This window comes from Thamnophis elegans, chromosome 7 (genome assembly GCF_009769535.1).
Source record: "Thamnophis elegans isolate rThaEle1 chromosome 7, rThaEle1.pri, whole genome shotgun sequence".
Lineage (NCBI taxonomy): Eukaryota > Metazoa > Chordata > Lepidosauria > Squamata > Colubridae > Thamnophis > Thamnophis elegans.
Window position 1 is genome coordinate 53,581,006 of NC_045547.1, and position 134,543 is coordinate 53,715,548.

General features: G+C 41.7%; 1 protein-coding gene and 1 long non-coding RNA gene across 5 annotated transcripts; one reads left to right on the top strand and one right to left on the bottom strand.

The window, feature by feature from the left end:
* Positions 1 to 18,835: 18,835 nt before the first annotated feature.
* On the bottom strand, positions 18,836 to 23,335 carry LOC116511860. Its single transcript, XR_004255780.1, has 2 exons — positions 23,243 to 23,335; positions 18,836 to 21,233 (listed from the first exon to the last, which is right to left on the bottom strand). It is a non-coding gene; the product is annotated as an uncharacterized LOC116511860 (long non-coding RNA).
* A 156-nt stretch (positions 23,336 to 23,491) lies between these two features.
* SCAF11 (SR-related CTD associated factor 11) lies at positions 23,492 to 113,007 on the top strand. 4 transcript variants are annotated; one of them, XM_032222110.1, is made up of 16 exons: positions 23,492 to 23,861; positions 25,556 to 25,731; positions 28,792 to 28,872; positions 29,939 to 30,099; positions 40,854 to 40,931; positions 41,290 to 41,378; positions 42,329 to 42,393; positions 43,873 to 43,919; positions 53,820 to 53,926; positions 55,967 to 56,053; positions 56,733 to 56,824; positions 59,892 to 62,696; positions 64,310 to 64,653; positions 74,398 to 74,616; positions 75,237 to 75,356; positions 110,114 to 110,242. In XM_032222110.1, the coding sequence occupies exons 3-16, from the start codon at positions 28,812 to 28,814 to the stop codon at positions 110,240 to 110,242; spliced, it is 4,404 nt and encodes a 1,467-aa protein (XP_032078001.1). In that variant the 5' UTR covers positions 23,492 to 23,861; positions 25,556 to 25,731; positions 28,792 to 28,811. The 4 variants fall into 4 exon arrangements, with proteins under 4 accessions (XP_032078001.1, XP_032078000.1, XP_032078002.1 ...); XM_032222109.1 differs by lacking the exon at positions 25,556 to 25,731; XM_032222111.1 differs by lacking the exons at positions 23,492 to 23,861; positions 25,556 to 25,731 and adding an exon at positions 28,033 to 28,107.
* The last annotated feature ends 21,536 nt before the right edge of the window (positions 113,008 to 134,543 follow it).

The following is a 134,543-nucleotide window of genomic DNA, read 5'->3' on the forward strand; positions in this document are numbered from 1 at the left end:
GATCGGATTTCGTGGAGCGAGTTTCAACTTGTCGCTCCTGAGGAAGTGGACAAGGCCATGGGAGCGGTGAGTGCCTCCACCTGTTTACTGGACCCATGTCCCTCCTGGCTGGTCTCGACCAGCAGGGAGGTGACACGCGGCTGACTCCAGAGGATTGTTTTCATTTTTAAAATATTTTATTCATTTTCATTTTCATTTTATATAATCACATATATACTGTGCAAGATTGAGGCCATATAACATTAAGCAATAAACATAATTCTTCTTATATTCCAAAATACAAAACCAACATAATGCTTCAACCCTCCATACACCCTTTCTTTCTCCCCCCTCCAACTTTCCTTTCTCCCCTTCAACATTCCCCTCTTCTACTTCCCCTCCCCCTCTAACATTCCTTTCTCCCCCTCCCTTCCATCTCACCCTCCTTCCATTCCCCTCTCACTCCCTATCTGCCCCTCCCTCTTCTTTCCCTCTACTCCTCACTTCGGTGTATTTCTACTATTCATCAATGTATTCGGCTTCTTATTTTATAAAAGAAAGAAAAAAGCAACAGTATACAAGTGCGTTCTTATTGTTTTAAAAATTGACATAAACTATATTTCCCCCCTCCCCGCCCCCTATGATCCCCCCTCCCTTCCCCCCTTCCGACTTCCCAGATCCCATACCCGGTATAACTTTTTATCAAACACAGTCTGGAGTATATTAAAACCAAGTAAGTTAAAAGTTAAAAGAAAAAAAAAGAGTAAAAGAAAAGAAGAATAAGAAAGAAAAAAAGTCAATAAACTCTCTGCTTTGAGCTCAGCTTCTTATCACTACAAAAAGTTGAACAGTCCTAATCTCAGTTAATTAATTACTTGCAGGTTTTCAGACTATGTTAAAACCAAGTAAGTTAACCAAGTAGAATTCTTCTCTAGCTAGAGGCCTTATCTCTTTATCTAAATATCTGTCTGTTAAACCCTTAATTTATCCCTCCAGAGGATTGTTAACACCTCTCCAGGAGGGATCCTTCCCGCACCCTCTAAAGGATGCGGTGGTGAGACCCCTCCTTAAGAAACCTTCCCTGGATCCAGCCATCTTAAACAACTATCGCCCAGTCTCCAACCTCCCGTTCGTAGGGAAGGTTGTTGAGAAGGTGGTGGCCTTTCAACTCTGACGGACCTTGGATGAAGCAGATTATCTGGATCCCTTTCAGTCAGGTTTCAGGCCTGGTTACGGCACCGAAACTGCTTTGGTCGCGCTGACCGATGATCTCTGGCGGGCCAGGGATAGAGGTCATTCCTCTATCCTAGTGCTTCTTGACCTCTCAGCGGCCTTTGATACCATTGACCATGGTATCCTTCTGCGACGGTTATGGGAGGTGGGAATGGGAGGCACCGTCTTACGGTGGTTCTCCTCTTACCTCTCGGACAGGTCGCAGTCGGTGTTGGTTGGAGGACAGAGATCGACCCCTAGGCCTCTCAAATATGGGGTGCCGCAGGGTTCGGTCCTGTCCCCCCTCCTATTTAATATCTACATGAAGCCGCTGGGTGAGATCATACGCCGGCACGGGATCAAATATCATCAATATGCAGACGATACTCAATTGTATCTGTCTGCCCCGTGCCAACTCAGCGAAGCAGTGGAAATGATGTGCCAGTGCCTGGAGGCTGTCAGGGTCTGGATGGGAGCGAACAAGCTTGCACTCAATCCAGACAAGACCGAGTGGCTATTGATGTTGCCTCCCAAGGATAGTCCAGACATCCCACCTCTTAGCCTGGGGGGTAAAATCATACACCTCTCAGAGAGGGCCCGCAAATTGGGTGTCCTCCTGGACCCACAGCTGACGTTAGAACACCATCTGTCGGCTGTGACCAGGGGGGCTTTTGCCCAGGTTCGCCTGGTGCACCAGTTGCGGCCCTACCTGGACCGGGAGGCACTTCGAATGGCCACTCACACCCTCGTCACCTCAAGACTGGATTACTGTAACGCGCTCTACATGGGGCTGCCCCTGAAGAGTGTTCGAAGACTATAGTTGGTCCAGAATGCAGCCGCGCGAGCGATATTGGGTGTACCTATATACACCTATATACACCCATGTTACACCCATCCTCCGCGAGCTGCACTGGCTGCCCTATTGGTCTCTGAACACGCTTCAAGGTGCTAGTTGTTACTTTTAAAGCCCTACATGGTTTAGGACCTGGCTACCTGAGAGACCGCCTCCTGCCACATACCTCCCAACGACCAACTAGATCTCACAGGCTGGGCCTCCTCCGGGTGCCAGAGTCCCAAGGGAGTGGGCGGCATACAAATTTTATTAAATTTCAAAAATTTCAAAATTTCAGAATGTAATTGCTCAGGCAATTCCTCAGGCTATTGCTTAGGGTATCGCCTCAGGGATATGACAAAAGTCGCAGACTTCTAGATGAAGTTCTTCTCTTGGGACTCCCATGATGTCATTCAGACCAACCTCTTTTCTTCCTCTAGGAACCAGGTCAAGCGTAAGCTCATATGCAAGGCTATTCAGCATCTGATGCATATCCAAGAGATGGAGCTGATTCCAGAGGGAGAGAAGGGGTTGGGGTTATATTCTAATTTGTTTGTAGTTCCCAAGAGTTTGGGGGGGGTGGGGTGGAGAGCGATCCTAGATTTGAAGTTGTTGAATTCTAGGCTGGTGCATCACAAGTTTAAAGTGGTGTCCCTTAAGTCCATCCTTGAGGGGATTAGACAAGGGGACTTCCTGGCATCCATTGACCTCCCGGTGGCAGCGGGACATCTCTGCTCCATGCCGGTCAGCTTACAGTGCTACCTTGATGATATCCTTGTTCAGGCAGTGACTGTGGACCTGGCTAAGGGACATCTGGGTCGCATGATCAACACCTTGCAGACCCTGGAGTTCTCGATCAATTTCGAGAAGAGTCAGCTGGACCCCACCATTAGGCTTCAGCACTGTGTCATTGACACAGTGGAGTGTGAGTTGTTCCTTTCTCAAAACCATAGGGATAGTATTGTGGGATTGATTAAGTAGATTCGCAAGGCATAATCCTAGTAGCACCCTATTGGCCCCGGTGACCTTGGTTCGCAGACTTGGTGGGGCTGTCAGTCCTCCCCACTGGAGGATTCCACAGGGGAGGTGGCTCTGCGTCAAGGGAACCTGGTCCATCTGGAGCCCGAGTGGCTTCAGTTGACCACTTGGCGCTTGAGCGGGAGCAATTGAGAGCGGCCCATTTCTTGGCTAGAGTGATCAAGACCATTGAGACATCCCGGAGGCAGTTTACCACCCACATTTACAATGCGACTTGGTCTTCTTTTGTGTCCTGGTGTCAGTCCACACAAGTGGATCTGGCTTCGGCTTTGGGACCACAGGTGCTGGAGTTCCTTCAGGATGGCCTTGAGGAGGGTCTATCCCACAACACCCTCAGGAGGTAGAATGCGGCATTGGCCATGGCCCTTATTTTTTCATTACTTTACAATTAGAAAGCATTTAAAAATTCTTCTTGGAGAAACCTTTGGTTGTTATACATATATAGACAACTGTTTCCAAATTCTCTACCCAGAAAGGGAATTAATTCCATCCCAACCATTCTCTTGGCTTTCGCACAGAAAAGGAGTGGTGAACTACTAAGACTTTGGACTTGACTACCCAGCAAAGAACTTAAATTCTAAAATTATAAAGGTTTTTCCTAAGTATTAGCCAGTGGTTCTCAATCTCAAGAACTTTTAGAAGTCTAGGCTTCAATTCCTAGAATGTTCCAGATAACATACTGGATATCTATATACAGTAGAACCTTTGGTTACAAACACTTCTAACCACCACCAAATCAGCTTCTGACCCAAAAAGTCACTTTTTTTTTTTGCAGTCGATTTCCCCTTCTGTGCCATTTTTTTTTTTTTTTGTAAGCACCACATTTCCAAAATTAGATTCCGGTCACGACCAAATCAGTTTGCGACCAAAGTTATGGTTGTGACCAGGGGTTCTACTGTATCTTGAAGTTCCTGAAACTGAGGAATAAGCTATTCCACAGTGGCACAGCAGTCTTTCTGCTTTTGGAGTGCCGCAGCACTGGAGTGTTTAACAAGCAAAACACCTTGCTGTAAACTTTTCAGCAGGGCAAAAACGAGGAGGAAATATTTGAATTTTTCATCTATTCGTACTCATGTTTGTTTTGAATAATAGGATTTCCCTGGCATTTCTTTATATGAGCTTCAGGGTTAACAAACATTCTGTGCCATTGATCAGTGGTCCCAGGGTTTATAGCCTTCCTCTAACATGTTCTCTAAGCCTTAGAAGCCCAATGGGCATTGATTTGCCTAGTTTCCAATTTCTGGAACCTCCTACCAGGGGCTATAAAATTGCATCCTAATTGAGCAATTTTGGTAAAGAGAATATTTCCTTCTCACTATTTCCATCTAACAGTTCTGGAAGAATCACTTTTACCAGATTTATAATGCTTGGTCCAGGGTATGCAGAGGATATTGAGAGTGGATAGCAAAAATATAACTCTTGGGTATGATATTGCACTATTTATGTGAACACCAAATACTGTCTATATGAAATTAAAGACACACTTTTACATGTTTCTTTTCTTAGTATTAGTAGTGTCTTTTTTTCAAATACAGTTTATGCCATTACAATAGTCTGTATTAACTTAAATTGCTTTTAAATGTCTCTTGTACAGTCAGTCTTTCCTTATTCAGAAACAAACATTGCTGAGGATGCTATTTCGCATCTGGACAAAGTTTTTATGTATCTTTCTTTTTAACTGAATGTATCCATTTTTCCTCAGCTTAAGACTTTCAGTTATCAAAATGTGAAGATAAAAAAACTTTTGCTAAATAAGAGTTGATAGGACCTTGATACTCACATACGTGCATATCACTGAATCTGTTTCTTTTTTATTTAACAACAGCAGTAGCGGCAACAATCAAAATCTATGCAGTTGTGTTGTAGGAGATGTTTAATTTGTTTATGTGTGTATATATATTGTAAATAAATAGGATGCTTCTATTTTTGCAGTTGTGTGTGAGATGAAAGTGTTGAAGTAGATAAATAACAAGAACAATGTGTCTATAGCCAATTCTGAAAAGGCGCAGCAATGGCCTAGCTTTTCATCCAAATACATGTTCTCTCTCCTGCTCCCACTTTTATCCTGTTCAGTTCTATCTGATCACAGCCCTGAAGCTTACAAAATTACATTGCATGCAGTAGCACATTTTTAACAGCATAACGCAACGGGGTGCCATGATTTATTCCTCTGAGATACTTTTTGTATCATCCAGAAGTAGAATGGAATCCTTTGGTAGTGCCGCTTAGGTTCCTTGCTATCCTTTCCCCATGTCCTCTCCCCTGTGTTAGACCCACAGATTTTTTAATTTCATCCAGAAGGGCCCAAAGCCTGGTAAGTCTGACTGACTATAATAAAATTGGGGTCGGTAGTATCAAAAATATTATTGTACTTAGGACCAAAGAAGGAAGCACCATGTTAAAGAGCATTTGAACATAAGTTTTGTTTTGGGGGGATCATAAGTAGAATGCTGTATTCTCAGAACAAAGTTTAGCCATTCTTGTTCAACTGGTTGCTTTTTTAGATATATATCATTTATATATATATTGTAACATTTTGAAATTGTGAAATTTTCTGTTCAATATTTTAATGATGTTCTGTTAAAATTCATAGATATCTCCAATTCTTATTTTATGAGTATAAATGTGTTGGACTTGATAGAACATTACTATTAAAAAGAGCACACATTTTTTGCAGAATAAAAAAAAGTGTCACTTTTAAAATAGTCCATTATTAATTCTCTCGGTTACTGCACTAAATAAATTTGTATGTATGTATGTATGTATGTATATATGTATGAATTTTTTTCCAGCAGAACTAATTGTACACTGTTAACATTCAGACTTCTGATTTCCTAAACTATGATCAGAATAATCAGTAGCGTCCTGTTTTTGTTGGGAGAGGGTTTTTTTTTCAGTTTGCTTTGCTCTGGCGTACATGATATCTTTGTCTGTATTGTTCATATTTAATGATACTCATATAAATAAAATTGAGTGTAAATAAAACGTGTATTATTTATATAGTTTTGTGTGATTGGAAACAAATCTGATATGTTGATTCTGCAAAAAAACAAAACAAAACCCTAAGATATGTTTGGGTGGTGGCCCAAGCAAATAGTAAAATTCCTGAATCTAGAAAATTCAGAGAAAGAAAAACAGAAGTCCTTTTTTGGTCTAGGCTTCTTTTGGGCAAGAAAAAGGAATAGTAGGAAGCAATAAAAAGAAAAACGCTAATTGATAGCAAGTTGTCCCATTGTCTCACAGCACTGCTTGTGCCTTTAAATGGAGAAGCTTTATCTGAGTTCTTGCACCGAGCATTGAATTGAACTGATAATACACCAAAATACTTAAAGTTTATTGTTCACTTCCTTTCCTACAAAGAAATTATCATAGCAGTATCTATTATTCCTTGCCATAGTTCCTGCCATCCTAGCAGTTTGAAAGTATGCAAATGTGAGTAGATAAAAAGGTACCACTTAGTTGGGAAGGTAACAGCACTCTGACATCATGCTGGCCACATGACTGCAGAAATGTCTTTGGCACTGGCTCAATGGCTTTGAAATGGAGAGGAGCACAGTCCTCAATAGTCTAGTGGACTCTTTTACCTTTGCCTATTATTCTACTAGAATTCTACTAGAATGGTACATATTGTCCACCTTACCTTAAGTTCTCAAACCAAAGTGTATGGGATTGTACATGGCTTATAATACACAAGTCATGACATAATGCAACATCTCTTCTCTGCTCTCAGAACTTACAGTAAGAGAAAATGGACTAAATATACTATTTATGATTGTTTTCAGAAACATAATATTGTTTTTAGACCAATCTCTTTTATTGTTGGTTTAACTAGATGGAATCACACAGTATGCTACCAAATCTAGTTGCTGATAATATTTCTTAAGAGCTATTACTACCCAAATACTGGAAAGAGATCTTGACTTAATTAAGTTTCTCTATTGGAAATGCTAGCTTGGTCTTCTTACAACTGATAAGTTTCAAATGCCATAGACATAAAAACCCATCTACTCCATATTAATACTCATTAAATGTTGGACCATTTGGCACACATCAACTGGGGTGCAAAATTTATCAGGCTGTTTTACCCCACAGCACTATGGAATCTTCAATTCTTCTGGTTGCCAAATAAATTATTTGTATGTGACAGGTATTATTTTGACAGCATGGTGATGATATTAATGCTGACTGTGTCAGATGTATTTATCCCATGGATTATTAATTGTGCTTTTTTAAAGAGAAAAATGGGGGTGACAGCAGCTGCTGTTTAGCTGTAATAGCTTGAGTACAGCATGTTCCCTACTGGAGACAAGCTCTGTCCTATATTACTAGACAAATTCTACAAGTATACGCCTACATCAGTCTATATCTTTCAATTTCCTTGAATAAAGTAGCCCAAATAGTGGGTAAAAAAGAGCAAGCTTTGTTTTGCTAAAAATAAGGAGTATGTCAGATATTTTTAATACTTGTTCCTCAAACTCCTTTGAAATGAGACTAGAATAGATGACATATTTTATTCTATAAATGTAGATAGAATTTTATTATAGAATATTAAAAGAACCTAAGGCAAAAAATTCAGATATCAGTATAAAAATAATAAATGTGAACGATAGACAGACAGACAATCAAACAGCTATTTTCATGAATACTGGCTTTGTCTATACAGAGGAAAGGTACTACATTATTTAGGACTTTCCATCCGAAATAATGACATGAAATAAATCAGAATCCTTAAGATTGTCAAATGTAATTTACAATTTATTATAGTGGGAAAAAAGTCAATTATTGAAAATCATTTTTGGATACAGAAAAGAATTATTCTCTTCACAGAGTATATCCCCCCCTCCCTTTTTTTCTTATTTTTCTGTTGCTGCTGATAGAAAAATAGGTCCATAATAAGTTTGTATTCTAAAGTAATATAGTAGTAGTAGTAGTAGTAGTAGTAGTAGTAGTAGTAGTAGTGAGCTAACTTACCCAAATGGTTATTTCAAGAATCCTCAGCTGTATCTATCTTCGTTTAGACTTATCTGAAGTTTGCAGTCTTAACAATTGTTTGCTCTCCTAAGTGTTGAGCACAAAACTGGTAAATTGAAATACTATGAGAACAAGGATAACAGAAATGAGCACAGCTAACAAGATAGCTCAAGCATGTCTGTTGATGAAAAAATGGAGGATTAGTTCTGTACTTTTTAATGAAACTTCCAGAATCACAATCAGCCCCAAGAAAAGGCAAAGAACATGTCAGTCAGGATGTCATTGAGAATATTGCACCCAAGCATTTGTTTACATTACTAGATCTGAGCTTGTACTCTTATCACATACAAAACAATTCCTGTTACCAACACAGATTTTAATAATTAAAGCATTTGATTTATAAACAAGCCATTTTATTACTGGCACTTTTAAATAACTGAAAATCACCCAAAGAGTCCAACAGAAGATCCTAAGTCACCTTATTTTGGATTAAATCACCTCCCTTCATCTATAGCTGAGTCTTAAATAATTTTGTAGACACATTACCCACATCCACTTTGTTATAACTACACAGTGATGTAACTTGGTTTGGACATTAAGTGGAAGTCCAAAGTCATATTTTGTACTCCTGAAGCTACCCAATAGATGTCATGGGAATTTGAATATATCCCCTTAGTTTCTATTTTCATTTTTATACATTGCAACCTGAAGAAAAGAATTATAAAAAGTATTTAATGGTTTGATTAAAGGCAAGTACCCATTTGAATAGTCTGTACATGTGTACATAATTTATAAATAATTCAATTTTTAAAAGCAACAACTATTTTTATGGCCTTTTACATGGCCTAGTTGCATTTATCTACTTTACTTTTATCATGTAACTTAATATAGTTTTTAAAAAAAATCAATGCTGCCTTACTGAAACTTTTTCAGCTTCTATCCTGTCCCTGGCAGTGTATAAAAATACCTGGGTACTTAAATGAAATTTAAGTTTGTAAACTAAATATTTACTTTTATAAATTCTAGGCCTGTAAAACTTACCAATGACAGTAAGTTCAATTGTTTTCTTTCCCTTAGAGAAGTGCTGAGTTATCTAGCTACTTGGCTCAGTTCTGATTTTTTGTTCTAATCCTGATTCTGATTGATTCCAGCAAATCTTACAAGATTTTATTCATTCATTCAATTTGTGTGGCCAACTATCCCCACAGGTGATTGTGAGTGGGGTACAACGTTAAAATAAAAAATATATATTACAATAATACAAAAAATAAAATAGCTACCAAGAATGAGAAGATTAGTACAATAGAAATCAAAGAAGCAATATGTCACAAATATTCTCTTTAATTACACCATTTTCCTCCTAGATCCAGGAGTTGCAGCATGGGCTTGGCCTTTCTGGATCTCTATGTCCTAATAAAGTGAGCCTGGTTTGATACATCAATGTTTTTCAACCACTGTGCCGTGGCACACTAGTGTGCCGTGACATAGTGTAAGGTGTGCCGTGGGAGAATTACTTTATATATAGTCAATATAGGCACAGAGTTAAATTTTTTTAACATTTTCTAATGGTGGTGTGCCTCGTGATTTTTTTCATGAAAAAAGTGTGCCTTTGCACAAAAAAGGTTGAAAAACACTGATACATGACTCTTGCATTTGGGATGTTGTAATAGTTTTCTTTCAGCAATTGGGAATAAAGAAGTCATTTCCAAACATAGTTTTACTGATATATCTAGTTGAGAAGAAATACTGCAGAATGATTGGAATGTGTACAGGTGGCCCTTGACTTACGGCACAATTGGAGCTTGAACTTCATCACTAAACATTATCTAGTGTGTCCTGCCTGATTCTGTGACCTTTTTGCTGTGGTCATGAAGTGAATTATGTGGTCATTAAGTGAATTTGGCTCCCCCCAGTGCTTTTGCTAATCAGAAGCCCGCTAGAATGGTTGCATATAGCAATCCTAGGACCTAGGATGGTGCAACAATTATAAATACATGCCTGTTGTCAAGGTCCTTAATTGGCAGATATACTCTGTGTGTGTGTGTGTAGAAAATATAAATTTTCAAGGTTTTTTTATTTTTAAGGTTGCCTTTTTCATTTTTATAATGGTTGTTTTCATGTATGGTTTTATTGAATGTTGTATGTCACTGAAAATCACTTTTGCAAGACAGGCAGCCATATAAATGTGAAAAATAAATAAGTATATCCTATTCCCAGCTGCCGGGGAATTTGAGAATTTGTAATCCTAATACATCTAGAGGACACCACATTGGGGAATCATATTGAAATGTATGTGATTTATTTTATCAAAGTGTTAAACGCTGCCATCTTCTGGCACTTTCATTATAACTGCACTTTAATAATGAAGTGGGAAAAAACCCAAAATTCATTGCAGCACTGCAATGTTTAATGTACTGTACTAAATGCAAATATCTCCTTGGTTTCAGTGAAGCCTGATTATTCTCTGGAGCATACCATATGCTGACATCTTGATTTTAATGAAAGTGGTTAGCCTATATAGAAGTTGGAATGGTTAGAGCTGTTTTGGAACTTTTCATAATTTTCATAATCAAAGCCCAATAGCACAGAATTTAACAAACCCACTGTGAATTCAGAAATCCAAAGGTTAATTAATCACCTCATTTTGCACTTGAGGAAAATGCAAACATTTTGCAGAATTAGTGATGAAAACCATGTTTTCGAGGAGACTGTTGCTTTCAACAATCAATAACAATGCTCCATTTTGATAGCTGGGTTTGCTGAAGAAAATCAAAAATTATCTAATGGCTAAATCCAATCTCTTAATGAGGCTTTCTAGAATGATGTGTTCAAAAAGTCCCGATTTTCCAAAAGAAAGAAAGAAAAGACGCCGAATCATCAATTTTTAAAAGGACGCCGTTAAAAAAAAAGTTTTTATTTCTCTGAAGTGTCGTTCCCGATGTGGCTTTTAGAGGGCAGTGGTTTTCCTCCCTCGGCTCGCTTGAAGCACCCGACGAGGGGTGAGGCTCCCTCCCCTCCTGCACATGTGCGCACCGACGCGCGATGTTTTTGCGACAGCCATCCAGCAGCCTCAGGCAGGGGGGATCTTTCCAGCGGCGACAACGCGGCAAGGAGGAGGCTCGGTCCCGGGCCAAGCGGCTCAGCCTTCAGAAGTTGTTGGGGGTTTTTTTGCCCGCTTCTCTCGGGCGCCGCTCTCCCTGCAGCCATGCCATGCAAGCTGCCTTCAGCAACCTGGTCCGGGTGAGCCAAGGGGAGGCAGGTGGGGATCCGGTTGGGAGAGGCTGGCGATGGGGGTGGCTTTTACACAGAAATTTTTTTTATTTTCCATTTTCATAGCATATAATCACATGTATACTATTACAAAGTCAATATCATGTTGTATTATTAAGTAATTACATCAGTTCATCTTACCATCAACTACCAAAGGAAAAAAAAACCCCAGTTATTGGCTCTTCTGCTCTCCATACACCATATTTATACCTTATCCAACACTTTCTTCCCCCTCTCTCCTCCCCTTTCTACATCCTTTCTTCCCTCCATCATTTTCTACTCTACTTCCCCTTCCTTTCTCCTTCTCCTCTCTCCCCTTACCACTCCTCCTTATACTCCTTATCTTCCCCCCTCACCCTCTCTCCTGTCCCTGTCTTCCTATCTTTCTTCTCTCCTCTGCTTCCCACTCTTCCTCTAATTCACTTGGTGTATTTCAGCTTCTGAGCAAACTCCCTTTTGTGTTGATGGTATTTATAATTCCATTTCAATATACATAAAAAAGAAAAAATAGCAGTATACATGTACACTCATAATACCTTAAAATCCAACACCCTTCCTCCAACTTAGTAAACTCCGCTCCCTCTCACCCTCCCCCCAACCCCCCCCAACATTCCCCCCCTGACTTCCCAGAACCAATACAAGGTATAAATCTTTAACAAAAACAGTTTAAAATATACTTAGAGAAAGTAGAAAATTTATGTTTTTGAATTGAGCTTAGCTCCTCCTTGCTGGGCTAACTATAAACAATTTGTATCATATCTGATCTTAATCGTAAGCTATCTGAAATTTCCTAGACCCATATTGATTTTGAGTATAATTGATCCATTTTTTCCAGTCTCGTTTATATCTCTCGTTTGAATAGTCCTTAAAATATGCAGATATTTTAGCCATCTCTGCTAAGTTTGTGACTTTCAATGTCCATTCTTGGATAGTAGGCAAATCTTCCTTCTTCCAGTATTGCGCCACCAACAATCTAGCTGCAGTTAGTCAAGTGCAATCAAGTGCAAAATCAAGTTAATCTCTACAGCTGTACAATCAGTAATTATACCTAAAAAATAGCTGGGGGGGAAACTTTATCCTTTTTTTGAGAACATTTTGCATAATCCACCATATTTTTATCCAGAATGCCTTAACCTTTTTGCAAGTCCACCATATATGAAAATATGTAGCGTCCATACAATCACATCTCCAGCATTTAGATTGTAAATTCAAATACATAGAAGCCATTTTTTGGGGATCTAGATGCCATCTGTAAAACATCTTATAAAAATTTTCTCTCAAGTTTTGGGCCTATGTAAATTTTACATTTCTCACCCATATCTTCTCCCATGTATCCAACATTATTGGTTCTTCAACATTTTGAGCCCATTTAATCATACAGTCTTTAACTAGCTCTGTTTCAGAGTCAATTTCTATTATTACATTATATAATCTTTCTATATGCATTGAACTTTGGTCTCTAATTTGTTTAAGTAAATTATCCTCGACTTGCATAAAGCCAGTTTTTTATCTATTTTCCATCAAGCCTGTAACTGCCTGTATTGAAACCATGTTTGAATTACCTTCTCCTTTTTTAATACATCCAAAGATTTCAGTTGTGGTACACCTCTTTCTACAGTAAGAAGCTGCCTATAAGTAATTATGTCCTGTTTTAGTACTATGTTCATATTTTCTATTGCATGTCTAGGGATAGCCCACATAGGTAACTTATCGTTTAGTTTATATTGATATTTTTCCAAACCCGCAGTTTAGGCATTCCTTAAAATATGACTTTTAAAATTTTTATCCACCTTTTTGTTATATAGCAAATAAGCATGCCAACCATATACCAAATCATACCCTTTAATATTGAGTATTCTATCATCTGTTAAATTGATTCAATCACTAATTATAGATAAAACTACTGCATCATAATATAGTTTTAAATTGGGGGTGGCTTTTGAAAGGGTTGGGGGGCGTTGGGGGAAGGCAATCAGGGGAAGGCTTTTTTTTTTACAGCTCAGGTGCTCTGAGGGCTCCCCCCCCCCCCAATCAATGGTGTCCTGCTTTACCCATCTTAAAATCTGGTCACTTTATCCAAGATCCTATAACCAAACTTTGATTTGTCAAAGTGAGTTAAAATGTACAGTGATACAAAGAGAAGACTTTAATCCATTTTCTTTCTTTTTTTATTGTTTGAGAGTAAAATCTTCACTTTTAAGAAGTATATGTTTCTTTCAAACATCACCTGGATTTTTCTCTAGTAATGCCACAATGAAATCTCATAGTATTGCTTTCATGAATAGAAAGCAGAATGAAAAAATGGCTGCTCCCTTAGGCTTATACAGTACTGACTTAAATCTCAACCTGAAGAACTGCCTGCATTACAGGGTCACATTGTTCAGGAGATTGGATCCTGACAACATGAATTAATTTGCTCCTTTTATGTTTTGATGATCTACAAGCTTTGCCTGTTCTGCATGGACAGAGCTTCTACAGTAATGCTGGTAATATGGTTGCTGGGTTGCTGGGTTGCCATATTCTGAATGGTGTGTACTCCTGTCTCTCCAACTGTACTCAGTGGGTGCATAAGGCAAAACAGTCACTGGACTGCAGTGATTAACTGCTCCACACCTTCTGTTATTGGAATCTGGGGCTGTTCAGTTAGATTTTTTTTTCTCCGAGGACATAGAGCCAATATATTTAGGATGGTGTACATTAAATGCCAAATTACAAAATGAAATCCTGATGTTGTAGTAATTAGGCAATAGTATCTGAAAAAGGGTTATTACACACCTCATTTTCCATAGTCAATCATCATGGATGCTTATTACATATATATTTTATTTCTCTATCACCCTAAAGCAGGGGTGGGTTTCAAATTTTTTACTAGTTTCTGTGGGCGTGGCTTGTTTGGTGGGCGTGGCTTGTTGGTCACGTGATGGTGGGTGTGGTTTGTTGGTCATGTGACTGTGGGTGTAGGTCCATGGTCATGTGTCTAGTTGGTCAGGTGACTGGGTGGGCGTGGCCAACTTGACATAACTCACCAAGAGATGGATTGAGTAAAATGTGGTGAAGCTTAACAACGCTTAACAACGCTCTTGCTTAGCAACTAAAAATTTGGGCTCAATTGTAGTCATAAGTCAAGGACTATCTCTGCCTTCCTCTGCACGGCAGCCTTGTCCTAGTAAAATCCTTCTTTCTGGCAATTTTCCTCTCTGTTAGAGGCACCAAAATAATCCAGATAATGTAAGGTTTCCTGCTGGAGCAGGGGGTTGGACTAGATGACCTCCGAGTAACCTTCTAGCCCTAAATTGCTGTGATTATTTTCTTTCTTTTTTTCTTTCTGTCTTTCCCTTCCTCCTTTCTTTCTTTCTTTCTTTCTTTCTTTCTTTCTTTCTTTCTTTCTCCCCTCCCTCTGTGGGAAGCAAACCCCCCCAACCCCGCCCCCCGCAAATAAAATATTACTCATAAGAAAAGGCTCCGAGGAAAGCAAGGAAAAATCAAGCTGCTAACAAAGAAACCTGCCTGAGACTCATTCCACATTCCTGTTAGATAGAGATAATGAGCCTATAGAAAGTTTGGCTCCATTGACACAAGCAGGCAAATAGATCAGTAGAAAACCTATTCAAGACAGGATATTTTGAAATTTCCCCATGGCAAGATTTGGCAGCTAACAAACCAGAGTAGTAGAATCAGAGTAAGCAGCCCCACACTCAAGATCAGACACAGGACGAAAGTAATTTAGCCACAATGGGAATCATCCAAATCCTTTTAGAAACAGAAGTCCATATTGCACAAACCCCATAACTTCAAAAACATAGAATCCTTCCTTTTATCCAGTTTGTTCTTCAACTGACCCAGAAACAAACTGCTGAATGTCTCTTTGCTTCTGCAAGTAAAAACCTCCTTCCAAGCAGCTTTTCAATTTAAAGCAGGGGTCTCCAAAGTTTGCAGCATTAAGACTTGTATACTTCAACTCCCAGAATTCCACAGCCAGCCATGCTGTTTGGAGACTCCGATTTAATGCAACAGCATCTGTTTTTCTCCTTTGCTGAATCTTCCTGCTGAAAAAAGAGTGCTCTTTCTTTTTCTTTCTCTTTCTTTCTCCCTTCCCCTCCTCACTCCCTCTCTTCCTCCCTCCCGCCCCCTCGCTCTTTTACTTTTTAAAGCCTCTCCCCCTGCCTATTCAAGCAAACCAGCAGGAAAAAAAGGCTTTAAAAAGTTAAAAAAAACAAAACCCTGCTTCTGAGGATTGCGAGTGTTCCGTTTTCGTGCGTTTGCGTGGAGCAGAGTGCAGAGCCAGGATGCCGTGCTTCCCTGCACCCGAAGGCACGAAAACAGAATGCAAAAGGAGGAACCCGGGGAGGGGGGCATCACACACGACTTCAGGACACAAGCACTCCCACCTAGCCATGCCCACAAAACCAGTGAAAAACCGGCCTAGCCTCCAACACTCCATGCAGCAGGGGCAGCGAGGGAAGGGCACAGCAGCAGGAGAGACTGGCCATTCCTCAAGCCAGCTCTTGGAAGAAAGAGGCAGGGACTTGCTTCCTTTACCCCTCTCCACCCCCGCCCCTGTGGGACAGAGCATTGGAGGCCAGGCTGGTCCCTCCTGCCCACCCACTTGCTCGCTCACTGCTTTCCCTGCTGGCTGCCCAGTTGACCAGGCGGGGGAGCTAGGCTACCAAGAATGCTGCTTACCTGTGTGTAGGCAGGAGCCAGGAGGAGGCAGTTTTGTGGATCCACAGGGCGAAGGTGAGGCAGGGCGAGCATCGGAGCGGGCGGGCATGGCCAACCAGTGCAATAAAAATTGTTCTGTGCATGCACAGAAGCAAAATCCAAGTTGGCGGCACTGGCGAACCGGGAGAACCGATTCAGGGGCGTGGCCTGGCTGCCATTACTACCAGTTTGGAAAGGTACACTAGATTTTTAATACCTATTCGGCTGAACCGGTAGGAACCACCTCTGCCTAAAGGCAAGAATGCCTTTCCAACCAAAATCATGCTTCTTAATAACTATTTTGTCTTCAAGAACTCATCTATTTATTTTATTTTATATGTTTATTTAATAGAGTTTATAAATCTCTATTAAATACAGGGGTCAACACTCAAAGAGCCATTTGGATTCATTTCCCACAGAAACACCGGGATCCACAAAACCCATTTGACATCTAAAATGAAGATAACACTGCATATATCCTTCACCTTTATGCTTATATTCTATTTACCTTTGTGCTTATAGTCTATTTAACTTAGTACTATTCTTCTGGCTGGGAAGACTTGCTGCAGATAAGTTTACAAAGCAGCTATTTTTTAAAAAAAAAATTCTTGATTATATATTCTTACTTGCCCTGTTGTACTATACAATACATCTTGAATTCAAATGCAAACAAAAAAATATTTGGGAGAGCACAGAAAAATAAATGCTACACCTGTTTGCAATTCTTTAAGGCAGCTGCATTTTTTTCCCCTGGGATTAAGCAGCTTTTACTGGAATTATGCTGCTGCCTTTCATTCCCAGAAAAGGCCATATTTTGTTTAAAGAATTGAAGACAAGTGCATCCCTGTCCACCATAGCAATATACAACCCTACATTTATATTTTTTCTGCTTTTTAAAAGTTTTTTTTAATTTTCATACAAATAACCACATGTATACAATTACATCATAACTAACACTATTTTGTATTGTTCAATATTATATCAATTCTTACCATCAACCCCCAAAGTCTATCATTTGCTCTTCTGCTTTCCATACACCATGTTTATACCCTGTCCTTTCTTCCCTCTATCATCCTTCTCTACTTCCCCTTCCTCTCTCCTTCTCCTATCTCCTTTTTCCTCTCCTTCTTTCTCTCCTCCTCTCCCCATCCCTCTCTCCTAACCCCTCTCTTCCTCCCCTTGTCTCCCTTCTCTCTTCAACTCGCTTGCATGGTGCATTTCAGCTTCTCAGCTGGCTTCATTTAATGTTGATGGTGTTAGTGGTTTCATTTTAATAAACATCTTTCATATTAATAATTTTAATACCTATTTGGCATTAACATATATCCTATTAACATATATCCTAATAAAAAAGTATACATAGCAATTACATTTTTATCCCCCCCCCCCGCTTATTTTTGGGGCAAAGTGTGGGTGTGGTTATAATTTCCAGCTGTTCTCATAATAATATTGTATAGTTACATATCATTACATGCCCCAAGTTTTTAGTTCTCTTTTTATAATCTTTCCCCCTCTATTTCCCCCCTATCATTATTTAGCTTACATTTAATTATCTTTTAGTTGCAATCCTTGTTCAATGCTTATTACAATTCCATTAATCTGCTACATAACATGGCTGGCAATATGCACCCAATATATTCATCTTCTAAAAAGTTCTATATATACTTATCTGCATAATATCCATATTCCAAATATTTTAACATATTTAATTATCTTTTCATTATCATCTTTATTATTCAGTCAATTAACAACTATCATGTAAAAGAACAAATCACATACCTCTCACTTATATTCGCCTCATAGAAATTTTTAAATATCCAATTAACTAATCATTCATATTAATATAATTACTCTGGTACATATATGTGTGTACTTCACTTCTTCCTCTCTCCTCTTCATCCCCCCCCCTCCTTATTCTTTCCACTTCTTCCTAGTGAGCCTTTTATCCCAATCTCTAAACTTCTTTTTTTTTCCTATTGGGTATATATCCTTCCTTCCGTGACTTTTTTATCACCCTCTGCTGCGCCATTTGGCATGTCCTCCTCAACATTGTCCATTTCCTTATGTTCCCTCCCTCTTTTCTTTTATTATTGTGCTTTTTCTTTGTGGTATACTCATTCCCTTCTTTCTTCTCTATGCCTGTCTGGCCATTTCCTTTCCTTTCTTCTATAATCAACTTTCCTTTCTTTGTTGAGATATATTCCCCCCTTTTCAATTTTTCCTATCCTATGCCACTGTCAAACCCAGTGAAATCTTTTATCTGTTTTTTATCTATTACTTTTTCTGTAGTTCCACTTTCTTTTCCTTCTTCTTCCCTCGCTTATTGTTTCTCCTTAATATCTAACTTTACATCTCCATTTAATTTTAATGACTCACACATATTTTTATAATCTCGCATATTTCTTCAAATTCCCAACTTTTCATAGTGTCCAGTTTGAAATTTACAGTTTTTAAAATAAATCTCAGTTCGTTATAATTACAATTTAAGTTCCACAGTTTCTTCTTATTTTCCGATTCTAATCCAGTTCAAATATTCCAGTCAGCTAAAAAAAAGAAAGAAGACATTATTTTCTTCCACGGCTCACCCCTCCCACTTCATATCAAAGCCTAATCTTTATGTTTCTTTTTCTTTGTTCTTCAAGTATTGTTTTCTTCCTTCAGGCAAATGGCTCCACTGATCGTTTTCAAAGGTACAGCTAAAACTGCAGATAGGGGAGAGACAAAGCTTCTTGATTCTTCCTTTTGTTATTTTCCACCTCTAGTTAATTAGGGTTGCTTATGATGTGTAATTTGGAACAAAGCAAGTCTCCCTTAGTCTTGGTATTTTTACCTCTGTTTTCCCCCTTGTTCTTTTCCATGAGTTTCCCAATTGTCAATTAGTCTCTTTTTAAAGACACAGGCTTTTCAAATCCAAATTCAAAGCTTTTTATTTCAATGGGTTACCCAATTCTCATTTCTTTCTCCAAGTTATTTCCCATTTCCAAATTCAAATTTGTATCAGTTAGTTATTTAAATCTTCTCACCAGATCTCTACATTTCTCCCAAACACTGCTCCTGTTCAATACTTAGTCCATTTTACAATGCCACCTCCCCCGCTGCTGATTCAGAGAGCGAATCTCTGACCTCTGAGGAACCAGCTACATTCCTCTTGGTCTATTGAGATGCAGGTCCTTCTCCACATCCTCTCCAGGAAACCTCTGGTCTAAAAGATCCTCTGCAACTGTTTGTCAGCCAGGATTTACGTGAAGCTTTTCAGAGCCCACAGATTTCCTGACTGTCTCGCTGAGGACTTCCAGTCTCTCCCTAATTTTTCTGATTTTTCAAGACATGTGGATGCACTTCTAAACAAAAAACTGGCTGCAGATAGCTCTCTTTCACATTGCAGGAAACTTCAGAAATGGATCAGTGCGTTAAGAACTGACTGGCTGATTTGGGGCCAGTCATTCCCTCTCTTAGCCTAGCCTACCTCACAGGACTGTGGTGGGGAAAATAGGAGGAGGGATATTTCAAATGTTTGCGGCTTTGAATTACTTATAAAAATAATGATGGAATATAAATAAATTATTTTCTGGAGGATGGTGTTTTGCTTTGTGGTAAGTCAGCTTTCCATTTTTTTTAAAGTTTAAACATATTTTGAAGAATACACATAAATACAGGTAGAGTAGATAAATTGCCTAGCAGGCATGTACAGGCATATATTGGGCCTCTGAGTGGGACAAATGGGGATCCCAGGCCTCAGATAATTGGTAGCGCATATAGAGATCCAGTAGTCATTAAATCACCATTGTCTTCTTTTTTAATACTGTAAATCCACTCTTCTCAGAGGACTCTTTCTGTGGGGAGCCTATGGGAAACCGGGGGGGGGGGAGAGACCCCCTCCTCCCTGGCACCTCAAAGCAATGACATCCTGCTTTCTTGGACTCACCCACTATTCGTGAGAGCTTCACATCCCGATTCAGCTAATCACACATAATGCTAGTCGTGGCCACGAGTGGCCGCAGTTCTACGCCCTTTCCCCACTTGGCTCAAGCCCAGCTCAAGCCACACTCGGGTCCATCACCACGGCAATGGCCCTTTCGTGCCAGCATGACTAAAAAGACATGGCGGAGTGCGGCCCCCAAGCAGCATCGGAGAGAATGATGTGAGCTTGCACAGCTGAGCCAAATTGATTCTGCTGAGCCAAGAGAGATCCTGTCGAGAAGCCAGGGAATGCAGTTTGTGGATGAGAGCAAATGCAGTTTAGAAACTTCATTGTAGCACCACATTTCACCCTCAGGGTTGTTTCAAATCACTTTAGGAAATTCTGATGTGATTTTAATCTGGGAGCATGAGACGTCTTTTAACTTTCAATTAATCTTGCAGTTGTTACATAGAACCATTGGTTGCTGACTTCTGATCTAGTGTGTATAAAGTTTATCCATTGATATTACAAAAGCAATGTTCTCCAAGGTAATATATATCTGCTATCCACTGAGATTAAGTAAAGTTTTATACAAAAATTCCTCCCTGCCTCCTTCCTTCTCATTCCCATCTCCTTCCTTCCTACCTCCACACCCAGGAAGGAATGAGGGGACAAGGCGAAGTTGGCAGTGCTGTCGGTAGCCATTCTTGCCTATGGCTGTGGCTTTCCCACACAGGGGCAGGAATGGGGGGCAGTCCTGGTGAAAGGGAAGCACTCCCAGGCTGTGAGGCCAGGCCGGCGAGCAGGCCATGGTAGGCGTAGCGCTGATCTACAACTTTGTGGTTGCTATCTGGGCTGGAACATGGTCAGCCTTAGATCTGGCCCACAGGCTGGCCTGGAGAAAACAAGGGGCTACCCCCACTACCTTGGCCCTTGGCCCTGGGCATGCACAAGGAGGCGGCGAGTGTGCGTGGCCTGGCATCTCTGGTAACCTTGCCCTGTAGGCTGACCATGTTCTGAGCACTTCTCTTTCGCCCCAAATGCCAGCCCCTGCATGCTTGCTGCCTCCTGTGTGCGCGCCCAGGGGAAGCGCCCAGCCAGGCTGGGTTGGGCCTGAGGCGGCAGAGGATGGCCCCTCGCTGTCTCCAGTGCAGCTCCACAAGCCAGATCTAATCACATCATGGGCCAGATCTGGCCAAGGGTCTTGTGTTTGACATGCCTGTTATAGCTTCCATCACCTCCAGCATTTAGGACATAGGTTTGACAGGTCTAAAAGTCCATGAGATACAATAAGTGATGCCATCAGGAATTCATATGTTTAAATTTACACTGTAAAGAGAAAAAATGGCATGTTGGATAATTAAATAACAGTGAAAGACAAAAAGTACAGACTGCTACTTGAAAATAATTTGGAGTCTATTTCTTTTCAAAGTAAGACTTCGATTCAGTGATCAAGCTAAGATATAATAGCAATAGCACTTAGATTATATACCACTTTAGAGTGCTTTACAGCCCTCTCTAAGCAATTTACAGAGTCAACATATTGCACCCAACAATTTGGATCCTCATTTTACCCACCTCAGAAGGATAGAAGGCTAAGTCAACCTTGAGCCTGGTGAGATTTGAACTGCCAAACTGCAGGCAACTGGCAGTCAGCAGAAGTAGCCTACACTATTGCATTCTAACCACTGCGCCACCATAGCTCCTGGTGGTTGATGGTTGATTTTAAGGCACCAAGCTAAAAAGCAAGAGACTGCAAGTTCAAGTCCCACCTTGACCATGAAAATCAGTTGGGTAACCTTGGGCAGTCATTCATTCTCAGCCGAACTCACCTCACAAGGTTGTGAGGAAAATAAGAGGAGGAAAGAGTATTAGGTATGTTCACTGCCTTGAGTTTTTTTAATAAACAATAAAAGCAGGCTATAAATAAATAAAATAAAATAAAATAAATATTAGCCTACCACTAGATTTGGAAGTTTTTCTACCAATTTACTTGCATGTTTTTTGAACTGGGACAATTTTAAAGGACATTATTGGAACAATAATGAAACTTTCATCCAACTTTAAAGCTGTTTAAATAAAGTTTATATAAAGTGTGATACATCTTCCCGCAATATTTTAAGCCTTTCACAGTTGGAATAAATACATTGAATCACAAGGAATTTTTCTATTGGTTTTCATTAACCTGATCCTAAAAGCCCACCCAGGGTTTAGGGAGCATCTAGCCTAAGACATGGATCTAAACTAAGCCATGAATTTCTCATCTCTCACCTACAAATAACTTTCAAAATAGCTTGTAAAACATGCAGTAGTAAAACATGTGATATTCAGCGTGTTTGTTGTGTTTTGTATTCAAATCATTTTAATTCCATAGCCATTTGCAAAGGTGTTAGGGAAGATGTCAAGTATATATAGTAATATGATTTCTCTCCTTGTAACTACTGGAATGAGAATTGGTAGTTTGAAATCATGGCATTCGTCATACATTCATTTTCAAGGTACACAGCAATTTGTCAGATAAATACAGAATTATATTCCAAGATCTCAGTGTGAAACATGCTAATTTGGAGTAATTTCTCTGAACATAGTGGGATTTCTTAAAGAAAAATATGTTGGCCAAATAAATCAGTTTTATACACCATGAGAACCCAATGTTTCAATCTAGGCAGCTAATTCTTTTGTTAGGATTGTCAGCTCTCTCCTTGAACTAGTTTTTCAGTTCATCAGCTCCCTATTTTGGTATTTTGTAACTGGAAGTGCTTAGTGCCAGCAACAATAGAAGCTTTGCTTCCTTAAAGCTAGCAGGGCAGACACACCCTCCTCACATTACAAAAACACCAGTCTTTCCGGGTAATTAACATGGGACATGAAATTATTTGTTATAACAGCAGCTAGTATTTTCTTCTCTCCCTATGAACTTGGAAGAGAAAGAAGGTTGGCAATGAGTTCGCAATGGAAGTGTGATGTTAGTTAAGGAATAGCATCACACGTAGACACGGGAGACCCAAATGCAAATTCATTCCTCCTCTCAGCTCAAACTCTCGCTATCTTAAACTCCTGAAACAACTCTTTCAATTGAAACAATACAGTAAACGTTGGTTAAAGCTTCGGAGGAGCATTTTCCTGCCGGTGGTTCAAGCTACGTGGCAATGGTACCGGTCGGAGCCCAAACTGACTGGTGACCTCAAGGTTGGAGAAGCTCAGTAACAGGTCAGATGAGAAAGTAAAACCTCCTTCAATTCGGGATCAAACCCTGGGGGATTAGAGAGATCTGCCCATGCCGTTTTTAAGGCCGCGAGAAGAAAGGTTTGCTGCTGCCTCGAAGTCCGTAACCTAACCTTCACCCTTGGATCCCACCGATCCCGCTACATTTTCCGAGGTCAACTCAGGTAGGATGAGCAGAAGGTCACTTCCCGAAGGCATGGTTGACTCGGGGTTTACGGACACGGCCCTCTTTCCTCTGGGGGCGCTGTAGAGCACGCTCTGCGCTCACCGCTGCTCAAGACTTCCGCATCCTCTCTGCCAGGCGCCTGGAGGGCCTTCCCAGAATGCTTCTGGGCAACGGGGGCCGGTTGGCTCTTTGGCAGGTAGCGTCGCGCGCCTCCCAGCCGATCACGCCGTTCCTCGTCTTCGGAAGGTGATTGGGTGTTGCCTCCGAGCGGCGTTCTCTCCGCCAGGCGAGCGGGACCTTTTGCTCTCCGTTTATCGTTGCAGCCGAGGGACGGGTGGCTACGGGAGCGGACTCCGTAGCGAAGGCGCTGGGGAAGAAGTCTGCTTCCTTTTCCTGCTGCCGCGTGAGGCCTCCCCCCCCCGAAGATCACAGGGTGCCACGGAGACACCGCGGCCCAGGCTCTCTATGTTGAGGCCGCACTGACGGAGACTGGCCGTTTGCTCCGCTCGCTTGCTCGTTCGGAGGCGCCGTTTAATCAGGCGGCCTCCGTGCTCGTGACGAGAAAGGTAAGAAGGGCTCGACGTGGGGAGGGGTGCGGATGTTCGTGTGCTGGAGTGAAGGGGAGACAAAGGCCTGTCCTGAGGCCTGCGACCTTGCCGCTTCTCGTGGATAGACCTGGGGGAAAGTAGGCCTCGGGTCGACCCGGAGAGCCTCCGAGGCATGGAGAGTGATCGGATAGTCTCGTTCACGAGAGATCCTTGAAAAACGCCATTTCTGGACGACGGCGTTGTTGGTAACATGGTCTTATTGCTTTGACGCAGTCGGCGGAGATGTTGTTTGTTTGACCAACGTCTATCACAAAGTTACGCTCAGACTGCCGGGGGTGGATGGTTCAATCAAATGCGAGACTCCGGTAACTAGTTCTAGTGAAGTGTTTACGAGAGCCTGACATTTCTTTTGTTTACAACTGGTTGCGTGCAGTCACCCTTATTTTGCACAACGGTAAGTTTGCGAAGATTGAGTGTCTGCAAACCGGTTCTCTGAAGTGGTTAAAGGAGAAAGTCTATGGAGATTCTCAGCCATCTAGGCCACGGTTCCCTCAAAAGTACTTTTTCAAAAGGCAACTGACCTGTTTTTCCTCGAGGAAAAAGAAAAGTCACAACTGATGAAGCTCCTTGGATAAGAAGCGAAACTTCTTCCTCAAGGAAAAATAAGCCATTTGCCTTTGAAAAAGCATGTTTGCTTTTTAAGGGAGAAAGATTAGGCAGATCCTTTAAATCTTAATTGTAAATCTGGAGGGAGAAATGCCTATCCATATTGTATCCCTTTCCGCATGGATAGCAGTTACTTAAGTCACAAAAAATGACCTCAGGTTTTGAAAGGACAATGAATGTTACAATTTAGAGAATACAAAATATATTCTTTTACCTTCATCTAAAGAATTGCTGAATAGTGTTTCCATTATTTGATGGGACAAAGTAAGTCAATAAGCCTGAAAGGAAGATTCAGAAGGTAATGTTAAAGAATGATATTCAGGAATTTTGACATAAGGATATACAAAAAGGATATAAAAAAGTGATATTGAACTTTCAATTTCTTTTTCTTGAAATACTTCTGTTAGACGGAACTGATTCTTGAGAATTAATGTAAATATTTAGCATATTTAAGCATAGATTCCCTGATGTGCAGGATGCAATTTGCATGACAATCCAAGAGTTTTTATTATAGGAAATTATAAAATACACAGTGACATTATTGATCTTGCTGTATTGAAGATTATACATGAAAGATGTCAGTTCATATATTTTGAGTCTTTCAGGGTAAGATAAGGGCAGCAAGGAATCATGGTTTGCTCAGTTAATTTGTATGCTGTAAGCATCGTTGTAAGCCACTTGAACTTTAATTATCTGGTTCAAATAATGAAATTACATTTTCACAGGCTTTTTGGATGAGTGCAGTTTAATAGTATATATATTTTATGTTCAGAATTATTTCTAAACATGAACAGATAGACACTTACACTGTAGCAATTTATGTGATAGGAATTACTGTTGCAGAATTCCCCAGTTTGGTATATTTGATTTACATCTCAACATCTATAGTCAGTATTTCTGGAGCTGTTCTAATTATATTTTTAACTGAATAATAGCAATAGTCAAATATTGTTATGAATTTGTCTAACTATGGTAGCCATATAATAGCCCTTGGTAGGAATAAGTGAACTTTGTAAGTGAATAAGTGAACTTGCCTCTTGTTGCAGATTTTGACGGGGCGCTCAAAGGCCGCCCAACTTTATTCTGGAATTTCGTGGTTGAAAAGCAGAAGGGCAGCACAGCTTTTGGAGGCATCAGCTGTGCCTGCTGAAAAGCTTCCTGCTCCCCGCCACCACAGCTACCTCCTTCGGAGCCTTCCTGACCATAATAGCAGCCCCAGCAGGTGTGGCTGATGCCTACAAAGAAGGCGCTTCCCCTCCCCTTCTCTAACTCAAGGCACTTTAAATAATGTAAAGCTGGTAAAGTAGTGAAATAAATTATTAGGATCAGCTCCTTCAATATTGCATTCCACATCATATACATTGCAGAAGTAGGTCTATGGCCTGAATTATAAATATTCACTTTTTGTTTGAAAAAAGCATAAAGTTATAATCCCCATGTTTTCTTGCCATGCCATACATAGTTGCCAAAGTTATGATTGTTTTTTTGAAATCTAGAAGTGAAACCTGGATCCAGTAGCATCATGAGACTATGGTCCTATTGACCAGTCTTATTCATATAGTTACATACCAAGCATTCTGTTCCATGTTAGGTTAAACAACATGCAGTATAGAAAAGAAGAAATAGTAGTCAGCAAAATAATAGATAAAAGTTCAAGTTATACTGGCCAGATCACTATACCTCTCTCTATATTTTTCCTCATGCTACTACAATGTCCCTATATCAATAGATTAATTGCCTGTTGGATCATTTATGACAATCACAGCATCCTATGGTCATTTGATCATCATTTGTGATCTTCCTAGACAGCTTCTAACAGTCATTAAGGAAGCCAGCACGAGATTGCAAGTCACAGTCACATGATATTTCACTTAATAACTCTGAATGATTTGCTTAATGGCTATAACTAGGATTGTCATTAGGTGAAGTGTTCACTTGATGTTTCACTTAAAAACTACTTATTCTCTAAATCAGGGGTGTCAAACTCAATTACATTAAGGGTCAGATCAACATTGTGGTTGTTTGCCCGGGGGAGGGCGTGGCCAAGGTGGTCACGGCTGACTGGGAGTGGCTCAGGGGTGTGAGCAGCTCGACATCGCTCACATGGGAAGTGCCTCTGGGGGCCAGGCGGAGTTGGGTAGGGAATCCAACGGGTGGGGAGGTGAGAAGGAGGCTCGTCCCGTGAGGTGAGGCAAGGGAGGGGGCAGGGCAGCTGCATCTGGAAACCGTCAGCCACTGCACACTCACTGCCCTTTGGGTACGGAGGCCGATGGTTTCCAGCCACAGCCTACTGGCCCCTCAGCTGGCACACTGTGGCTGCGGAGCCTGCTGCCATCACCTGCTGGTCATCTCCTCGACCCTCTCATGGATCTTGCCCTTGACCTGCACGTGGAGTATGTTCCCCTCCCACATCTGATGCACCTCAGCCCTGCTACAGACTGCCATTGCCACCACTTGGCAGGAAGTAGAGACGGGGGGGGGGAGATGTGATCAAAATTGGGTCTGGGCAGCCATGGCGCTAATGGAGATCTGGCTTTCCCCACTTGCAGTGGCTGTCTTTTACCTGCTGGGCTTGGGAGTGCTCTGCCACTTCTACTCGGCCTTGGCCTGGTGTTCCAGGCAGCAGCCTAATTGACCTGTGTGAGCTGCTGGCAGCCTGGATGATGGCAAAGGTCCACAATGGTGCCAAGGTGTGTTGGGTGCACGAGGAGAACACACTCCACATGCAGGCCAAAGGCAAGACCTGCAAGGGGACTGAGATGACTAGTGGTGACCTCCTCTCCAACCACAAGCAAAAACAGACAGGATGAAGTAGGCGCGCCGATGCTGTCTGGCAGAAGCCACCCTATCACCTGCCTCACCTTGTCTTGGCCTGTAATGGCAGTATCCGGAGAAGAGGTGGATGCGCCGGGCAGCCACCTACCCTGTCCCAGCCACGTGGGACAGAGCAGACACATCTGATGGTCTGCATCATATGCCTCTTCCCTAATTCTGCCTGATACCATTGCAGCTGCCACCGCCACACCTGCTTCTTGGAGGGCCAATCCAGTGGTTGCAGCGGGCTGCGGAGCCCCTGCTGCTGGATATCTCCCTGAGCACACGTGCGCGCCCACACACACGTGAAAGGGCAGCGATCGGGGCATAGAGACACTGGTGCAGGCGCAGCGCTGATGTGCAACCTGGTGGCGTCCATGCAGGCTGGACTGCAGAGACCAGTGCTGCCTTGGCCCTGCCCTCTGGGCGTGCGTATAGACGGCAAACAGGTGAGGGCAGGCAGTCTTGGGTGAAACCCCCCCCCCCGCTCAGAACGCAGTCCTCAGGGACGCCAGACCCCACGCGCTCGCCACCTCCTCTACCAACACCAAAGGGTTTCTAAGGCTGGCTGTGGTTCAAACAGATGTCATGCCACCAGGTTGCAAATCAGCACCACACCAGGGCCAGGCTGAGGCCTCTTTGGCCAGATTAACCACCTGCCCTCAGGCCTCAAGTTTGATACCCCTGCTCTAAATAAATAAAGTATATATGTTTTTTCATAGTTATACATTTCTCAATGACATGCTGAAGTATCTGACCTGTAAGCCCTGCTCCCTGAGATAAGGTATTTCTCAATTTGCTGCCCTTTCAATATGCTGTCTACCTAACTTCTTTTCAGCTTTCTCCAGTTTAACAAGTAAATTCCTATAATTTTTATATTCATTCCTATTGTATTTTTCTTTGTAGAACAGCACAGTAATGACATTCTTAGGCATTAAAACCATCTGGATGACTTTGGATCAATCAGTATCTCTTAGCCCACCCACTTCACAAGGATCTTATGGGGCAAATAGGAAGCAACAATATTAAGTACTCTTGCTGCCTTGAGTTACATATAAAAAAGGCAGGATAAAATATAACCGTCATTATGTTTTGTGAAAAATGGCACAATAGGACTTATACTGAAAGGAAATTTATCATGTGACTATAGTCTGCTTAGAAAATTACACTTTAAGAGAGAATCTGAAGCATTATACCGTAGTAGTTGTAAATTTATATGGACTTTGTGTACACATATTCCTAAATATATAGGAACAATGTGATTTATAAATTTCTTACTCAGTGTTAAAACACAATATTTCTTTATATTATAAATACAATAGTTTGGTATAGAAATAATGTCTATAACATATGGTGTCAAATATGATTTGAAGTGAAGTTTATAATTAATTATAATTTAATATAGGATGTTGGTTTATTTAAATCACTTACCAGGAAGCATTTAACCTTTGGTGGCCCTATTTTACAGGTAGTATTTCTTAAGCAGAAATGAAGAATAAAAAACCATCTGTTCAGAATGCAGACGATGACAAACATGAGGCTGCAAAAGGTAGCTAACTTATTATTTGATTTTCTGAAAAAAATGAGACTTGAAATACTCCACTATATTTCTAGATCAAATATATGCGTTATTTTATTTATATTAACATCTTTCTGAAACCTATGGATTTAGCTATTTACTTCCTCCAAGTCCCATCTTATAATTGACAATGTTGATAGGAGTTGGAGGTACTATCTCAGTCAGATTCTAGTTGAGAAGTTTCCTGCTTCCCAAAATATTACAATTGTTGCTGTTGCCACAGATTAACAATGGAAAAGGGCTATGTGTTGAGTAAAAATATCTTGGACATCTAAATTTGGTGCATTTGGTATCTTTACCTGGAGGAGGAATTACAGAAAATTTAAGGAAGAACCAATTATTTTAGTTAATACAACTAAATATATTGGTTCTTCCTTAAATTTTCTGTAATTCCTCCTCCATGTAAAGGTATATTATTTTTTAAAAAAATCAAGTTCTGACCATACATACCGTATTTTTCAGAGTATAAGATGCACCTTTTTCCCCTCAAAAAAGAAGCTGAAAATCTGGGTGCTTCTTATACACTGAATACAGCATTTTTTGCCTCCTGAAACCCCGCCCCTTCACCAAAATCGCCATGCATAGCCCTTAGGAGGCTTCCAGAGTGCTCCTGGGGGCTGGGGAGGGCAGAAATAAGCAAACAATGGGCTGTTTTGGGCTCATTTGTGCCCCCACCACCTCCTAGGAGCACTCTACAAGCCTCCTAAAGTCTATTCATACCCTTTTTATAAAAAAAAAAAGGACCCATTTTCGCGAAAAATGGGCCGTTTTTGGGAGGTCTGCAGAGTGCAAAAACTTTTTTAAAAATTTGCCTCTTCAAAATCTTGGTGTGTCTTATACTCCTGTGCATCTTATACTCCGAAAAATATGGTACATATATACATACACACATACATACATACTCATTCTATATAGTGAATTTCAGATTAGCTGTTTAACATATAATTTAGCTTATACATTTTTCTTTATTTTCCGTATTTTTATTGTATAACTCTACATTAGTAATTTCAATCTACTTATATGCATTTCATAACAGGTGAGGAGAATGAAGAAAACTCTTCTTCCTCCTTTGACTTTTTATCTGATGAAGATGATCGCTGCCCAATCTGTCTAAATTGTTTGGCAGAGCAGGAAGTTGGCTTTCCTGAAAATTGCAACCATATCTTCTGCATGGCCTGCATTCTTAAATGGGCTGAAGTAAGTCTTAAGAGCTGCAATCAAAATTTAAAAATAGTTTACTTTAAAAAAAATAAAAAAAATACTTTTTTGTTTTGGTTTGGTTGGCCTCCAAACAACAAGCTTCGTTACAGCTACTCCTGAACTTACAACCATGTCTTTAACTAACATTTGAAGTTACAAGAGCACTGAAAAAAATAAGTTACAACCAGTCCTCACATTTAGGAGTGTCATAGAGGTTCTGCAGTCACATGATTAAAATTTGATCAATTGTTGGAATTTGCACTCAACATGTATTATTTAGGATGGTAGCAATGTCCTAAGGTCACATGAACCTTTCCAGGGAGCTTCCAACAAGCAAAGTCTATGAGGGCAGCCAAATTCACTTAACAACTGCTGTAAAAATCATGAAACCCAAGTTAGCAAGTCATTAAGACTATATTGCTTAGCAACAGAAGTTCTAGTTCTAATTGTGGTTGTAAATTGAGGACCACCTATACTCATGCATAGTATTTTGTAAGCATTAAATTTTGATATGTCTTGAAAGTCTGCTTTGGAATATAATTTTTTTCAAAAGCAATGTAGACAGTGATTGATAGATCAAGTCCAGTTTTTAAAACAGCTTCACTCTCATACCCAGCATTCTTAAAGTAGCTCTTTGAAGAGTCGCCCGAATGTAAATTGTGCCACACTGTTTGCATACAGCTATAAATGAGCCTTACTTTCTTTAAGCAATTCTTATAAACAGTAGTATCACATATCTTCTTCTATTCTGAAAGATATAATAACTTTTACTGATCCCTTGCCATTCACTGACCTAGGGGTGTCGACAAGCCGCATGAGTGCCTGTTCGCCGCCCTCCGGCTCCCGCGGCTTGGTGCCTTCGGAATGCCCCTAGGTCAGTGAATGGGGCTCTGCATGGCTGAAGAGGCGGGTTGCGCGAGCGGCTTTTCTGCTCGCGTGACTCCCAGGCTCACAATGCCCTTGCCTAACTCCCTGCAGAGCCAGGGCATCTCCGCTGCTGCTGCCGCCATTTGTTTTTTTCTACGGCTTCCAAAGCACGGAGGTAGGATGCCGAGTCTTCCGGCAGTTGCCGCTCTGGGAGTATGCTCTATGGTTGTGGGCTAACTGCCGGCAGAGTGTACTGCCAGAGTATACATATTATGTCATCTTTCCAGGGAAACATGGTAGGACAATTCTGTTTTATACATATAATTTTTATTTAAAGAAATTTTAATAAGATAAAAATAATACACATTTTAGAAAATAAAATAGTGAATAGATAAGAAAACAAGAGAAAATAAGAAAAAAAAAGGTGAAAGAAAAAGAATAAAAAAGCAGTTTCCGATCTTCTTAACAGAGGCTTATAAGTATATTTATATTTTATCATCTCTCTCCAAGATTGCATCATGATTTCCTTCTTTTCATAGTCTATTCTTAGTAGGATTTAATTCTGAATAAATATTCATATGATTGTACAATGTCCCTGCACCTTGCTCTTTTATTTTTTATTCATTAATTTAAAATATTTACATGACTGCTCATCTACTGAAGCTGTTCTGATCCCATGAATACTAAATAGTGATTAATACTTATTGTAAATGTAAACACCAAACTCGTTCCTTTCTTTTGCTGTATAGAACTAAATAATACTGTCTCTTCTTTGTAGTTGGAGATTAAAATGCCGAGTTTCTATAATTATTTCAAATTCTGTTCCAAACGGAAATATAGCAGATACATAACTGATATCTAGGTTGTACAGAGGACTGATGTAATGGAAAAAAATTGTGCCATATGACACACATCCTCTTTATTGCCAAAAAACAGCTAGATACGGGTGTATCATTGCCCCATTAAAAATTACATTGGATCGGAAGGAGAATCCAACGTCGCGATGTCACAACGTGGACCCGCCGCTGGAGGGTCCCTTGAGACCTAAACCATCCTGTAGAGACAGTGATTAGGGAGATGAAGCCTTGCTGGTCTCAGGGACATCGCAAAGTCCCTGATAGACCCAAGAGAAGCGCTTCCAGCCGGCGGTAAACAGGCAGCCCCAGGCTGATGAAATTGGGATGGCTCCAGAAGGAAGGAAGTGAAAAGAGAAAGTGAGTCCATCTGGTGAGGTATTTTTTCTATTTTGGGAAAGACTGCCCAAAGAAACTTTTTTTTAAGCCAAATTAGATCCTTAAGCAAAAGAATTAAGTGGCGATATTAACTCATACTGGATTGCTTTGGAAAGCTTTTTTTTCTTTGTAATTATACTTTGTGGATTGAAGTGCTCGCAACGTTTCTCGTTTCTCCTCTTAAAGTGAACGGATTGAGTTTTTTCTTCTTCTGCTTTTTGTTGCTTTATTTTTTGACTTTTGGATTAAAATTTCCCTTTTTATTTTAACAATTCTTCTTTTTACTTGTTATTACATTGTTATTAAATTCCAGCAAAGAAATTTAAAGAACTTTGTTTCCTATAAGCCAGAGATAAATATTAGAAAGTGAAAAGTAGCAACACTGCCACTCGGAGGTCAGAGGCTGGAGTTTTTGAAACAACGTATCTCTTCTCTTTCCTTCTTTGATCTCACTGACATTGTAGCTGAAGGGTTTGCAACTTGTTTACAAAAACTGATAAAGAGCCAAGGGCATGAATTGTTTTCACAGGTGCCTTTGAGAACTTTTTTGGCAGGGGAGAGAAGGGGGGAAAAAAACTTCTCCTTTGAAGAGCATAGTGGCAGTAGTTATTAGTTTTTTTTTCTTTCCTTCTTTTTTGGAAACGGATCAATATTCAGATGAGGAAACCTTAAAATTCCAAAATATCTTCGCTGGAATTCAAAATCTATTGGAAGGATATGGGAGAATTAAAAAGAAGTTGGAAAGACTAGTCTTCCTCACAACAAAAGATGAAGGGGTTAGAGCCCCAAAAATTAAAGGGGAGAATGAAGACATAGAAGATAAAGACAAGACAATAGATGAATTTATTAATGGAGCAAATGTGGGTGAAAGTGGAAAGAAGGGAATATGGAAAAGGGAATTCGGCGAACTGGAGCCGTACCCCAGATTCCAAGATACAGAAGAAAAAGAAATGCTAATGATGATGGATTTAAGAGGAGAAATTCTTTCAGAAGCATGATTGACAACCAAAGATAAGCTAATTTTAGTAATGGCTGGAGGGCAACGAGATTACCTAAGAGATCCTTCAAGCGACAAAGTGCCGAGAGAAGTTTATAAAATCCTTATAAAGGAGACAAAAAGAAGACTGACCACAATTGGCAAGAGAGATAAGACTGTTTTGTTACTGGAAAGATACAGGTTGAAAATGAAAGTTGATAATAAAAAATTAGTTAATCTTGGTGATCAATAAGTAGGAATGTAGTAATTCTTAGATTGTTTTAGATTGTTATTAAATGTTTATTTGTTAACAAATAATTAACTATAATAACAGTAATGAAATAATGGATACAGCTTAATGATATATACATGTACTGGCAAACTAGTAGAAGAAACAAAAAACCCCATCTTCCATTACAAATTGTAGAAAGTGTGTCAGTTGGTTACAGTATTTCCATGTATCTCTTCCATAGTCACCACCTGCTTTTCATATCAAATCGCATGTTTTAAATTCACCTATATTCATGTATATCACAATTATTATATCTCAACCTTAATTTCACTTTAATTGTTTTTACAGCCTTTTATATATAATATTCAAAATCTAGAATAGGATTATATAACATTACATTAAATCATCCTAAAATCATCCAATCACAATGCATCTTTATAATATATTCTAGATAAAACTTTTATATCTCCTCTCATAATCTCCATGTGTTGTTTATATAAAAATTCATATTATCAAACTAATATATCTAAATGTATTATTATTATTATTAATCATTATTTAATAGTAGCTATTGTCACTTCATTTTATACATACTACTAGTAAACTAAATTTAGCATTGTTTTTATTATACATTTTCATTGCATCAACCTGTATCTTTCCAGTAATAGTACGGTCTTATATCTCTTGCCATTTGTAGCATTAATGTTACTTTCTTAATAAATCTTGTATAAACTTCTCTTGGCAACGTTATTCCTTTCGTATCTCGTAAAAGCTTGAAACCGAACAGCTGTTCTTTCCATCAGCTTATCTTTGGTTATCACTAGTGCTTCTGTCAAGATTTCTCTCCTTATCTCTGTCAATTTTTCTCTCTTTTCTTCTTCTGTGCTTTGAAGTCTGGGATAGAGTTCCAATCCATCTATCTCCCCTTTCCATATTCCACTCTTGCCGTTACCAACTACACTCACTTTGTTGTCAGTATCCACAATTTTCTTATCTTTTTGCTCATTTTTTTCTTCCATCTTTTGAACTCTGTCCTTCACTTTCTTCATTTGGTAAACATCCTCAGTTTCTCCATCAGATTTTTCTGTTTTGTATTCCATATTCTCCAATCTCTTTTCTCTATCACAACTAATAGATTTTGAATTTCAAACATAATCATTTGCAATGTTACAGTTTCTTTTTCCTGCTGAGCCATTCTTTCAATTTTGCAGAGGGTTCAAGGCTATTTTAATAAACTTCAAACAGGTTCATTTATTATCTTTCAAGTCAAAATATTGTCTTTCCTCCAATAGCTAGTGATAGAACCTCCAAAAGGTATCTGTATAAACAACTTGTGCTCAGACAGGAGCTGACATCGCAATGGTACGACGTGCGATCTCGGAGCTCCGAGGTCGCAGTGGATTTTTTTTGCCGCTGGACGATCCTTTTGGACCTAAACCGTCCCGAAGAGACGGTGACAGAGAAGAGTATATCTTGTTGATCTCAGGGACATCGCAATGTCCCTGATTGATCCAACAGAATCTTTTCTTGCCGGCGACAAAAGAGCAGCCAAAAGCTGCTGAAGTTGGGACAGCTCCAGAACGGGAGGAAAGCGGAAAGAGAAAGTGTGTCCATCTGGTGAGGAAATTTTATTGTTATAAAAGAGACTGCCCCCCCCCCCCAAAAAAAATCAAAGCTCAATTAAACTTGCAAAGCAAAGAAAATAAGCAGCAAAATTAAACTATATTGGACAGTGTGTTATCCTTTTTTTAATGGATGGAAGTTTTGCAAATATTTCCTACTTTTAAAAGTGAAAGTATTGGTTTTTCTTCTATTTCTTTTTTACTTATGGATTAAATCTTTTTCTTTATTTTTATAATATTGGTTTGGATGGGTTTTTTTCTCTTTATTATGCTCCATTTTAGAATTTTGTTTCTTTTAAGCCTGGAATAAAAGAAGATATAAAAGGAATATAAAAAGGTAGTAATATCAGAGGGAAAAGAAGTTGCACTGCCACTTGGAGGTTGGAGGTTGAGTCCTGGAAATATTGCTTTCTCTTTTTTCTCTTTGGTCATTTTGACTTTGCACTTCAAAGGCTTCAGCTTGTTTACAGAAGAGATAAGGAGAAGAGCATGGGTTGTTTATGCAAGTGCTCTTTGGATGCTTTTTTGGCAGCTGGAGAAAAGTGAAAACAAAACCTTGTTTTGAAACTAGAGTGGCAGTGTTTACTAGTTGGAAGAATCGCACTGCTACAAAAAGAAACCAAAGCATTACAACAGATTATGTTTGAAGTTCAAAAATTATTAGAAACAACAGAGAGAATTGAGAAGAGATTGGAAAATATAGATTGTAATGCAGTGAAATATGATGGAAGAGTTGAAGATATCCAGCAAATGGAAAAAGTGGAGGTTAGAATCCTAAAAACCCAGGGGAGAAATGAAGAAAGAGGCAAGATAATTGTGGATACTGACGGTGAACTGAGTGTGGTTGGAAAGAGTGGAACATGGAAAGGGAAGATAGATGGAAAGGAGCTCTACCCCAGATTTCAAGATATAGAATAGCAATAGCAATAATAATATAGCAATAACAGTAGACTTATATACCGCTTCATAGGGCTTTCAGCCCTCTCTAAGCGGTTTACAGAGTCAGCATATTGCCCCCAACAACAATCCGGGTCCTCATTTTACCCACCTCGGAAGGATGGAAGGCTGAGTCAACCCTGAGCCGGTGAGATTTGAACCGCTGAACTGCTGATCTAGCAGTCAGCCTGCAGTGCTGCATTTAACCACTGCGCCACCTTGGCTCATAGAAGAAGAAAAAACAGAAGAAGAAAAAACAGAAGAATTGATGGATTCAAGGAGAGAAACTTTGACAAAAGCACTACTGATAACCAAAGATAAGCTGATTAAAGAAGCTGACGGAGGGTCTCGAGATTTTACAAGATATGTAAAAAGCAACAAGTTGCGAAGAGAAGTCCACACAAATTTCATTAAGGAAATAATCAGAAGATTAATTCCACAAATGGCAAAAGACATAAGACTGCACGATTACTGGAAAGACACAGGTTGTGATATGAAAACTGATAACAAAATGTTAGTCAAATTTAGTTAAAATTAGAGCATTATGTTAAAAATGAAGTGATAATGGATATAGTTAGATAAATAATTGATAATGATAACAATGTACACATATGTATTGGTTTGATACGAGGAAATAATAAAATAATATAAATTCTAAATGGTGATCATGAAAGGAAGTTTAGAAACTGTTATGTATGAAAGCTTATAATATTAAAAAGAATAAGTTAAACTTAATTAAACTAAGACTATATATACATACATACATACATATATATATGAAATGATGGATACTGTTAAATAAATGATTGATAATGATAATAATGTAATATTTGTATTGACATGATAAAACGGAAATTGGATATAAATTGTAAACAGTGATTTAAGAAAGGAGGTTTAGAAACTTCGTTATTAAACATAATTAATTTTTATTTAGAAAGTGTTATAAAGATGTAATGTTACTGGATGATATTGAAAATAGATAACGGAATGCCATCATGTGGTTTTGCTTTAAATTTTGGAATATTTTATATAAAGGGACGTAAAAACAATTATAGTCTTGAAAATTGAGGTATGATGATAGTAATATATATAAATATATTTGATTTAAAATATATAACTTGATATGAATTGTGGGTGATGACTGTGGAAGGGATGCACGAAAGCTCTTTGTAACCAATTGACACACTTTTTACAATTTGTAATGGAAGTTATTTTTGTGGTGTGTTTTGTCTGTTTATTCAAAAATAAAAAAATTATATTTTAAAAAAAAGAACTTGTGCTCTTCTATCACTGACAGTAAACAAACTGAAAGAACCTTGAATCTCAAGTGATCAAAGAGAAAGAAGAAAAAACAGCCTCTAAGTGGCAGTATAACTGCTTTTCCTCCTGTTGTTACAACCCTCTTTATAATCCTTCTTATTATCTTCTTTATATTTAAAAAAAAAAAAACCTTAAATGGAGATCAAAAACAATTCAATCAATCAAATCAACCATTATAAAAAAGGAGAATTTTAATCCATAGGTAAAAACAAATGTGAAAAAAGAAGAAAGAATCCATTCAGTTTAAAAAATAGTGATCTGCAAAAGTTCCAACCGTGAAAAAAAAATAGAAACTGGATTACACACGAAGTTCAATACAGATCAGTCTCGCCGCCTACAGTCTTCTGATTTCAAACTTAACTTACATTTTTTTTCTTGGGTAATCTCTTCCTCTAATAATAAAATTTCCTCACCAATTCGACACACTTTCTCTTTCCGCTTTCTTCCCGTTCCAGAGCTGTCCCAACTTCAGCAGCTTCATTAGCTGCGTTTCTGTCGCCGGAAAAAAATGGCTATTCCTGGATCTTTCAGAGACTTGAGATCAGCAGGAGGTGCCCTTCTCAATCACCATCTCTGCGGGACGGTTTAGGTCCAAATGGAGCAGCAGAAATTCGACTGCAATCTTGGAGCACCAAGATCGCACGTTGTGCCATCGCAATGTCAGCTCTCCTAGGTTCATAATATTCTTTATAATAAGCCCCGGTGACACACTGGTTAGAGTGCAGTACTGCAGGCTACTTCTGCTGACTGCTGGCTGGCTGCCTGCAATTTGGCAGTTCAAATCCCAACAGGCTCAAGGTTGACTCAGCCTACCATGCTTCCAAGGTGGGTAAAATGAGAACTCAAATTGTTGGGGGCAATATGCTGACTCTGTAAAACCGCTTAGGGCTGTAAAGCACTGTAAAGCTGTATATAAGTCTAAGTGCTATTGCTATAATATTTTGGATATTTGCATACGTTTTTGTGTGTATTTCCTACATGGCATCGGACCTGAGAGACTGCCTCCTGCCAATTACCTCCCAAAGACCGATTCGATCGCACAGACTAGGCCTTCTCTGGATTCCATCTGCCAGCCAGTGTCGGCTGGCGACCCCCCGGGGGAGGGCCTTCTCTGTTGCAGCTCTGGCCCTCTTGAACGATCTCCCCGCTGAGATCTGGACCCTTACTACCCTCCCGGCCTTCCGTAAAGACCTGGCTGTTCTGGCAGGCCTGGGGCTGTTGAAGTATCCAGCCCTACTTCAATTATGAATGTTGGTGTAATTTTTAAACTGTTGTATTGTCTTATTTATCCCCTCTCCCTTTTTATTGTAAGCCGCCTGGAGTCCTCCGGGAGTGGGCGGCATACAAAACTAATAAACTAAACTATACGTATGTGTGTGTACATACTCACACTCTATGTATTTGAAATAAACATTAACTAAGTAGATGTTCATCAAAATCAACATTCTCATTCATTCTTGGATCTAGGAATAGTCTAATTACATATTTGACATTCTCTCATCTAAGACTTGGAAGCTTGGAATCTCATTCCAAGCTTCCACAATGGTTTTTTTTTCTGGATTATATTCTATCAACATTATATAGAATGGCTCCCGAGTCCTCAGCCCACTACTGGGCCGTGAGCTGTTTGGAACTAAGCTGTAAAAGCAAATGGAGCTTGCAAGTTAAATAAGATACCAGAGTAATAGTTTCATTTGTAAAGAACAAATAATAATTTGTACTTGTTAGCAAAATAAACATAAGCTTCAATCTAAGCATTCTCTAACTGCAGCAATAGCAAAACTGTTCCAATTATTCTTTGCTGTTATTTGCATAATTAATCCAGAAAACTTCAAGTGTTTTCCTTTCAATACTACTGTAAAAGCATTTCTGCTCAGAAATCTTTTTAAATACAAGTTTATTTCCTAACAGGTAGACCAGACCAGAAAAATCAACTGCATAGGAAAATTATATTTTATTGAAACAGGCTGAAATAACAGAATCTCTTGCAAACGTGGTTCTGTTTTACATCACCATCCTTCTTAAGCCACAGTGAATCAGAGAGGAACCTGTCTGAGTCATTTTCCAATGCTCTTGTGCTCTCAGGGTTTCAAGAATGTTTCAGCCCTCTTTGCTTATGTAACAGTTCTTGTGTAACTCTCAAAGTCCTCTCCCTTATTCAATTAATTTCAGCCAAATTGATGCTGCAGTCTATGCTGGATTCAGTCAGTTAGGTACCACCATATTCAATAACTTGTGTGTGTGGTTATGTACATACATTCTTTAATTTTATTTTTTTTACTAATTAGAAAAGCAATAAAAAAACCAAAAAAGGAAATGAATATGTGTACATACATTAAAAGCATACTCATATGTCCCTAACTTATATGTTGTTGTTTATAAAGGACTCTGTAGGAAAAAGCATTCAAGTAAAACTACTTTTAGTTCTTAATTTTTTCTTTTTTTTCCTAATCACTAACACACACACACTGCTTTAAATTATTGGTCATTTCTATTTTAGTTATTTTAATAATTTTAAACAGTTTCTTCGAAAACATATTCTAAATGCCATAGTTTGCCTTGCCATGTAATATATTTTAATGTAAGGAATCCATTCCTGCTTGAATTAAATAAGTAAATAAACAAACAAACAAAAAATAAATTCTATTGGCCTTACTTAGTGATGAGTGGGTTAACATGTATGTAATACTTGCTTCTATATGTTATCTTCATTCAATTTCAATCAAGCCTGGACAATTAAAATTTATTGTTTCCACATAAAACATTTGGTTAATTAGTTATTTTGTAAAATTACTTGATTTTAAATTTAAATAAAATAAATTTGCTTGAGTTAAAAGAGATTTGCAATGCGCAGGTTCGCATTGTGCTACTCCACAGGACTGTGAAGTTATAAACTTTATTATTTAACCAACTTTCCATATTTAATAAAGATATTATATCTATATGTATGAGGGGGGGGGGAAATCTAGCAAAAAAATCCATTTTTCCTAGAAGGAAAAGCTACTAAAGCTTTCCAAAATAATCAAAATGAAACAACAATTGACTTCCACCTGCTCAAAGGAAATTTTGTAACTGCTGAACATTTGAGTGAATTATATTGTTGTTCTGCTCATGGAATGGTTCTTAATTTTCCACATTCTGTGTTAAATCAATTCAAGGAATCAATTCAAGGATCATCCAAGCATTTGTGGGTTATCTGTGTGAGTAAATAATAATGCATTGCTCAAGCAGGAGTCTATTCATGTAAGATTGCATGTTACTATATGTAAATGATAATACTTATTTTCTACATTTGCAAACCACCTGTTTGTCAAGGAGGGACTCTGGGAAGTATACTATTAAACTTCAAAATATAAAAACAGTATATAAAAATTAAAATATAGACATTAAATGTGAAAAATAAATACATGATAATACCTTAGAGCTCTAAGTCGATGCCAGGATAATATGATGCAAGTTTATGTTTTATATCCCTCATGAATTATAACCAAAGCCTGTACTTATAATTAAAAAAACAATTTCAAATATTCATTTTAAAATTCTGAATACTAATTTAAATCTTTTAGACAACGGCTTCGTGCCCAGTGGATCGCAAACAATTCAAAGCTGTATATAAACTAAATACTTCAGAAGATTCTGTAAAGGTACGTTCTGAGACTTAATTAATAAAATTAGTTTTTCTAGTGTTGGTTTTCAGTAACAAAAGCAGATGTAGCAGCAATAGTTTTAATTTACATGAAGCCTTCCCTGTTTTTTCATCTTCTGCTTTGAAACTTAGTATGTCAGAGATTTTGGTTTACTCTTTTTCTGAGATTGACAATATATTCTTACCCTGACTTTGAAGTTCATTTGGAAAACAATACATTGAATAAGTAGTAGTATTTGTAAATAATGTTTAAGTGAATATTGTTATAGGTTCATTAATAATGTATTCTTAAAAAATAAACATTAGAATAAATTATTGGAAAACTTGTACTAACTTTAATATTAATTTCTTTGCAGGTTCAAATAAAGCAACAAATAAGCAAAAAAGATGACATCGGTTTTAATAAGGGCAAAAATTGCCCTATAGCTATGAAAACTTCCAAAAGGTTAGCAATTCCACATGTAAACTCTTTACAATATAATTTATTTTCACATTTGAAATTCTTTAATTTTAATATTTTTGCATATGAAGTTGCCAATCAACGTGGAGTTTGCAGTTTAGCCCGATGAGACAAAGGAAACAAGCTCCATGTTGATTAGCTGCTGCCGCTGTTTTCACACCCCAATCCCTGAAGCAGCTTATTCAAACCAGCCAGTAAGCAACAAGCAGGAGCCTGCTGCAGCCTGTCCAGGCTGGGCTGAAACAAAGCCTTCAGGGACACTGGCCTCATGGCAGAAAAGCCGAAGTCTTTTATTCAAAGCTGTTTTCCTTAGATTTCACGTTCTTAGAGCTTCACCAGCATCCAAATAAATTGACTTTGGCTTTTCTGCCATGTGGGTCAATTGATTCTAGAACTCTGGAGATCTTTGAAAAGTAAATACGTGATGGGAAATGGGGTGGAGAGGAGCAGGATCTGGGAGGCTAGCAAAGCAGGCCTAGAGCCTGTGGAGACCTGGCCGGGGGGGGGGGGGCAGGATTTTGGACGGAAGGCGGGGTATGTTGCAGCGTCTCTGTAAGGGTGAACCAGCGATATGTTGCAACATATGTAAGTTCAGGATCAGGTTGTAAGTACTTTTTTGGGGGGGTGTCGTAATTTTGAATAGACGCTAATTGAACTGTCATAACTTGAGGAATAGCTGTATTCCTAATTATATGTACTATCTACCTTCATGTTGGTCAGAACAAATTTAGTTTTATTTGCTTATTTTTTAATGGAGTGGGTCACTGATTCTTCTTTTTTTTGACTAGATGATTCTGGATTGTAATTTTGTTAAGATATCTTCAGATTTTTTTTAAAGGCGCTCAGATACATTATTACAAACATAATATCAATAATATACACAAACATAAAATTAACTGTAATTATAAATAGTCTTTGGTATGTTTTTTTCTCAGAAAACAGGAAAATGCTGGCATAAGTTTTTTACCAGTAATCTATAAAAGCTGGAACCCAAAATACAGTAAGTGAGTCATGTTGGTCAATTTCTTGGCCTTCTTTTGACATTTTCACAAACCATGTCATTTGTTCTTTGGGATATATTTGCTATTCTAACAATTTAGCTATCTTGGGCAGTTAAACTGTTCTGAGGAATGTTTGAGTATATTTGTTTTTCTGCCAAATTCATTACCTTATAAACAGTTTTTAAAAGTCTTCCTATATTAGCCTGTTGAAGCAAAAGTTATCAGAAATTGTAAGTGTGTTATAGCTTAATCTTTTATGAGTTATAGTTTAGTACATACAGTATCTTGAGCAGATTTCCCCAAAGCACAAAATTCTTTGCAAAATCAAAACCCTTTGTTTACATAAGTCTGCTCAAACTCATATTTCAGTGTTTTAAGGTTGTTTTTGCATATACACATGTGCTTGTATTTCAGTTAATAGATCTAAGTGCCAGATAGACATATCAGGCAAAGTCTGTACTTCATAAATTGCATGAAGTCCAGTTTTGTGATTCAAAAGACCTATTTGGTTTTTAAAATACTATCAATATACTGTTGCAACCTGTTTCCTGCATTTTAAAATTCAAGGATCATGATTTTTTTTGTTTCAGCAGAGTGGTCCAGATGGGAGGTGGATCAGATATTTATCTAATGATAAATTTTAAATGAATGGCCAAATAAGTACCATGGCATCATTTAATTCCATGTTTAATTCCATTAAAATTAATATGAACTTTTATAATTCAGATATGCTTTGTAGCCTTAAAAATATCAAAGCATGACATCTGGAGTCATTCAATTAAGTTTAATTGTTTGAAGTTATAAAAAGAATGACTTTCCCACATTCCATAGCTCATGTAATTACACCAACAATGTTGATCTTAAAAGAAATTAAAACAATTTATGCCAAATCTCTCTCTATATATAGCTAGCATTCATAATGGTAACATTTCTAGTATTGGGAGAAGTATCCTCTTAATATCAGTTGTTGGGGAACTTGGATGTGTCATTGTACATATGAACTTACCATAGATATCTGCCATTGCAATGTGGAAACAAGTTGTTGGAAGGTTAGCGTTATATAGTATCCAGGTTAGGCTAACAGATATAGTATATTCATTATATAATATATAGTATAAGTTTATATAGTATCGAGTAGAATTCTTGTTATGATTTTAAATGCTATCACATTTAATGCTGCATGATGAGGACATGAAAGTTTCCCTTGCAGAAAACTTTTCTTGCAATTGCTGCATTACTGAATTGTAGCTTGCTTATTGGGTTAACTAAGAGGTTAAGAAAGAAATACATATTTTATGTGTTGTTCTAAATAACTTTCAAAGAGACTTGGAATAAGTTTTTCTTCCTGTATTTTAAGTTTTTTCAGTAATTAAATACTTGCAACAGAATTTCTTTAAAATTAAATAGGATTGATAATTATGTTTGCCTTAGGGCTTAAAGATCAAGTTGAATATTTTCTTTTTGTTTTAAATATTAAGATCCTTCAAACAAGGAAGACGTTACAAATTCAGTGAAGAAAAAAAAGGTGTGTTCATATTATATATTTAAAATAATGATTTCAAATTATTTCATTTTAAAACCCTTCACTTTTAATATGTTCCTACATAATTTTTCTTGTTCATGTGTTTGAGCTATTGCATTTTCTGTTTTGTTGACATTTTGTTGATATTTAAATGATTGTGAAGTTAACTTATGGTACTTTTGAAATAATTTAGAAGTCTTAACTTTGAAAAATGTGCTGTTTGATAATATTAATTAGATCTAACTAAAGTACAGGTGTCAAACTTGCTGCATCACGTTGCCATTACGTGACATTTTATGACATTTTCCCACTTGCGGAGCTGGGTGGACATGGCCTGTCCTTTGACACTCTGAACTAAAGTATATACACCTTTTCCCCCATTAAAAGTGGGTGAAAATTTCGGGGCGTCTTATGGATCAAATACCAAATATATTTTTGGCCTCCAGAACCCTCCACACGTCCCATTTTTGCCAAAAATGGGCCAGTTTTTGGTCTCCTAAAACCTTCGTGCATCCTTTTTCCTCCCTCCCCTGCCACCAGAAGCACTCTGTAGTGCTCCACGTGTCCCGTTTTCACCAAAAATTGGCGCATTTTTGGCCTCCAGAACCGTGTGTCATGTTTTCACCCTCCCTGGCCCCAGAAGCAAAAACTGGCCTGTTGTTGTCCTACAAAGTGCTTCTGGGAGCCAGGGAGGGTGAAAATGGGACACATGGAGGCCAAAAAGTATTTTTTTCTTGTTTTCCTCCTCTAAATCTAGGTGCGTCTTATAGTCTGAAAAATACGGTAATATAAGTAGAATTGGGCAATTGAAATAAATACATCTATGATTTGTTTTAAACACTAATTTATAATATATTTATTTTGAATTACTGTTTTTATAAAGTCATGTCATTTTTAAGCATGGTAAAATTAAATATGTTAAACATTTCCAATTTCTTAAACTGCTATTTAAAATAGCACACATTACAAGAAAGTCTCATTGAAATCTCATTAAAACCAAAAGTATATCTGCATAAAACAGCTTTTAAACTGTATTTAAATAAATACAAATGCCTACATGCTAACTGATTTGTCATAATTTAAACCAGGGGTAGTCAACCTTTTTATACCTACCGCCCACTTTTGTATCTCTGTTAATAGTAAAATTTTCTAACTGCCCACCTGTTCCACAGTAATGGTGATTTATAAAGTAGGGAAGTAACTTTACTTTATAAAATTTATAAAGCAGAGTTACAGAAAACCCCTACCGCCCACCATGAAAGCTGGAACACCCACTAGTGGGCAGTAGGGACCAGGTTGACTACCACTGATTTAAACTTGGATGGCTTGTTTTGAAAAGTACAGTTCTTGAAAAGAAAAGTGGATTTATTTAATATGACAATTTATTGCATCCACTTTTGGTCACCACACTATAAAAAAATGTTGAGACTCTAGAAAAAGTGCAGAGAAGAGCAACCAAGATGATTAGAGGACTGGAGGCTAAAACATACAATGAACGGTTGCAAGTACTCGGCATGGCTAGTCTAGTGAAGAGAAGGACCAGGGGAAATATGCTAGCAGTGTTCCAATATTTGAGGGGCTGCCACATAGAGGAGGGGGTTAAGCTATTTTCCAAAGCACCCGAAGGCCAGTCAAGGAATAATGAATGGAAACTTATCAAGGAGAGACTACCTGGAAATGAGGAGAAATTTTCTGACAGTGAAAACCATCAACCAATGGAACTTTTCTTCAGAAGGTGTTGAAGCTTTCAAGAAGAGACTGGACAGCCATCTGTCAGAAATGGTGTAGGGTCCCCTGCTTGGGTGGGATGTTGGGCTAGAAGACCTACAAGTTCCTTCCAACTCTGTTAAACCGTGGTTTACACTATTGCATTTATCTCCCTAATGTTTTAATCAGTATGAGATTGCGCATGTGCAAGATTAGAGATGGCTGCTAGGCGTCTTCGCTCTGAATTAATCAGGCGAAAAATGCTGAAAAGCTTTTAGAAACAACCTTGCACCTTTCGGAAAGGGGTCCTTGGGGTTGTCCGGAATTCAGGGGACCCGAGGAGTCCAGACCTTTGGGGGGGGGTCGCCACTTCTGGGCGGCCCTGGACCATACATATGGAGACTTTTGTGTTGCCTGCGCTGTTCGGCAGCGGGGGGGGCGGTGCTGCGCTGGCAGCAGTGGCTGCGTTTTCCAGCGATTTCAGCGATTCCACTCAACTTGATGAGCCTTTGGGGGCTTCGTTTGATTGCCATTGCCCCGGAGAGGGGGGTGAGCGATCTGGACTATTGCTGGGACTGGGCAGATTGGGCGGCTGGCTTTGCCTGGCACCGCAGCAGCCCTTCCGGACGGCACCCCTCCCTGTTTTGCTCCGCTTCCTTGTCGACGCTGCCTCTTCTTTCCTCCGTTCCTTGTCTGGCCGGCTACTCTTCTGGCGCGACTTCTCCTTTGTCTGCCCTCGCTACTGTGGGGTCTCCTCCTGTGTCTTCTGCCTGGCATCTGGCTCTCCCCTGCTTTGGCCTCTTAACACCTGGCCTCCCCTGGCCGCGGTCTCTGGGCTCCTGGACTCACTGGCGCAGCCCCATTTGGCTTTGACCATTACCGCCCGCCATTGCCCCTGGGGTATCATCTTGGATAGCGCCCGCTCAAGTCATCTCATTGCGGTGCTCTGGACTTTGGATGGGTGGGGGCACTTACAACAAGTGTGGAGGCCCTCTGACTTGTCGGTAACACCTACAGTTTGCTCCTTGGCACATTTGTTCAACGGAAGGAGCGACGGAAGATGGCAGAACTATGAGAGGGGACTTAATGTTTTTAATGCACACCCCCTCTTCCCCGATCCTCCTCGGCCACCCCAGACTTTGGACCCTTTTGTTATACCTTTCCAAGGATTCAGGAGAGGGGGGGGGAAGATGAGACACTCTCCTGTATACCACCTGTATACCACCTGTACACCACCTGTATACCACCGTTGGTGCTCAGCTATCTCGAACTTTAAGAACTATTTGGACAGTTATTAATCTATACTTGCGCAGTGCTCCATAAATTTTAGGAATGCGGTGCGAATGGTATGCCTAGTTGATGTTTGTACCCACTTTTTAACTTAATTATTGTTGTATTTTTTGTGTTTTAATTGACTTACGTGGGGAATGCGTGGATGAGTGGCTGTGTATGTATGAGAGGACTGAGAGTACAGCCCGGTGCCTCCTACACTGAGTGCCACTGCAGAAGTGGTAGGGGGCCCAGGCCTACCTCTTGTCCTGGAATGACTGACATAAATTGCCTGCTGGATGGAGCGGAGGCTGCAGGAGGGGATATTGGGTCTACGGGCGCGGGGGTGGGCCGGAGCATTACGGTCACTATGGGGAGAGGCAGGTACGACAGGAACTTCAGGGCTAGCCATTACCGGGGAAGGAGGGTTCGCTACGTCACAGAGATCCCTCCTTCCGGCCCTGCTAGTTCCACTCCAGGGCCAGATGGCGAGAACTGTCAGGGCCCTGGTCTCAGGCTGTTGATGCTAAATGCTAGGTCTGTGGTCCACAAAGCTCCCCTCATCCGGGACCTAATAGTAGACAAGGGGGCAGATCTGGCATGTATTACTGAAACCTGGCTGGGCCCGGAGGGAGGAGTCCCCCTCACTGAAATGTGCCCAGAAGGATTTCAGGTGCTTCATCAGCCTCGACCCCAGGGAAGGGGTGGGGGAGTGGCGATCATCGTCCGAAGGTCTTTAGTTCCCCATAAGATCCCTTCTCCGGAGCTTGTCGGGTGTGAGTCCCTGTTGATGAAGTTGGACCTTGGTGGTCAAGTGGGTATGTTGCTAACGTACCTACCTCCCAACAGCGTTGCAACAGCCCTCCCCTCGCTCCTCAAGTCAGTAGCCGAGTTGGCGGTGGAGTTCCCAGGCTTATGGTTCTGGGGGATTTCAACCTGCCTACACTTGGTGAACGCTCTGATGGGGCGCAGGAGTTCATGGCTTCCATGACAGCCATGGACTTGACCCAAGTAATTCGGGATTCGACTCATTCAGCGGGTCACACGCTTGACCTCGTATTCCTCTTGGAGCAGTGGAGATGTGATCTAGAGTTGAAGGGCATTAAGACCTTGCCCTTGTCATGGTCTGATCACTTCCTACTGAGGCTTGACTTTCGGAAACCAATCCCCCACTGTAGGGAGGGGGAACTAATTAGGTGGTTCCGCCCCAGGGGCCTGATGGACCCTATGGGATTTCAGATGGCGCCTGGAGAAATACCTGACACTCTCGTCCACAATCCGGTGGAGTTCTTAGTCGCTGCCTGGAATACAGCGGCGGTGGAGGCTCTAAACCGGATTGCGCCTTTGCGACCTCTCCGAGGCTGCGGATCCAGGAGGGCCCCTTGGTTTACCGAGGAACTCCGGGAGATGAAGCGCCAAAAGAGACGCCTAGAGCGCCGCTGGAGGGCCAGTAAATCTGAGTCAGACCGAGCACTGATGAGAGCCTTTATCAGAGCCTATCTCGTGGCAATACGGGCGGTGAAATGTTCGCATTTTGCCGCCCTTATTGCATCCGCTGAATCGCGCCCAGCCGCCTTGTTTAGAATAACCCGCTCCCTCTTGAAAGGGAGGGATGCGGATGACCCTTTACAAGGTAGCGCTGAGGAATTTGTTCAGAATTTAACGGATAAAGTCGCTCGGATTCGGACAGAGCTGGACTCCAATTGCATGGTACCAGCCGAGGTACCGGAGGAAGGCCTTGAGCACACTTTATGGATTGAGTTTCAACCTGCTTCTCCTGATGAAGTGGACAAGGCCATGGGAGCGGTGAGTGCCTCCACTTGTATACTGGACCCGTGCCCCTGCTGGCTGGTCTCGACCAGCAGGGAGGTGACACGCGGCTGGATCCAGACGATAGTTAACACCTCTCTCCGGGAGGGAATTTTCCCGCTCCTCCTAAAGGACGCGGTGGTGAGACCCCTCCTGAAGAAACCATCTCTGGACCCAGCCATTTTGAGCAACTACCGTCCAGTCTCCAACCTTCCCTTTGTTGGGAAGGTTGTTGAGAAAGTGGTGGCCTCTCAACTCCGACGGTCCTTGGATGAAACCGATTATCTGGATCCCTTTCAGTCGGGTTTCAGGCCTGGTTACAGCACGGAAACTGCTTTGGTCGCGCTGATCGATGATCTCTGGCGAGCCAGGGATAGGGGTCACCCCTCTATCCTTGTGCTCCTTGACCTCTCAGCGGCCTTCGATACCATCGACCATGGTATCCTTCTGCGACGGTTGCGAGAGGTGGGAGTGGGAGGCACCGTCCTTCGGTGGTTCTCCTCCTACCTCTCGGACAGGTCGCAGTCAGTGTTGGTCGGAGGGCAGAGGTTGACCCCAAGGCCCCTCAATTATGGGGTGCCGCAGGGTTCGGTCCTGTCCCCCCTCCTATTTAACATCTACATGAAGCCACTGGGTGAGATCATACGCTGGCACGGGATTAAGTACCACCAATATGCGGACGATACGCAGTTGTATCTGTCCGCCCCGTGCCAACTCAGCGAAGCAGTAGAAGTGATGTGCCAGTGCCTGGAGGCTGTTAGGGTCTGGATGGGAGTAAACAAGTTGGCACTCAATCCAGACAAGACCGAGTGGCTTCTGATGTTCCCTCCCAAAGATTAGCCAAGTATTCCATCTCTCAGGCTGGGGGGTATAATTATACGCCCCTCAGAGAGGGTCCGCAATTTGGGAGTCCTCCTGGATCCCCAGCTGACTTTAGAACACCATCTGTCGGCTGTGACCAGGGGGACCTTTGCCCAGGTTCGCCTGGTGAACCAATTGCGACCCTACCTGGATCGGGAGGCTCTTCAGATAGTCACTCACGCCCTTGTGACCTCAAGACTGGATTACTGTAACGCGCTCTACGTGGGGCTGCCCTTGAAGAGTGTTCGAAGACTTCAGTTAGTCCAGAACGCAGCCACGCAAGCGATTGTGGGTGCACCCAGGTACATCCACGTCACACCTATCCTCCGCGAGCTGCACTGGCTACCCATTAGTCTCCGGACCCGCTTCAAGGTGTTGGTCGTCACCTATAAAGCCCTACATGGCATCGGACCTGGGTACCTGAGAGACCGCCTCCTGCCGATTACCTCCCATAGACCGATTAGATCTCACAGGTTAGGTCTCCTCCGGATTCCATCTGCCAGCCAATGTCGGCTGGCGAATCCCCGGGGGAGAGCCTTCTCTGTCGCAGCTCCAGCCCTTTGGAACGACCTCCCCGTGGAGATCCGGACCCTTACTACCCTCCCGGCCTTCCGCAAAGCCACCAAGTCCTGGCTGCTCCAGCAGGCCGGGGGGGCTTGTGAAATATCCAGCCCCACGGTAACTGTGAATGTTGTATATTTTAAAGTGTTGTTTTGTTTATTTATCCCCTTACCTTGTTTATTGTAAGCCGCCCAGAGTCCTTCGGGAGTGGGTGGCATACAAGATCAATAAACTAAACTAAACTAAACTATGCAGATGATACCCAAGTTAGACATCTCTATCTCAGACTAAATAAAGGATATATTATAGTGGAATTCATGATCAAAATCAATCTAAGCAAGACAGAGTGGCTTTACATTTAGAATCCTATTCCGGGATTATTCTGGGATCATTCTAACACATGGGATGGTGTTCCCCCGTGTAGACCTGCAATTTAGGAATCCTCTTTGGCTCATAGAAAGCAGTGGTCAGCAGGAACTTTGGCCAGGTTTAGGTTAGGTTGGTGCTCCAACCGTACTATTATGTGGAACAGGAAACACTAAAAGTGATTACACATGTCCTTCAAACCTTCCTTACGGATTTCTGTAGTTTGCTTGATATTGGCAAGCCCTAGGAGGCCACTTAGAAGCTTCAAATGCTGCAAAGAGCATAATCCATATATTTACTGAAAATACTTCTTAGATAATCCCATTGCTGCAGGAACTGCATTGACACCAAAATGTTTTTGACTCAACTTCAAGGTGCTTATTATCACTTAACAAAACTTTCTATGGCATAGTGCCTAGATATCACTGAAACACCCTTCTCTCTATTAGATTCTATTTGCTTAATCTGAGGCATAAAATTAGCTGTTTTGGAAAGCTGTTGAAATTTGACCACTGTAGAACTCCTGATGCTGATAATGTCTAACTGGCAGTTCAACAACCAAAGTCTAACATTCCGTCATTAAAAAAACTATTATTTGATAATATTCCAGTTTTATGCATAGTCAGAAGCAAATCCCATACGTTCAGTGAAATCTTTTTCTTTGGTAACTTGATATTTAGATGAACATAAATCACAGAAGTTCAGGATAATTCTGATATACAGTTTAACAGTCATGAGGAAAGAAATGAAATCTACAAAAATCAAGTTAAAACAGCAATGTTGTGAGTGGGGAACACACAAGGAGTCACATTCCAACAATTTTGTTTATTCACGATAAGAGCAGACTATAAACCAGCATCCAGTTTCTGGCCAACACCTCCTTTTAAGGGAAGCTTTCAGCCAATTAACCAATAACTTTAAAATATATCCCGCTCTTGCCCGGCAGTAGGAAAAGCCTCTGCTCGTGCCTGTGTGGACATAACAGCTAACCTTTTTGCCATCGTGTGCCAAAAGTGGGGAGAGCACGGGGGGGGGGTTGTGCACGGGCATGCCCACACCCATAATTCTATGTGCCCCCTACACACATGCACATGCAACTCCCACCCTCCCCCCGCTTTTGGCTCATGATGGACCCACTTTTCGCACTCCCCAGGCCCTCCCCAGACTTTCTAGGAGCCTGGGAAGGATGAAAATGGCCTCCCCCGCCCCCCTGGAGGCCCTCAGGAGGCTTCCCTGAAGCCTCCGGAGTGTGAAAAATAGCCCTACTGGCAACCCGGAAGTCCATTCCCAAACTTCCGGGTTGCCCATAAGGCAGGTTTTCTCCCTCCTTCTGGACGGCAAAAAATGGCCCAACACACAAACAGGAAGACCGTTCCCAAACTTCCGGTTTCACGCGGGTTGTTTTTTGCCCTCAGGGAAGCCTCCGGAGGGTGAAAAACAGCTAAAAATGAAGTCTGAAGTTAGCGCGCTGGAGCTGACAGGGCAACGCCTCGCATGCCCTAACAAATGGCTCCACGTGTCATCTGTGGCACGTATGCCATAGGTTCACCATCACGGGTCTATGCAATTCAGCAACATCCATGCCATTCTACCTTGAGAAAGCTTTTTGGTTAGTGAAAGAGGGATAGTTAAATCCAGATGGTATCTAGCTTTTGTGTAATAATTAAACAAATTGCTAGAGCGATGCAGATACTTAGTAACAAAGAGATAAATAATACTTCAGAAATATAACTCAAATGCTAAAATATTCAGCAATTTAAGAGACGATTGAACTAACATTCATGAAATGAGATACACACACACACAAACACACCCAAGACTTAAAGCAACTGGAGAATTCAAACTATCATTAGATTTTAGTACATTTAGTACATCTATAGTGTATCTGTGATCATTAATATTCACCATCAGTTTCTTTTTTTTAGAGAAAACATATTCTAATTGAAATGGCCTGACTAATTTATAAAGTATATTTCAGCTCCTTGGATTTCCAAGTAGCACTTGCAGACCAAATGTATAGGATAGGGTGCATACTTTTGTGTGCAAAACATGTGCACACTCATGCAGGTAGAGTCTAGTAAAACAAGACTTAGAATATGTTGGAAATTGTCCATATATGGAGAACTACTGTGTCTGGGTGGTTTTATACTCCTATTTAAAATCTGCATGAAGCTGATGACCATCCATTAGCCCAAGTATGGATGTAATCAGTATGCAAACAATATCCAAGTTTATATCTGACCCTGGGCTGAAAAAGTGATATTGTCAATTTTGTCAAAGTACCAGGGGATTTTGACAGTAGAAATGAAGAAATTGAGTGCTTTGGGTTGAAAAGGCAGATCTGATTCCAGATAAATTTTAATTTGAATGGTATCATAGTGCCCTGAACAGAACTAGGGAAGTTTGCAGTTTAGGAATTTTCTTGGATTTGCAGCTCCTGCTTGAGGGATAGTAATAGCTGTGGCCAAGCGGTCATTGTGCAGCTTCTGCTTATATACCAGTTGCAATCTTTCCTGGAATAGAGTATGTTACTCACTGTAACTCATATCTTAATCTCTTCTTTATTGGACTATGTTAAGGGAAGACCATTCAGAAGCTACATGTGATCCAAACTCTGATAGTTCAGATAGTTAAGAGAACTTTGAGGCAACATAAAACATCTCTACTACAAGAACTGCATTAGTTACCAACACGCTTCTGGGTTCAAATTAAGGGTTTAGTTGCCATTTTTAATACCTTTTGGAGTCGGGACCTGCATCACCTTCTGAATATCTGACTGCCCAACATGATCTGATAGAACAGTTTCTCTTCATGTTACCATCTGTAGGAGGATGCAGAAGTTTGCCTTTTCAGTTACTGTTCCTTTCCTTTGATGTTTGAATGGCCTCCTCTTTCCTGGTTTTTGGTTATTCTATTAAGCCTTGAGATGAAGTTATTGCAACTCTTCCTCTGTACGATGAGTCATTATTTGATCTTGATAGTTCAGTTTCTGGTTTTTATCTATGGTGAATTTGTATTTATGATTTTCAATTCAATTATTGATTATATTGTTGATTATTTATTTAGAATAGAGTAGAATAACAGTTGGAAGGGACCTTCTAGTCCAACCCCCTGTTTTGTGCTTGTTTTTAACCAAAGATACATGTTTAGGGAATTGTGTACCATTCAGATTGGTTTGATTACAGCAATTTATAAACAAATATATTTCCATGAGTACAATATAAAGAAAATACTTTTCCATTTGAAGTTGGAAAGATGTTTGTATGTATGTTAAATTTTGAAGGGGGAAAAACTATGGTGGATGTCCAATATAAATACTTTATTTTATAGCCTAGAAGACAGACCTGCTTGAACAGATTCTTCAAAAGTAATTGGTGTGATAGATTTTCTTCTAATAGTAGTTTCTCTGATGTATCTACTAATTATCAAAGTGAAAGGTCAGTATAAATTATTTTTATCCAGAATTTTGTAATATTGTAAATACTAATATAGTTCCATTTGCTTTTGGGAGAAATTGTGCTTTCCTCCCAAACTTCCATGTGTTATTGTAGAGAGGTAACTAGAAAGCAAATATTTTAAAAATATGATTTCTGGAATTCTTTCCAACCCTTAATAATAGCTCTTCTTTGGTTCATGAGAACAGAAGGAAGGGAGTTTAGTTAGAAACATTTCAGATCAATGCCCAATTCCATTAGGAAAATGTGTTCGGTTTCTGTCCCCCGCCCCTCACTCCCCCTAAAGTTCCTAACCTGGTCTATTTTCAGATTCACTTTTTCTTTTGCCAGACAGCTTCTCCCTGTCTCCCTGTCAAATTTGTTCTGTTTTGTTTTTAGATAATTATCCTGCTTGCTGTCTAACAGTCTATTGGGTTACAGAAATAAACTTGGTGTATGGACTTTAATATTAGAATACATGATTTGGGTGCTTGGCAACATTGTGCACATTTATGACAGTTGTCACATCCTTCATAGCTAACTTCCATCAATCAAAGTCAGTGGGAAAATCAGTAGGGAGTCACAGGTTTTAGTCACATGATATTGTGCTTAAGACCACAGATGATTCATTTAATAGCTGCAGAAGAACTGACATTGAGTGACAAGTTAGGTGCAGTCACATGTTTCACTTAACAACCACATTGTTTAGCAATGGAGTTGCAGCCCAGATGTATTTGTTAAGTAAGGACTACGCTGTAAATGTAAGCTTGTAAAACCATAATGAGATTTTAGTAGGGGAGAACCTGACAGTAAGAAGCTATAAGATATAAAAAGGAAAAAGACATTGTGTATTCTTGGTTAGAGGCAATAGCCAATTTTGGGCTGTAAGTTGTATATAGTCTTACACAGCATGCACTCAAAAGTAGGCATGATTAGAAAAAGTGGACAGATCTAATGATGGAAGGGCAGATGTAACTAGAGAGGAAAAAGAATAGCATTCCTATTAATCACATGAAGAAATATAATATTCTGTCTTCAGTAGTGCCTGAAGTCAGAAGAACGGCATTAAAGTCATAATAAACAGTTACATGAATTGCCCAATGTTGTCTTTTAAACTTAGAAAATAAGGTATTCTAAACCAGAATATTTAACTTGTACATTCTAACATTTTTTTAATGAAGTGAAATTCTGGAAAAAATGAAGGCATTCACAACCTCAATTGGTACTGGTAACTCCATCACTAAGATACATGATTATATAGTGAAAAAGTACCAATTTACAACAGCAGTTCCAATTAAGCAAATTACACACATGAAGATAACATCACATGATCACAACTTAGAAGTTCCTGTTGGCTTCCCCTTGATTTCAGTTGTTGGAAGCTAGCAGAGAAGATTGCAGATTGTGATCATGTGATTGCTGGACGCTGCAACTATCATATTTAGGGCCAGTTACCAAGAATTGCCAAATTGGTTGCAACTTCAAGAACTATCCATACATTTTCTCATTTAACACCATTGTAACTTTGAATAGTTGCTGAACGTGCAGTTCCCAAGAAAAACTAGCTACATTTTGGATATTTTATTTTTTAAATAATTGAAAGGTTCAGTGGACAAAAGAATGGCATGTCCTTATGTACACTGAACCGTAGTGCCCTGGTTTCCAAACTGCAAAGCCACAGCCCCCCAGTGAACATCCAACAGCAATGCATATTATTTTAATACTTAATAAGTAGAATTGTTCATTTGCTGCCTTAGAACATAGTTTGGGAATCACTAGGAGGGCCATGAAAAAAATACTGAGGCATTTAAAATATTATGAACTAGGAAAGTTTGAGAATCTCTGGCTTATTGTTACTTTAGCATATGGTTGGTATATAATGCTCTCAACATATTGATAGGATTATTGAGAAAGTAATACTATAGGTTATCTTGATTTTTGATATGTGGTATTAAAATATACTTTAAAATGAAGTGCCTGTAATTATTTTAAATTATTTGAATTATAATTTGAATTTTTTTCAAATGTTTCCAATTATTCCAGTATAGAGATCAGCAAAATTGACACAATTATCAGACACAAGAGAAGAGAATTGGAGCTGTCTTGTTCTGTATTAGCAAGAGTGGCAAGGTAAAATAGATACCTGGTTAGAAACTTGTTATTAAAAATGTTTAAATTAGTAATAAATCTATACCATCTGGTACCAATATCTTAAATCAAGTAATATTTGGATTTCCTCCATTTTTAAAGCAGTGCTTTCGGAAATATTTGACTTTGATTAAGTATGATTCATTTCCACCCAAAAAGCCAGCCATGGTTAACATTAATTAGGATTAATTTCAGAAGAAACAAACTTTTTTAATTTCAAAAGAAGCAAGAATCTTTCATATACACATTTTTTCCATATACGTACAGACTATTTTTGTTCTTTTTCATTTTTCTTTTCAGTCTCTATGAATGAGATCTGTGTTGTTGTGTTTTTGGTTTATAACTATACAGCAAATTAAATCAATAAGTCAGAACCAAAGCATGAGGAAATTACATGAATTAAATTCCATTTACACGATGCTATGTTTTTAGGGACATTTCATAAATTCAATGTTAAGATATTTTGGAGATTAGATGATAATTGCTAAAGATTGCATAATTTATCAGAATATAAAATATTGGGGTTTCTTAATTTGGGAAAAGTGTTTCCCAAATTTTATGTGTTTACAGATGCCAAAGTATTTGAAACCAGCAAACAATTTGACTACATAGCAAAGCTTTTTAAAAAAATGTCCATATAATGCATTTTTTTTTTTTACAGAATTCCTTCCATATGTTCTGAAGCAGAAATAGCACCTTGTCTTGTTCTGGAAACAGTTTTTTCAATAAGTACTTCACCTTTGGAAAACTTTGGTAAATTATTTTTGTAAGTTTTATTTAGTTTATATAAAGCATTGTAAAATTTAAATCACCTTCATTTAATAGCTGTGTTGCTATTATTATAATTACTATAAAATATTTCAGCAGTGTGTTATAATGGTATAAATATATCTTCTTATTTTGCATGTGTGTGAACATTTTAATATGAAAAACTGGACAAGTCTTTATGAAAATGAAAACTTGAGATGAAGATAGAACAGAATGTGCAGCTTTGGGTCTAGACCAGTGGTGGCTAACCTTTTTGTTGTTGGGTGCCAAAAATGCAGGCACGTGATAGCGCACGTGCGGGGACCCATAATGCAAGGTCCCCCCCCCACATGCGCATGCACACAATACCACCATCCCCTATGCGCACCGCACTGCTCCCCTCCAAGCTGAGCTTGGTATTTCTTCCGGAGGGCCAGGGGAGGCGATTTTTGCCCTCCCAGGCTCCAAGAAAGCCTCCGGAGCCTGGGGGGGGGCAGAAAACGGGCCCAACGGGCCTTTCGGAAGCTTGGGTTAGGCTGTTGGTTTGAGCTCCGAGCTTGGCAATTTGGTTGCAAACATTTCATCACCATTTGAGGAGACATCGGCAGTGTGTTTTGAATTGTGCTCGTGTGCCGGAATACAAGTCTTTAAATGCCTTTTTATGAGATGCAAATTAGTCTGAATGTTGTTTGTTCAGATATTTCTGAGTCATAGTCTGATTTCAGACTGCATCAATATACACATTAATATACACATATAATATACCCATTAATATTGATCTAGTCTACCGATCGCTGAGAATGAAAAAACTGCATCAATCACAATCTCAAAGGTAGCATTTAAAACAAACAAACAGGCACCTCACTACGCAGCAACAAAATTATAACCCATCGTCTCAAGAAATTGGACCACGTCTCAGTAACAATAGCCAGCCACTCAAACTATCAAACAAGCCAAAACCATATTGGAATGAAGTTCCACTACAAAGGAGAAATAGATAGATTCTTGAGTGAGTTGAATACAGCATATTTGGAGAATCATATAATTCCTGGAAGCAAGTTGTGGGTTTTTGTTGTTCTCAGATATTAGGAATGCTCCTGACACAGTCCAAGACTTCATCATAAATGTGCAAAGTGCTTAGTATTAGCTGTTCAGATAGCTTTATAATAAACCAGTGCAAACCTTCTATGTACAGGTAGTCCTTGAGTTACAAATGTAATGGAGCCTGCCCATTCCATTCATAATCCAAGGATTTGTGGGAGTGAATCCTGTACCTTGAATGCGATCACTTCCTCCTTTCGCCCATGCATTCACTAACCAAATGCGAGGCTTGCTAAGTGCACTTGAGGTATCAGAGTGGGAAGGCCATGGGAGGGTTAGTGATGGAACAGACCAACTGCTTCAGACCACCCAAGGCCTCCCCCTACCCACTGAAATACTTTGTGCTCCCCACAATTGCTCCCCCCCCTCAACCTGCCGTACCAGGTCACTTACTTTGTGAAGATCTGTCTCCTTTCTAGTGTCTCTGTTTCTTTGCCTGCATGTGGTGAGAACAGAATGTGGCTTCTCTGATTATCAAATCTGCCTGTCACTCCTGAAGCAGTGGGCAGCCACAGTGAGTCTCCTCAAAAGGCTTCCAGGCTCCATGCAGAAAAGCATTTGCATGAAGGGAGGCTTTGAGGCAATGAACTCACATTGCTCCAACCTCTTCATTAATGTACAACCACTTTTCCCACAGAGACTGAAACCTAGGTGCCCTGATCCCGCGGGACATCAGGCAACCATTCTCTGCAAAAGCAAATGGGTGTCTGAACTTGCGTGAGACCATACTCTCCATAGGTTTCCAGTCTTCATCTGGGTGAAAAGTGTTTGAGTGAAAAGCTTTGTTTTAAGCACCTTATTTCCATGCAGATGAAGTTTCCAGTCTCTGTCAGGACATCAAGTGTTTGAGCAACCCTGGGGCAGTTAGAAACGGAGCAAATCACTCCATTTCCAACTGCCCAGGGTCTCTCAAACATTTGGTGCCCTAAAGGAGACTGGAAACTTTATCTGCATGGAAATGAGGCGCTTGAAAATGGAGCTTCTCTTCAGCAGAGGCCTTGAGGAAAGGCCTTTCTTGGCTAAAACGGACCACCAGAGCAACGCACGCTCCTTCTGGGTGTTCCGTTCTTGGCAGCAAAGGCTTTTTTTCAAAGATGGCAAAAGGCTTTGCAAACAGAAGGAAAGCTTTGATGTTTCAGGCCTTCCCTTGCTGCAGCTCTCATTCAGACCTCCATTTACAGAGAACAGAGGCCTAAAGTACTATGAGATCACGCGAGATCAATAGTGTGAGTTCTCACACTATTGATCTAGTGTGATCTTGTGGTACATTAGGCCTCCAATCTCTGTATACACATCAAAGGCCAAGAAAGTGAAGGCTCTCCAGATCTTCATAAGGTGAATATGCACAGGCCTCTGAAGTTGTTCGTAAGAGCAAAGAACGTCGTGGTGCTGCAATATTCATAATTTCGGGAATTGTTCATAAAAGCTAGGATTCGCTTATCGCATAACTTCAAACGTTCGCTAAGGGAACGTTCGTAAGTCAGGGACTACCTGTATTTACATTTGTATTGATTTATACTATGGTGGTGAGTTAGAATGCAGTGTTGCAGACTAATTCTGCTGACTGCCAGTAGTTCAATCCCAACCAGCTCAAGATGGACTCAGCCTTCCATCATTCTGAGGTCAGTAAAATGAGGACTCAGATTGTTGGGGGCAATATGCTGACTCTGTAAACAGCTCATAGAGAGCTGTAAAGCAGAATGGAGCGGTATATAAGTCTGTTATTGCAATTGCTACACACATGAGAGGAGCAGAAAAGATAGCAGTTAATATCAGCTAAAGCGATGTTTAGTGATTTTGTTGACTGTACATTAAACTGTAATATAACTTTTCTATAAAAACACTACAAAATAATCAACTTACAGCAACGATAAAATAATTGAATCTGTTCTCACTGAATAATTTGTCAGTATTTGTAAAATAATTATTATTTTTACTGTGTCACAACAAAGTGTTTTTATTTAAATATTAGGATCTTCTAAATCAGGACATGTTGTTACATGTGTCCATGAAGGAGAAGAAAAAAAGCAGACTTCCAGTACTACTGGCACAAAAGAAACAAAAAGGAAAGTTTCAGATACTACTCCCAGAAGACGATCTACCCGAAATATTAAAACAGAAACTTCATATCAGTGTCAGAGTTCACCAAAATCCAGTAACACTGGATATGAGGCCAGTGGTGATGGTAGCTCATTTGTGAATGTTTCTTTTACGGAATTGGAGAAATTAACCTCTAAACGGAAAGCTAGAAGAAATGTTAAACAGCAGGAACCTTTGGCTAAAAAGAAACTAAGAAGTTCTGGGCGTTACGGAAAAGTATCTAGTAATATAGATTTTGATGAACCTGATGAGACAGAGATAACCTTGCTATTAGACAAAGGCAACTTAGCAGACAGTGAAAATAGCACCTCTGACCTTACTCATAAAAATGATGTTGACACCGAATCTTCTAATGGCTTAGAAAACTCCTATGTAGCATATAAGAAGAAACCTAAGGAATGCTGCTGTGAAGGGCAAGATACATTGGATATCTTAGAAACTGGTTCCCATGTTCAAGATCCTCCATCACTTGCCTTAGAAAAAGCTGCTGGTTCTTGTGTTGAGGATCTTCCTTTGCTCACTCTAGAGAGAAACACTGAAAAATGTGAAGAAAAAGTTGACATTGAAACTGAAAACAAGTTATATTATAAAAATACTGCTAAGCAAGATCAGCATTTAAATATTTCTGGAGAACAATTGTGTGATGATAATATTACATTTACTCTTCAGTCTCCAGAATTAGGTATCGCCGCCATTGAATTGCCAGCAAAATTGGATCCTCTGGCAGTAACATATCAAATAGTAGAAAGTCCTGGGAAAGAATTAGGGAAAACAGAATGCATGTTAATAGTAGATGACATTTCAGCTGTTTCTAGACATGAGTTGCTAGGAGGATCAGAATCTGTTCCAATAGCAGATAATTTATTGGCTGGTACTAGAAATGAATTCCAGGAAAAACTGGAATCTGAGGTAATAGCAAATAAACTAGTGTCTTGTCATAGAAATGAATTAAGAAAACCAGAATCTTCCGCAATAGATGGAATACTGGAGAAACCTATAACTGAATTTGCAGAAGAAATAGTCACGAAGCCGCTAGATAATATCACAAGTGAAGTCCCGTTGTATTCTTTAGGTGTGCAAGATGTTGAAATTGAAAAAAAAGATTCAAATGTATATATAACCAATGAATATCTAAATAATAATGACTTATTAATAAACGTTTCCTCAGAGAATAAACTTAATCTGTCTTTTGAAAATGATAAAGTGGAAATTGAAACTATTACATCACCCAAGATATGTACTGAAGATATTAAACACTTTAACAAAGATGACAATGAGATAGTATCTATAGAATATGACTCATTTAATATTAATCGTAGTGCATATCAGCTTGACCAACCATTAATAAATGACAATATAGAGCAGAAAGCAAATTTCTTACAAAATGATAATAAACATTCTGTATCACTTTCAAATTCTGATAAGAAAGAAGCAAAAGAAAGTTTCAGAGATAAAAAGACACGAACCAGAAGATCACGATTTCATTCTCCATCAACCACTTGGTCCCCATCCAAGCGAGAGGGGAAAAGATCTCAATCCCCATTCCCAAACAGGGAAATTGTGGGGGAAGGTAGAATGTCTCGATCTCCCAAAAGGGATATTTTCAAAGAAAGTCAAAGATCTTTATCCAAATCTCCTAAAAGAAATCCTGTAACATCTGCATCCAGTTCTCCCAGAACAGATAGCCTGAAAGAAAAGAAACAGTCACTGCTGAGTTCTCCCAGAAAAGATCATTTAAGAGAAGGAAGAAATTCTCCAACCAACTCTCCAAAAAAAGATTATATCAAAGATGGAGTAAGATCTTCTCAGATGCAAGCTAAGGAATCACCTCCACGGTACAAATGTAGGTCTCCCAGTAAGGACAGAGCTAATGATAAAAATGAATTTAGAAGAGAGAATGAAAGAGGGAGAAGTAGGAGAAGGTGGTCACAGTCACGATCAAGATCTCGATCCAGATCCAGATCCAGATCTAAACCAAGAACTAAAGGGCCATCATTCCCTAGAAATGAGAGGGATGGTTATTCACCACCTCAATGGAAGGAAAGATGGACAAATGATAATTGGAGAAGCCCCAGAGGAAATGATAGATACAAAAAAAGTGAACAGCAGAAACAAACAGAGTGTATGAAAAGTGAAAGAGATAGTGTAAATAAAGATGCAGATACACAGAGTTCTTCCGAGCAGTACAGAAAGGATTATCCAGATTGGGTGATGGAAAGAATAAATTCAGTTCCAGAAACAAAGAATAGAGAAAGAGAGAATTTTAGAAATCAGCAACGGGAAGAAAATAGGCACAATGATTCAGGGGCTTTGTGGAGTGGAAATTATGGTTCAGGTTGGAATTCAAACCATGGCAGAGGCAGTCGTGGCAGAGGTTGTTTCACATATGGAGAGCAGGCTGAAAGTCGCTGGCAAAATAGGAAAGCCCACTCAAGGAATGCAAATAGTTCTAGTAATGAAACTTCTAGATTTCCAGAACATCACCCATTCAAACGTAAAGCAGAACAAGATTTCACTTTCGATACACCTGCTGATAGATCTGGGTGGACAACTGCATCAAGCTGGGCTATAAGAAAGACTTTACCAGCTGACGTACAGAATTACTATTCAAGAAGAGGTAGAAATTCTTCAAGCCCACAGTCTATATGGACAAAAGAAGAAGTAGCATCTGAGCAAGGTAATTATTTCTCCTATACCTCTTAACTCCTAGATGGAAATCCACATGTAGCCCCCAAGTCCCCTTTTTAAAAAACACTTGTTTGTAAACAGTATACAAATATACACTATGTGCACAATTATTAGGCAAGTTGCATTTTGGAGGATTAATTTTATATGTTCTCAGTCAATCCAAAATGTTAATAAACCTCAAACCTAAATATTTAAGAAAATAAAAGTGATGTTTTGGTTTTCTTAGGAGAATATCTATCTATGCACAATTATTGGGCAACTATTAGTATGCAGAATTATTATGCAACTAAATGAAAAATGAACATTTGTCCATCTCATTTATTTACATCTATTAAAGTGAGAATAATAACTCTAAATGTACAAACATTTCTAACATTAAAAAAAAATCAGTGACCAATATAGCTACCCTTCTTTTCAATTACGGTCATAAGCCTGCCATTTATGAAATTTATCAGTTTCTTGATCTGTTGGCAATCAACAGTGCAGCAGCAACCACAGCCTCCCAGACACTGTTCAGAGAGGTATGCTGTTTTCCTTTACCGTAAATCTCCCATTTAAGAAGGTCTCACAAGTTTTCAATAGGGCTTAAGTCAGAAAGGGAGTCATGTCATTATTCTTTCATCTTTAAGGCCTTTACTGACTAGCCACACAGTGGAGTACTTTGATGCATGCAATGGAGCATTGTCCTGCATAAAAATCATGGTCTTTATGAAAGATGCAGACTTTTTCCTGTACCATTGCTTGATATCTTCTTGTCTTCTAAAAACTGGTAATAGATTTGGGAGTTTATTTTGAGTCCATCTTCAACCCGAAAAAGTCCAACTACCTCACCTTTAATATTACCATACCATACCTCCACCTTGCTGGCATCTGAGTCAAAGTGGGGCTCTGTGCCCACTATTGATCCAGCCATGGGCCCATCCAATAGGTCCATCAAGAGTCACTCTCGTCTCTTCAATTCATAAAATCATAAAAAATCTGTCTTTGCCTAGACTTGCTATTTCAATTTATACGTCTTGTTCAGTGTGGTCGGGTTTCAGCCTCCCTTACCTTGACCATGTCTCTGAATACTGAATACCTTGTACTACCTGAAAGCCACTCCAGATAGTTCTGGAATATGACAACACTGGAGGATAATGGCTTCTTGGTAACTTTATGTTTGATTCTTCTCAAATCTTTGGCAGTTAATATGGAGTCAATGGAGAAAGTAGCAATAAAATCAAAGTCATGGTCGTGTGATGTTGCACAATGATCACTGGTGATGTACTTAATGACCACAGTGGATTGACATTATAAGCTTGTCATGATCATGTGATGTTTCATTTAATGATTGCATTGCATAGTGATAAAATATTAAACTTACCAAGGTAAATAATTTGGTGTGGAATATCCAATTAATGCCACGATATATATTTCATTTTAATGTGCTAAATCACTTGATGTATTGGGACTAGTTTTTAATTGTATGTGGAGAGTGTAAGAGAGAGAGACAGATCTGGTATCAGATTCTCTTCTGTTCATGGACACCACTTTACTTTTTGGGAGGGAGGGATAATCTTTTTGTATACCTTCTTTTTAAAAATGTCTGTTCTTCTCTGATAGATCCAAACTTCAAAGACCAAACCAGCCAACAAAGTGATGCTTCTCAGCTACCAGTAAATGTATTGCAACCTCAGATGAATGTAATGACATCAGTAAACACACAGCATCAGCCGATGAGTATCTTCCCGTATACAATGGGTGTTCCTACTCCTATTATGAACATTCAACCCAATCCATTTAACCTTCCTCCACCGGTGCCCATGCATCTTCATTCAGGACTGCCTCTTGTCCAGGTAGCAGCTTCATCCAGTGTGTCTCAGGGACCACCTCCTCCACCACCACCACCTCCTCCATCCCAGCAAATTAACTTCATTGCTTCCCAATTTGATGGACAACAGTTGCAGGTATCTATTTTAGTTGTTAAAAAACTCTACAAACTGTTAATATATGTAGAAGTAGGTACATTGTTTTAATGACAAATATTTGTATGTATGTATGACTATTATATTAGGAATACTCAAGTCTGTTTGGAAGCTCACTGAAAAATATTTGCTTGTATTCCAAGATACTTGAGCCCTGGATAAACAACATGTATATATGTTGATTTGTTTGCATATGCTTCCGAGCATCAATTTCTGGAGATATATTTTAGTAAGCAATTATTTTTAGTATATCTACCAATTGTGGAGCCAAGACATCCTGTAATTGGTGTTTCTGAGCTTGAATTAAAATTCTAATTCTGCGTCTATTGCCCCTTTCTGCATTCTTTTTTTTTTTTTTTTATAAATTATTTTTATTTTTTGTTACATAGACAACAATGGGAAAGGGAGAGGATGGAGAGAAAAAAAGGGGGGGGAGGGAAAACCCATCTTCACATACAATATGTCGTTTAATCACAGGTGCATCCCTACTAAGTTTATACATCCCGTATCTCTCTATTGTATATTTAATAATTTCTGCATTCCTTTTGCCCCTTTCTGCATTCTGTCCTTGTGTTGCTCTAAAGAATATGGTTGCTTTCCAGCTTCTCCATGGCCAAATCAAGTTATAGTAAACACAAATCCCTCCCCACATTTTCTTTCCTTTTTTATTTTCACTCCCCCCCCCCCAGCCAGCACTGTTTGTCTATAGATGTCTCAGAGGTTGTTGCTAATGTTTTGAGACAAACTGAGTAGACTAAGCCCTAGAAGTATGGCAGTGTACCCTTCAATTCTCCACCATGGTTTCTCCAGGGAAATGCAAATAACACAAACAATGTCCACCTACATACCATCTATTGTCAGCAGGGCTGTTTCCAGTTATTGCTAGCCTTACCCAGCTTTTTGACTCAGTCCTCTTCCGAGGACGCACGTGTCATCGCTTTCTCCTAATTGATTTCAGTGTAGTTTACAAAAAAATAAAAGGTTTCCAGCATTGATTTTATTTCCTTGCCTTTGTATTGGAAGCAAGGCTTAATTTCTCAGCTGTCAGTTGGGGCTGGAGCGCAGGGGCTTGTGCCCATTGCTCGCCCTGAGGGACATCTGACTGCCCAAAGTGACTGACAGGGTAGGAGAGAGTGGAGCGCTCTTTGTCTGGTCACTAAGTGTGATCCAGGTCCCTGCTTGCTACATCGGCTGACACTATCACGCCTGATATTCTGCCTCCGAAACCACAGTTTCCCTCAGTAAGTTGGAATTGATTGACAGCAACCGAGACTGAGGAGTTTGAAGTTGGTGGGGCAGCTTTCCTTAAGGAGAGTCACCGCTTCGTTCCTGTGGCCGCTACAGCCAACCGTGAACTGCGCTTTCAGTAGTGGGAGAGGTGCGGCTGTCAGATCATTGCCTCATTGCTTCTAATCAGCAGTTGCCTTTGCTGTTGATGCGCTGCTTCTACCGCCAGCCCTTTGATCTTTCGGGGTCTGGCTTTGTCGGTGGTACTTGCAGAGCGCCCAGACGCTGAGACTGAGAGAGAGAGAGAGCGAAGAGAAGGAAGCAGGTGAGCGCCAGATCAGTCAGAACTTTCCCTTGCCGATCTTTTCCCTGTGGTTACCAGCGCCAGTTGCAGGCTTCCATTGACCATTAGAAAGGATGTGAACCGCCATTTTGTTTAGTTGTCAAATAGCTGTCAAATCGATCAAGATGGCACCCGAGGCTTCTGTGATGGGCGCTGAGGGGAATTTGAGCCCAGGCATTTCCAATCAGGGGCTCCTAATAACGGTGGAGGCTTCCACCTCCCAGGCTGGGGCTGACCCTAAGGGGCACAGGAGGGCAGAAAAATCTGCTGGCTATTCTTCCAAGAGTAAAAAAATCAACTAAATCAGCCTCCAGTTTTGAGAAAGGAGAAGACCAAGCACCTAGCAAACAAGGTTCCAAGTCTTCCTCTCACAGGCCCCCCTCCTCTTCCTCAAAGGGGGATCAGGTGTCCCAGGCCAGCAGCAATAGATCCTTCTCACCTATTCTCTTGGAGCAGAAACCTGGACCTTTCAGTCCTCTGTTTCCTATTAATACCTCAGGCCTGTGGGGGGGTCAGGTGCAGATCTACAAGGACACATATTGCAAGATGTCCAGTTGGGGGCTGTGGGCAGCAGACCTGTTGAGGCTATGTCCACCCCTACAGCTGTGGGGCTTCACCCTGACCTGCAACTGCCTCCCCTGGCTTTGCCCAACATCCAGGACATAATAGCTTCAACCATTTCCCAGGGCATAGCTGCGGGCCTACAACAGGGATCTGGAGCAGCCCCACCTATGGCTCCTGGGGATAACCAGGAGCCATAGGTGGGGCTGCATGTGCGAAGAATCGGAATGGCGGCCAGGGCTCTTTCGTCTTAGGACGATCTGACGAAAAAGCGCTGGGAGCCCTTGGAACCGGCTTCTTACTGCCCTTGCCGGGGTCCCCCGGGATGACGAAGATTCAGGGGACGTGTGCGGGCCAGAAGTTGAGGGGGGCCGATGCCTTCCGTCGATCTGGGGCCTCGGATTCTCCGGCGTGGCTTGGCGTTCTCGGTGGCGGGAGTGGCAGCTCTATGGTGGCGGCGGAGGCGGAGGCGATTGAGGGCGTTTTGCGGCGGCTTCAGCAGCTGTGGGGTTTTCCAACCCTTTCCTTGCAATTGTTACAGCTTGGTGAGCAGCTTGGTGAGCTTACAGTGTCTGTGTTAAATGGCTATTGCCATCTCTTGGAACCGGGGAATCCGAACGGGGCTTCTTCTTGGACTCGGCGAATCGGGTGGCTGACTGTGTGTGCTGTGGCCGGAGCCTTTTCCGGATGCCCCCCCCCCTCCATATTTGGCTCAGCTTCTCCATCGATGCTACTGCCCTCAACAGCGCTGCTCCTTTCACCAACGCTGTCTCCTTTACCAACGCTGCCTCTGGTACCATCACTGCTCTTTTCAGCAACATAGCCCCCCCCCCCCCCCCCCACCAGCACTGTTTCTTTTACCAACGCTGCCTTCTTTTCCAATGCTGCCTTTTCTACCAACATTGGTTTCCTGCCATTCTGGACTTTGACCATCTGACTTCCCTCACCTATATATTTAGGGCCTTTGAACCTGTTTTCTTAGCCCTGACTGTTACCATCACTACTATTTCCCATGGCCTGTGGACTACCAATATTGCCATTGTTATTACTTTCCACTACGCCCCTTGGACTGCTAACTGTCCCTGGCATTCCAGGGACATCAGGGACATTATTCCATCTGCTCCCTACTCTTACAATCGTCATCTATTCCACCGTCCACCGGATTGGACTTTTTTGTACATCCACTTTTGTACACCCACCTACGAACTTCGCATGGTTGCGTAATTTTTAACTGGTATGGTGAGTGTATGGGATTTGTATGTGATTGAGTGAATGATCCCACTTTTTATTGCCTATTACTGTTGTATTTTTTGTGTTTTAATTACTACATGGGGACTGCTTGGGGTGAACGAATGAGTGTGTCTGATTCGGAGGACCTGTCGAGGAAAGCGGGGGTCATTGGGGTGGTTGGGGGAATTACGGACACGGGAGTGGGCCGGAGCATTACGGTCATAACGGGGAGGGGCAGATATGGCGGGGACTTTAGGGCTGGCCATTACCGGGGAAGGAGGGCTCGCTACGTTACAGAGATCGCTCCTTCCGGCCCTATGAGTCCCACTCCAAGGCCAGATGGCGCGAGTAATCAGGACCCTGGTCTCAGGCTGTTGTCGCTAAATGCCAGGTCTGTGGTTCATAAGGCTCCTCTCGTCCGGGACTTAATTTTAGACGAGAGGGCAGACCTGGCATGTATTACTGAAACTTGGCTGGGCCCGGAGGGAGGAGTCCCCCTCGTAGAGATGTGCCCAGAGGGATTTCAGGTGCTCCATCAGCCGAGAGCTCAGAGAAGGGGTGGGGGTGTGGCTATTGTTATCAGAGAGTCTTTAGTACCTCGTAGGATCCCTGCTCCGGAGCTTGTCGGGTGTGAGTGCCTGCTGGTGAAGTTGGACCTCAAGGGTCAAGTGGGTCTGCTGTTAATGTACCTGCCTCCCAACAGCATTGCAGCAGCCCTCCCCTCGCTCCTTGAGTCGGTAGCCAAGCTGGCAATTGAGTTCCCCAGGCTTATGGTTCTGGGGGATTTCAATTTGCCTTCGCTCGGTGAACACTCTGATGGAGCGCAGGAGTTCATGGCTTCCATGACAGCCATGGGCTTGACCCAAGTAATTCGGGGCCCAACCCACTCGACGGGTCACATGCTCGACCTAGTATTTCTTTCGGAGCAGTGGACTTGTGATCTTGGTCTGAGGGGGAGTGAGATCGTACCCCTGTCGTGGTCAGACCACTACCTACTGAGGCTTGACTTTTGGAGACCAAACCCCCACTGTAGGGAGGAGGAACCGACCAGGTGGTTCCGCCCCAGGCGACTTATGGACCCTCTGAGGTTCCAGACGGAGCTTGGGGTTATTCCTGATACCCTCGCCCGCAGTCCGGCGGAGACTCTGGTTGCTGCTTGGAACTCGGCAGCGACGGAGTCTCTTAACCGGATTGCGCCTCTACGGCCGCTCCGAAGCAGTGGATCCAGGAGGGCTCCTTGGTTTACCGAGGAACTCCGGGAGAGGAAGCGCCGGAAGAGACGCCTAGAGCACCAATGGAGATCCAATAAATCCGAATCGAACCGAGCACTTTTAACATCTTGCATCAGAGAATACATCCGGGCAATCAGGACGTCTAAAAGAACTTACATTGCCACTCTGATTGCTTCCGCTGAGTCGCGCCCAGCCGCCCTGTTCAGGATAACCCGTTCCCTCCTAAATAGGAGGGATACGGGGGATCCTTTGCAGGGCAGGGCTGAGGATTACATCCAGTTTCTCGCGGATAAAGTTGCTCGGTTTCGGACGGACTTGGACTCCAATTCTGCAGAACCAGCCGAGGCACTAAGGGATAATCTGGTAGGCCATCGCTGGGTTGAGTTTCAGGCAGTTGCCCCTGAGGACGTGGACAAGGCCATGAGAGCTGTAAGTGCCTCCACATGTGTACTGGACCCGTGCCCCTCCTGGCTGGTTGTTAACAGCAGGGAGGTGACACGGGGCTGGATCCAGGCGGTTGTCACCGCCTCCCTTCGGGAGGGGGTCTTTCCCCCCGCTCTTAAGGCGGGGGTGGTGAGACCCCTCCTGAAGAAACCATCTTTGGATCCAGCCGTTCTAAACAACTATCGTCCAGTCTCCAACCTCCCCTTTGCGGGGAAGGTTGTTGAGAAGGTGGTGGCCTTTCAGCTCCAGCGGTCCTTGGAGGAAGCTAGTTATCTTGATCCATTCCAGTCTGGCTTCAGGCCTGGCTACAGCACAGAAACCGCTTTGGTCGCATTGACCGATGATCTCTGGAGAGCCAAGGATGGAGGCCATGCCTCCATCCTGGTACTCCTTGACCTCTCAGCGGCTTTCGATACCATCGACCATGGTATCCTTCTGTGACGACTGCGGGAGGTGGGGGTGGGAGGCACTGTTTTACGGTGGTTCTCCTCTTACCTCTCGGACAGGTCGCAGTCGGTGTTAGTCGGAGGGCAGAGATCGACCCCTAGGCCCCTAACATATGGGGTGCCGCAGGGTTCGGTCCTGTCCCCCCTACTTTTTAATATCTACATGAAACCGCTGGGCGAGATCATTCGGCGGCACGGGATAAAATACCACCAGTATGCGGACGATACACAGTTGTATCCGTCCGCCCCGTGCCAACTCAATGAAGCGGTGGACGTGATGAGCCAGGGCCTTGAGGCTGTTAGAGACTGGATGAGGGTTAACAAGCTTGTGCTCAATCCAGATAAGACCGAGTGGCTGTTGTGCTTCCCTCCCACTAATTTGCCAAGTGTTCCATCTCTCAGGCTGGGGGGTCAAATATTACGCCCCTCAGACAGGGTCCGCAACTTGGGAGTCCTCCTGGACCCACAGCTGACTTTTGAACACCATTTGTCAGCTGTGACCAGGGGGACATTTGCCCAGGTTCGCCTGGTGCACCAGTTGCGCCCCTACCTGAACCGGGAGGCTCTCACAACAGTCACTCGTGCCCTTGTGACCTCTAGGCTGGAGTACTGCAATGTGCTCTACATGGGGCTGCCCTTGAAGAGTGTTCGGCAACTTCAGCTAGTCCAGAATGCGGCCGCGCGAGCGATCGTGGGTGCACCTCGTTTCACCCACATAACACCTATCCTCCGCGAGCTGCACTGGCTACCTGTCGATCTCCGGGTACGCTTCAAGGTGCTACTTGTCACCTACAAAGCCCTTCATGGTAGTGGATCTGGGTACTTGAGAGACCGCCTTCTGCCAATTACCTCCACTCGACCAATTAGATCCCATAGATTAGGCCTCCTCCGAGTTCCATCAGCCGGTCAATGTCGACTGGCAACCACGTGGAGGAGAGCCTTCTCGGTGGCAGCTCCGACCCTATGGAACGATCTCCCCGTGGAGATTCGTACCCTCATCACCCTCCACACCTTCCGCATAGCCCTTAAAACCTGGCTGCCCCGACAGGCCTGGGGATAAAGACCCCAACCCACCCGAATTGTATGAATGTTGTGCTTTTAACGATGTACTGTCTTATGTGTTTAATCTGTTTGTCCTCCCTTCCTTCCGAACTGTGAGCCGCCCTGAGTCCCCCCAGGGAAAAGGGCGGCATATAAATAAACTACCTATACCTATACCTATAACCCGGCTACAGTGCCAGCCCCACCTATGGCTCCTGTGGTTAACCGGCTATAGCCCCAACAGTGCAGAGGCCCTTGTCACCTACTAGGTCTCACCATAGCCAGTCCCCTGTCTCAGAAGATGGAGAAATTAAGGATGCTGAATTTTCTGGAGTTGAGGCAGTTCCAGCAGTTTCCCCAGGTCCCAACCATCGATGCCCCAGTAGCGGTTCTTCACTCGGCAACCACCATGCCTGGCTCTCAAGAGGAGGTCCTCAAGCCAGAGGACAGGAGGGCTGACCTCACGATGCAGCGCAATCATCAAGTGGCAGCTTGGGTGGTCCGGGCTTCCACTTCTGCATCATTCTTCTCCCGTTCTTGCCTATTTTGGCTGCAGCAGCTCCAACAAAGAATTCCTGCAACCGACTTGAGGGCCCATCAAGACCTCAGTAAGATAGTGGCTGCTGTCCAATTCACAGCTGATGCCACGTTTAATGCCACACGCTTTGCATCTAGGGCCATGGTCACTTCCCGCCGTCTACTGTGGCTACGCCAGTGGCAGGGAGACACGAGACATAAGTGTGGCTAGCGTATGCGCCTTATAAAGGGGGGAGTCCCTGTTTGGAGAGGCTCTAGAGCCACTCCTTATTGAGGACAAGGATAAACAGAAAATTTTACCATCAGCTTCCAGAAAAGGGGCTTCCCACACTATAGTACCTCCTTTTGAGTTCATGATTACGGCTCCATTGGCTATAAGGCCCAGGGGAGTATCGCCAGAGACAGTGTCAGCAGTCCTTTCGTTACCAGAGGGGTAACCAGGCCAAGAAGTCCTTTCAGGGGGAAGGAGGTCATAATTCCCGAAAACCATAGAACCTATGGGGTCTCCATTCCTGGGCAGTTACAGTATTTCGCAGAGCGGTGGGACGAAATTACCTCCGATGGATGGGTACAATGGACCATTAGGTCTGGCTTAGCTCTAGAATTCCTCTCCACACCCCTGAGTTTCTTTATTTGTTGCCCGATGTCCCATAATCTGGACAGGCAAGCCCTTATGAATTCGGCAATACAACATCTCCTGGACATCAGGGCGGTTCAACCAGTTCCGGACCAATTATACCAGGGTTTTTATTCTAGTCTTTTTGTTACCCCTAAGGCCTTGGGGGACTTGGAGAGCAATTCTGGACCTAAAATGCCTTAACCGGCATTTAAGATACCGCTGGTTTAAAATGCATTCGTTGCATTCTATCCTGACAGGAGTGCAGGAAGGTGACCTCCTCACGTCAATTGACTTGACGGAAGCTTAACTGCACATCCCAATTCTGCCTGAGCACCATAAATTTCTAAGATTCTGTTACGGGGGTCAGTATTATCAGTACAAGGCCTTGCCATTTGGCCTTTCATCTGCCCCCCGGGCATTCACCAAAGTGCTAGCGGCATTGGCAGCATATCTGAGGCTCTTGCCCGTGCGGGTCCAATGCTACCTTGATATGTTATTGCAATCCAGGTCACTATCTGGAGCAAGGTGGGACCTTGACATAACAATTCACACCTTGGAGGCTCATGGCTTCTCTATAAACAGGGATAAAAGTCACCTCAAACCCGCCACCTGGATATTACACCTAGGAGCGTGGATTGATTCCATCTAAGGACAGGTCTTCCTGTTGGGAGATAGACAGGAAAGCATTAGACAACTGGTTGAGTCAGCACAGGGTCTCCCTGGCCACCTTATCCCGCTTGTTGGGGAAACTAGTGTCGGCTATTAACATAGTGCCTTGGGCACGCCTCCACACTAGGGACCTTCAGTGGTTTCTCTTACCCTTCCAGAAGGCTTGCAGGAGTACATCACTGCTGAAGGTCAACGTTCCAGCGGACGTCCTCCAATTGCTCCATTGGTGGAAGTCGACAGCCATCACCAAGGGCTGCCACTTCAGGGTGGTTCACAGGGTGACGGTCACCATGGACACCAATCTTTATGGCAGATGGCCCAGGGACAATGGGACCAAGTGGACAGGACTCAAAACATAAACTGGTTAGAGCTCAGAGCCATCCACCTGGCCCTCCAGAGGTTCCTCAGCACCATAGCCAAATAAAAGAATGGCTGGAAGAGGTCACTGCACACCAAATAGAACTAAAACCAAAAGTATTTCTATTAGGAATTATAAAGGGAAACTATGAGAAAAGTATCAAATATCTAATTATACACATAATTACTACAGCAAGAATTTCATTTGCACAGAATTGGAAAAATAAACACATACCAACAGAAGAAAATGTAATAAAAATATATTGGAATGTGCTGAAATGAATAGGCTCACGAAAGAACTAAAAGATAAAGAAGAATATTACTCAGTGTGGGACTTATGATATAATTGGCTAGAGGAAAGAGAAAAAAAGTAGGAAGCAATAAAGAAAAGAAGAAAGATCAAGAAATTACAAAACAATTACAATACCAGAAAATGAATAAAAGGTGGAAATACAAAATAGACTGTAGACAAAAATAATAGGAAATAAAATGATATAAGATGACGTAAATGTATATAAAGGTTATATATAGAACTGATAGAAAAATATATGAAATAAAATGTGTTTGTGTGTGTGTGTGTGTATGTGTGTGTATACATACATACATATATACACACACAAACATACATATACATACATAGTTATATAAGATTTACAGGAATAAAGGAAACACAATGGATATGTAAAAGAAGTATAATGTGTTGCAAAGATGTTATGTTTGTACAAACAAAATTTTAAAAAATGCCTGAATTGATTGGAATGAGGAAAAGGGAAATAATGTAAAAAGGATCCTCCACTATATACAACTTGCTGAACATCACCCTTCTTCACACACATTATGTTCTCTTTCAACTTGAATAATATAAGGGTTTTTCCCCTTACCCATTAATTGTATGTTTTGCAAGTTGTATATATATTGGAGATATCAGCATCTCTTTAATTTGTTTGCTGTTTAGAATTCTGTGCAGTGGTATTGCATATAACTAGTTGGACGCTAAATTCTCTTAACTTTTCAAAACAGGCTGCTCCAACTACTTCCCATGTTGCTAACAGCGTGAATACAGCACACTTGTCTGCTCCAATAGCAGCTCTGGGAACTGTGGAATCTATTCAGGGATCGAATTCGGGTAACACAGCATCATCAAATAACATCAAATCCTCAAATACTGCTGTAAAATTTATGGAAAAGAAAGTAAATGTCACAGTGGAAGCCAGCGCAGATAGTTCCAAAAAAGACCAGGTAAGTTCAAAGCAAAGAATAACATGAATAATTTTGAATAACTAAAAATAGGAATAAATTGCCTTGAAAACAATGTTTGCATCAGTCATTTTTATAATCTGTTACTTTTCCATGGGGTTTAAGAATTTTACAGTTTGTATCCTGATACAAAAAATACATAACATCAGATCTACTTTGATACTATGTTCTCAAGCCACTCTTCTACCTGTATAAGCTGTTGTTTTTTTTTAAAAAAGAGGAAAAGATGGAAGTATGGTAAAAGTAGTTTTACTAAATTGTTCGGCCCTGCAGGCAATAGCCATGTTAACAAGCTTCTTTAGACGAACAATTTTTTTTCAGTCAGTTATTGAATAATCTTTAGCCACTTATGGCTACAGGTTAGATGAACAATCTAATATCCATAATAAATTTCCTCACCAAGTAATATATTTTTGTTATTTGTTATATATCTCTTCTAGCATTAATGTTATATTTTAGTAATACTGGGGGATGTGTGCTTTGCAGACAGAGTATGCTGCTGTGGAGAGTAGCATTTATGCATATTTGAATTGGGTATTAATCACAATGTTGATCTGTATCTGCTCTTTCTCTAAATAAAATGCACCCTTTATTTTTTCTAGAAATTATTAATTCAAGAAAAAGCTGCACAAGAAGTAAAACTTGCTATTAAGCCTTTCTATCAAAATAAAGATATTTCTAAAGAAGAGTATAAAGAGATAGTTAGAAAAGCAGTAGATAAGGTAAGTAATATTGATAATGCTCATCAGTGATTAGCAGTCTAATTTTATTAATACTTTCAGGCTTTTGGACATAAGAGGTAATAGCTTCAACTCTATAATATAGCTGAAGCTTTTACAGACATTTATACATCAGGTATTGTTTCTCACATATAATCACCATCATACTGACCATGTTCTTCATTTTTGGGCTACATAATTAGAGCACAGCAAAGTATGTGGTGCAAAATAAGGTGTGAAGGCAAAATTGTATCCTTGTGAATTCTCCTTGTTTTTACCTCAATCATGTACTGTTTCCTACAGAGTTTTTTGTTCTTTTCTCTCTTATTAACTTTTCTCTCATTAACTCCATCCAACCACTATTTTCCTGGTCTTCCCTTTATCTCAATGTCAGGTATCTAAGTAATAGATCTATTGCAAGCAAGAACTCTGAGGCAGGTGAATTCCTCAAAGAATAGCTTTATAGGAAATATCATGTTGGCACATATCTGGTGAAAACCAAGTGGTCCCTTGGTTTTCACCTAATTAAAAGTAAAAGTTTTTCCCTCAATCCCAAACAGTCAGTCACCTGGGCCAATCAAGGCAGCATCTGCTGGTCTGGTGACATCACTCCTTCCTCCTCCAGCCAGTTGTGAGAACATCCTTGGTTCCCAAGAGAAAGTTTTATTTTGACTATACAACCCCAACTATCTCTAATCCCCCCTCCCTCTCCCTCGCTCCAGTGTGGTAGCATTGAAGCTCCAAGATGGTTTCGGCCAGGTCAGCTTCAGGGTTGACACTCAACTTACATATTCTCTTCTTCTGCGTTCTTGTTTATTTTTTTAAAAAAATTGATCCTCCTTCCTTCAGTTTCTGTATATGACCAAATTGGTTTAACATTGCTTTCCATTATTGTTCAAGTGTTCATTCACGTTTATAATATTTACATTATTTAGCAGCCATTCTTGACTCTGTTCACTTGTCTTACCATAGTCTTCTTGAACTTATTCCCAAGCACATTGTTCCAGTTCCATTTTTTTCCTGACATGCTTATTTCTCATTTCCATGTAACAAATGGCCAGAATTTTGTTCTTATGCACAGCCCTTTTCTCTGCTTTCATTTATTTCTGATAACAAGTCACTTAGTACTTACTAACTTTCTGCCACATATGCACATCTTAACATTTGTCCTTCTATTTTCCCACCTGTAGTAAACATTCTACTAAAGTACAAACATAATCTATATGTTTTCATTTTTGACCATTTTGGGCAACTTGCAATAATTTTCTCCATCAATTGTCCCATTTGGCACATCCAAACAACTCCTGGCACCTAGAAACTACCAAGAGTAAACCTTTATTGAAAGATTCTTTTAGGCATAGCAGAAGCAAAGTCAGCTGTGATATTTTCTCACAAAACCTCATATAGGTAAAAAAAAAAAAACCTTTTCACCCCTGGGCTACCCACAATTCATTGTCCATCAATTATACTCAGTACTTTTGTTTTGGGAAACAGTCTTCGCTGGATGATAGCTCTGAGAACTTGGCCTTGGTGGGTATCTCCTCTCTGGCAGCAGAACGCTCTCATGCATTCCTTAGCCTTCCTCACATTATTTGTCTCTCTCCTCACTGGGGCCAACTTATATGTCCTGCATAAAAACTGTTCATTAACCTAGCTACTTTCACATCTTTATTGGCTAAGGCAGTGATGGCTAACCTTTTTCGCCTCGGGTGCAAAAAGCAGGCATACATGTGTGCTAATTTAATGGCCCCCATGCCATGCCCCCTGTGCATGGCTTTCTTGGAGCCTGGGGAGGGCAAAAACAGCTTCCCAAGGCCCTCAAGAGGTCAGAAACGGCCCGTTTTCCAATTTCTGTGAGCCCGGTGTGTCCGTTTTTTGCTCTCCCCAGGCTCTAGAGGCTTTCTAGGAGCCTGGAGAGGGTGAAAAATGGCCCAACACACAAACTGGAAGTTCGGGAATGGACTTCCGGGTTGCCCGTTGGATGGTTTTTCTCACTCTGGAGGCTTTAGGAGGCTTCCCTGAAGCCTCCGGAGGGTGAAAAACAGCACAATGTGCAAACCGGAAGTCTGTTCCTGAACTTCCGGTTTGCGCATTGGGAGGTTTTTCTCCCGAAGCCTCTGGAGGGAGAAAAACAACAAAAAATCAAGGCTGAAAATCAGCTGCTAGTGCATGCATTCGCACTGGAGCTGACAGGCAATGCCTCACATGCCTCAAATAGCCATATGTTCGCCATCACGGGGCTAAGGGATAGTTCCTCCAAAATACCAAATATTGCAGTTTCCCCCTATGGTACCGAGAGTCTATAATCTCCTTGATTTCATAGTGCTCTTCTCCTTTGACTAGGGTGGGAGGGCAAGGTTTTTCTGTAGTGGGACTTAATTCTGAGCTACAGAAAGGTTTCAACAAACTTCAGTGAAACACTGGATGCACTCTCTTGTGGCTTTTTGGCAGCTGCATCTTTACAGTAACCAGATTTATGATCTGGATGATCTGAAAGAGTTCTATGGGCCAGCTTCTTACAAGGCTGCCTCAGATTAAGGAACTTGGTAGACAAGTATTCTTTATCCCCCACCTTGAACTCCCCCTTTGGGGCTCTTTTCTTGACTGCCTGCCTCTTCTGCATTTCCCTAACTTTTTGCAATGCCCTGTGCACCACCACCCATATTTCTTTTAATGTTTCCATCCATTCGGCCAAGGATGCTGAGGACGGTTGTCCCTGCGGGATTTCTGACATGGGCCCAAACTCTACGCTGCTAGCTACCCAAAAAGGGGTCAACCCTGTACTACTATGCATGGAGTTACTGTGTAGCACTTTTGCAAATGGTAGCAGTTTAGTCCAATTGATCTGTTGGTAGTTGACATAACACTTCAGGTACTGCTCCAAAACTGAGTTCGTAACTTCACAGACTTCATTGGTATTAGGATGATCGATGGAGGTAAGGCCCTGTAAGGAGTCAATCAGGTTGAGGAATTCCTGCCAAAACTTTGACATGAACTGCACCCCTCAGTCCACAATGATGCGTTTTGGACTCCATGCAGCCAATAAATATGCTGCACAAACAACTTCACCAGAGATCGGGTGGAGGGAATCTTTGGGCATGCTACAAACATGCCTGCTTGGAAAATAAATCCATGATGGTTTAGATTAAAGTATTCCCTGCACTTTCCAGCTGTAAAGTACCCTAACGATGCCTACTTCATAATAAGCGACCCAATATTGTAATGCAAAAAGCAGTGATTTATTAACAGCTTCATTAGGCATTCTTCATTAGGCATTTCTTATTCGAAGCCATCTTTTTTGCTTTCTTTATCTGCTTTTGAACTTTGCCCGTGTTTCTGTCCTCCCTTCAGCCTGTCATAAATGACATTATCCAATAGCTTCATTCATTTCAACCCAGCTACTGTAATCTGAGATCCAGCTCCACTGCCACTCTGCATGGAATGTCAACACAGAGAGTTGACATCCGGCTCCCCTCACAATCTGTGCAAGCAAAAACAATTTGAGTACCAGTATGGGATTCAAGGCTGTGTTGACTCAGCCTTCTATCCTTCCGAGGTGGGTAAAATGAGGACCCGGATTGTTGGGGGCAATATGCTGACTCTGTAAACCACTTAGAGAGGGCTGAAAGCCGTATGAAGCAGTATATAAGTCTAACTGCTAACTGCTATCCTCCCCCAAGGCTTGTTTGGATTTTTTTCATGGAATCTCTCTATAAGGCAATCAGCCTGGATATTTCTACTCTTTACCCAAGATGCCTCTGACAAGGGATAGCCCTTCAACTTAATTAAGTACTGGAGTTGCCTCCTGTGCCACCTCGAATCAAGGATGCATTGCACCTCACAATGGGTTTGGCCCCCAATGACCACAGGGCCTGGGGGCTCCCAGGGCAGTGGTCTCAGAGTGAATCCGACCACGGGTTTTAAGAGGCTACTATGGAATACTGGGTGTACCTTCCCTAGCAGTCGGGGCAGTTTCAGTTGCAATGAGACTGGGTTGATGATCTTTACTATGGGGAATGGTCCCACAAACCTTGGTCCCAGTTTCTTGCTAGGGAGTCTTAACCTCAAATATTTTGTGGAGAGGTAAACCTTCTCTCCCACCAGGAATGGTCGTTGCAGAGCTTGGTGTTTATCTGCCTGTTTCTTATAGGTTTGTGCTGCTTTACCTAGCGCTTTTTTCACATTCTCCCAGGCTGCTTTTAGCATTGACATCCAGTCAGTCCAGCTGACTGAGGAGGGGGGATCCCTTGGATACTCAGGCATTTGGTCAGAGTCCATGCCGCTCACTATTTTGAACGGTGTTAGTCCTGTGCTGCTGTAAACAGCATTATTGTACGCAACCTCAGCAAAGGTCAGGTCTACCCAATTGGACTGCTGATAGTTCACGTAGTACCTCAGGTACTGCTCTACCATAGCATTCAGTCTCTCTGCCCCCCCCCCCCCAAATTGGTGCTTGTGTGAAAAGCCGAGCTAAGGCCCTGGGATGACCCAATGGACCGCAGGAACTTCCTCCAGAACTTAGCCGTGAACTGGACCCCTCTGAGATAATTTTTCGAGGTACTCCATGCAGGCAGTAGATGTTCTTCAGGAACAGTTTGGCCAGCTTGTGAACTGAGGGTAGTCCGCTGCAGGGTATGAAGTGCGCCTGTTTGGAGAACAGGTCTATAACAGTCCAAATCACTGTCTTTCCCCCACTTTTTGGCAACTCTACTATAAAGTCCATTGCGATCTCCTCCCACGGCCTTGTTAGCTCTGCTATTGGCTGCAGCAATCCAGGGGGTTTTCCTGGTCACCTCTTCATTGTGGCGCAGATGGTGCAACTTTTCATGTAACTGTCCACATCTTTCTTTATTTTGGGCCACCAGAACTGCCTCCGGGCTAAGTGTAATGTCTTTAGGAATCTAAAGTGGCCTGCCGGTTTGGCATTGTGGCTCCTCTGTAGAATTAGGGTGCGTAGGGGTTCTGGGACATAGAGTTTCGTCCCCTTCCATGCAAGGTAATCTCTTTTTGTCAAGATGTGTTCATTGTTTTGAAACCAAGTTCAGTTTTTTTTTTTATTTATTTTTTATTTATTTTTTTGTTACATAAACAACACATGCCCACACCAGTGGGAAAAGAAAAAATCAAAAGACAAAAAAACAAAAAACAAGGCAGGGAAAAAAAAAAGGAAAAAAAAAAGAAAAAACACAAGTATATGTTATAAAAAAGTATATCAGCTGGTTACAACATGTTTTTGTGTATCTCTTCCATTAATTCATATTAATTCAAATATCTTAACTCAAATGTTTACCATATTAACATCATCATACCTCCACTTTTAGTTGACTACAGTTATTTAAACATCCTTCATCCTTAACTATGCCAAAGATTTAATCCATAACCACATGCTAGCATTTCATTTACTTGTTTATAAAATCCTCCATTAACATCAAATCCTCATATCCTGTTTTAGCTAAACATCCATAATATTTAATACCAAAAATTCCATCCTCCATGTATATAGTTCATTATCATTCTCCTTTCTTTATGTAATTATATCGTATATCATAGCATTTATATAATTATATCGTATATCATGTGCAAGATTAGAGATGGCTGCTAGGCGTTTCGCTCCGAGCTAATTAGGCGGAAAAACGCTGGAAATTCCTAAGAATAACAACTTCGTACCTTCTGTAAAGGGTCCTTGGGGATGTCCGGAATTCAGGGGACCCGAGGAGCTCAGACCTTTGCGGGGGTCGCCGCTTCTGGGCGGCCCCGGACTGTCCAATCTCCGGAGGTTTGTGTGCTGCCTGCGTTGCTCGGTGGTGGGGGAGGCGACGTCACGCTGGCTGCAGCGGCGGCGTTTCTCGGCAGCTTCAGCATTTTCATCCTATTCGCTGAACCTCCTGGGGGCTTCGTTTGGCTACCATCGCCCCGGAGAGAGAGTAAGCGAACTGAAATATTGCTGGGACTGAGCAAATTGGGCGGCTGGCTTTGCCTGGTGCCGCAGCAGTCCCTCCGGATGGCTCTCCTGCCTATTTGGCCCCGTTTTCTTTCCACCATTGCCTCCTCCCTCCTCCGCTCTTGCTTGGTCGGGTGGCCCTTCAGACGTGATTTCTTCTCTGCCCGTCCCCACTGCTGTGAGGTCTCCTCCTGTGTCTTCTGCCTGGCATTTGACTATCCCCTATTGTGGCACTCTAACATCTGGCCTCCTTTCACCGCGGCCTCTGGATTCCTAGGCTCGCTGGCACACCCCCATCTGGCTCTGACTATTACCACCATTACCATCCGCCATTGCCCCTGGGGCATTATCCTGGATAGTGCCTGTGTAAGAAGGCCCTTTGCCACCTTCGATTGCTCCGGACTTTTTGGACCTTTTCAGAGCTACAGAAGAGGGGGATACGAGACATTCCCCTACACGCCTTGTTTGGACCATAGCTGGACTTCAGTTATCTCAACCATCTCGAATGCTGAGAGCCATTTGCGCTACCTGAACTTGCACTTTTAACAACTGCGTAATCTATCTTTTTTTCTCTCTTTTTCTTCCTTCTCCTTCTTCTTTCTTTTGTATGGGATATGCATGGGATATATATGTGATTGGGTGAATGATCCCACTTTTTATTACCTATTATTGTTGTATTTTTTGTGTTTTTAATTACTACGTGGGGACTGCCTGGGTGAGTGAATGAGTATATTTGATTCGGAGGACCTGTCGAGGAATGCGGGGGTCATTGGGGTGGTCGGGGGGACTATGGACACGGGAGCGGGCCGGAGCATCACGGTCGTAACAGGGAGGGGCAGATATGGCGGGGACTTTAGGGCTGGCCATTACCGGGGAAGGAGGGCTCGCTACGTTACAGAGATCCCTCCTTCCGGCCCTATGAGTCCCACTCCAAGGCCAGATGGCGCGAGTAATCAGGACCCTGGTCTCAGGCTGTTGTCGCTAAATGCCAGGTCTGTAGTTCATAAGGCTTCTCTTGTCCGGGACTTAATTTTGGACGAGAGGGCAGATTTCAATTTGCCCTCGCTCGGTGAACACTCTGATGGAGCGCAGGAGCTCATGGCTTCCATGACAGCCATGGGCTTGACCCAAGTAATTCGGGGCCCAACCCACTCGGCGGGTCACATGCTCGACCTCGTATTTCTCTCGGAGCAGTGGACTTGTGATCTTGGTCTGAGGGGGAGTGAGATCGTACCCCTGTCGTGGTCAGACCACTACCTACTGAGGCTTGACTTTCGGAGACCAAACCCCCACTGTAGGGAGGAGGAACCGACCAGATGGTTCCGCCCCAGGCGACTTATGGACCCTTTGAGGTTCCAGACGGAGCTTGGGGTTATTCCTGATACCCTCGCCCGCAGTCCGGCGGAGACTCTGGTTGCTGCTTGGAACTCGACAGCGACGGAGTCTCTTAACCGGATTGCGCCTCTACGGCCGCTCCGAGGCAGTGGATCCAGGAGGGCTCCTTGGTTTACTGAGGAACTCCGGGAGAGGAAGCGCCGGAAGAGACGCCTAGAGCACCAATGGAGATCCAATAAATCCGAATCGAACCGAGCACTTTTAACATCTTGCATCAGAGAATACATCCGGGCAATCAGGACGTCGAAAAGAACTTATATTGCCACTCTGATTGCTTCCGCTGAGTCGCACCCAGCCGCCCTGTTCAGGATAACCCGCTCCCTCCTAAATAGGAGGGGTACGGGGGATCCTTTGCAGGGCAGGGCTGAGGATTACGTCCAGTTTCTCGCGGACAAAGTTGCTCGGTTTCGGACGGACTTGGACTCCAATTCTGCAGAACCAGCCGAGGCACTAAGGGATAATCTGGTAGGCCATCGCTGGGTTGAGTTTCAGGCTGTTGCCCCTGAGGACGTGGACAAGGCCATGAGAGCTGTAAGTGCCTCCACATGTGTACTGGACCCGTGCCCCTCCTGGCTGGTTGTTAACGGCAGGGAGGTGACACGGGGCTCGATCCAGGCGGTTATCACCGCCTCCCTTCGGGAGGGGGTCTTTCCCCCCGCTCTTAAGGCGGGGGTGATGAGACCCCTCCTGAAGAAACCATCTTTGGATCCAGCCGTTCTAAACAACTACCGTCCAGTCTCCAACCTCCCCTTTGTGAGGAAGGTTGTTGAGAAGGTGGTGGCCTACCAGCTCCAGCGGTCCTTGGGGGAAGCTAGTTATCTTGACCCATTCCAGTCTGGCTTCAGGCCTGGCTACAGCACAGAAACCGCTTTGGTCGCATTGACCGATGACCTCTGGAGAGCCAGGGATGGAGGCCATGCCTCCATCCTGGTACTCCTTGACCTTTCAGCAGCTTTCGATACCATCGACCATGGTATCCTTCTGCGACGACTGCGGGAGGTGGGGGTGGGAGGCACTGTTTTACGGTGGTTCTCCTCTTACCTCTCGGACAGGTCGCAGTCGGTGTTAGTCGGAGGGCAGAGATCGACCCCTAGGCCCCTAACATATGGGGTGCCGCAGGGTTCGGTCCTGTCCCCCCTACTTTTTAATATCTACATGAAACCGCTGGGCGAGATCATTCGGCGGCACGGGATAAAATACCACCAGTATGCGGACGATACTCAGTTGTATCTGTCCGCCCCGTGCCAACTCAAGCGGTGGACGTGATGAACCAGGGCCTTGAGGCTGTTAGGGACTGGATGAGGGTTAACAAGCTTGTGCTCAATCCAGATAAGACCTAGTGGCTGTTGTGCTTCCCTCCCACTAATTTGGCAAGTGTTCCATCTCTCAGGCTGGGGGGTCAAATATTACGCCCCTCAGACAGGGTCCGCAACTTGGGAGTCCTCCTGGACCCACAGCTGACTTTTGAACACCATTTGTCAGCTGTGACCAGGGGGGCATTTGCCCAGGTTCGCCTGGTGCACCAGTTGCGCCCCTACCTGAACCGGGAGGCTCTCACAACAGTCACTCGTGCCCTTGTGACCTCTAGGCTGGAGTACTGCAATGTGCTCTACATGGGGCTGCCCTTGAAGAGTATTCGGCGACTTCAGCTAGTCCAGAATGCGGCCGTGCGAGCGATCGTGGGTGCACCTCGTTTCACCCACATAACACCTATCCTCCGCGAGCTGCACTGGCTACCTGTCGATCTCCGGGTACGCTTCAAGGTGCTACTTGTCACCTACAAAGCCCTTCATGGTAGTGGATCTGGGTACTTGAGAGACCGCCTTCTGCCAATTACCTCCACTCGACCAATTAGATCCCATAGATTAGGCCTCCTCCGAGTTCCATTTGCCGGTCAATGTCGACTGGCAACCACGCGGAGGAGAGCCTTCTCGGTGGCAGCTCCAACCCTATGGAACGATCTCCCCGTGGAGATTCGTACCCTCACCACCCTCCAGACCTTCCGCACAGCCCTTAAAACCTGGCTGTCCCGTCAGGCCTGGGGTTAAAGACCATAACCCACCCGAATTGTATGAATGTTGTGCTTTTAATGATGTACTGTCTTATGTGTTAATCTGTTTGTTCTCCCTTCCTTCCAAATTGTAAGCCGCCCTGAGTCCCCCCAGGGAAAAGGGCGGCATATAAATAAACTACTCATACTCATACTCATTTTCCCCATATTAGTTAGGCTTAACTGTATATAGTTTTATTTTATCTTTTAATAGTGATAATTATTGTGATTAATAACCTTTAACCTTTATATGGTCCAAAAATATTTCTAACCTTCCCTTCTCATATCCAATTATTATTTATCATATCAACTCCACATTATATACATTACTATCATTATCAATTATTATTCAACTATGTCTATTACAAATGAAATTAATTAGGTTTAGCTAATTTTGAATTGTATTCTTCCATCTATCAGCCTGTGTCTCTCCAATAACAAAACCTCCTTAATCCTGTTGCCATTCGTGGATTAAGTTCTCCAAACGTCTTTATGAGCAAGTCCAAACAAGAAGATCTTTGCAACTTTTTGCTTAAGGTGCCTCTCATATAATGTTGCCGTCCTCCGTTTATTCCCCTTTTCAGCTTGTCTTTAATTCTCAGTGGTGGTATCAAAAGTTTTGCAAATGATATTTCATAAAGTATAAATTCTTTAATGCTTCTCATTCCCCCTACGCTCTGTCTTTCGAAATAAATCTTCTGTGTGGCTGCCCCCCCCCCTTCAAACATTCCATCTTTTTCTCCCTCAGAAGTAAACCAGATGCCTGGAATATCAGCAAATTGAGAATCTTCATCTCTGACATCCTTCGTTTGTATTTCAGGAACATTCAAACATTCAACATTCTCATTTTTTTCTTCATATTTTGTTGTTAGAAACAGCAAATAATCCAGCTTCCTCTCAATTCTCCTGTGTGCTGCTCCGGGAATCCAATCATGGGTTAACTTAGCCCTTTAGCCATGAGACTGAGTATGTAAATTTCTAAACCACGCCTCCTCTGGCTGGACTTCCTTCCTTTCTCCAGTTTTCTTTACTCAGTCCAAGCCTTGAGACCTATTTCAATTCTCTCTTGACTATTTGATAATTTCTCAGGATTATTGGATCTATTAATGGATTTACTTTGCTGTGGATTTCTTCCTGATTGGAGGTAAAGCGGCAGTTCTGCCAGCCGATTCCTCTTCATTGCTGCTTCCCCTGTAAGGGATATCGGGTTTCTGCAGCCGGAGCGTAAGACGATCTTGCCGGTTTCCAAACGGCTTCTCTGTCTGCCCTCCCTTTGTTTCGGCGCGTAGGGACGCTGAGTCTCCCAGCGCCGCCCTTCCCATGCCGGATAGCACCCGCCGGCGGGCGCGGTCAGATCCGAGGCTGTGGCCTGACGGAGCTATTCCCCTCCTCTCTCCACCTCCCTCCCTCGTCCTCTCACTGGAGCGGCTGCCGGAGGGTTGCATGGATCGGCTGTTGGGGTTTCTCCCTGCTGTTTGCATTTGAATTTCGCGCCTTTGTTGCCGGTCGCCATATTTGGGAGCGATTTCACGCATGCGTGGTAATGTCCGGGGATGAGAAGGCAGATTTCGTTCGCGCGCTGGAGTATGCGCACTGCTTCCGCCCCTCCCTTTTCCCTCACTCGAGGCTGCTGACTCAGAGAAGAGGTCGCTTCCCTCTTTGTCTCTGCTTTCACGTGGCGTTCTTGGTGAGTGGTGCACAATTGGATTCCTTTGTTTCAGTGATTGAGCTCTTTCAAATTGATACCATGGCTGATCAATCAGTAGTTAAAGGTACTGTTGAGCCAATTTCTGAGCCCCGTTCCCCTGGCGAAGGGGGGGCTAGCCCTAGGCCCGGCAGGGCCGCTACGAGGGCCTCCAGTAGTAGGCCTCGAGCCTCATCTGCTGCCCGGGATAAGTCGCATAAGCGCAAAGACAAGGCCAAGGTTCCCCCCAAGGCATCCGGGGCCCCCATTTGTCCACCTCCGGTTCTGATTCAGCAAAATATCTCTCCGGTGCGTGTTAATGAACAGGGTTGGTCTCCTGATATTCAGCTTCCCCAGGCCCCTCTTCCTGAGGTGGGGGTTTTCGGGCCTCGATCCCCCCCAATTATTTCTGAAGCTAGTGGGGCTTCTCTTCGTTCACCCCCACACGCTGGGCCTTCCGCCACATTCACCCCCACAGCTGCAGGCCTCAGGCCTCTGGAGGGCCAGGATTTGGGCCTTCCTACTGATTTATACCTCATGATCTCCGAGGCTATTTCTAGAGGGGTGGATGCAGAGTTAATGCGTAGGTCCCAGGCCCGCTGCGGCCCACTCAGGCCTGGCTCCCCAGGCATTGCAAGGAGATTCTTCCATTCTGCAAACGGATCCTCCTTCCCCTTTACCCTCTGTATTCAGTGCAGAATCTGCCTTAGTGGAGGAAGGTGAAATCCTGGATAGGGAATTTTCCGATGACGAAGACCTCCCTAGGGATCATCCTACTGCCCCTGGGCTAGTCAGGCATGCTCTTTTCAAATCCTTGCCTTATAAGGCCAAGACCACCACTCACATGGGGGAGGCGGCTTCCAAAGAAAGTGCTGCTGTAGGCCTGGATGCCACCGAGCGTCTCTTTGCTGAGCAGGTGGCTTTGCAGGATGTTATTCTATCTCCCAAGCTTTTTCTTGATTTGATCCAGAAGCAGTGGGATCAGCCGACTGCAGTTAATCCTCCTGGGTCAGGGGATAGGAAGTTATACACATCTTCCCCAGAGTTGGAAAGTCTCCTCCAGTTTCCCACGGTGGACGCTCCCATTGCTGCTCTTGCCTCACCGGCGTTAATTCCTTCTGAGATTTCAGAAGGATTAAAGGCTGAGGACCGCAAGGCCAAGACAGTCATCCGCAAGACTCATCAGGCTGCAGCTTGGGCCTTACGCTCCGCTACTGCAGCTTCCTTTTTTAATAGAACCTCCTTAGTCTGGCTTAGGCAACTGCAGGATAGACTGGACAGGAAGGAAGGGAGGAAATGCGCCTTCATCAGAATATCACCAAGCTGATGGCGGCTCTGGAGTTTTCTGCAGATGCCACCCTTAGCGCGGCAAAATTTGCATCCCGGGCCATAGTTTCCAATGTGGCCTCTCGACACTTGCTCTGGCTTCGTCATTGGCAAGCTGATGTCAAATCCAAGTGGCGCCTAGCATCTACGCCCTTCAAGGGCGGAGCCTTGTTCGGTTCAGTGCTGGATCCCATTCTCATTGAGACTCGGGATAAACGCAAGGTCCTTCCCTCTACCAGTGCTCGTGTCAATAGGAGGCAGCAGCCTTACAATAGGCGGCAGCCCTTTTGGTCCGGGGACTCGGGGTTCGCTCCCGCTCCCTATGTCCCCAACTACTCCAGGGGGTTCTCCCAGACTCAGGACCGTGGCCAGGACCGAGCTGGAGCCAGAGACAGGGGTCGCCAGCAGGGTCAGGCGCAGAATAGGAGGTCTTTCCGAGGAACGAGCAACCGGTCCTTTCGAAGGTACCGGTGACACGCAGGAAGTAGGGCCCATAGGAGGGCGTCTTTTGGCCTTCGCTCATCAGTGGGCGGAGCTCACATCGGACGCCTGGGCCCTTCAAGTTGTGAGCTTGGGTCTCACTCTAGAATTTCTGTCCATCCCCCCCGAGAAGGTTCATCAGGTGCCCCGTGCCCAGATGCCCATCGAAGCGGCGCCTTATGGATGCCGAAATTCACCATCTTCTCACCATCAGGGCCATAGAACAAGTACCCAAAGGGCAGGAAGGCCTAGGGTTCTATTCCATCTTGTTCCTAGTACCAAAGAACTCCAGGGGATGGAGGGCAATCCTAGATTTGAAACGGCTCAATCATTATATCAAATACCAAAAATTCAAAATGCAGTCTCTAAAGAGCATATTGGCTTCCATCCGCCAAGGCGACATGATGACTTCAATAGACATCAAAGAAGCGTACCTCCATGTGCCCATTCATCCGGCGCATCGGAAGTTCCTGCGGTTTCACTTCAACGGCCACCATTATCAATACCGGGCCTTACCATTTGGCCTCTCCTCGGCCCCGCGCACGTTCACCAAGCTCTTGGCCGTACTAGCAGCCTCCCTTCGCTCAATTCCAATACGCATCAATTGTTATTTAGACGACGTGCTGGTGCTGTCGCCCTCTCGGGACCAGGCCCTGCAAGACCTGCAGGTCACGATGGACTCATTGCGCACTCATGGGTTTGTCCTCAACTTGCCCAAAAGCCACTTGCGTCCGACCACGTCCCTACTTCATCTGGGGACCACCATCAACTCTGTGACGTGCGAAGTCTTCCTGTCTCCAGAGAGGAGGCAGAGCATATACCACCTGGCGCATCATGTGCTGTCTCAGAGGCGAGTACCACTGTTGTCATTGTCCAAGCTGCTGGGGAAGATGATCTCCTGCATCGGCGTGGTTCCCTGGGCCAGGTTCCATGCGCGTCCACTCCAGTAGTTTCTGCTGCCCTTCCAGAGAGCGCATACCAGTCATTCCCAAATCAAGGTGCGGCTTCCGAGCAGAGCCCGACGGTCCCTGCGTTGGTGGATGTCCTCCGGGCTTCTCCGAGGATGCCCGTTCAAGGAGCCGGACCGCGTCCAGGTCACGACAGACGCCAGCTTATTTGGATGGGGAGCCCACGCCCTGAACAGGGGTGGCTCAAGGTCGCTGGTCGGATCAAGAGCTGACGAACAACATAAACTGGCTAGAGCTGCGGGCCATCTGTCTAGCCCTCCTGGAGTTTCGGGACATTGTATCTCGCAACCATGTGTTGGTCTTGACCGACAATGTGGCCTCCAAGGCTCACATCAACCGCCAAGGGGGCACACAGTCCAGGGCTCTGATGTTGGAAGCGGAGAAGTTATTCCATTGGGCGGAGCCCAGACTCTCATCGATTCGGGCGGAACACATCTCGGGCGAGGCCAACACACAGGCGGATTGGCTGAGCAGGGCAACTGTGGATCAAGGGGAGTGGCAACTCCACCCCATTCTCTTCCAGGAACTCTCTCGCCGTTTCGGCCAACCCGAGGTGGATCTGTTTGCACACCCGCACAACGCGCAACTTCCCCGCTTTTACTCCAGATACCAGACCCCAGGAGCGGAGGGGGTAGACGCTCTACGCAGTCCGTGGCCGGCCGGCCTTCTTTATGCCTTTCCTCCTCTCCCGATCCTTCCGGCGGTCATTCAGAAGATCTTGACGGAGCAGGCGGAAGTACTGATGGTCGCTCCAATGTGGCCCAGATGACCCTGGTACGCAGACCTCGTCCATCTGTCCGTTTTGCGTCCTTGGAGGATTCCGGACGATCGGATTCAGCTCAACCAGGGGGCTCTCATACACCCGAATCCCCAACTACTACAATTAGCCGTGTGGCACGTGAGCGGGCTATTCTAGCGGCCCTTCACTATTCTGATGAAGTCATTTCCACCATTCAAGCGGCCCGTCGCCTGTCGACTACCTGTATTTACGAGGCCACTTGGCAGGCCTTCTGTCGATGGTGCCGTCGCACCGGGGTCGATCCCATTAAGGCCTCGGTGCCCCAAGTTTTGGACTTTTTGCAATCCGGCCTCAACAAAGGCCTGGCATCGAACACACTTCGCCGACAGGTCACGGCCTTGTCAATGGTGATCGGGGGAGGTCAAGGCCGCTCCTTATCTCAGCACTCGCGGGTCTGAACCTTCTTGAAGGGCGCTTCCAACTTACGACCGCCGACCGTACACCATTATCCCACGTGGGACTTGACCTTGGTTCTCAGGGCTCTCACAGCTGCTCCCTTTGAACCTCTTCACTCCATCAGCCTCCGGTTGTTGACGCTCAAGATGGCATTTCTAGTGGCTATCACATCGGCCAGGAGAGTGTCGGAGCTAGCAGCGCTTTCAGTTCGTGCGGATCTTTGCATCTTCCATCCGAACAGGATGGTGCTTCGTTTGGACCCGACCTTCCTTCCTAAGATAAACTCACTATTTCACAGGACACAGGAACTCGTCCTGCCGGACTTTTGTCCTCATCCCTCTCATCCTCAGGAACGCCAGTGGCACCATCTGGATGTTTGCAGGGCTCTTCGCTGCTATGTGAAGCGCACGGCGTCGTTCAGAAGATCGGAAGCACTGTTCGTTTCCTTCCAGCCTTCGTCAATGGGACAAAAAGTTTCTTCCCATACCATCGGCCGATGGTTGAAGGCGTGTATTGCGTTGGCGTACGACAGTCACTCACAGCCGGTTCCCAGGCGGATCACCCCTCACTCGACCAGGAGTGCAGCCACCACAGCAGCCTGGGCTACGCAAGCGTCTGTAGAGGAAATATGCAGGGCGGCCACCTGGGCGTCGCCCTCACCCTTTATTCGACACTACAAGATTGATGTCTATGCCTCGGCTGTGGCGTCCTTTGGGCGGAGAGTGTTGCAAAGGGTCCTTCCTGCTGCGGAGGAGCCTGACCAGCCTAGCTCCCGCCCTGGGAATTAATTGCTTTGGCATATCCCATGATTGGATTCCCGGAGCAGCACACAGGAGAATGACCGTTGTCTTACCTGAACGGTCCTTCTATGGGTGCTGCGAGGGGAATCCAAACCTGCCCGCAGTTTCGGCTGGCCAGGGCTCCACCTTGATTGTGACTCTGTGACTATCTTATCTCTGACTGGACTTGACTACTTTAGTGCCAGCATTGCCTGCGGCTTGATTGACATTGACATACTGGTTCTTCGGTGAACTTCGTGCGAAAACTGGAGAAAGGAAGGAAGTCCAGCCAGAGGAGGCGTGGTTTAGAAATTTACATACTCAGTCTCATGGCTAAAGGGCTAAGTTAACCCATGATTGGATTCCCCTCGCAGCACCCATAGAAGGACCGTTCAGGTAAGACAACGGTCAATCTATCGTATGTGGCAGATAACTTTTGTAGTGCGGAAAAAATCATTTGAAATGAATCATTTGAAACTTGAACAGACGCTATCTTTGTATGCGGTTAGTATTTTCCCTTTAGAAACTTTAAGGTATTTGCAAGTAAAAACAAGCTGGGAGCTGTACAATCTTATCTGATCTTAGATCAACCCAGCCAAGCAATAAAAGTGTCAAGTTGTAGGGAGCCAAATTATAGTAAATTGGTTTACAGCCCACTTACAGAGGGTCAGAGGAGATGTTGGAGTAATCTTTCCTTTGTCCATGTAAGTAGCATTTAAAACATTTAAAAAATAGGGTAACCACCGTCCATAAACCAATAAAGAGATCGAAATCGCCGCTAGATTCTTCTGTTCTTTGGTTTCAATTAGCTTAAATTTTTATGCGGACCGTCTCTCTCTGAGTAATAAAATCACCTTACCAGCTGGAAAACACTTTTGCCATTCTTTGGGGCTGCAGTTTTGGTTAGCTTACAGCAAATCCAGAAGTCACTGGCAAAGGAGGTTAAATTCCAAGCCCCCAGGGACTTTGCGAACGTCTCTGGGGTCACTGGATCTCCTCCTACCTTTCACTGTCTCCGGGACAGCTTGGGTCCGAAATGGACCGTCCAATTTCCTTCGGAATAGGGGAATTTCAGGAATAGCCTGAAAATCTGTCTTCTCACTGCTAAGCCCTGCCTTCTCCCCCCTAAACCAAGTTCAGTTTTGAGTCTCGTGGTTAGGTCGCCTGCTGGTTGGTCGTGCTGGTCACGGCGTTGTTGTCATCACTTGAGCAGCTATTTGGGTAGAGGGAATGATGGCGTCCACCACCTGTTCCTGTTAGCATTTGTACTGGGGCTTGCGGGAGAGGGCGTCAGCTAGAAAGTTCCTCTTCCCTATAATGTGTTTTAGTACGAATTTGAAGCGGTTGAAATATTGAGCCCATCAGACTTGTTTGGGTGATAGTTTCCGTGGGGTCCTAAGAGACTCCAGATTCTTATGGTCAGTCCAGACTTCGAACAGTTTCTGGCCCCCTTCCAACAGGTGTCTCCAGGTTAGCAGTTCGCATCCCACTGTGAAAGCCTCCTTTTCCCATGTGGCCCATTGTCTCTCTGTGTCTGAGCTTGTGGGAGGTAGGCGCAGGGTTGTAGGTTTCCTTGGTTATTTCTTTGGAGTAGAACCGCTCCCTTTGCTATGTCGCTGGCATCTGCTTGGATCACAAAGGATTACTCGGGGTCAGGATGCTTCAGCACTGGTTCCTTTACAATCATTTCTTTTAGTGTCTTGAATGCCTTTTGGCAGCTTAGGTCCCACTGTAGAGGTTGTCCCGGGCGAGGTTTTGTTCCTGGGCTCCCTGTCTTCAGAAGGTCTGTCGTGGGTTTGGCGATCTTCGCAAAGGAGGGAATGAATTGGCTATAGAAGTTCGTGAACCCTAGGAAGCTTTGTAGCTGTCTGTGGGTGCGAGGGGATTGCCAGCTTAGGACGGCTTGCACTTTGGCTGGGTCCATCTCTATTCCCTCATTTGACACTCGGTAGACTAGGTAGTCTAGTCGCTCACGGTGGAATTCACATTGTGATAGCTTTTGGGGGGGGGTTCACAAATTTTATTTTCATTTTTCATTTTCATACACTCACATGTGTACTGTACATAGCCAACACCATACAGCATTAAACAATAATGCATCAATTCCTCTTGTCAACAAGGCCCCAGAAAATAGAAACCCAATATAACTCTTCTGCTCTCCACATGCCTCTTTCTTCCACCACCCTCCAACTTTCTATCTTCCCTCCATCATCCCCCTCTACCCTACTTCCCCTCTCCCTCTACCACTCCTCTCTCCACATCCACTCCCCCCTTCTCACTTTCCCTCCCACCCTCTCTCCCATCCCTCTCTGCCCATCTTTCTTCTTTCCCACTCCTTCGCTCCTTGGTGTATTTCCGCTACATGTCAATATACTTGGCCTATCCTATTTTTAAAGAAAAATTAAAAAAGAACAGTATGCATGTGAAGTCACATTACATTGAGATCTAACACATCTTGTCAAACCTAATATATATCCATCCCTCCCCCCCTGACCCCCCACATCCCCCCCCCCCGACTTCCCAGAACCCGTACACGGTATAGATTTTTAACAAACACGGTCTAAAATATATTGAGAAGAAAAGAATAAGAAATTAACAACATCTCTACATTGAGCTTAGCTCCTTCTTGCTAAGCTATCTTTAAACAATTTAAATCATTCCTGATCTTAAGCATAGGCTATCTGGAATTTCTTAGTCCCATATTTATTTTGTATATAATCAATCCATTTTTTCCAGTCTCGTTTATATCTTTCATTTGAGTGGTCTTTAAGATATGCAGATATTTTAGCCATCTCGGCTAAATTTGTGACTTTCAATGTCCATTCTTGAATTGTAGGCAAGTCTTCCTTCTTCCAATATTGCGCCAACAGTCTTGCTGCCGTTATTAAATGCAAAATCAAATTAGTCTCTACCGCTGTAAAGTCAGTACTTATACCTAACAAAAATAACTGAGGAGTAAACTTTATCCTTCTTTTAAAAATATTTTGCATAATCCACCATATTTTTATCCAAAATGCCTTAACCTTTTGGCAAGTCCACCATATATGGAAATATGTAGCATCAAGAGAACCACATCTCCAACATTTGGGTTGTAAATTCGGATACATAGAAGCCAACTTTTTAGGATCTAAATGCCATCTATAGAACATCTTGTAAAAATTTTCTCGCAAGTTTTGAGCTTGTGTAAATTTCACATTTCTTACCCAAATTCTTTCCCACGTATCCAACATTATTGGTTCTTCAATATTTTGAGCCCACTTTACCATACAATCTTTAACTAATTCTGTTTCCGAATCCATCTGTATTAATACATTATATATCCTCTTTATATGCATTAAACCTTGGTCTCTTATTTGTTTAAATAGATTATCCTCAACTTGGATAAAACCAATTTTTTGATCTATTTTCCACCTGGCCTGTAACTGCCCGTACTGGAACCATGTTTGAACTACCTTCTCCTCTTTCAATACCTCTAAGGATTTTAGTTGTAGTGCCCCCTTTCCAAAATGAGGAGCTGTCTGTAAGTAGTTCTATCCTGTTTTTGTGCTATATTCATATTTTCAATTGCATGTCTAGGAATTGCCCACATGGGTATCTTGTCATTTAGTTTATGTTGATATTTTTTCCAGACCCGCAATAAAGCATTTCTTAAAATATGACTTTTAAAGTTTTTGTCCAGTTTTTTGTTGAATAACAGGTAAGCGTGCCAGCCATATACCAGATCATGTCCCTCAACATTCAATATCCTATCATTGGTTAAATCGATCCAATCACTAATTACGGATAATACCACTGCATTGTAATGTAGTTTTAGATTGGGTAGTTTCAAACCTCCTCTCTTGCGTGCATCTTGCATTATTTTCAGCTTTACTCTCAGCTTCTTTCCTGCCCATACAAATTTATTGATACCCTTCTGCCATTCTAAAAGATTCGCATCTTTTTTGAGTATAGGTAACATTTGGAAAAGAAATAAAAGTTTTGGTAAGATATTCATTTTCACTGCCGCTATTCTTCCCAGCAAAGATAAGTGCAACTTCTCCCATTTTTTCATCTCTATCTGTATACTATGCCAGAGTGGTTCATAATTATACTTAAATAATTTCCCATTTGAGATTGAAATATTAACTCCAAGATACTTGACCTTTTTGACTACCTCACATCCTAACATTCCTCCTAATTCTTCCTTTTGTTTAGTATTCATATTTATGGCTAATATTTTTGTTTTCCCTAAGTTTATTTTAAAACCAGACACTTGACCATATTGATTAATCGTATTCATTAAAACCATACTGGATTCCTGCGGTTGTTCCAATATTATGACCAAATCATCCGCAAAAGCACGCACTCTGTATTGCTGCCTAATCTTAATTCCTTTTAGACCATCCAAGCCCCGTATTTTATTCAACAATACTTCCAAAGTTATAATAAACAATAGTGGGGACAAAGGACAGCCCTGTCTTGTACCTTTTCCAATTTGAAAAGAGTCTGTTAAACTTCCATTGACTATGATTTGAGCTGATTTCTGTTGATATATTGCTTTAATTGACTGTAAATCCTATCTGCATTTTTAACTCGATCAAAGGCTTTCTCAGCATCCAAAAATATGAACGCAGCAGGAATTTGATTGCTCTTTCCTAAGTATTCTAGTGCATTAATAACTAATCTAACATTACTTTTCATTTGTCTCCCTTGTATAAAACATGTCTGGTCAGCGTGTATCAATTGTTGAATAACCAGCATTAACCTATTTGCTAATATTTTAGTAAAAATTTTATAATCTACATTAAGTAATGAGATAGGTTTATAGTTTTTAGGTTGAGTAGTATCTTGATCTTCTTTGGGTATCAAAGATATAAAAGCTGTCTTCCAAGATGGAGGTACCTTACCTTCCGTTTGAATCTTATTAAATAATTCTCTAAGAGGTTCTACCATTTCTAATTGTAAGTTTTTATAGTAAGCCGCTGTCAAGCCATCTGTGCCTGGTGCCTTCCCTGACTTTAACTGCTTAATTACCTGTAAAATTTCCCCCGAGGTTATTGGTTGATTCAATTTTTGCCTGTGCTCTTCTTTAACTAAGGGTAGTTTCTTTTTATCTAAATATTTGTCTATATCTGAACCATTAATTTTATCCCCCTTATACAACTCTGTAAAAAAATCCTGAAATGCCTTTTGAATCTCATCCTGTTGAAACACCTCCTTCCCTCTATAGGTCAATTTAGATATATTTCGAGATTTCCTTTTTTTCCTAATCTGATAAGCTAACCATCTGCCAGGTTTGTTTGCGTTGCAGAAAGTATTGTGTTTTGCGTATAATAAACTAGTGGCTACCTGGTCAGAAATCAACATATCAAATTGAGATTTTAATATGGCAATTGCTTCCTTGACCTTTGTATCGCCTGGGTTTAATGTTAACTCCAGCTCTTTCCTCTTAATTTCCTCTTCCAATTCTATTCATTTTACCCCTTATTTATGTCTATGTGCTTTATTTATATTTATCAGTACTCCTCTCATATACACTTTGCTTGCATGCCATACGAATTCCATAGGTGTACCCTTATTCATATTAAAAACAAAGTATTTGGTTAGCAATTTTTTACAATCATTGATATACTTTTCATATCTAAATAAGTTTTCATTCAATCTCCAAGACCTTCTTGCGTGTACCACCCCTCCCAATTCCATCCAAACTGGGTTATGATCCGAAAGGACCCTAGCCGCAATCTTTGTCTTCTTCACCCTAGAAAGCAAATCATTAGTGATTAGTATGAAATCAATCCTAGAAAAGGATTGATATCTATCAGAAAAGAAGGTAAAATCATATTCCTCTGCATTTCTTTCTCGCCAGATATCTCTCAGTTCAAAGTCATCCATCATGTCAAAAAAAGATTTAGGTAGCTTTGCTCGCATCTTAGTATTTGGGCGAGAAATCTTCTTATCTCTCTTGGTATCTATAACGCCATTCCAGTCACCCAATAGTATACAAGACCTATAATCCCACTGTACTAATTTAGCATGAAGATTTCTATAGAATCTGTCTTGCTGTTGATTAGGAGCATAAATTCCCCAAAACAATGTCTTTTTCCCTTCTAGGATTAAATCTAACGCAATGTATCTTCCATAGGGATCTGCTTCAATTAATTCAGCTTTCATATCTTTTCTTAAGTATACAACTATACCATTTTTCTTTTCTGTAGCAGAAGCTACAAAATGTTGACCAAGTCTTGGGTTAATCAGGTATTTTTGATCGGTTGATTTAATATGAGTTTCTTGCAAACAAATTATGTCATTCTTAAACTGTTTAAGATAGTGAAATATTTTCTTTCTCTTCTGTGGAGAATTCAATCCATTGACATTCCATGTTAAACGTTGTCATCTTTGGTTACCTGAAGCTTTTTTAGAGCCTCCTGCATGGCCTGTTTAACCTTTGGCCTAGCTCCTCCCACTGCTTCTGGACTTGTTGCTGTAGCTCCTTGATCGATGGCCGGTGGTTGTTGAGGTTGTTGCCTTTTAGCTTGTTTCTCCATTCATCTAGTAATCATACGGCTAGGTCTTTGTTCCATAACACCTTGCGCTTCTAGGAGAGAGAGAGATGATCCATCTTATCTGGTAGTTGTGTGGTTTGCTGTCTGTCTTGCCCTTCTTTTTTTTTATTAAAGTTTTTTAATTTTTAATTTAAAACAAATACAACATAGCAATAGCAATAGCAGTTAGACTTATATACCGCTTCATAGGGCTTTCAGCCCTCTCTAAGCGGTTTACAGAGTCAGCATATTGCCCCCAACAATCCGGGTCCTCATTTTACCCACCTCGGAAGGATGGAAGGCTGAGTCAACCCTGAGCCGGTGAGATTTGAACAGCCGAACTGCAGAACTGCAGTCAGCTGAAGTAGCCTGCAGTGCTGCATTTAACCACTGCGCCACCTGCGCATCCTTCTTTACATGCTATAGAAAGTGTATCAGTTGGTTACAAATAGACTTTTGCGCATCTCTTCCACAGTCAAGAAACATAGTTCATGTTAGCTCGAGCATTTTAACTCAAATATTCATACATGTCACCATCATCATATATCCATTTTCATTTGACTATAATTATTATTAAAAAAAAAAGATAATGGTAATAATAATTTTTGTTTCTTAAACAATACATGCCCACACCAGTGGGGAAAGAAAAAATCGAAGAAAAAGAAAAAAAAACAAAAAACAAAAAAGACAAAAAGAACAAAAGAAAAAAAAAAGAAAAAAAAAAAGAGGTAACACAGGTATATATAAAAAAAAAGTATATCAGCTGGTTATAACATGTTTTGGTGCATCTCTTCTATTAATTCATATTATAATTAATTCATATCATAATTCATATTAATTCAAATATCTTAACTCATATGTTTACCATATTGACATCATTATACCTCCACTTTTAGTTGACTACAGTTATTTAAACATCCTTCATCCTTAACTATGCCAAAGGTGTAGTCCATAACCACATGCTGACATCTCATTTACTTGTTTGTAAAATCCTCTATTAACATCAAATCCTCATATCCTGTTTTAGCTGAACATCCATAATATTTAATACCAAAAATTCCATCTTCCGTGCAATATAGTTTATTATCATTCTCCCTTCTTTATGTAATTATATCATATATCGTAACATTTTCCCCATATTAGTTAACATTTAACTGTATATATTTTATTTTATTTTTTAATAGTAACAATTATTGTGATTAATAACCTTTGTATATGGTCCAAAAATATTTCCAACCTTCCCTTCTCATATCCAATTATTATTTATCATATCAACTCCACATTATATACATTACTATCAATATCAATTATTATTCAGCTATATCTATTACAAATAAGAGTAATTAGATTTAGCTAGTTTCAAATTGTATTCTTCCATCTATCAGCCTATGTCTCTCCAATAACAAAACCTTCTCAATCCTATTGGCATTCGTAGAACAGATTTACCAAATGTTTTTATAAGCAAGTCCAAACAGGGATATCTTCGCACCTTTTTACTCAGGATGCCTCTGATGAAATAATAACGTTGTCCCAGGCTTGTTAAACTTTTCAATTTGTTTTTAATTCTCAAGGGTGGAATTAAAAATTCTGCAAATGATGTTTCATAAAGTGTAGATTCTTTAATGCTTCTCATTCCTCCTGCGCTCTGTCTTTTAAAATAAATCTTCTGTATGGCTGCATCTCTTTCTCCCTCCGAAATAACCCAGACGCCCTGCATGTCAGCAAGTTGAGAGGCTTCATTTCTCACATTCTTCATTTGTATTTCAGGAACATTCAAACATTCAACGTTCTCACTTTTTTCTTCCTTTTTTAATATCAAATGGTCCATTTTTTTTTCAAATCTTTCATATGAGTCAAACAACTTTTGAAATGCAGAAAAAAACATTTGAAACGAACTTTTCGGAGTATGTATCGACGCCATGTTGTGACGTAGTCTAAAATATTTGCAAGTAAAAACACGCTGGGAGCTGTGCGATCTTATCTGATCTTAGACCAACACAGTCAAGCAATAAAAGTGTCAGATCGTAAAAAGCCAATTTATAGTAAGTTAATTTACAGCCCACTTAAAGAGAGTCAGAAAAAGTATTAAAGTAGGTCTTTGAAACATCTAAGAAATAGGGTAACCACCGGGCATAAATCCATTAAAAAAAATAGCAATATAGCAATAGCAGTAGACTTATATACCGCTTCATAGGCCTTTCAGGCCTCTCTAAGCGGTTTACAGAGAGTCAGCATATTGCCCCCAACAATCTGGGTCCTCATTTTACCCACCTCGGAAGGATGGAAGGCTGAGTCAACCCTGAGCCGGTGAGATTTGAACCGCTGACCTGCTGATCTAGCAGTAGCCTGCAGTGCTGAATGTAACCACTGCGCCACCTTGGCCGCTAGATTCTTCTGTTCTTTGGTTTCAATTAGCTTAGATTTTAGTGCGGACCGTCTCTCTTTGAGTAATAAAATCAGCTTACCAGTTGAAATCACTTCTACCATTCTTAGGGGCTACCTGCAGTTTCGGTTAGCATACAGCTAATCCAGAAGGAGTTGGCAAAAGGGGTTGAATTCCGAGCCCCCCCGAGACCTGCGAACATCTCTGAGGTCACTGGATCTCCCCAAACCTTCACTGTCTCTTCGGGACAGCTAGGATCGAAAACGACCCGTCCAATTCCTTCGGAATAGGGGAATTTCAGGAATAGCCTGAAACTCCATCTTCTCACTGTTAAGCCCCGCCTTCTTCCTCCTGTCTTGCCCTTCTTGTGGTCTTTCTCTGGGTCCAGATGGTGCAGGATGTCCAGCCTTCAAAATATTATGGTAAAAATCTCGGGCTTTCCATACAGAGTTGAGACGATATCTTTGCCTATCAAATGTAAGTATAATGCCAAATGGTGCATCCATCTGTACTGTATCTGACGGTTTCTAAGTTCTTCAACTAAAAAAGCATAATCTCTCCTGGCTCTTAGCATTTGAGGTGGTATCTCTTTCAAAACAGTTAGGTCTTGACCCCCAATTTGGAGCTTAGTGTTATAAGACTCTTGTAATATCGTATTTCTGAGCTCTCTTGTAGTGAAATATATAACAACGTCTCGAGGGAGCTGCTTCTGCTTTGCCACCCAAGAATTAATGCGGTAAACTTTATCGATTTGCCAGTCAAACTTAGCCCCCGGTCTTCCCACCAGACAATCAAAAGCTTCTGAAAGAATCTGTTTCAGGTTCTCCTGTTTTTCTTCACGCAACCCCCTTACTCTTAATGCCAGTTCCATTTGCCTGTACTGTATCATCATAATTTCTTTTTCAGCATTTTCAACTTTTTGTTGCACCACCTCTGTTTTCGATGTCAAGTTGATATTAGCTTCATTAAGATCCTCTAGACTATCTTCAATTCCGGAAACATGTTCTGTCAGTACAGTTACAAGCCCCAGCATATCATCTCTAATTTTAGCAACCCTGGCATCAATTTTATCATACAACTCCTCTTTAAATTCTTTTATCTCCTCTTTTATCTCCTCTTTTATCTCCTCTTTAAAGTCTTTAAGTTTGTCTTCCACTTTAATTGTCTGGGTGTTGAGAGCCTCATTTAATTCCCTCAGGAAAAATTCTTTCATTAGCAAATCTCCAGTAGGGGGCATAGAGAGCGGAGGCTGCGACTTTGTGCTAGGTATTCGGGATGTGCTTCTGGGGGCTGAGGGAGGGGGTTTCAAATTAGGATTTGGTTTTGAGGCCATTCCAAGTTTTATCTTCAAGCAATTAGTAAAACTCTACTGGTCCACTGTACAGCTATGGAAAGAGGTATTAAATCTTCCCCTTTGTTTTGAAGTTTTTGAGGCTCGGTAGGACTTTGCAAAAGGTTTCAGAAAATAAGCATTGTAACGAGACAGTTCAGCATATTCATCGCCATTTTAAGTGTCTGTAAATTAGCAGAATTAACGGAAGAAAGAGAGTCTTGTAAAAGTGAAACTAATTAGTAAAACTCTGCTGGCCGGCTGTGAGGCAGAGTAATAAATCACTCCCTTCCTTTGAAGTTTTAAGGCTCTGTAGAATTTAACAAGGAGATTAAGAAAATAATCATTGTTACGGAAGAATTCAGCAGGCTGGTCACCATTTTAAATGCCTCTTTAAGTAGATAGATTAATGGAAGAGGGTCTTGTAAAAAATGAAGCTAGGATTTGGATAAACAATTAAAGTCCTCGCATACGAGCTCAGCTCGTGTTAAAATCAAATAGTTCAAGCTTTGATCTGAGTGGGAGGATGCTTACTTCGTACTCCACAAGGCAGTTGGAGATTCCCCGCACGGATACCGTTCTGCCTCCGGCTGGCCCCCCTCTCTCCGCAGACACAAAAGCTGCAAAAATCAGAATGCACTTGCACAGCAGAACTAATCTTCTTCCCTTCTTGCCCGAAGGGTAAGAAACCTGTTAGATGTCTGATAGACGATCATCTAAACAGATAACGCGACCAGGAACTCAGGAGCAGCTATGTTAAGCTGCTTCCATCAGTAAGCCCTGCCCAGGAAGTCACATTTTGATAGCTTGACGTACAGGTTGTCTGCCAGAGGTTTTTCCAGTACTTGGCGGGCCAGGGGTATGTGGTCATCCATGGTCTCAGTGTAGATGAAGATGTCAATCAGGTAGACGAGGACCCCCTTGTAGAGGTGCTCTTGCAGTACCTCGTTTATTAACTGCATGAACACTGCTGGGACTCCCTGTAGTCCGAAAGGCATCACTTTGAACTGGAAGCTCCCTAGGGGGCTGTTTTCCACTCATCTCCTTCCCTAATCCGTATTCGATAGTATGCCTCTCTGAGGTCTAATTTGGTGAAGACTTTTCCCTTGGCCAAGTGAGATAGCATATCTTTCATGAGGGGGAGTGAGTATAGATTGTGTACACACATGGCATTTATCCCTCGAAAGTCCACACACAGTCTCATAGTTATGTCTTTTTTCTCTTTGAAGAGGACTGGCGCTGCAACCCATGGTTTAGGTGGCTCGATGAACCCTTGTCCTAGGTTTTTGTCTATGTATTTGCTCATTTCTTGCATGTCCCAGGGCGTCATGATGTACAGCTTGGGTTTGGATAGTTTTGCCCCAGGGATGATTTCGATGTCACAATCTACCACACGGGGGGGGGGGGGTGTTTCATTCTGTCTCACTGAATACTTCTGCAAGGTCCTGATATTCAGTCTCTGAGGTTTCATCGGATGTGGCTCCCAGATGTTCTGGTGTGCTGCTTGGGTTTTGTTTCTGCTTGCTGGCAGAAAAGGGGTTGGGGCCCCTTTTCTATCCTAAGCCTGCAGGTACCCCCTTGCCACCAGATAATTGGTCCCTACTTGTCTAGCCAGGAGAGTCGCAGTATGACTGCATCTGTCATTTTGGGGGCTATTATGAATTGAATTACTTCACAGTGATCCACTAGGTCTAGTCTCACTGGTTCAGTCAGATGGGTGGCATAGGCTCCCCCCCATTAGGGATCCGTCGACCTTTTTGAACGGGATTGGGTGGGCCAGTCTTTTTGCTCTGATCTCCAGTTTCAGGACTGTGGTCAGATTGATCAAGCATCTAGTGCAGCCTGAGTCTATTAGGACTTGGAAATACCCCTGGCTTCCTGTCTTTGGGGCTGTGAGGTGTATTGGAAACAGGAAAGGACGAATTGGTTCTCTCACCATTGGGTCATTTTCGCCCTCGTCATCACTGTCGTAGGATTCTGGTGACTCGTCATTGTTGCCTTGGGTCCCCCCCCCCCTTCATCTGATTGGGGAGAGACCTCTGCAGCCTGGAAAGCCTTCTGGGATGCATAGGTAGCCTGTTTGTGGCCGCATTCCTGTCGTGCCCTGGGTATTAGTTCTGGCCTCGGCATCGGGGTTGGGGTCGTGCACACGGATGCCATATGGCCCATCCCCTTGCATCTGTAGCATTTCAGTGGACTTCGAGGGAGGGCTGGTCTCAGGGCCCGCTGTGGTGCTGTGGTTCCCCGTCGGCTGGGAGGTTTCAGGTCAGGTTGACCTCTCTCTTTTGTGTCCGGTGTCTTTCTCATGTCGTTGGCATGCAGCCCGCTGTCGACTTTTATTGCTACTCGGAACCACTCAGTGTCTCAGTTTGGAATATCGCGGTAGGCAGTTACTTGGGCAATCTGCTGGTCCAGACTTGTTCTGAAAAAATACACTAACAGACGCTCTGGTATAGGGGGTAGCCTTCCAATGACTCTCCTAAATTCTCAGATGTGCTCTTTTATGGGGTGGCCCCTTTGCTTTAGGTCGCTGAGCTCATCATACAGGTCCTCCTCCACCTCCTCAAATCTGGCCTCTAGCAGTCGTAGGAAGTCATCTATGCCTTGCAGTTTGGGGGCTCCTCTTGTGGAGGGCTGCTAGCCATTTCCTTGCTTCTCCCTCTAGTCTCTTTGCGATAGTAATCACTATGGCTCTGGGGGATGAGTAGAGGTGTCCATAGCATTCCAGGTGGGCCTCAACTGAGTCAAGGAATAGGGCTAACTGGTCTGAGTTCCCATCAAACTTTCCTCTGAATCGGGATGGTTCAATCAGCAGTGCCCTTCCCTCCTCTTGTCGGCCTCTGTATGCTTGCGCTTGATATGTCTGAAGATACTCCTCAGTTCTAGTTCGGAGGGAGGTGGAGATTGTCTGCCCTGGGCAGCCTGCCTGCTACGTGGGAGAGACACTGGCTTCTCGTCACCTCAAGAGGATCCATTGCTCCTCCCCTCTCTTCTGGCATGCATAATGACCTTTATTCACGGAGGGTGACTGAATCAAATTCCTCCCTCCGTTGCTCAATGGAACTTCCCAGGGGCTCCATTTGGGGCTTTGGGGGCCTGGCTTGATTCCAGTCCAGCATCCCCTCCACTCTTCCCAGCTCGCTTAGGGCCTTTCCCTTTTTCTGGGCATATGGGTGGGGTGGGGGCTTAGCTGATTTTAGGAGTTGATTACTTATCTCCTCTTGCTTCGCTCATCTTGGCTTTAATGGCTGATCTCCCGCTCTGTTCGGATAGCTGGCCTTTTGCCATTGTCTTCTGAGTTCCACCCCCGATATTTAAAAGCAAAAGATGGCTGTCTGTAAAGTTCCCTAACAATGCCTCTTCATAATAAGCGACCCGATATTGTAATGCAAAAAGCAGTGATTTATTAACAGCTTCATTAGGCATTCTTCATTAGGCATTTCTTATTCGCAGCCATCTTTTTTGCTTTCTTTATCTGCTTTTGAACTTTGCCCGTGTTTCTGTCCTCCCTTCAGCCTGTCATAAATCACGTTATCCAATAGCTTCATTCATCTCAATCCAGCTACTGTAATCTGAGATCCAACTCCGCCACCGCTCTGCATGGAATGTCAACACAGAGAGTTGACACTGGCAAGTCTACAATAAAGTCCATAGAAATCTCTTCCTAGGGCTTCATGACTTCAGCCACCGGTTGGAATAGAACGGGGAGCTTCCTGAGGAGCTATTTCATTGAAGCACACATAGGGCAACTGGCTATATATGCCTCTGTCTCTTTTCATATTTGACCACCAAAACTGCCTCTTCACTAACGTGAAGAGTTTTTACAAACCCAAAATGTCTTGCTGCCTTTGTGTCATGACTTCTTTGCAAAATCGAGGTCTGTTGGCTGTCCCTTTCCACACCAACCCATCCTTCGGAGACAGGTTGTCTTTGTGCTGCTTGAACCACTCATCTCTTGCCAAGGTGTCTTTCAGGGGTTGCACTATGTCCTGGGCTGGCTCTAGTTGGGACGTTGCTTGTTGTCAAGTGATGGCCGGTGCTGTGCACTGTTTAGATGGGATGATGCAAGTCATTACTGCCTCTTGGGCGATATTGTACTGCGGCACTTTGTTGCAGAGTAGACACCAAGCACTTCTAGGTTCTTGTGGTCTGTCCAGACCTCGAATCAGACCTTGCTTCCTTCCAAGAACTGTCTTTACATCATGAGGGCCCACCAGACTGCGCAAGCCTCCTTTTTCCAGTGCCTTTCAATATCGGCTTGTGGCACGTTTTGATGTGGCCTGCCAGCTGCCAATGGACCTGGTGGCAGACTTGGACAATGAGGCGGTTGGAGAGGAACTTGGGTCAGTTCTGGAGTCTGGGGAAGTCTCTGATGGATGCTCTGCATTGGATGCAGAGATAGAGCCAGGGCCATCCAACATTTCCCAGCCACTGGAGAGACATCTGCCTTTGGAAGCTGAGATGAGTGAGGAGGAAGAACAGCTGTGGCCTATGTCAGATGCATGTATGTTCAGAGCAGTTAGGAGAGGTGAACAATGGAGGGCAGGGAGTCATCTGGGGAAGCAAAGCACATGTGGCTGGGGAATAAATAAAAAGAAGGGGGAGTGGTTGTTGTAGGAGACAACAATTTGTATTTCTGGAGTTTTTGCTCATTCATACATCAAAGATTGTTTGCAGCCTTTCGGCTGGTTGCTCACGGCCTTCCAATTATCAATAAGGTCTGTTGCTGCTGTTAACTCCTTGCAGGACTCTTGCCTGGACTTTTTGGTGGGTGAATGCAATTAATTCACAAGAGGTAAATAAAGAGGGGGTTTTCATGTCAAGGAATCTGTTTCTTGCTTCCTCTAACCGATCTGGGGGTGAGGTGGGTTTTGGTTTCTCCCCTCTTCCCCCACCCCCTCAGTTTTCAGCAGATTGGTGATCAGCAGGGCTATCTGGGTGAATGTGGGAATGAATTGGTGGTAAAAGTTTGCTAAGCCTAGGAAACTCTATAACTGCCTCCTGATTTGTGAGGCTCCCATTCTAGTATGGCTTTCATTTTGCTGGGGTCCGTTTCCACTCCCTCAATAGAGATACAGTACCCCAGATAGTCCAAGCAAATTTGGTTAAACTCATACTTGGGACAGTTTTGCGTACAGTTGGGCTCTTGGCAGTGTCTTAAGTAGCCCTGACTAGCTTCATGTGCTGTTCAGGGGTTTTGGTGTATATTGATATATTCTGACCCCCCCCCCTCCGTACGGTGAGGCACGCCAACACAAGATTACTGCTAGACAGTTTATTCACAGTAAATTAACACACCGACAAGACTTTGGCAGCAACCAACCCAGACTTCCAAGATAAGAAATACATACGAGAGCTTCTCCAGCATTAGTATATTAGTTGAATCCTGCAAACAGCCTCCTCCCAAAGTCTCTTCTTATATACTCTTGGGAGGGGCCTAATCACAACCACCTGAGTCCAATTATCTCCTTTGTCTCCTTAATTGCTGCCGACGTTTATCCGCCCGCCTCTGCCGGGCGTCCGAGACCAATTCCCCCTGAACCTCATCACTGCTTAAAGGCCTGACGTCTTCACCACTGCTCCAGGGCCTGACGTCATGGGCACACTCCCTTTGGCTTTCACTGCTGCTCCATGCCTCAGGCGCCTCCTGGTGACCAACCAGCCTCTCTGGTCCCTGCTCGGAGTCTGAACCCTGTCCAGGGTCCTCCACATCTTCCAGAGCCGACTCATAGAGCCTCTCGCTATCGGAGTCTGTTTGCAGCTCCATTGGCTCCTGCTGGGCCACAACATTGATATATCACCAAGTACACCAAAACCCTCTTTGTATAAATCAGGGGTGTCAAACTCAAGGCACGGTGGCATACAAGCATGCACACACGTGCTTTTGCCACCCGAGATGAAAAAGGTTCACCATCTCTGCCCTATTTTGTTACTCTTGTAGAACACTGGACCCGCTTGAGTGGTGGTTGGAGTTCCCTCTTCCTCACTGGACTGGGGAGAGAACTCAACGACTGCCATCCTACATGTGTCTTCTCCTTTGGCTTCATGAGGGACCTCTTTTGGACTGACTGGCAGATGGAGAAGCAGATGCTGGCTGTGGTACGAGGCACTCGGCTGCTCAATGGCCCTCTTTCCCACAAAGAAAATAGACTCCCTGATTCTGATGAGGCTTGCTTCCTCTGGCCAGGGTTGTATCCTCTTTGCCCCCTCTGGGATCCAACTGTCATTCAGGCATTTTGCAGGGTTGACTTTACTGCATGGCGTGCTCTCAGAACTCCATCAGGTCGATCTCTACCACACTGGCTATTTGGAACCATGCTTGTAGGTTGCATGGCACCTCTCAGGGTTTGCAGTTTTGGTATAACTCTTGGTTCAGCCTTTCTCGGATGTAGGAAACCAGCATACATTCAGGCCACTCCCTCCAGTGGCTAGTTAGGCTGCGGAAATCTTGGCTGTATTCTATCGCCGGCCACTTTCCCTGCTTAAAGGTCCAGATACAGGATTCCGTGTGTCAGGCAGCCACAGGCTCTTCAAATTGCCCACATAAGATCTGCATAAAAGTGTCCAAATTGCCCAGCTTTGGTGCCCTGTTACCATTCAGGGACACTAGCCTTCCGGTAGCACTGCCATCCAGGTTGGATACCACCGTGTGAACTCAGGCTGCATCATCTGGGTACATCCCTCCATAGTGCTCCATCTGGGCCAAGATCCCCATAAAAACGGACCATCAGAGTCTGGAGGGGGGTCGTTCATCTCTGCTGCTACCACCAGTGGAGGTTCTTCATAAATAAACGGTTTGTCGCAGCTATCGCTGTCACAGCACCCAGTGATGCCACTCCTTTGATCTCTAGCCCACCAAACCTTTCTCTCCGTCGATGGACTGCAGGTGGCTGCTGGAAGTTTCCACTCAATTGGCTTGTCCTACTCAACTGGTTGCTTTGCCTTCCACTTGTTCCCTCAGATCACATTAACTCCTTCGGGAATTAGGGGGTCCTTCCACTGCCTTCCCTACGTTTGCTGCCCAGTGGGTTTTTGGCCCCTGGTAGGGGGCATCTCTCAACTGCTCCCTTAAACTCGTTGACTGTGGCTCTGGCTTCTCAGCTCTCTGGGATGTCCACCTTCTGTCTGTATCCCTATCCTGGTCTGCAACACCGCTGGGGCTTCTCCAGCCAAGGTTTCTCCCAACTTCTTCTCCGGCTCCTTGTCTATTGCTGACATCTTGGGTTTCTGATCTCCTGCTGGGATCCAAATAGTCACTATTGTGAAAGCTGATTTAATATCATTTGTCCATTTGGCACATCCCAAAAAAGAAACTTCTGACATGTAGGAACTACCAAGAGTAAAACTTTATTAAAAAGTCCATTTAGTCATAGCAGAAGCAAAGTCAGTTCTGAGATTTTCCTGCAAAAACCCACATAAGTAAAAAACCCTTTTCATCCCTGGGCCGCCGACAGTTCATTGTCCACCAATTACACTCAGTACCTTTGCTTGGAAAAACAGTCTGCACCGGCTGGTAGTTCCAAGAACTTGGCTTTGGTGGGTATCTTCTCTCTGGCAGCAGAAGGTTCTCATGCATTCCTTAGCACTTCCCCCCCCCCCACCAGGGGTGAAATTCAACAGGTTCTGACATGTTCTGGAGAACCAATAGCGGAAATTTTGAGTAGTTCAGAGAACCGGCAAAAGCACCTCTGCCTGGCTCCAGAGTGGGGGACACTTCCAAAACAGTTTTTTTTTTAATTGTATCGTCTAAATGGTTTTGAATTCTATCTCATTTAATCTTAAATCTGTTTTCTTTGACTCCCTTCTTTGTAACTTTTATCTTTATGTTGTATTTTTCTCTCATTCTTAGTTTTGCAACAGTCAACTTTCCAAGCTCTTTCAGTTCCTTCAATATCACCATCAGTGTAACCTGAAAGATTTCTTTCCCAATTTGTAACATACTTTTTTCCAACAAATTTTACATTTTATATTTATGTCTTATCTTCTAATACTTTTTATATAATTTCTCTTCCTGTACTAATTCTGCTCTTACTCGTTTCACTTTTTCTTTTCTTCCATGTCCATTTTTCTCCATAGCTCACTCTTGGCACTATCAAAGATTGTCCATCCCACATTAAGAATTCTTGCCATACTTATATCTCATACTGTGCCTGTCATAAATAATCAGATCAGTTGTGCTTTTGATTCATTTATTTCCTACATTTGCATATGTTTTTGTGTGTATTTCTGTATGTATGTGTGTGTACATGCTCACACTCTATGTATTTGAAATAAACATTTCCTAAGCAGATGTTCATCAAAATCAACATTCTCATTCATTCTTGGAGCTAGGAATAGTCTAATTACGTATTTGACATTCTCTCATCTAATTCCAAGCTTCCACAATGGTTTTTTTCCCCTGGATTATATTCTATCAACATTATATAGAACAGGGGTCCCCAGCCCACTACTGGGCCTTGAGCCTTTTGGAACTAGGCTGCAAAAGCAAATGGAGCATGCCAGTTGATGGTGTGAAACCATCCCCCCGTCAGTCCGCAAAGCCAGAAAGGTTGGAGAACTCTGATATAGAATTTTTCCAGAAGTCGCTCTAGTTTTGCTCAAGCCTGACATACAGTCATCATCAGATTAGGAATTACTGTCTTCATCTGTACCCACAATGAGATATATTAAATAATACTTTAACTTTTGTTTTTCAATTTTTCATTTAGGTTTGCCATAGCAAAAGTGGAGAAGTTAATTCTGCAAAAGTAGCAAATCTGGTAAAAGCTTATGTGGACAAATACAAACATTCGCGAAAGAAAAATCCAGATGAAACTGTTTCTGTGGAAAGAAAATAAATTCAGAATGAAAAAATGCCATCAGGATGACTGCAAAGTGCAATTTTGACTTGGACTTTTAATTAGAAATAGTGGCTGAAATCTGATTTTGATAAGATTATTTTTCAATATAGTGTATAATGTTTTCTTATAAATAAATATAGATTAATGCTTAAACTTTATCCTTTTGCAAAAAGCTATGTAAAAAGAAAATAAAAGGAATAAAAGACACAACCCACCACTCCCAATTAGTTGAATGCCACATACAGTATTTTTGATTCACACAATCTGTCAGAATTTTGGGCAGGATAATAAAATACATGTGAGTCAGGGAAAAGACTGGAATAATTTTTCTTTGATTTTCTTGCCATTCTTTTTAAACCATAGTAAATGTTTAAAAATGTCTCTCTTCATAAGCTCAGTGTTTGTGTGTTGTCTTTTCATTTCTTCTCTTGAGGATTTGCCAGAGTTAAATCCCAATATAGTTCTGAAAGGCATAGTGTAGATTTTAATCTAGTACTTCATCATTGGAGAACCAACACCTATTAATATATTACACAAAAGTATTTTGCATTACATTTAACATTGGGTTATTCCTTGCCTAATTTAGTTTGTGTTTAATATGTTTCAATACAGCATACTTCTAATCTTCCAACCATTTGAAACATCTGACGGAATATAAGAGGTGGATTGTGTAAGCAACAATCTTAGTCAAGTTACCTATGACAAAATATTGACATTGATTTTAAAGCAAGCAGTTGTCTGAGGCCTGTGAAATAAAAGAACATTACAGCAAGGATTATACTATGATGAAGGCAGCATGCCAAATTCATAACACCATGTCATTATGACCTTGTGCTGGTTTATTGCATGAAGTCCAAGTGGAGAATGTTATACTGATCTTAAATGTATAGTAGTGAGTGGTGAGGAAGGTTGCTACCTAAAAGTGATTCATTAAGCATATTGCAGCTATATTTCAGTTTTTTGCTACCAGCTGTTTTTTTTTCCCCATAAATGAACAGCTAAAAAAATAACAGGCTCTGATTATTCCTTGTAACAAAATGTAACCCTGGCGCAGTAATTGCCTTTCATTTCATTGTAAGTGTTGTACTTAGAACCTAGGTCAATTAAAGGTGTAACTGGAAGAGACAAACCAATTAAACATGTCTTCTTGAGAGCACTTGTATTTCTGGCAGACTCCACAAAAAGGCTCAAGACAAAGGGATCACCCGGAAAGTTAAAGTAGAGCAGTATCACAGTTATCAATTCACATTCTACGTCAGACAGTGAACTCTTTGTCTATATTGTTTGTATAACTAAAGATAATATTTATCTTATAGTCTTAAGTGTGGATATTGTTTTTACAGTCTAGTGCTATGTGGCTGCTGACACTAAGTCTGTAGAATGCAATTTTGTTTAAACTTATAATTTGCATTTTATAATTAAGTGTATTTCTCAACTATTTAAGATGGGATGGGAATTCATAGATATACTATGTGTTGGTTTTTTGCATCTGTTATTTTCTCAGTGTTTCTGAATTTAGGTCTACTTTAGAAGTTCATGAAATTTCTCAGATTTGTGTGCTCATTTCTTTGCTGAGTATATCTTTTGTCTGCATAAAATTTCATATTCACAAACCAGACTTTAAAAATCTATGATTGACCATGGAGTTAACTTACTTCTTGATGCAAAATTAAATAGGGACCCAGTTCAGTGCTGAAAAGGAGAAAGAAGATTCCTGTTGAGGTTGAGAGAATCTTCATTATTATTATTATGGTGAGATGATGGATATGGAAGTTTGCTTAATGTCTTATTCCCATTTCTCTCCAGTATAGTAGCAGCAGATTGTAGCAAACTTTCACTGTCTTTCCAAACTGAATGAAGGGGGATATTGACTAGCATGCTATTGGCCTGTTTCCTTAAATATTTTTAGAAGTCATTCCCTAATCTGCATTTTAATTGATGGTTCAGGCACACACCACTAAATTAAAAGATATTTGTTTGCTTTATGTGACAAGTACTTCACCTGACAGTGAATGGAGGTATTGTGTAGTTGTTAGTTCAAGATGCATCTATTTCTGAATTAAACACTGCAAGCATTAAGTCGGCATGCTTTGCTTGAAGTATTTCTGGTGCTGGTCACTCCGGGCAGTCGGATTGCATCCAACATTTTTTCCTTTTCTGATCATTTGGTCAGTACTAATATATTGATTCTTGCTGGACATCTTTATGAAGTGTGTAAATGACTAAATTTGGCTAATCTGTACTATTTTTTTAATTAAAACAACACTAGCCTTACACAAATATATGGGGAAAGCTTGTAACCAAGCTTAGGTACATTTGTTCATTATAATAAGATTGCAGTCCTTCCCACCAAGAGAGGAAATTCAGTTGGTTAATTCATTAGGGTATCTGAAATAGGATTAGTTAGAATAGCCAAGTTATTTTTGTATTCCTGTGCCTATTGACTGAAATATTTATTTCTTGGTAGTACATTGCAAGAATTTCAGTAATAAAACAAATCCAACTGCTTTAAATTGCTATGAAAAAATGATAGATATTTTTTTGAAATGGTGCACTGAGCATTCATTCCAATCTTTTGATGTGCATGTGGCTTAAATGTGTTATAATTTTAAATATAGGAAAATTAAAATCAGGATCACAGTGACTGATGTAATCCAGACTCTGATGTCTGTAGCATAGGACTGGAGTAAAATATACTGAAAATAAAATTCTAAAAAGTTTTATGTAGTTCAGAATATTTTCTAATAAATTCTTTTGACTAAGCTGGAATGAGTCTGCCTCTTTTTAAATTGTGCTGATTTAGAAAACTGTGTTACACCACTTCACATTCAATGACTGGGTGGTTCGCTATAATCACTACATCCCAGCCACAACGTGTACACTAGGTATTGACCCATCTCTGTTTAATGCCTTGGAAACTGCCTTTTCTAAGAAGCATGGAAACCTAATGTCAGGTCCACATAGTGTCCTACCATTCTGTTGTTGGGGGGGGGGGGGGGGCGGTTATGGCTTGCTGGCATTTTTTCCATACCTTTGCTTTTGCAAAGGGAATTACGGAGGGGGATTGTCTTTGGAGACGGAGCAGACTCCCAGCCAATTCCAGCCTGGTTTCAAGATCATCATGCCCTGAGAGTGAACCATTATCTGCCTAGCACCTCAGAGTTCTCAAAACAACCTTACAGCATCACATTGGCTGGCAGTGAACTGGTTGGGGTGTGTGGGTTTGGGGATGAAAGAATTGCTTTGTACTTTGTGCAGGATTTTTCAGATTTTGTCTGACTTTACTGCAACCACACCCTCAATAAAAATCGTTTTGATTCAACTCAATGGAGCCAAGAGTCTTGCTTTTCTGAGTGACCAGCTGGGACAGGTCCTTACATTAGGCGAAATCTGCAAAGTTGATCAACCTGGAGGCATATTGCCCTACCATTGGGACCATGAACGCAATGTCAGCCCAAGGCAATGCCCAAGAAAAAGCTGAGTGCTGGGCATTGACCAGCCTCCCGCTGGGCTGGACCTTTCTGAGTGGACAGATGAGGTTGGGAACCTGGGAGATTCATCAATACCCAGGTGGTCCATTGGAGTCAGAAAGAAGGAAGACTGGGAAGGAAGAACCAGAGGAGTGACCATCATGTGATGCAGCTAAGGCAGCTGTCAGCAAGAAAGACAACCGGAAGAGCTTGAGGATGAGGACAAGGAAGGCAGAGAATCTGGTCACACCAAACTACCGATGAAGCAAACCATTTGGTTCATGATGCATGCCTTCCAAACCCTGAAGGCATGCGAGCCATATGTTACAATTGCCACCAGTGTGGCCCACCAGACCTAATAGGAGGAAGATGGGGGATGAGTGTCAGTGCTAGACACCACGGTGAGAGCTGCAGTGAGAGACCACATCAAAACAGTGTCAGGCCTGCAGTCATATTCCTTTTGGATCTTTGGCCAGCCACACTTTCTATTATTATTCTATGCTGTTTCTATGGTGGGGAATTGGGACAGGGGATAGTACGGAGTAAAATGCTATGTAGCCAAAATAAAATTCCTTTCTAGAATCCCAAGGTCATTCTTTGTCTCTGCATCTCTGCACCTGACTGAAACTGGATGCATGGAACCGCCAGCATGGCTGTGGAAGATTGGACCATGTGATGGGCTTGTGGGTGTGGGCGCAAGATCATGAACTTTCACCTGTGTGGGGAAAACAGATGCTTCAGATTCGGGTTTTCCTAGATGTGCCAACATGGCTTTCTTAATAAATTGGAACTTTGAGCAATACTTTGCCTTGCACTCTGATTTAATTTTGGATGTTATTTGGAACGTTGACAAACCATGCGCCATGGCTGCAGGGTGGTGGAATTCTGTGACCTGGCATGCCTACTCAACGAGGACATCCTGTGTTGTTTCAAAGATGGACTGAACGACATCCTGTACAATGCCTGTTTTTCGAGGGGACCCCACCCCACTCTCCACAATTGGTATGTCCTGGTCAAAGAGATGGAAATTGATCAAACATGAAATAAGTATTACACAAATTTCATGCAAGAAATTACCCCCAGAAAAAAGAGAGATGGTGAAGCTGCACAATCTGCAGACACATTTCATTTCCTGCTTCAAGTGTGGCCAGGAGAGGTACCAAGCAGCAGAATGCAAAACTGGCTGCCCCACCAAGAAAACCACTCCTGGTCTTACAGGAAAGGTCACCAAAGCATTGCAATGGGCCAAGGAAATGGTGCTAAAGAGAGTGGAGGTCATTGAGTTCACTCCATAGCCCAACAAGACAAGGAAACTCCGACTCCACCAGCCTATGGTTGGGGCTGACCGACACCACTGATGACCCCTGGTAAATGGCCCAGTCACACCAGTGATGCTCCACATAGAACTAAGCTTCCAAGCCCCATGGTAAAAGCCACCTTATGCGCCCTGCTAGACTCTCACTACACCAGGTGCCCATTTAACCGAGGCCTGGTTGAGAAGTTAGGGATCTGCTTGAGATGTCTGAAAGTCCCTATCACATTTTACCAGCTAGATGAATTGGTAGCAGGGGGCATCCCAGTGTCATTCATAACCAAACTCACAGAAATGCAGATGGTGCTCATGTAGAGACTTTAAACTTCATAGTGGGCCCGGGGATGGAATGGCCCCTGGTGTTAGGCCTAGCATGGCTAAAGTAGTGGAATCGTTATATAAACCAGAGATTGGGACTGTTAAAAATCTGGATGAATCACCCTCCCTAAGAGCAAGAGGTAATCTGGAAGGCAACCTCCATCTGGCAGGAAATCAGGGCAGTAGCACAAGGATGGGAAAGGGCCCTTCCCCCGATCCGCAAACAGTATTGGGACTTAAAAGAGGTATTCAGAGAAAAGGGCTTGTGTGAACTACCCCCACCCCCACCGACCAACAGACTGTGCGACAGCGATCCTACCGGGGGCAAAATTGCCTAAGCCGAAGCTGTATTCAGTGACCCCAAAGAGATTTAGATGAATTGCAGGTGTTCATTGACAAAATATCTGACCTGCGTGTTCATTCAACCACCATGAGCATGGGTAGCAGCCCCTGTCCTGTTTCAGGAAATGAAGAATGGGACGCTTTGTCTATGTGTGGATTACATTGGGCTAAATGCTGTTTGTGTAAAAAATGTCTACCCTCTGCCCCTGATGGACATGCTAGTCTATTTGGCCAAACTCAAAATATTCACTAAGCTGGACCTGCGAGAAGCCTGCTATCATGTGAGAATCAGAGAGGGGAATGAGTGGGAAACTGCATTCAACTGCCCTTCGGGATGCTTCTAGTCCTCTCTTTTGACTTCCGGTGTTAGTGGTCACAGCAGTGTCCATGCAATTGATAAATGAGGTTTTATATGAGCACCTGTGTAAAGGGTTACTTGGTGTATTTGGATGATATTTTAATCTACAACGAAACCAAGGTGGAGCACATGAAACTGGTGAGGGCCATAGTGAAGAAACATCTGCAAAACTGTATGCCAAACTTTCCAAGTGAGAGTTGCATCAGACTAAAATAGACTATTTGGGTTATTGCATCTCTCACAAGGGAATTGAGATGGACCCCAAAAATGTTGAAGCCATGCTGGACTGGGCTCCAACCCAACCAGAAAGCAACTGCAGAGCTTTCTGGGTTTTGCCAGCTTTTATCAGCAATTCATTCCATCTTTTGTGCAGAAAGCACTCCCCAGAATAAATCTATTAAAAACAAAAAGGGAGGACAAGCCTAAACCTAGCCAGCCCCTTAAATGCACTTTAGAATGCCAGACAGCTTTTAAGAAGCTCAAAGGGTTGTTTGTGGATGAGGCAGTGGTGAAATATCCTGACCCAAATACCCTTTTTGTTATTCAGGCTGACACTAGCAATGTCATCATGGGGACTGTATTGTTACTGTATTGTTACAGAAAAATGACAGTGGCCAGCTGCAACTCTGTGCTTACACTTCCAGAAAACTATCAGGGACTGGTCAAAGGTAAGCGATGTGGAAGAAGGAAGCTTATGCAGTGTGTTGGGCACTCCTAACTAGGAGGTATTTCCTTGAAGGGAGCAAAGTGCCATTTGAAGTGTGGACTGACCACAAGAACCTAGAGGCATTAAAAATCTCCTAAGCAGGTGCAATGGGGACAACATTTTATCTGCTTTAACTTTGTGTTATGCTATCTCCCAAAGGGGAAAAACTTCCTGGCTGATGCTTTATCTCAAATGCCTCAATACAATTGCCCTAAAGCAGAAGTAGTTAAACCTCTGCTCCCATTCAGTCAACTGGCTATCCAAGTCACCACCTGAGTGCAAGCAAAAGAGAAACCACAAATCAACAAAAAGGTGATGTCCACACTTTAAGCTGCTCTTAAAGATGACAAATGATTTCCAAATTATGGCAACATTTGCTTCTGAACAGACTAGCCTGGGTGTGGGGTAAGATACATGTGCCAGAGAACCAGAGTGATTGGTCTTGGAGAAGAGCCACAACTCTTGCTAGACATTTTGGTTTTATAAAAACTGCATTTGATCAAAAGGCAGGATTGGTGGCTGTATCTAAAAAAGACATTGAAAGCTATGTACCAACCTGCTCATCTGTGCCTCAGTCAAGTGATGGCAAGGGAAGACCCCAGGAATCCCCCAATTTGTGGTGGAGTCTTCAGCACCTGGAGAGAAATCTCCATGGATTTTACTATGGAACTTCCAGAAAGCTCAGGAAATATGGGTGATAACTGATTTATTTTCTAAGCAGGTGCATTTTGTCCCCTGTCAAAAGAAGGATTGGCCAAACTATTTCTGCACCATGTCTACAGGCTACATGGAGCATCTAACATATTGCTTCAGACAGAGAGGTGCAATTAACCTCTAAGTTTTGAGAGGCTTTTCTTAACCTGCTTGGGACTGACTAGAAACGTACTGTAGCTCAAGTCACAATCCCAAACTGATGGGGTGTGAACATACAATTCAGTATTGGAACAGTATCTTAGGTGTTAATATCAATTATCAGCAACATAACTGGACTGATTTGTAGAAGTAGCATATAATTATTCTGTGCACAGTAGCATGGGGTTCACTCTTTTTAGAGTGGCTACAGGACAAGACTTTAATCCAATGCCTGAACTACTCCTTAAGGATCTGCTGATATCGTCGCTGAAAGAGTGGGTCACCCAACTGTGAAATATATGGCTGGTGGTGAGAAAGGCTCTTGGGGGGCATTTGAGGTTTATAAGAAGCAGGATGAAAAGAAGCGGGGGGAACCAAACCAGTCAAGATTGGTGATCCTGTCTACATATCCACCCATTACCTCCAGTATCTACAGTCATAGAAGAACCTAGGGCTCATGTTTTTGGGGCCCTTCCCAATTAAGCACATCAATCCAGTAATGGTAGAGCTAGACAGCAGGTTCACCCTGTGTTTCATTGCACCTTCTTTAAACTTGAAACCACTGCTTCCCTTAGACCTAAACTTCCATCAACCTCTAAGCCATTGATGATAGAAGGAAATCCTTCAATACTTAGAGGCCTGGAAAGATTTCCCAACTGCTCAGAATGAGTGGATTGACTATCACACCTTAGAGCCCCTAAACATTTAAAACACTTCCATAATCAGTATTCTGACAAAACCAAATGATACTTCTCCTATTTTATGTTTCTTCTCTCCCTCTTATTCTTCTTCAAGACCAACATCACTGTTCAGGAGGGCAGCATGTCAGGTCCACATTGTATCCTGCCACTCTGTTTGAAGGTGAGAGGGAAAGACAGCTTGCTGGCATCATCATCATCATCATTATTATTATTATTATTATTATTATTATTATTATTATTATTATTATTATTATACAATTGTATCACAGCGGCCAGGTGTTTCGCCGGATTTGGCATTGGTTACTAGTCGGGCCCCACCCAGGGGCCTAGGACGTCGTAACGTATTTTCGTAATATGCGTGCAGATCCAAGCAGTGCGGCTTTTTGCAATTGACTAATGGTGATTTTGTCAATTTTTAACTGTTTTAAATGTAATTCCAGTGCTTTTGGAATAGCGCCCAGTGTGCCAATTACCACTGGAATTACCACTGCTGGTTTGTGCCATAGTCGTTGAATTTCAATTTTTAAGTCCTGGTATTTTGCTATTTTTTCATGTTCCTTCTCGGCGACCCTGCTATCACCTGGTATTGCGATGTCTATGATTGTGACCTTATTTTTCTCAACCAGTGTGATGTCTGGTGTATTATGCACCAGTATTTTGTCCGTTTGTATACGGAAATCCCACAAGATCTTGACCATCTGATTTTCGGTGACTTTTTCAGGCTGATGTTTCCACCAGTTTGTTGCTGTTTTAATATTATAATTTTTGCACAAATTCCAATGGATCATTTGTGCTACTGAATTGTGCCACAATTTATAATCAGTCTGCGTGATTTTTTTTACAGCAGCTGAGTATGTGATCAACAGTTTCATCAGCTTCTTTGCAAACTCTGCATTTGGCATCATCAGAGGATTTTTCGATTTTGGCCTTAATGGCATTTGTGCGGATAGCTTGTTCTTGCGCAGCCAGGATTAGTGACTCTGTTTCTTTCTTTAATGTACCTGTTGTTAACCATAACCAAGTTTGTTCACTGTCCACTTTATCTTTTATTTTTTCCAGAAATTGGCCATGCAGTGCTTTGTTCTGCCAACTCTCCATTCTTGATTTTATCACATATTTTCTGTATTCTTGTTTCGTCTGTTGGGCTTTCAGTAGATTTTTGTTCTTTACTTCAATTAATAGATGTTCTTGACTTTCTTTTAAATAATCAGCCAGTGCATGTTTTTCTTCTTCAACTGTTTGCTTCACTTGTAATAATCCTCTGCCACCTGATTTTCGGGGCAGGTATAATCTATCAGTATCACCATGTGGATGTAAACTGTAGTGCATTGTCATTAGTTTCCTGGTTTTTCGGTCCAAAATGTCCAAATCAGCTTGTGTCCAGTTAACTATACCAGCTGTGTATCTTATAACTGGTATTGCCCAGGTATTTATGGCCTTGATTGTATTTCCACCATTCAATTTAGATTTCAAAATTTTCCTAACTCTGTTGGTGTACTCTCGCCTGACAATAGTTTTTACTTCTCCATGCTTGATGTTATCCAACTGCAGAATGCCTAAGTATTTGTAGGCTTCATTTTCGTTGCATTTAATTAGTTGGCCATTGGGCATTTCAATTCCCTCACATGCAGTGATTTTGCTCCTTTTTATGGATACAGTGGCACATTTTTCCATGCCAAACTGCATTGAAATATCTGTGCTGAATACTCGGACTGTGTTTGTCAATGATTGGATTTCTATTTCTGACTTTCCATAGAGTTTCAAATCATCCATATATAGTAAATGCGAAATTTTTTCAGCTTCTTTGGCTGTTTGGTAGCCTAATTTCATTTTTTTTAAGATTACTGATAGTGGGATCATTGCGATGATGAAGAGAAGAGGTGAAAGTGAGTCACCCTGGAAAATTCCTCGCTTGATATTAACCATTCCGTAGATCTCATTCCCTACTGCCAACTCAGTTCTCCATTGTTTCATCGCCTTTTCAGTAAAGGATGTAATATTTTTGCTAATGCCAGTTGTTTGTAAGCATTTTATGATCCAACTATGTGGCAGTGAGTCAAATGCCTTTTTGTAATCAATCCAGACCATATTCAAGTTAGTTTTTCTGTTCTTACAATTTTCTAATATCATTTTCTCAATTAGGAGCTGATCTTTTGTGCTCCTGCTCCTTCTTTTGTTGCCTTTTTGCTCTACTGGCAAGATGTTGTTTGTTTCCAAATAATCCATCATGTTGTCTGCAATAATGTCTGTGAGTAATTTGAAGGTTGTTGGCAAGCATGTTATTGGTCTGTAGTTTTCAGGTGTTGTTCCTTTAGTTGCATCTTTCTGAATCAAGTATGTTTTTCCAGTTGTCAACCATTTATCAACTTGGCCTTTTTGTAAAATTTCATTCAGTTGCCTGGCCAATATTGCATGTAAACTGGTCAGATATTTGAGCCAGAAACCATGTAATTGGTCCTTTCCAGGTGATGTCCAATTCTTTACCTTTTTTACTCGATTTTTTTTTAAATATAATTTTTATTAAACATTATTACCTTTAAAAAACAGGAAGAAAAATACAGCGACATAAATACAACGACATAAGCAAGACAAATCATACATAACAATATAAAGTAAAACATACAGATACAAATGCCGTTTTAAACATACAACCCCCCCTCCCCCCCCCACGGTGACAGTCATTCACAGCCCAATTTTTTCTTTCTTTCCTCATTATTAGGTCTCTACGCCACATCTTCTCATTGCAAGATTCAGGGATCTATTACGGTACCTATGTTAACTTTCCCCATTTTAAGTCCCTGCTGTTCTCCTAGTCGCCCACATATACCATAGGTTCCAGCTAAGATAATGTTCTGTTTCTCCTTTGTCCCTCAGCCAACCCGTCATTCTGTCCATTTCTGCACATTCGTAGATCTTTTTAATTATAGCATCTTCCGACGGTATAGTGGTGGATTTCCAAAATTGTGCATAGGTTATTCTTGCGGCCACAATTATATGCAGGCTCAAATGCCATATTGAACTGCTTATGTTATCTGGTTTGATGCTTAGTAACAGGTTCTCAGGTCTCCATTCAGTGTTTGCCCCGGTAACCTCTTTTAACCATTTTTTAATCCTTTTCCAATATTTCGTGGCCTCAGTACAGGACCACCAAATATGGTAGAATGTGCCATCCTTTCTTCCACATTTCCAACACAATGGAGATAACCCAGGAAACATCTTGGCTAACCTCGTTGGGGGGAAGTGCCACCTATAAACCATCTTGTATATGTTTTCTTTGAATGCAGTAGATGTTGTAAGTTTAATGGTCTTACTCCATAGATCCCACCATTTGCCCATTTCAATTTCATAACCTAGGTTTCTCTCCCATACTATTAGAAGGCTTTTGTCCATCTCTTCATTAGTATCTTGGCAGGTCAAAAATTGGTAGATCTTCGATAACATTTTCTTGTCTCCACCAAACAAGATCTTATCTAGCCCCTGAGGGTTTGGGTAGATCCCGAAACGTGCCTTATCACTTTTAAACCTGTTTCTAACCTGTAAATATTCCCACCATTCCAAATTTCTGCCCTGTTGCTCTAATTCCATTTTTGTTTTCATGTTGCCATCTTCTGTCATGATATCTTTATATGTTTCCAGGTGATGTCCAATTCTTTACCTTTTTTACTCGATTTTTGACCATCTCAGTTGTTATTTATAATACTTGCATTTGTTTGTTGCCAATGATTTTCTCAAAGTCATGTATCCACTTTGCTTCCTTATTGTAGTCCTTTGCATTTTCCCACAATTCTTTCCAGAATTCAACTGTGGCCTGTTTTTCTGGTTTTTCACTTTTGGTGTCACCATTCACATTAAGACTTTGATAAAAACGCCGTTGGTCTGATCGAAATTGTTGATTTTGTTTATATTGGATGATTCGTGCCTCATATCTTTCAATTTTTCTAGCTGTTGCTGTTATCTGCTGTTTTACAATCTCTACAGCTTCATTGATGTTTCTTGTATCCAATCTATATCTTCTGATTAGCCGATCTATGATTTTGTTGCTTTTAAGCCGTTGCTCATGCATGTTCTTTAAGTTACTAGCATCTGCCCTTAATTTTTTGACTTTTTGTTCTAATCGGATTTTCCACTTTGGCTTTGATGCTTTTTCTGTTGTGTGACTAGGTACTTTGATTTTAATGCCTAGTTCATTAGTGACTATTACAGTTGTGCTGTACATTAACTGGTTCGTTTCCAAGATGAATCCCGATTCAATTGTTGAAAACACTGCATTAACCATTTTCATGATAGGGGCCAAAATTTTCTTAGGCACAGTTTTTAGTGATGGTAAACGTTGCCTTTCCTCATTAAGCAGAAAATGCTCCATGATCTTATCCTTCAATTCTTTTTGTTTTTGAGTTAGTTCATCAGTTGGTTCAGTGATAACTGGTTCTAGTGGTGGTGTTATTTCCTCCCCGAGAGCTTCTTCTGGGAGTTCTACTATGTCTTTAGTTGTGTCTTGAATATCAGTTATTTCCGCTTGTGATATTGTTTTTTTAGTTTTGCAATTTGCCTGAATTTCCTCTAGTTCAACTTCACTAAACACTTTATTCCGTATAATAAATCGTCTTTGATCTGCTAGTCGTTGTTCACTAACATTTGAATCTGGATATTGTTGTTTCCATAATTCATACATTCGCTTTAAATAGCCTCTTTTTTCTGGCTCTGAGTTGTAGTAACAGGCCATTATGGCACGGTTTTCATCTGCACTATATTTTTGTCATTTTTTTGGCTGGTCCACTTGTAGCCCACTTGTTGACGGATGTCCAGGGACCCCAACATCCGCCGGGGCCCTTGTTAACCCGCGTGACGACCGATGCGGTATGGAATTCTTATTTGTTTTTTTCACCATATTGTATGGGTTGGCGGGGTTTTTTTATGGGACCAGATGCCAACCTGACCCCAACCCTCCTTTCTCATCCGGGCTTGGGACCGGCAATGGCGGAGTTATTATTATTGTTGTTGTTGTTGTTGTTGCTGCTGCTGCTGCTGCTGTAACTGCTTGGGAAGGGAGATTGTCTTCAGAGATGGAGCAGATTTCCTTCCACTCAGTTCCAGCCTGGTTTCAAGGCCATCATGCCCTGAGAGTGAACCATTATCTGCCTAGCATCTCGGAGTTCTCAAAACAACCTTGCACCTCACATCGGCTGCTGATGGACTGGTCATGAGGGTTGGGTTTGGGGATGAAAGAATTGCTTTGTACTTTGCACGGGCTTTTTCAGATGTCAGAGATGAGTTTACTGCAAACACTCTCTCAGCAAAAGTTATTTTGATTCAACTTAGTGGAGTCAAGAGTATTGCTTTCCTGAGGGACCAGCTGGGGCAGGTCTTTACATGAAATTTCATAGGATTTGGAGTATGGGGAAACATTTCAAAAATTAACATAAATGACATTGGTTATTTTAATAGTGCTGTGTTAATGGCAATGAAGAAATGTGTTACATGTAGTATCATCTTAACTTACAGCCATAATGAACACTGTTTTCCAGAAAAAAACATAGATCGTGGTCTGATGACTGGAGGCAGCAAACAACCCTAAATGCAGGTCAGTTGCTGAGGGGACAAAATGATTGTGATTATGGGGGGTGGAACCTTTTGGAAGATCTATCAGAACTTCAAGTAGTTCCTATATGACTAGTCATAAGTCAAAACCACCCGTATTTGACTCTAATGGTGGTTTTTGCATGTACATCACTCATTTGTAATACTTAAAAGCCTGAGAGTTTTGAGGGTAGCCCCAATCCCTTTGGATTAGGCCCCTCAATTCTCTTCTGAGTACCACTAGGTTATATCATCTTCTTTTTTGTGGTTTACCATAGGTTTTTATGGCCTTGTAAATACACTGCAGAATATACCAGAATATACTGCCTTTGGACAGCCATTCCTACTTCCTTTAGATGACGCAGTACTGAAAACCTGTTACTTTCAGGCTTTCATGGCCCAAATTCATGAACTATGAAAGAAGTTGGGAGTTGGAGGTACTATTTCACTTACCTTACTAAGTGAGATTCCAGTTATCATGTGAGGGACAGGTCAGATTTAATCCATGGCTTTATTTCTAATCTACTTAAAAGCTACAGAGAGACATTGCCATCCACTGGTTTGGACTATGATATTATCAGTATGCCAATATTACCTATTAGATATTCCTGACTAGGCTGAATGGGGGATGCAGTGGAAATTTTAACTCAGTATTTAGAGGCCATCAGAAGTTGGATGAGGAATAATAAATTCAGACTCAACTCAAAGTATCAATTCAGATTCTTAGATTATATAATTTTTGACTCTCAATGTACTAGGGTTCCCCCTTGGAAATCAGACTTGAAGTCTTCGTCCTGGACTTGTGCTCTTATGGGAACAATAGGTGAAAACCTAGCCCTTTGACAAGTCTGCTAATTGCAGCTTAGAACAATGACATACCCTTGTCACGTTCCATAAAGATCACTGTAATATATTGTATGTATCTTTGTTTGTATGTATTTATATTCTAGTGGATTTATAAGACCACACAAGTTAAAAATATGACTCTGGGTGGCATACCACAACAAAAGCAAAAAAAAAAAGACCACATATTTAAAAAACTATTCAAGATATAAAATATGGAGATTGAACATGGTAATTAATAACTTAAAGTGAACTCCACTAAATTGGACCTAAACACCTGGGAAAGGAAACACATCTTAATCATTTTTCTTAATGTTTTTCCTAAAGGCAGAGTTTTCATATCATATTTATATTTCACATTCAGATAAATTCCATGTCACTTTATTTTTCTAATACAGGTGAAACTCGAAAAATTAGAATATCGTGCAAAAGTTTATTTATTTCAGTAATGCCACTTAAAAGGTGAAACTAATATATGAGATAGACTCATTACACGCAAAGCAAGATAGTTCAAGCCATGATTTGTCATAATTGTGATGACTATGGCTTACAACTCATGAAAACCCCAAATCCACAATCTCAGAAAATTAGAATATTGTGAAAAGGTGCAATATTCTAGGCTCAAAGTGTCCCACTCTAATCAGCCAATTAAACCATAATACCTGCAAAGGGTTCCTGAGCCTTTAAATGGTCTCTCAGTCTGGTTCAGTAGGAATCACAATCATGGGAAAGACTGCTGACCTGACAGTTGTGCAGAAAACCATCATTGACACCCTCCATAAGGAGGGAAAGCCTCAAAAGGTAGTTGCAAAAGAAGTTGGATGTTCCCAAAGTGCTGTATCAAAGCACATTAATAGAAAGTTATGTGGAAGGGGAAAGTGTGGAAGAAAAAGGTACACAAGCAGCAGGGATGACCGCAGCCTGGAGAGGATTGTCAGGAAAAGACCATTGGTTTGATAAGAGGAAATTTGATATAAATTTTAAATGGTGGAAAAAGGGGAAAAAGTAAGTTAAATTTAGTCAAACTATTGTTAAATAAATGACTGATAATGATAGTAATGTAATAATTTGTATTGGCATAGCAATAGCAGTTAGACTTATATACCGCTTCATAGGGCTAGTCAGCATATCGCCCCCACAGTCTGGGTCTTCATTTCACCCATCTTGGGAGGATGGAAGGCTGAGTCAACCTTGAGCTGGTGAGATTAGAACCGCTGAACTGCAGATAACAGTCAGCTGAAGTGGCCTGCAGTACTGCAACCTAACCACTGCACCACCTTGGCTCTTGATAAAAGGGAAATTGGATATCAATTGTAAACTATGATTAAGAAAAGAGGTCTAAAAAATTTGTTATTAAACATAATTAATTTTTATTTTGAATGTGTTATAAAGGTATGATGTGGCTGGATGATATTGAAAATAGATAAGGGAATGCCACTATGTGGTTTTGTTTTAAATTTTGGAATGTTTGTTATAAAGGGACGTTAAAACAACTATAGTCATATGAAGGTATGATGATAACAATATGTATAAATATACGTGATGTAAAATATATAACTTGATATGAATCACAGGTGATGCATGAAAGTTCTTTGTAATCAATTGACACACTTTCTACAATTTGTAATGGAGGATGATTTTAAGGTTTTTGTCTTTATTCAAAAAATAAAAAAAATATTTAAAAAAAGTGTTGGGGACTTTCACAAGGAGTAGACTGAGGCTGGAGTCAGTGCATCAAGAGCCACCACACACAGACGGATCCTGGATATGGGCTTCAAATGTTGTCTTGTCAAGCTGCTCCTGAACAACAAACAACGTCAGAAGCATCTTACCTGGGTTAAAGAAAAACAGACCTGGTCTGTTGCTCCGTGGTCCAAAATCCTCTTTTCTGATGAGAGCAACTTTTGCATATCATTTGGAAACCAAGGACCCAGAGTATGGAGGAAGAATGGAGAGGCACACACTCCAAGATGCTTGAAGTCCAGTGTGAAGTTTCCACAGTCTATGTTGATTTGGGGAGCCATGTCATCTGCTGGTGTTGGTCCACTGTGCTTCATTAAGTCCAGGGTCAACGCAGCCGTCTACCAGGAGATTTTGGAGCACTTCATGCTTCCTTCCGCAGATGAGCTTTATAGGGATGCTGACTTTATTTTCCAGCAGGACTTGGCACCTGCCCACACTGCCAAAAGCACCAAAACCTGGTTCAATGACCGTGGGATTACTGTGCAGCAAACTCACCTGACCTGAACCCCATAGAGAATCTATGGGGCATTGCCAAGAGAAAGATGAGAGATGTGAGACGAACAATGCAGAAGAGGTGAAGGCCGCTATTGAAGCATCCTGGTCTTCCATAACACCTCAGCAGTCACCACAGGCTGATAGCTTCCATGCCACGACACATTGAGGCAGTAATTGCTGCAAAAGGGGCCCAAACCAAGTACTGAGTACATATGCATGCTTATACTTTTCAGAGGTCTGATATTGTTCTATGTCCAATCCTTGTTTTATTGATTGCATGTAATATTCTAATTTTCTGAAATTGTGGATTTGGGGTTTTCATGAGCTGTAAGCCATAATCATCACAATTATGACAAATCACGGCTTGAACTATCTTGCTTTGCATATAATGAGTCTATCTCATATATTAGTTTCACCTTTTAAGTTGCATTACTGAAATAAATGAACTTTTGCATGATATTATAATTTTTGAGTTTCACCTGTATGTTGATGATGAATCATATTATTCTATGACTCTCACTATCACTAAGTGCATCATCTATATTTAATTTTAATTGGATTTAATAATTTTTGAAATTTCAATTTGTTCTATCTTAGTTGCTGATCGTTGGTCCTACAAAGAAGATCACATCAGTTAAATTGCCTCCACAGAAAGACTAAAATTCTATATTACTGAGATAAGCTATAACAGAATCATGTAAATCTGCCTGTTTCTCTTCCTTGTAAGCACTAAGAGTCTTTTTCTATTATTTGTCAGTCTCCCTGGGCTTAACATATGTTTTCTGCAGTGTTTGTTGTCTCGATTGCTTCTCCAAACTAATCTCCATGAACCACTACATGAACGGTTCTAATGCCAGGAGACTACCATATTTTGTATTTTTCATGATAGTATTTTTTATGATAAAAGTCCATTTATCATAGATGTTTCTTTTTATTTAAGAAAACCTAAACCACAATTCATATTTTTCAAGGTCATGAATAAGAAAATTCATGATAAGTAATCAAAAGCTTTTCCTGGATCAATAAAATAATAGTTGCTTTCTTTTTCTGATATATATTAGCTACAACATTCAAAATATATGTAACAACAACTCTCCTGCACCTCTGATCAGGATATATTAATTCAGAAGGTTATATTATCTTTGCAACTATTGTTATAAAAAGCTTATAATCCTCATTCAATAAAGAAATAAAACTACATAACTCTGATTTAGTTGAGTTGTTCCTTTTTAAAAATGCAACAAAGCTTCTGGCATGAAGAAGGAAATATTTGGCATTGCTGACACTCTTAATACCTTACTTAATGGTTTAATCAAAATTTCCTGGAAAGCCTTAACAGTGTATTACAGAGCCATCTCCCCTCATCCTGGAGATTTCAATTTCTGAACCGTAATGCTTCTTTTGACCCATCCTTACCATTGACTTGTTAAGTTTCCTTTTGCTGATCAATACGTTTCATATTGTTAATACTCTTGTTCAATATTTCTTGTATAATCTAGAATTGTTTTTTAACAAACTGATTTGTTATCTTGTTCAAACATATCTGATACTATCCAAAATAGAAGTAATAAGCTCTTTCTCTTTTTGCAACTGATAAACCAACTGTTTATCTGGATTGTTGTGGCTTTTCACAGCTGATCTATTGCTGTGGTGCCACACGTTCTAATAGAAATATTTTTGGAATTTATTTTCCCAATACAAATGGTTCTATAATTCTATAACCCCATTTGGAAAGGGCTTCAGAGTAATCTTTCCATCTTCCTTTAGTTTCATTTGCTTCAAGCAGATGTGTGTTATTGCCAGAGTTATCAATTTTGTGATTTTTTCCCTAAACTTTCAAAGTACTTCAATTTCCTTTTCTTTTTACATTAAAAAGTCCAGCTAGCTCATCTTTAGTAATACCAGCCCATACCAGTACCCCACCTCTAACTTGCTGGTGTCTGAGTCGAAGTGGGGCTTTGTGCCCATTATCGATCCAGCCACGGGCCCATCCATCTGGTCTGTCAAGAGTCAGTCTCACCTCTTCGGTCCATAAAACTTTGAAAAATCTGTCTTCAGATATTTCTTGGCTGAGTTTGCCATTTCAACTTGTCTTGTTCAATGGTAGATGGGTTTCAGCCTTCCTTACCTTGACCATATCTCTGAGTACTAAACGCCTTGTACTTCTGGACACTCCAGGTAGGTTGCAGTTCTGGAATATGACAGCATTGGAGGATTATGGGTTCATATATATATATATATATATAAAGTTTTTTTATTTTTCATTTTCATAACATATAACATGTATACTATTACATAGCCAACATCGTATTGTATTATAAAATGTTTACATCAATTCGTCTTACCATTAACTCCCCAAAACAATTATTGGCTCTTCTGCTCTCCATACACCATATTTGTACCTTATCCATCACTTTCTTCTTCCTCTCTCCTCCCCCTCCCTATCTCCTTTCACCCTTCTCTTCTCTACTTCCCCTTCCTCTCTCCTTTTCCTCTCCCCTTTCCACTCCTTCTTTCTTTCCTCCTCTTCCCCCCTGCCCTCTCTCCTATCCCTCTCTTCTTCCCTTACCTCTCTCCTCTACTTCACACTCTTCATCTCATTTACTTGGTGTATTTCAGCTTCTGAGCGAGTTCCATTTTATGTTGATAGTATTTAGAATTGCTTTTCAATATACATATTTAATTTTAACACATATATTTCTCCTTTTTTTAAAAGAGAGAAAAAAGTATACATATATAGTCTTTGTGCTTTTAAAAACCCCTCCCAGCCTAATTTTGGCCAAGATGTAGATCTCGTTACAATTCCCAGCTATTCTCATCATTATATTTATAGAATTATGCATCCTTACATGCCCCCACTTTGTGATTCTGTCTTTAAATTTCAATAGTTTCCCATTGTAAGTATATTTCATGTTCCCTCTCCATTTTTCCATACCTTGGTTTAGGTTACCCTTAATTGTCTACAAATGGCAATCCTTACTGTTCAATGTTCATTACAATTCCCTTAATCTACTTTATAAAATAACTAGCGGTACACTTCGTTCATCATCTTAGTTCTATATGTCCATATTTTGTATATTTTAACCCATGATTGTCCTTCTAGTGTCATATTCAATCAATTAGCAACAGTTTAAATGTATAAAAGTGAATCACAAACCTCTGCTTTACAATCCCCCCATATCAGTTTCATATTTGTCCATATTCCATATATTTTAACCTTTATTTAATTATCTTTCCATTATCATAGTCAATCAGTTAACAACTCAGTTTTATTGTCATATTTAGGAATAAATCTCTTACCTTAGCTTTATATTTTCTCATATAACAATTTCTAGTTATCTGATTTTTTTCCTAGTAAGTCTTTTGTCCCACTTCTCTATTCTTGCCTTCTCCCTTTTCTTTGTTTTGACACATCTACCCTCTTCAATTTTCCCCAAGCCACCATCAAAAAGATCTTTTATATTTCCCTTTGTTGGAGTGTAACCTCCTTCATTTTTTTCTTCAATTTTCCTTATGCCACTTTCAACCTCCGAAACATTTTTTTATCTGCTTTTTATTTCCCCCCCCTTTCAATTTTCCCCATACCACTGCCAGACCCAATGGAGTTTTTTGTCTGCTTTTTATTTTCCATCGTTTCTACCCCTTCGTTATCTCTCCCTTCTTCCTTCCCTTCTTCTTAAAGAAGTTCTCTGAGTTCTCTGTTCAGAATTCTATTTAGGCTTGATTTTAATGATTTTAATGGTTTATGCATATTTTTTATAATTTCACGTAGTTCTTCAAATTCCCACCTTTCCATAATGTCCATTTCCATAGTTACAGTTAATTACATAGTTCTTATTTCAAAGTTCTGGTCCAACTTAAATTTATCTTTAGCTGCTGTGGAAAAGAGCGATGGGAGCCATCTTGGTCTTTTGTTCTTCCTTAATGTCCAGTTCTAAAATTGCAATTAGTTATACAGATCTTATTTCGAAGTTCTGGTCCACCTTAAATTTGGCTAATTCAACTAATGTGAAAACAGAAGAGAAGCTGGAGCCATCTTGATCTTTTGCAGAAAAAAAAGAAAAAAACCCTTCGTATTTTCCCAGTTCTTGATTTTGTTATTATTTTTCCCTTGCTACTTTCCACCTCTCGTTGGTTAGAGTTGCTCAAAATATATTAATTGGAACACACTTGCATACAGCCAAACTCAAGTATATTTTTCTTTGCCTCCTGCTTTTCCAAGTTCTGATTTATGGCAGTTGCTTAATTAAAACTTCCCGCACAGGCAAGATTAGGTTATCAGTTATCAATGAGAAAATAGTGCTTTTTGCTTGATCTTTCTCCCTTATTGCTTTCCTTTTGCCAAAATCCAGATGTATCTATTAATGTTATTTGTACTCTCAAGATACTTTGCCTTTTCCATGTTTTGATTTATAACTGTAGGTTAAATGAATTTTCTTACCAGTCTTTCATCTCGGCCTCACACTCCTGTTCAATTGCTTTGGCTGGAAGCCAGCTTCTTGTGCAGCCATGTTGCCATGCTGCTGCCCCCACTCCAATTCAGAGGGCAAATCTCCGACCTGCCTCACCATGGATGCTGCCCCTTCTTCGCCCCCCCCCCCCTTCCAGGGGGGTTTCTGATCCAAAAAGGATCCCGGAGTTGGTTTGTCAGACAGGGTTCATGTGAGGCTCTTCAGAGCTCACATCCCCCACGTCTGTCCAGCTGGAGAACTTCCTGTCGAATCAAGGATTATGGGTTCTTGGTAGCTTCATGTTTGATTCTTCTTAAATCTTTGGCAGTTAATGTGCGTCTTTTTTCTCTCAACATGTTTCTTGCAACCCTGTTGACTATTTGCAACAAAATGTTTGATGGTTTTATGATCACATCCCAATAGTGTACCATCCCTCTGAAAGACTTTTTACATTTTTTTTACTTTTAAGAGTCAGTTAAATATTATTTTCAGCTCATTTTGTCTGAGGAAAAGAAGCTGCCTAATAATTATGCACACCTTTATATGGTGTGTTGATCTCCTTAGGCCATACCCATCTTCATTACACACATACATCATATGCTTGTGTGTAATGATATGCTTATATCCACTAAGCATTCCAGTTTATAATTGAGGTGGAAAATATGCATAATGTCTAATCTTCAAAAGTTTTTTTTATGGAAGAGGATCCTTTCAATCAAGTTCAAAATATTAAATCAAGTCCATCTTTGCCCCTAAGCCCTGAAACTTTCCAAAGCCAACTGTAATCACCCTCTTGCTCTATATTCCAAAAACTACAAGTCTTGAAACTTATAAACTGTTTTTTCAAGAATTGAACACACTCATCCAGAGTTGTCAGCAAGTCTTGCAGCCCAAAGGTTCTTAACCCTCAAAGAAAGCAAAAAAAAAGTTTGAAGTGATTAAGAGATGAGCCCACCAAACCTGTTCAAATAATTGAGATTAGAGGCCATAAGCATGGTGGAATCCCACAACTGTCAGCTGATCACAAACTGATTGCAAAAATGTAATTTCTGCCATCTGCTTGCAAAAATCCAGCTGTATGGAATGGATAATTTGACAATCTCTCTTTAACTTCAGGGAATTTTAATTGCATGATTCCTGCAATTGTCCACTTTTTGGCATCAATGTGTTAGGCTCACCAGAAATGTCATCACTTTGTCTACTGAGCTAAGATTCTTATTTTCTATGGACATTGTGACTTCTATTTATTTTCCTCAGCAGCATCTCTAAAACATCTTTATGACAGCAACCCCTTCTCTAACCACCAGCTCCTTTCCTCTGCTAGGTCTTAGCTATCCCTGTTGAAAACTTTTCAGCTCCATCTATCTACCTGCTTCCAGAAATGACCTTGTCTAAGTACCACAGGACTGCATTATTGGCTAATAATCTTTTTGAGAGACAAGAAAGCCTTGTTCCTCCATATTCCAAGGAATTCAGTGCATTGTATTTAAATATTCAGCCTGTACTGCTTTTATAGAACTTATATCTTTTTAAATAAAAAAGCAGTGAATCATGTAATTATGTTCAAAAACACTTGTAACATTACTTCTGATCAAAATGCAGAATAGCATTAGCAACCTTATGTCAGTAATAGCTATTACTCATTCTTTTAACAGCAAAAGTAACTCCTAAATATTTAAATGCCTTATGCAGATACCATTAATCTTCCAGTAATGACTATGACATGCAAGTCTTCTAGTCAATTTATTAATTCTAGTCATAAATTTCAAAAAGCCTTTCCTCTGGGCAATGTGACCCAATGGCTTGAAGGTTCTTAGAGCTACAGTTGTATTCAAAAAATTAGGCATCACTACATAACATTGTATGTTTCAAGTTAGCAGATGCTTGAGAAAACCATTGCATGGCACTAAGCCCAAGAGATTTTCCCGCAAATTTGAAGGCATAATTACTACTTGTGTGCAAGTATTTAAAAATTCAAGATAAGAAAACAGTGAATATGGCAGTGCAGACTATCTTTTAGGCAGCACTTGCTATGGGCAGAAATAAGAACTTTCAAACGTTTCCTACAGCTAATATTCTTTCTATCCTGGTTTTGGAACAGAAGAAGGAAGATTGGAAATAATTAATAATTAATTGATTCATTCAACCGTATTATTATCTCTCCTTGGATGCCTTAGCATGTTTGACATCGCCACATAAATCTTCTTTTCTCTAAATTCTACATTCTGGATTTGGCAATATGGAGGAACATGTACAATTGTTGTTGAGAGAAGTTGCATTTGACACAGAACGCAGCAGCCAGATTCCTAATCAGGGAACTCCATTATGGCAGAGTCAATCAATTTTACCATGATTACATTAGCTGTCAACAAGATTTTAGTCCCAAGACAAAATGTTGGTTATTAACTATAACACCTATACAACACTGTCTTGTTTATATCAAGGGCTATTTGGGAAAATGTGACTGGTCTATTTGGTTATCTAGAGCTTATTGAAGGTTTCACATCGAAGAGAGGAGACAAGACGACAGACCTATTTGGTAACAGCGCTTATTTTCCTATTATTCTGAAATTTTGAAAGGCACTTAAGATTATTTTGTTTCTTTGTCCCAAGGTGAATATTCTGAAACAGCATTTATCATTTTATGAAATATTATTTTAATTGTTCCTTAATTATACACACACATATACGTATCAGTCTATATGGATGGAAGGGCATATAACTTTGGTCCAACTGAAAATATTGCCTTTAGTTAATGAAGCTGTATAAAGAACACTTTCAATGAAATTACTTCTCCAACTAATCCAACACTATATTGAATGTTGACCATCTCACACTAGCAATCTTGCCAGCCAATATATTGTATCAGCTGATTCGTTTCCTTTAAAGATGCTCGGTGTACAACTTACTGATTAGGATGAAATTTTCTGCAAACTGTCCAGTTAGAGCTCCTAGCTTTCCTTTACAACAAGGCTTTAACATTTTGTCCCCATTCCAAATAAGAATCCTCTCAGGAAACAGGTTTTTTTCCCCCTTTAGGTCAGAAATGTCAAACTTGTGTCGTCACAGCCATGTCATACAACGTATCGGGACATTTTTTTCCCCTTCACTAAATCGGGCATGGGCATGG

What these genes read in the sequence shown, in the direction of transcription:
- SCAF11 (XM_032222110.1), top strand. Translation starts at nt 28,812, where the DNA reads ATGAAGAATAAAAAACCATCTGTTCAGAATGCAGACGATGACAAACAT. An exon ending in CAAACATGAGGCTGCAAAAG is followed by an intron (nt 28,873 to 29,938) that starts GTAGCTAACTTA and finishes ATTTCATAACAG; the next exon opens with GTGAGGAGAATGAAGAAAAC. An exon ending in ATAGTTCCAAAAAAGACCAG is followed by an intron (nt 74,617 to 75,236) that starts GTAAGTTCAAAG and finishes TATTTTTTCTAG; the next exon opens with AAATTATTAATTCAAGAAAA.